The sequence below is a fragment of the Vigna unguiculata genome, chromosome 5, assembly GCF_037176805.1.
Source record: "Vigna unguiculata cultivar grain cowpea cultivar isolate G323 ecotype 2 chromosome 5, ASM3717680v1, whole genome shotgun sequence".
In the NCBI taxonomy this organism is placed as follows: Eukaryota; Viridiplantae; Streptophyta; class Magnoliopsida; order Fabales; family Fabaceae; genus Vigna; species Vigna unguiculata.
This window is the reverse complement of record NC_140796.1, coordinates 42,426,147-42,570,325: the sequence shown is the minus strand read 5'-3', so window position 1 is coordinate 42,570,325 and position 144,179 is coordinate 42,426,147. Positions and strand designations below refer to the sequence as shown.

Below are 144,179 nucleotides of genomic sequence, written 5' to 3'. Positions count from 1 at the left end.
TGTATTATTTTGACAATACTTATTCATTTCCAATGTTTTGATTTTAAAAAATAATTATGAGTTTTGATAGATTAATAATATACCAACATTTTATTGTTCTGGACGAAATCATTTATAGCAATGTTATTTTATTGTATATACTTAAGGAATAAAATTGAAAACCTATAACTTTGTGTTAAGAGAACCGTTTCCAATTAGTTATAACATTGGTTCTGCAAAATAAACTTATCTTGAATCCATTTTTACATTCATTTATGTTATAATTTAGATTTGAAAGGAGTATGTAGAAATTAGGTGGAAAGAAATAGTTTCAGTCAGAAGATAAAATGAAAGATAAAATTAAGGTTATAGGAGAATATAAAATGAAAGATAAAATTAAGGTTATAGAAGAATACATGGACAATAGATTCTCTAGATGCATACACAATTGAAGAGGGCTATGCTATACATGTGTAAGGGTGTTTGCTCACCACGAGTTGAGTAAAAGAGAGTCACTTAAACCTGGTTCTCTGTTTGATGAGTCAAAAATTTTGTAGTCTACCTTGATCTGCCATAAATTGGTGAGTTATAGGTGGACTCACTTACGAATATTAAGTTTTTGTAATTTTTTTTATATTTTTATTGTAGTGCAATAAAAGTAGATTAACTTGATTCATTTTATTTATAGTAATACAATTACAATATTTACCTAATTCTCCAAATATTATTATAAAGAAAGTAGTTAAAAATTAAAGTACCAACATAGATAACCTGACAATATGTTATTATCGTCTAATTTGTCATCACACTCATCATAAAAATGTAGTAGAATATAAACATTGTCATAATGTTAAAATGAGTCTTAATCTTCTTTCTTAACTTATCTTCCCATGTCTTTCTAGGATTATGCTTTTAACACTACTATTTATATTATTAACATACTTCATTCTTTTGTTGTTCCTCCTTCTATCCCACATTTCATTCTCTTTTACAAAGATATAAACTATAGTTCTTTTCAAAATATTTTGTTATACTTGCTATCCCCATAATACTTGTCCCTATAATACTAGTAAATTGCAATATCATTATACTACAAGTTATTCCTTTTATCACAAAGGTTAGAAGTGTCTTAATTCAAATCAGAAGATATCTTTATTTTTAAGGATGTTGTATTTGATGAAAACACCTTTTCGTTTGCCAGTCAAAAACAAACTCCTATGTTGTCCTATTCACCTTTCCAAATTCTTTCTTTTAGAATCATTCCCTTTATTGTCGACTCTCCCACTTAGCATGCTACTCAAGAATCACATGTTGTTGATACTCCCACTATATGTAATTCTTCAATTAAACCTAACCTTCTAGTTCCTATTGTTTCTTCATCTCTTAGACCCATTCATCACATGAAAACATAGTTCAAATTTAGTATTGTTAAACCATGTTACTGTTTTACTTTACTTCTTGTCAAGCGAGCATCCTTTCCTCTTTGGCCCAAAGTCATGAAAGACAAATATGATGTTTTAATAGCTAGTAATAGATGTTCTCTTACTATTCTTCTTATTGGCCAAACTATTATAGATTAAAAATGGGTGTTTCACATTAAAGAATATCCAAATGGTACTTTAACAGTTACAATGGTCATTTTGTGGCTAAAGAGTTTCTTAAAAGTTTTAAGTGTGACTATTATGACCTTTTCTTCAATTGCAAAGCTTATTAATAAATGTTTGTTATTTCCTCACTTTAGCCTTTCCAAACAACATTATATTCAACAAATTGATATCGATAATGGTTTCTTAAATGGAATTCTAGGAGATGTTTACATGGCTCAATCCCTTGGCTTTGAATTTGAAATTTTACTCTTATATGTAAACTTCAATAGTCCATATATGGCTTAAACAGGTCCAATGAGCTTGGTGTAACAGACTTACCACCGCCAAATTGTTGTGAATATTGTCTTTAGGGGCAAAATTACAAATTTGGGTTACTTTAAAGTTTAATTTACAAATCTGGGTTAGTTGACTAAAATATTACACGAGAAGGGTGAAGTCGTCATGGTGGGTAACGACACATAAGGTGAAATCGTTAGGAGTGACACTGTTTTCTTTTAAAATTTTTAAAAAGCAAAAAATGTTAGGAGTGGTAACGACATCAAGAATGGAAATCATTAAGAAAGGAACCGACTTCACGTGAAACCATTTTGGATCCTAACGGTTTTGGTTTTTAATTTTTTTTTTTAATTTTTTTTTTATATTTTCACTTTTTTTATTACAGGGTAAATTCATTAAATAATACGACATACAGTTTTATATTTTATGTTTATTAGCATTCAAAAAATAATGTAGTTGGCACGTTTTACTAAAATAATATGTTTTGGAGTATTATATTATTTGAGTTTTAAACTAAAAAATGTAATACTCATACTATTTTTTTAATTTTTTTAATGTTTAAGCTTTTTTAATTTGCAGGCGCATTTTTTACTAAAAACGTTAGAAAATTAATTAAAAAAACACAAAAAAAATCTGAAAATTAATAATATAAAATAGTTTTATATTAAAGTTGAAATATAATATTTAAATACATCATCTAAGACTTCCAGTGCCACATGGAGGTCGTGTTCGTGGTCTGATCGGTCGTTTGGGTGGTTGGTGTTAGTGTTGTTCATCCTCGTCTTCACTGTCATCTTCACCCTGTTGCGGTGGAGGAAAAAAGGATCTTTGAAAAGTCGGTGGTGGAGGATAGAAAAGCATTGATGATGATGGTCCTGGATTATATGCAGACGGTGGTGTCATAGTTGACGTGCCAAACATGTGTGATGGTCCAACACCATAGATTGAGTAAGACAAAAAGAATCCGTATGATGAAGGAACTTGTTGGAAGTAGGTGTTTGATGGATTGCCATGTTGAGGTTGGGAATATCCGAACATTTCACCATGACCCATAGACGACTGACCAAAAAATTGATGCGAATGATGTACAAAATCTGCAGAAGACCCTAGATGGGGTGGGTAGAGTTGTGAAAAAGGCTGATAGGGATGTGAAGGAGGTTGAGAAGGTTCTTGTGGAGTATCATACTGTTAACAAAAGTAATATGGTTATTGATATGAATAAGAACTACTGATAAATAAATCTTGTAATGAAGGAAAACTAACCTCATCGTCGGAAGATTGTACAGATGGAGATATGTAGCGGATAGTGTGGTTTATGTACCACTACATATACGCTGAACTATCATGCAAATGGCTGTTTGCGGTGAATAATACACCTTGAATGACACGATTATGTTGATCATTCCATATTGCAATCCAGTGTTGATGATTTGTCGGTCAATCTCTATCATTTCTCCCTCTTAAATCGTCCTTGTGAACTTGGTCAAGGTTAACCGAGTTAGATGGGATATTTTGTCTTAAACCAAATTGTCTCATGACCCAATCTGCCTGTTGGAATTCAACCGTCGCAAAGCATATCACAGGTACTGTTGCTCTTGATACCGAAGGGATATCAATGACAATCAACCGACTTATTTGATGTTGCCTATAAGGTGTCCACAAGAACTGAAACAAAATGGAACCCATTAAAAATGCTAATGAAAATAACATTGTAATAATATACTAAAGTTTAACAAGTACCTGTTTGGTACGTAGTTGATCAAAAGTACGACAGAATTGACTAACTGGAATAGAACTAGGATTTGTCCGATGCGTCTCATTTATCAAACAGTACCATGTTAATAACAGGTACATATATACAGTTGTTGAGAGCAAATCTGATTATTATATATGTCGATGTGTCGACTATAACAAAGGTTGTCAATGGCGACTATAGGCTGCTTATAGCAAACATAGTTTGAAGTGGGAAATAAGGAAAATCGATGCACTTCAAACGTGCTTGTCTACAAATGTATCTCCTGATCATACGAATCTTGATTCCAACCAAATTGCTTCCATTGTGTTTCATTGTGTGAAGACAAACCCTTCCATACCAATCAAAAGTGTGATCTCCAAAATTTCTAATCGTTTTGGGTATTCAGTTTCATATCAAAAAGCTTGGAATGCTAAACAGAAGGTGTTGGCTAAGGCATTTGGAGATTGGGAAGACTTGTACAACGAACTTCCAAGGTGGTTTGAAGCTGTTCAACAAACCAACCCAGGCACAATAATTAAATACATTAGTTCTCCCATTGTAGTTAAAGGTCAATTTGACCCTTTTTCTTATATTTTGGAACGCGTATTTTGGGCTTTTGGACCATGCATCCAAGGGTTTAATTATTGTAAGCCAATTGTACAAGTGAATGGCACATTTCTCACAAGGATATATCAAGGGACATTGCTCACAACACTAGCTCAAGATGAGACTCGTAACATTTTTCCTTTGGCCTTCGCGATAGTTGAAGGTGAGACAAGAGAGGCTCTAATATGGTTTTTCAGCTATTACGGGAGCACGTAACCCCTTAATCAAACCTTTGCTTGATAATAGATAGAGGAAAAGGTATATTAGCAGCCCTACGATCTGAACAAGTTCGATGGGAAGGAGAAGGGCTTCAATCTGTATATTTCATACGTCATATCGCTTCGAATTTCAATAAGAGGTTCAAAAACCAAGATTTGAAGAACCGATTACTTAACATGGGTAATAAATTTACACTATCATTCTTAATTCTTACTTGTTCATTCACAACTATATTTCAAATTAAACAAAGGTATTCACCTGCATTGTCACAGCTTACGAGGTCAAACAACCTATATTCAATGCAAAATTGTCAGCATTGAGATCTCATTCATCTGAAGTGGCTTCTTGGGACAGGATACCATTACAAAAGTGGACTCAGGCATACGATGGTAGTAGTAGATTCGGTCACATGACAACAAACTTGGCTGAATGCATGAATTCTATTCTAAAATGAGCTCGTTCATTACCAATTTGTGCTCTAATTAAGACAACATTTGAAAGGACTGCATCATGGTTTGTTGAGCGAGGCATGAAGGCATATTTGATGTTACAAGGAGGACATCAATACCTAGAAAACATAACTGCTATTATTAGAAAAAATCAACAACAAGCACGCATGTGTTAGGTGCGCAAATGTTCAAGACAATTTTGAATTTCAGGTTCAAGAGATGTTTTCTCCACATGATCACCGCCAACCAATGTCTTTGATAGTTAAATTAAATGAATAATGGTGTGACTGTGGTCATTTCCAAGCTCTCCGACTACCTTGTCAACACGTAATAGTTGTATGCTCTTTCTCCCATTTAGATCTAACCACATACATTCATCCTGTTTATAGCCTCAACACCATCAACAAGGCATATATGAACTTCAATTGCATCCGGTTAAGAATAAAGATTATTGGTCTACATACACCGAACCTAATTTCATTCCAGACCCACACACGCGCCACAGTGCACTAGGAAGACCTACAACTAACCGTATCCATAATGAAATGGACCAGGCCTATCCAAATAAAGGGACTAAATGTTCATATTGCATAAATGAAGGACATCACAGGGAAAATTGTCCATATCGTCATTAGTTTTTGCTAACTCTAATTTTAGATTTTCGTATAGGATGAATTTCACATCCTGATTGTAATTTTTCATTATCTAATTAAATGTATCACCTTGCTATTTCTAATTTTATAAAAAATATTGCACATTTTATTATTTATAGAATACTTTAGGAATAATTAAAATTTAATCAACTTAGGAATATATTAAAATAAAATAATAAACGAAATATTACACAAAATTAATATAACAAATCTCGTTATTTTATATCGGTAACGACTTATTTTGCTATTACGTATAAATGATCATGCTAAAAGAAATTATTACATTTTTTTTATTAGAAATTTGCATAAATATTTTATCAAAATAAAAAAAAAAAGTATTACAATTTTTAGTTTTTTCCTAAAAGAAACTTTAACAATATAATATATAGTTCTGCCAAGACGTGACAACTACAAACCAAAACTGTCTATATAATAAAAAAACTTAAATATAATTGAAAAAATTTAAAAACCAAAACCGTCAGGATCCAAAACGTTTTACTTGAAATCGGTTTTAATCCTAACGACTTCTACTGTTGAAGTCGTTACCATTTATAACGTTTTTTGCTTTTTAAATTTTTTAAAAGAAGACTGTGCCACTCCTAACGACTTTATTTGTGTTGTTACATGAAGACTTAACCCATCTCGTGTAATATATTAGTCAGCTGACCTAGATTTGTAAATTAATTTTCAAAGTGACCCAAATATGTAATTTTGCCGTCAGGTGCAACTCCCTCTCTCTATTTCATTATGTTATCTTTAAATTACATTATTTTTTTCTCTCAAACAATTTGGTCATCTTGTATATTAGGAGTTGAGGTAAAACATCTCAACGATGGTTCTCTTATTCTTTCTTAAATAAAATACATTCTTGATTTGTTTAAAAAAGTTGGAATGTGAGTAGCTAAGGACATCTCCACTCCTATCCATAGAAGCTTGAAACTTTCTAGGTATGACTCTGAATACATGGATGAACCTACTATATATATCAATTGTTGGTACTTTACAACATATAACAAATATCTAGTTCTGAAATTGGTTATAATATAAATAATATTTGTCAATTCATGGCACAACCTTTGTTAAAACACTAGAAAAATTTAAAATGCATATGATGTTATCTAAAGGTGTATCTATGGTTTACATCTTCAACCTACAGCTACTTTGGACAGGTACAACTTAATTGTTTACTGTGATTCAAATTGAACCTTGACCACAGAAAATCCACTTTTGGTACTATTATTTGGGAATACTTTGATTTTTTTTAGTGGTTTAAAATGCAAACTTTGGTTACTCAATCAAAGCAGAATACAAAGGTTTTGTTATCATTGCATCACTCATTAATTGTCACTCACATTCCCACAAGTGATCAAGTTGTTGATACAGTTACCAAGCCTCTCTCTTATGCTCAATTTTTCTTCTTATGTTACAAACTGAATATTATTAATTATTTTCAATGACATTGTGTTTTAGAGAGATTGTTAATGTATATAGATTTTTGTTTAATTAGAATCTATTTTGTTAAATAGGTTAGTTTGTTACATAACCTTTGTGATTCTATCACTCTTTCCAATCTTTAAACTTTTTGATTCTATCATTCTTTTCAATCTTTGAACTTTTTGTAACACAACAAGAAAACAATTAATTATCCACCTTAAAAAGGAGTCGGTTTAAAAATGACTCAAATAACGTTAATTTATTCAACTCTTCTAATCCGTTTTAAAGTAAAATATAAATTATAAAATGGGTCGAGCCTACTCACAAACATTAAATAAATAAAATTACATGATATTAATAAAACTGTAAAACATTTTTATAAATTTAAATAAGTAATAATATTAATAGCTTCCCACCAGCGGATTTCATAAAATAGTATACTAGTTCTTAGTTTTCCTGTCATCCATGTGAAAGTATGAAAAAGAAATTAAATACATTTAATGATTTTATCGATGAGCATTGGTTATTGCAAAGCATCGGTTATTTTCAATATATATTAAAAATTAATTAATTAAATATTTTGTAAGTGTCAGATAGACTTTATGAATGATATTTTCTTAATATTAAATAGTTAGCGAGGGCTCAGCCCACGCTAGTATGAATACTTTTTGAAAAGTGTAAAAATACTAGTAAGATTTGACATGTATGGATGCTGCAAAAAAATAGCGTGGGTCTATCCCTTGATATTTGAGTCGGATACAACAACCCATTCTAAAATGCTTTAGCTTCTATATTTTCATTTTGGGTGCATTTTTTTTGAAGTTAAAAGATGTTTTTCTTGTAGTATGATAAGATCAAGAATTATTTTCTTTCTCCTTTGTTCTCATATCATTTTTTTGAATTTTCTTTCTCCTTTATTCTCATATATTTTTTTGATGAGGTGTATTTTATTTTGTTTACACACTTGAAATTAATTTCTGTCACAAAACAACAACATTGAAAAGATGATTCTTAATTGTTTTTGTCTAGTTTGGAAAGTAATATAGAGGGTAATTTTAAATGGAGTGCCAACTAAACTCAAATTAAGTAGTAAGGTATTTCAATGGAACAAGATATGTGTTATGTGTGACAAATCAAATAAAATAATGAGTCACCTTTTTTTGTAAAACTAAACTCGAGTGTCCAAACTTCTCGTATTGGAATTGAGTATTTTACCTATTAATTTGCATAAGTTTTATTGTGTAAATGAATATAAGATATCCCACTAAATTAAGAAGAGTAAGAATAAAAAGGGTAATATAAAGGCCTTTAATAATAAAGTTATGGAAAATTTGTATGAGACAAGTTAGTTGTTTCTTGTTTCTTATTAGCGCATGTTACTCTTTCTAAAATTTAGTGCAGTTATGGAGATATGGTACAACCTTCACATCACACAAAAACATGTAATATAAAATGTTGTATTTGCACTTTTAAGATTGTGTGTGAAAAAGATTTTACTTTTTGTAATTAATTTATATTAGATTATTAATAGTAAAAAGTTTATATTATATTATTAATAATAAAAATGTTTATATTTATTTATATATTTTTATGATAATAAAAAAATAAAATTGTTATTATTATTATTATTATTATAAAATAATTTTTATTTATTTTGTAATAAAAGGATTTTGTTTAAAGAAATATATAAAAAAGTTAAATTTAAAATACAGTCACTCAAATGTAAAATTGACATAAAATATAAAATTGATAAAATACTAAATTTAATTTAATATATATATATATATATATATATATATATATATATATTTAAAAATAAAATTGAAAAAAATATATAAACATGTAAATTGACAAGAAAATCTAATTAAAGTGACGAATTATCATAATTATGGTAAAAATTAAGTGTAAGGGGATAGAGTATCCCAACTATTTCATTTATAAAATATATAATATACTTTGCTATAAAAAATTGTATACACTATATCAATTATTTGTTATAATAAATTAAATAAATGATTTATGTAACTAATAGTAATCAATTATTTATTTATGTTATAATTAATGTATACAAATTATATCCATATGAAGTACTAATCTATACTATAACCTATATGAAAATTTGACTAACAACAGAGTAGTATTCAGAATTTACATTATAATTTTAGATTATAATTTATGTATACTTTTTCTTTAATATCTATGTTTCTCATCCTTTAAATAAATAAATAAAAAAATTAAACGAGCCAAATCAAATATATATATATATATATATATATATATATATTTATATATTTCTCAACAAAATAAATTCTAATATTCATTAAAAATAATAAATACTACAATCTATTACTTATTATATTTAAATATCCATAAAAGTTAAATCAAAGTCATGAAAAGTGAACCAGATTAAATACTACACATAATTACCAATCCCTAACAAATAATAATATATAAGAAAATAGCACCCCATATTATTAAGCAACACATGGAATTTAAGTCTTATATAGTCTGACTGCATGTGAATTTATGGCACATAAGTTTAAATTTTGTTCCATAGAGTGATAAAAGTTGATGAAATTTGAAAAGCAAAAGGGAAATTGTGACCTAAGAAGTCAATTTCTTCTTGAGTCGTGAATGAGTCCCCAATTGTGAATCCCAATGAGTAACTCTCCTGAGGCAATCAAGAATTCCATAGCCTGCTGCCTTGAAAGCAACCTCACCACACCCTGCAGCGTTTTCAGCCGTAGATCATCTGCTCTCTTTATGATAAGTATCAGCTCTCTGATCTTCTCCTTCATCTCCATCTCACAACCCATCATCTCGCTCGCACTGTTCTGCCACTCTGATAACCCTTCAGTAATCTCATTCTCCTCTCTCACCTTCAAAAAACAATTCAAAAACAACCACCTTCAACAAAACAAAAAAAAACAAGAAACCTTCACGTGAACACTACAACATCAAATTTCATTAGACACTGTCTGTCTTCTTGTCTTTGCATCTGTCTCATCTCAATAAACGACAAAATCTTCTGTTACCTTTCTTCTAATCACAGGATTTAAATCTACTCTAGATGGTTAACAATCATCATACAGATTCTTCAATGCAATTATTTATTATTTTGTTTCGATAGAAAATGTTACTTTACCCAGACAAAATTATGAGCAAGATTAAGAATTTAAAAGTGATAAGAGAGAGAGTGTTAGATACAGTATCACACTGAAGATCGCTCATGTAACGAAACTGGGAGGGGTTGAGATCGCCGAGGTCTCCGGTGCGGAGGCCATGGAGGATATCGATGATGTGAGTCTCAAAGAGGAGAGAAGACTCGGTGTAGATGAGGTGGAAGGCGGTGGTGGGGCGCCACCCTGTGATCCAGTGGAGGGAGCGTTCAAGGTTGGTGTTCCACGGCGAGGTGAACATGCTGAGAGGATCCTTGTTCATCGCAATCCATTTTTCTTTGTAGTATTCTCCGTGGTGTCTCAGCACCTTCTCCATGCCTTCATGACTGTGCTCCTCCTTCAGATCCTTCACCATGATCTTCAACTGCAGGAACCAAAATTTGTAGAAGCTGGTGAAAGAAGTCATGGCGAAACTCTTTTGGGTTTGGGTTTGTGAATTTGGCTTTGGTAATAATTTATGGATGTTGTGGTTGTTGGTATCTGAATGAAGATAGGGTTTGAGGTGTCTTCGCATGCATGCAGGTCTTACGTGTTACGTTCCCCGAGCTCAACTTGTCCAACTCTCCTTGACGCAATTCACCACCCAATACTTTTTCTTTTTATTTCCCAAGAATTAATATACGTCCAAAATATATGCTCGATAAAAGCAAAAAGATAAAGTAGAATACGACTAAGAATAAGACTAGGTAATTTTATTCTTTCCATTTTTTAATTTTTTATAATTTTGGTAGAAAATATATATATATATTTTGAAAATAAACGAGTAAGTGTACCCTATCTTTAAGATACTCGAGTACGTGTATCCTATGGCAATGGAGGAAAGTGATCACACTTGCCTATAACTGTTAACAACTTATTTAAAAAAAAAAAAATATTATTTAAGAGAAATTATGACAACTCAATTGATTCAAATAAAACTGATTTGAATTTTTTTCAGATAAAATATCACGTTTTATAAATTAAAAGATAATTGTAAAAGAATGGACTAAAAAGTAATTCATTATGTACATACAAAAAAATTAACTATAAATTATTATAGAATAAATTTATTAATTTTCATAATCACTATCTTAAAACTATATTGTCATTAATTGTAATTAAATAATAAAAAAAAATTGTGTACATAAGCCCCATATATATAAAAAAATAATAATATATTTATATTTATTTTACTTTACTTCATTTTAACTATTGAAATTTTATGTTTTCTTCTCTGGTGTGGTATAATTGTGGACAATTTTTTAGGTTTAATTAATCGCAAGGTACCCAATTTGGTACCAGAGTGTCAAATTGGTACCCGCTTTTAAAAAAGTATCAATTGCGTACCCAAATACGTTTAAGTGTATCAATTGGATCCATACCATTAAATTGTGAGAAACGGCGTTAAAAATGAGATGATGTGGCATTTGTGAACAGATACGTGTCAATTTAAAGAGCTGTTGTGGCTGAAAAAATAATTGTACAGTGACGTGGTGGTATATTTAAAAATCAGATTGTGTTGTGCCCTAATTGTAGAATTGGGTTTTCGCTATCATTGTGGTGGGGTTCTTCGTCTGCAGTTCTTCCTCTGCAGTTCTTCTTCTTCTCTTCTTTCTTCAATCATTTTGGTCTTCGTTCTTGATTGGAAGACGTAATTTTTGGTGAATCTACAATGTCTCGCAGTGAAGGCTGTTCGTGCTCTTCGTGGGGTTCGCATAAGCAAAGTGTGTCCTCCACTGGTGGTTCGTATAGGGTGTTGGGTGAATGTCCTCTTTGCTTTTGTGGGGAGAACGCTGTGTTGAGAGTCGCTAAAACAGTCAGGAATGCCGGCAAACAATTTTGGGGGTGTCCTAAATATAAGGTCGGAGTAGATGTTTGATTTTAATTTAATTTTGATTGAATCTTTATTAATGTTTTTGATGTTCTCTGTTTTTGATTAATGTTTGATTCTTTGTTCTTGCAAACAGCGGAGTGGTGGGAATGAGGTATTTAAAGGGTGCAATTACTTCAAATGGCTGAATAAAGATAATAGAGATGAAAAAGATGCTACCATTGGGAGACAAAGGAGAAAGATTTACACTCTGGAAAAAGCAATTGCGATTTCTGATAGATGGGTTAAAATTTTAAGTGTAATAATAGTGTTTTTGCTTTTCGTTAATGTAATTTTAGTTTGTAAGTTAGTTGAAAAGAGTTGCTGAACTGTTGTTAGTATCAGTGGTGTAATGTTGTAATGAATTCTTAATGAACCAATTACAAGTTTGAGTGAACTGACTGTGTTCTATTTATTTGCATTTAACATCATTTGATAATGAAGATAATCTGGAGATGAGAAAGCAAATAATATTAAAGTGGTTCATAATGCCATTTCAGTACATAATACTATTCTTCAAAAGACCTGAATATGCAAATAACAGCACAAAAGCAAGCTGTTTCCAAAATAACACTATTACATTCTAAGATAACAGCACTGAATTTCTCAAAAAAAAGCCACTACATATTGATTTTCCAAAATAAAACAAGTGTTCCATAATTTCTTCATGGGTCCGTGATTGGTCCCCTCCTAAATGATAGTTTTTCTCTGAATGTGGTTGTTGTTGTTGGTTGAGGCACTTGAGTCTGTTCGCATGCAGAATTTTGGGTTGCTTGAGGCACTTTACTCTGTTGGCATGAAGGATTTTGGGTTGGTTGATTTGTTGCTGCTGGCATAACTGGTTCAGATGCAGTAATCTGAATTTGTTGACCACCACTGATATCAGTTGCCTGAGTTGGCTGATTTGCTTGTGTTTCTTCAGCAGTTGGAGTTGGTTCCTGCTGTGGTGGAGGTGCCTGCGGACAAGTATTTCTTTTGTGTCCAAGTGCTCTGCAAATGGCACATCTTTTACGGGTTCCACCTTGCCTGACTTGGGTGTCATCCTTCCTCAGCTCCCAGGACTCCAGCCTTCGTTTCTTTTTTGGTCTTTCAGGCAGCACTCTTTTAGCAGGAGGTAACACATCAGCATAAGATGTCATCTCCCACAGATGAGGTCTATTAACAGGATATATGAGGGACAAATAGGTCTCCTCGTATGTTGACTTCAAAAACCAGTGTGGGAGGTAATCCTCTGCATTGAAATTGAGAAATCGGATGGCAGTGATTGCGTGACAGCAGGGAATTGATGTTATTGCCCACTTCCTGTAGCTACACTCCTGTTTATCTAAATCCACCACATATTTCTCCCCAATCATAGCAGTATGGCTTACCTCAAATAGTTGTTGTCCAAACCAGCTGCATTGAATACAAGATATAATTAAAAAACAGCTAGAAGACATTCATATTTAATGAAACATTATTACAATTAGGTGCATCAAATACATTTACCTTGGTAACCAATATTTGGTCTTTTGTGCTTCGTTGTCCAATCTGTCTTGAATTTTTGGGCAAATAGAACCATGAAATGCATTTACCTTCTTTCTATTGGAAGCCCATCTCTGCATCAGATACATTCGAATTTCTTCCATCATGGTTATGATGGGTTTACTCCTGGAATCTACTATAGTGCTATTGAAACCCTTAGACATGTTGTTCACAACAGTGTCAGACGCAGGTCTTGATGTAAATCTGGACCTGGACCAGAATCTGATTGCAGGGAATAAACCATTTTAATTTGAAATCAGTTTAAATCCAAAACAGTAATTATAAAAAAATATTTAAAAACATGCCTTGGGGGAATTTGTATGAGATGCTTAAAAGCATCAACATTCAACTCTTTAATCTCCCTCATCACAGCCTCCCATGCTTGTGGGTGTGTGGCATATGCTGCTTTCTAGAGTAGTCTCTTCAGATTTTTTCCAGGGAATTTTTTGCGGAAGTTGGCATATATATGACGTACACAGAATCTTTGGTCCACACCAGGCAACAGTTCTTGCAATGCTGGAAGCAGTCCCTGTAATTTTTAGAGCATAACAATTGATTGGTAAAATATTAAGGAATCACAATTAAACATCAAATACCACATGGATATAGTTACTTACTTTTTGTTGGTCTGACATGAAAGTGATCTTAGAACAAATTTCAGCTCCTCCTAGGTCTTCTATCATCAAATCAAGAAACCATGTCCATGTTTCCTTGTTCTCTACTTCTACCACAACGTATGCCAATGGAAGCATTTGGTCATTTCCATCTCTGCCCACAGCTGTTAACAGTTCTCCCCCATATCTTCCCTTCAAAAAACAGCCATCTACACCAATAATAGGCCTACAACAGAAGAAGCTATCTTTACAAGCCTTGAGGCATACATATAGTCGTTTGAAAATTGGGTTGCCCTCATTCTCATCAACATGGACTTTGACAGTGGAACCTGGATTTGACCTTAACAACTCATGTGCATAGTCATAAACACGTTTATATTGTTCTTTGAATGACCCATCAATGTTCTTGTATGCCATACTCTTAGCCCTAAAGGCCATTGATCTTGAAACACCAATGTTCCATTTTCTCCCAATTTTGTTTTTCAAATCAGTCAACTTCATATTTGGGTTCTTTTTTAGTGATTTTTCCAGCCTTCCACATAACATAACCACTTTGAAGTCATCAAACGCACATTGAATTCCCTACTACATGTGTGATTGTTGATAATTCTCCTTAACTGCCATGTACTTTGTGGTGCTTTATAAGCACAATATGCATACCACTTGCATTTACCCTTGGCACCCAAACACTTCACACAAATTCTCCTTTTGTCATTTCTAAAAATTTTTAACTTTCTCCCACTTTGGACACCATAAGTTCTAATAGCGTCAGTGAATTCTTCCTTATCAATAAAGTACGTCCCAACTTCCCAATTATAGTCTTCCATACTTTTGGGCATGGAGAATATCCCAAAGTTACCATACCTATCTCTATCATCATCACTTGCATCACTATTTCCACAACTATCTAAAGTCTCGGACTCCCATTCCTTATCAGACAACCCCCTGTCAAACACATTTTCACCCTTTGGGTCACTTCCTCCTTCAATAGTAACATCAAACAAATCGTCCTCCAATTCCTCGGTTTCAATTCTAACATCAAATAACTCATCCTCACCCATTACTTCCTCTTCAGAATCAGTCCAACTCCTCACTTCATAATCATCATCACCCTCATAGTCTGTTTCCTCACTCTCCACAGCATGTTCTTCATCATGCTCAACCTCCACTTCACCCTCATTCTCAGTTGCACCACCCACTTCAGCAGGTTCTTCATCATGCTCAACCTCCACTTCACCCTCATTCTCAGTTGCACCACCAACTTCAGCAGGTTGGTCATCATGCTCAACCTCCACTTCACCCTCACCCTTATCTGCAGGAGCTTCACCAACTTCCACCCCAACATGTTCTACATCAACTACAGCCTCCATATCACCCTCACCTTCACCTGCAGCTTCCACCTCAACCCCACCCACCACAGTAGGTTCTTCATCACCCCGAGTTTCCACATCAACCTCACCCTCAACTGCACCATCCACACGAACTTCTGTCTCAGTCCCACCCTCTATCATATGTACTACTACAGGCTCACAGACGAAGTGCACCACATATAGGTGCACTTGACCATTTAGTGTGGCGATGTTCACCATGTGACATGCACCTCTATCATCGCTCAGTAATTCCAGCCTTCCATCCAATACAACACCTCCACCTACTGAATACCACAATTCTTTCACATTGACGTATCCCATTCCCTCAAAATGGACATAATCTCAAAGTAACTCCATCTGTCTGGGTCACATGACAAAATATTACTCTCTCCAACGTATTTCAGTGACCCATCGTTAACAAACCTTCCCCCATGGTGAAAAACAACTTCGAAATTTTCTTCCATATGAAGTACTATATTCCTATCTATATATCCCTGTCACATATGAAAATGCCCAAACAATCAAAAAGAAATTACAAACCATACCATCCAACACACAAAGACAGAGACAAAATGAACAAAGGGGGACCACACAGTCAACGCAACACCGTCACCGTCACCGTCACATGTAATGGGGGACCAAATGAATAAAGAAATCTGAAAGTGGGGGACCAACACCGGCACCGCAATACAAATAACAACAACACAAGAATAAAAGCACATAAAACAATAAATACATTGAACAAAACCCCAAAAATTACCACAATGTCAGACAAAACTAAAAACCCTAAATGGCAGTGAATGCCTGCGCCAGTGGTTCGTCTACTGAATGGCAGGAACACATACCTTTCTTCCACCGCTAAACCCACGTCGCTGTCAAGGATGCTTCCGATCATGTACTGATTGCCAGTGACATTGGTGGTCATAGTCATTGTGAGATTGTGGTTCTATGCATATATGACATTGGTCTTACACAAATAAGATATTTGACACCACTTTTAACCCAAAACCTTAAGACAATGGGGTTATGGGTCTTTACTCTTATATAGGGTTTAACTTTGTCTTTTCTGCCCAATGTGTTAACCATATAATACTTAAGTAATGTTAATATAAACACTTCTTTAGATGAATCTAAGAATTTCATTTACAACATGTTAATAGCTAGCATAAAATTCAAGACACTTTATTATTTATACCTATATCTATACCTATATAGAGGGATATCTCATTTTGGTGTCCATATTTCTATTTCTAATTTTACCCTTTAATAAATAACCGCTTTTTAAAATTAAAATAATTGTTTTACGAGTAACCACTTTATTAGATTTAGCTATTTCATCCATTCAAAATTTCTTTTAAATTAATCATTTTTAAATAAGTGTCTTTAATAAAAAAAATTATCTACAAAATGAATAAAAAATTATTTATATATTTTTTAATTAAAAAAAGTGAACATACATGCACTACGCTGTGTTCACTAGTTATTAATAATATTCCTGTTATTATGAAATAATGGTACAATTACTTATATAATTAATTACTTTTTATGAGGTTAAATATTTGTATCATCTATTCATATATTTCTATTTAATCTGTATCTTTTATCAGTTACATTTTGTATCTATAAATAGAACTTTTATTAATAACAAGACACACAAAAAGGTTGTCCATCATTCTCTTATTCTCTATTCTTTCTTTTATTCTTTTCTCTATCATTAGTTTTATTTTAGAACACGTTAGTAGCACGATGCTCCAACCAACTAAGCGCTAGTGGGGTGGGTCCTCTCTAAGGACAGCGCTATATGTGTCTTAATTCAGGATCTTTTTAATCCTTTCTTCATCTACAATTTTATCTTATATTCTTATTTTTCTCGTAAGAATGGTTTGATTTTATCAATCTTCATCTATGTCTTATTAATTTTGTTTTGGTCAAGAAAAGTGCAAGATACATCTTAACCAAAAAAAAAAGAAAGAAATACTTTTAACCCTAGCTTAAGACTTGCTTAGGTAAAAAATATTTGTCCCTTGACCAGGGGAGTAACATTCTTATTTATAATAGAGAAATTAGTTACAAATATTGTAGATATACATAATACATAATAATCTTAAAGATAACCACCAATATCTTCCTAAATCTTAACCATAATATCTCATCAACCAACCCAAATAATAACTAAAAGATCCAACTATAAGATTTCCCTAAATAATAACTAGAAAGATTTCCCTGAATAATAACTAGAATATCTTCCTTAAATATCTTCTCAACTAAAATAATTACATAATATTCGTTAGCATTATCTCCTTAATCTTACCTTCCTACAAGGAGGTTGGTTTGTTATCCTTACTGACATCGGATCTGTGGCAATACAACTCTACACCTCTGCTCATCGTTGCTCAAACGTCTGTTCTCTGGCGACATAACTCTACACCTCTGCTTATCCTTGATCAAGCGTCGGCTTGGTGTCAAAGCCACTTCATATCTTTGTTGTTTGTTCATCATCACCCTATCATCGGTAATATATCGACCCTATCATTGGTAATATATCGACACGCTATTTCTGGACGGGTACATAGCTCTCCAACTTTTTGAGTTTCCTCTTCTCGAAATGAGGAACTCAAAAGTTGTCAAATCAACCGTCATTCACCACTTCCCACGATCCATCATTGCATTCTACCTACCCTTGCGACATGTTCTACATGCAACGTCTTTTTTTCAAACCTTCAACCAACTTCTCACTCTCTCCATCTTCTTTTTGACCATAGTTTCCCATATTTCTCTCACGATCTAACTCTTTGCTTGCCACCATTTTGCTGATTATTTATCTTTATTGCCACTGGTTGATTATTTATCTTCACTCGGTCATGAACCGAGCTCTTAATCCTGCAAACACATTATAAAACTCCCGAGCTCTTAATCCTACAAACACATTATAAAACTCCAAAGTAATTAATTACTCGTTCATGAACCGAGCTCTCAGTGTTGCATATTATAATTTTCCAACACCTACAATTAACAAATCATCGTTAAAACACCGAGCTCTCAGTGTTGCATATTATAATTTTCCAACATCTGCAATTAACACATTGTCGTTAAAACACCGAGATCTTAGTGTTTTACAGTTAACTATAATTTCTCAACACCTGCAAATCAACACATCCTCAAAAAAACTCTGAGTTCTCAGTTTCGCATATTCTCACTTACTTGCGCACTCTCTAGTATAGAATTGATCTTCTCATTTACTTGCATAAATCATAATATGTTTTGTTACGAATCGGGCACCAGGGCCCAAAATTAATTATCATCGAGTGTCGCGTCTCGAAATTGCCTTCGAGCATCGGGGTCCAAAATTAATTATCATCGAGCGTCCCGTCTCAGAATTGCCTTCGAGCATCGAGGCCCAGAATAAATTATCATCGAGCGTCACATATAAGAATTGCCTTTGAGCATTAGGGCCCATAATTAATTATCATCGAGTACGAGTCTCAGAATTGCCTACGAGCATCGGGTCCCGAAATTAATTATCATCGAGCGTCGTGTCTCGAAATTGCCTTCAAGCATTAGGGCCCGAAATTAATTATCATCGAGCGTCGCGTCTCGAAATTACCTTTGAGCATCGGGGCTCGGAATTAGTTATCATCGAGTGTCGCGTCTCGCAATTGCTTTCGAGCATCGAGGCCTGGAATTAATTATCATCGACCGTCGCGTCTCACAATTGCCTTCGAGCATTGGGGCTCGGAATTAATTATCATCGAGCGTCGCGTCTCAGAATTGCCTTCGAACATCAGGGCCCAAAATTAATTATCATCGAGTGCCGTGTCTCGCAATTGTCTTCGAGCATCGGGGCCCGGAATTAATTATCATCGAGCGTCGCGTCTCGGAATTGCCTTCGAGCATCGGTGCCTAAAATTAATTATCATCGAGCAATATTTATTTTAAAGATAACAACTAGCAATATTTACTATAATACTCACATTTTACCATATCTATCAAAATCTTAGTCTATACATTTAAACAATCTTATTTTATGATTTTAGCACCATATAGAATAATTATATTGACATTTTGAAACAACTTTACGGTAGATTAGTTCTTCCTAAATTATTCTGTTAAGAATATCTTACTTAAAACTTCTCCAAATATAAAATACTTCACACTAAAAATTATTTATTTAATAATATTAAACAAAATATTCATTAGAAAAATATATTTTAATATAAATAACACAACACATATTTCATTTAATATTTCAAAGGCAAACTTTAATGTAAAAGACATTTAGCTTTGTGCATTGAAAAGGATGACGAGTAATTAATTCATAAAACTTATATTATTCATTAATTTCACTATTTTTCTCTATTGATAATAAGATGGTTAAAAATAAAAGGAACAACCGATAATAATAATTCTATTATATAAATATATTTTATTATCTTGTAGCAAATCGATTTATTATTCTTATATGCATAATTAAGATCATATTATCCGGCAATATATTTAAGTTAAAACAACATAACAACATATATTTTATAAATTACAAAAATTAATATTTTCTTTAAATTAATCATTCTAGCTTTTTATTTTTAGTACCCTAAAGAAATCATTTAATCAAATTTGTAAAACTGTTAAATTTATGCTTGTGAACCCTACACAATACAAGAAGAGTAGAATGATTTATGACTGTGATTAGGAAATTCTTTAGATTTTCTGGTTTGTAATTTTTGCCCAATTTGTTTATGTCAAAAAATAGCAACATGATTTACATATGTCAAAAGTTTCTTGTGAGTATTGCAGAGGCATAATCTGCTGCTGCATGTCTTCATTGAGTTTTTTTAGTTGCTCTTGTTGACGAAGGGCTTCCTCCAGCCGTTGATGGGTATCCTCGGTCTCCTTCCGAAGTATCTCCCTTTCTTTGAGTGCTTCTTCCCTTAAGAGTTGTAGATCTTCTTATGTCTTCTTGCGGGATTCCTTACGTTCTTCTTCGAGACGTGCTTGTTCAGCTTATATCTTTAGTTTTATCTCCTCATTTATTCATTGTAACTCCATTATACTCCGCATAATCTCCTGACGAGTAGGTCCCTCCCGAGTCGCATTCCGATTTTGATTCATCTCTACTTTTTGCTGTAGCGTTTCTTATTGAAATTGGGTGGAGTTGGGATCAGGTTTTACCAGACCCCACGGTGGGCGCCAATGTTTTTGGTCAAGAAAAGTGCTAGATAATTATTAACCAAAAAAAAAGAAAGAAATACTTTTAACCCTAACTTCAGACTTGCTTAGGCAAAAAATAATCCGTCCCTTGACCAGGGGAGTAACATTCTTATTTATAATAGAGAAATCAGTTACAAATATTGTAGATATACATAATACATAATAATCTTAAAGATAATCACCAATATCTTCCTAAATCTTAATCATAATATCTCATCAACCAACCCAAATAATAACTAAAAGATCCAACTATAAGATTTCCCTAAATAAAAACTTGAAAGATTTCCTTGAATAATAACTAGAATATCTTCCTTAAATATCTTGTCAACTAAAATAATTACATAATATTCGTTAGCGTTATCTCCTTAATCTTAGCTTCCTACAAGTAGGTTGGTTTGCTAATTGACATCGGCTCTATGGCGATACAACTCTACAACTCTGCTCATCCTTGCTCAAGCGTCTATTCTCTGTCGACATAACTCTACACCTCTCCTTATCCTTGCTCAAGCGTCGGCTTGATGTCAATGCCAATTCATATCTTTGTTCTTTGTTGATCATCACCCTATCATTGGTAATATATCGACCCTATCATCGGTAATATATCGACGCATTGTTTCTGGACGGGTACATAGCTCTCCAACTTTTTGAGTTTCCTCTACTCAAAATAAGGAACTCAAAAGTTGTCAAATCAACCGTCATTCACCACTTCCCACGATCCATCATTGCATTTTACCTACCCTTGCCACGTGTTTTACATGCAACGTCTCTTTTTCAAACCTTTGACCAACTTCTCAACTTCCCACTCTCTCCATCTTCTTTTTGACCCGAGTTTCCCATATTTGTCTCACGATCTGACTCTTTGCTTGCCACCATTTTGCTGATTATTTATCTTTATTGCTACTGGTTGATTATTTTTCTTCACTTGGTCATGAACCGAGCTCTCAATCCTACAAACACATTATAAAACTCCTAAGCTGTCAATCCTGCAAACACATTATAAAACTCCAAAGTAATTAATTACATGTTCATGAATCGAGCTCTCAATGTTGTATATTATAATTTTCCAACACCTGCAATTAACACATCATCGTTAAAACACCAAGCTCTCAATGTTGCATATTATAATTTTCCAACACCTGCAATTAACATATCATCGTTAAAACACCAAGATCTCAATGCTGCATATTATAATTTTCTAACACTTGCAATTTAATATCTCATTAGTAAAACACCGAGCTACTAGTAAAAACACCAAGCTCTCAATGTTGTACAATCAACTATAATTTCTCAACACCTACAAATCAACACATCCTTAGAAAAACTCTAAGTTCTCAGTTTCGCATATTCTCACTTACTCGCGCATTCTCCAATATAGAATTGATCTTCTCATTTACCTGCATAAATCATCAAATGTGATGTTTCGAATCGGGCACCGGGGCCCAAAATTAATTATCATCGAGCATCACGTCTCGGAATTGCCTTTGAGCATCAGAGCCCAAAACTAATTATCATAGAGCGTCACGTCTCGGAATTGCCTTCAAGCATCGAGGCCCGAAATTAATTATCATCGAGCGTCGCGTCTCGGAATTGCCTTCGAGCATCGGGGCCCATAATTAATTATCATCGAGTGTCATGTCTCAGAATTGCCTTCGACATCAGGGTCCGGAATTAATTATCATCGAATGTCTTGTCTCGGAATTGCCTTCGAGCATTAGGGGTCGAAATTAATTATCATCGAGCATCGCGTCTCGCAATTGCCTTCGAGCATCGGGGCCCAAAATTAATTATCATCGAGCGTCGCATCTCGCAATTGTCTTCAAGCATCGGGGCCCAGAATTAATTATCATCGAGCTTTGCGTCTCAGAATTGCCTTTGAACATCGGGGCCCAGAATTAATTATCATAGAGCGTCGCGTCTCAGAATTTCCTTCGAGCATCAGGGCCCGGAATTAATTATCATCGAGCGTCGCGTCTCGGAATTGCCTTCGAGCATCAGGGCCCGGAATTAATTATCATCTAGCGTCGCGCCTCGGAATTGCCTTCGAGCATCAGGGCCCAAAATTAATTATCATCGAGCATCATGTCTCAGAATTACCTTCGAGCATCGGGGCCTGACATTAATTATCATCGAGCGTCGTGGCCCGACATCAAGCATCGTGGCCCGGATTGATGGTTTTGGTTATTCCACCATTTTCTTGAAATTTTTCCAAGCTAAAGTCGGTCTTAATTGATTTAAACATGATATCTACGAAATCTCCATTACTAATTCACATAATATAACATGTATATATATGACAATTGTAATATTTATATGTAAAACATTTTATAAATATCTTAATTTTAATTAAATAATTTTCACTTGTAAAACTCATACCAAATAAATAATGAATTATAAGATATCAAAATTTTTAAGTTGATTAAAATAACATACTATTATAAAATAATTATGTTTCTTATTAGAATAAAGTAGCATCAGAAAATATTTATATCAGAAAATATTTATATCTAGTAACAATAAATTTATTTTAAAGATAACAACTAGCAATATTTATATCTAGTAACAATAAATTTATTTTAAAGATAACAACTAGCAAATATTGTAGATATACATAATACATAATAATATTAAAGATAATCACCAATATCTTCCTAAATCTTAACCATAATATTTAATCAACCAACCCAAATAATAACTAAAAGATCCAACTATAAGATTTTCCTAAATAATAACTAGAAAGATTTCCCCGAATAATAACTAGAATATCTTTCTTAAATATCTTCTCAACTAAAATAATTACATAATATTCGTTAGCATTATCTCCTTAATCTTAGCTTCCTACAAGGAGGTTGGTTTGCTATCCTTACTGACATCGGCTCTATGGTGATACAACTCTACACCTCTGCTTATCCTTGCTCAAGCGTTGGCTTGATGGCAATGCCACTTCATATCTTTGTTCTTTGTTGATCATCAACCTATCATCAGTAATATATTGACCCTATCATCGATAATATGTCGACACGCTGTTTCTGGACGGGTACAATTTTGTTATAATGATTATTGTTATTATTATTATTATTATTATCATGATGATTATTGTTACGATTATTTTATGTGCTAGTTCTAAACATGTCAAACCTTTCAAATTTTGAATTTGTGACCATTGATATTACGAGGAAGAATTATTTATATAGGATATTGAATATTGAAATATATTTAGGTGCAATGGATTTTGGTGATGCCATTAAAGAAATAAATAAAGCATCTTAGCAACTAATTTGCTTCGACAACAACAATATCGTGAAAAGGAATTTCAAAAAATATTTTGAATTTATTTGATGCATTCTTGTGGTTGAACAAAATAATGAGTTTTTGATAAAAAAATCATGAAACTCGCCTAATTAGTTATGCTTCATTCCCAAAAGTGAATGTAGGAAGATTTAATTTGTATTTTAATGGTCATGGTAGTGACTATGGACATGGTCATAAAGGAAATTCCAAAGACACATTTTATCACCAAAAATGAAATAATAATGTGAAAAAGGAAAAAGGAAAATATGAAAATAATGGCAAATAAGATGAGAATATAAGTTATCATTATAGTGGTAAAGTTCATTTGATTTGTATTTGTCATACACTAAAGCATCTTAAAAAGTTAAAAAATAAGGAGAACATAGAAACACATTTTGCTTGTAAAGATGTTGATTTTGATTATGGTAATATGGATGCTCATCTTGATATTGTTATTTTTTTTGCTAAACCAAATGGAAGCATTGATCACTTCATTGGTGATGGGAGTGTTAAAAAAATATAGATGTTCTCATATTATATGTTCTTAATAATGCTTTATATTTGTTTCATGTTTCATGTTTCTTATATATAAGTTTTTCTTGATCAATCTCCACTCACATAGTCATATTTAATATTGATATTAATGTTTATATGAAGAATGAATGTTGACACTAGCACCAATGATGAGGATATGTGTCTTATTGACAGTGTAACAACTCATACAATTCTCAAGAGTAATAAATTTTTTTCTTGTTTGGTAATGTGAGAAGTTAATGTTAGCATTATTTCTAGTACTATAAATATATTTGAAGGCTCAAGAAGAGCTACTATACTTCTACCAAGAAGTTTAATAAAAACTTATTAAGTTTCAAGGATATTTGTCTAAATGGATATCATATTGAGACAAACAATGAAGCAGATATGAAATATCTTTATATCACTAGAATTGAGTTGAATAAAAAAATTATGTGAATTGGAGAAATTATCAACCTTCTCTTATGGTTTACACATAATATTAGTACAATTGAGATGCATGTCATAGTAAACTAGAAGTTTACGAATTAAAATGAATGTCTGGTTTGACATGATCAGTTGGATGGTTTGTACTTCGCATATATTAGTACAATTAAAATGCAAGTCATGGTAAACTAGAAGTTTACAAATCAAAATGAATTCCTTGTTTGACATGATCAATTGGGTCATCTTGGATCTATTATGATGCGAAAAAAAAAGTTGAAAAACTCAGGTGGACACCCACTTAAAACTCAAAAAACTTCTTCATACCAATGAGTTCTCATGTACTACATGTTCACAAAGAAAATTTGATAATAAGACCATCGCTAGAAAAATTAGAAATAAGTCAATCTCATTTTCAGAAAGAATATAGGGTGATATTTATGGTCCAATACACCCATCATGTGGATCATTTAGATATTGCATGGTTTTAATTGATGCATAAACTAGATGGTCACATATTTGTTTATTATCAATTCAGAATCAAGAATTTGCTGTAAATTTGTTAAGCAATATATAGTTCTTCACCTTCAAAAATACATTAGATTAAAGTAAAACATATACTTCATTACCTTAAGTGTACTTTAAATATGGACTTATATTATCCAAATGATTCAAAATCAGATCTAATAGGTTATACATATGGATGTTATTTATCATATCCTCACAATATCATAATGGTTTATCACAAACAGGATATTTGTTCTCATGTGGTAACACATGATTTCATGGCAGTATGAATCAAACCATAACAACAACATCGTCAAATCATGCAGAATTTTAGCATTACATGAGGTAAGTCGTGAATGTGTTTGGTTAATGTTTACAGTTCAGCCTATGGTTTATCCTCAGAAAAAAATGGAATCAACAACCATATATAAAGACAATAATCCATTGTTCAATTGAAAGAATGATATAGATATCCAAAAGATTCGTTCATGCGAAAATCTAACAGATCTATTTATAAAGTCTTTGTCAAAAAGAACTTTTGAGCAAATGATTCATAAGTGTGAACTTCGACATCTTAACACTACCACTACTAAAAAAACTCATATTTCCTACTAGTTTTGTTTTGAAATTTTTTTGTAGGAAATACTTATAAATTTTGTTATGAAAAAAAATTTGCAGGAAATTGCTACCAATTTTTTTGCAAAATATTTTGTACAAAACACTTTTCGCAACAAATTTTGTAGGAAATACCTACGAATTTTATAATTTTGTAAGAAATACCTACGAATTTTATAATTTTGTAAGAAATAATTACCCACGAAGGAATTACTTGCCAATTTAGATCCTAAAAAAAAAAGCAGGAAAAAGTCTTTTCTTGCAAATATTTTTAACAAATTTACAAGAAAATTCTCATGTAATATGAGAATTTTTAGTAGTGTACAAGAAAACCCTCAATTAGAAACTAATTCTAGAAACAAAAAATACATAGTCACTATAATGACTAATTAAGATACCAATTTACAAAATTAAAAATGATTGGTTACTAAAATAGTCACTATTTTAAATAAAAAATTATAATTGGTCACTAAATTCGTAAGTAATTAATTAGAGACCAATTTAGAAACTAAGTCATTTTGGTAGCCAAAACCTAGGTAGCTAATTTTTAGTGACCAATTTTCCTGGGTAGCCAAAAACATGGTGTAAGATCCGCTAAATTTAATTAATTAATAAATGTGGGTAATGGGAGCCTTTATGGAATTAAATATTAAATGATGTGATGTGGAATAGTACTAACTCAAATGGTTGAGATTACTTATTTGTGTTGAGAGGACTTGGATTCAAGTCCTATGTATGCCATTTATGTGTTATTTAATTTATTATTATTTTAATAATATGTTGGATCATGATGAGTGATAATATAATCCTAGAATTGTAGGAATTATCACGAAACATGAATTGGTTGAATGGTTGTGCATTGATTTGACATTGGTATGGTTATGGGTTCAAAGAGAATTCAAAGTCAAATGGGAAGCCATTGGGAGCAAGGAAGAAGTCAAAGACTACTCACGTTTTAGCCAGGAAAACCAAGTTAGGAGAGCTGAGACTCATTCTCTGTCTTGCTTGAATTTCAGGTTTCTAGAATTTTCCAGAAACTGCCTAGCGGGCAATGAATTGCCGCCAGGCAACACATGCATTTCTGAGTAATTCTGGGTTCCTAAAGAGGAACCACCTAGCGGCACGACCCTGGCCGCCAGGCGACACATCCTTGATTCACCCAGATTCCTAGGTTTTGTTTGAGCTACTTGGCGATGATGAACTACCGCTAGGCGACGTGAGTCAATTTGACTCGATTTTTGGGTTTTGTGTGTTTTGGGTGAATTTTTGAACGGGAAGGAAAGGAGCCTTACTGTGTATTGATTATGTGATGTTAGAAATTGGGGAATCATGCTGTCAGTTAGAGTTAATTTGATGAAATTGCTTTAAACACTCTTTTAGGGTTGAAAGTTTGAGGATTTATGTTATGAAACAGATTGTGTAATCAAGAGTAAGACAACTCGGGGTTTTAGAATTTCTAACATGATTTCGATTGCGTGTAGCATATAGAATGGGTAATTAATTTCGATTGCGTGTAGCGTATAGAATGGAAAATAGAGAAAACTAGTCTGGAATGGGACTCTGGGTTTTCGCATGTGCAGGGTAGAGTTTTGGGTTTCCCAGAACTTATGCACCACTTGGCGACAGGTTAGGTTCCGCCAAGCGCCAGCATAGTGGTAAGGACTTCTGCGTGGCTCTTGGGTACAATGATGAGTTTTAGGTCTCTGTGGGAGTATAATTTTATTAGGACATAAATCTTGGGGTCATTGGACAGAGGCCTAGAATGGGTTATTAATGAGTTAATGATTATGAATTAATTTGAGGGTTAATGGGGAGTTGGAAGAATTATGATAATGATACTAGTGCAACATGGAGTATTAGTATGCTAAAGTGTTATTGTACTGAGAGTTGTAGACCAATTAGAGTTCCTAAGTGAAGACACAATAATTGGATATGAGGTATATGTTATCCTACGATAATGTTAAGGCGATGAGGTGGTAGTGTTAGAAGAAAGAGGAAAGTTGTAATTAGTGCACGACTAATAATAAGTGTGAATAGCTGGAATTGTTTACGTGACCACATTTAGAGAATGACTTCACATGTGAAGAGCTATGATGGCTGGAATCATTGTAGATAGTAATGAACTAAGTTAGTGGTACTCTAGATAGGTGGCAAGTGAGAGTGACATGTACGCAATTGTGCCTAGACTTGAGCTAAAACTAGTACTGCACAAGTACTGGCGTAGCGTCTGACGGTGGTGATTGACTCGCCAGGCGATAACTACAAAAATAATAGGCTTTGGAACAAAGTGGCGCTTGGCAGTGAGGATGGTTCCGCCAGGCGGTGTCTGCATTTTTAGGCGCGTGGCGCCTAGCGGTACGTGTCCCCTGCCAGGCGGTCTGGAAGCATGTTTCGCTTGGCAGCTCTAAAGCAATGCCAGGCGATAATGTAGAGGCAATGTTGTGAACCTTTTGCTTTGGATGTGCATGATCTACCAAGCTTTGGTGATACCTCGAAGGTCAGCTTGCAGGTGTTCCTTGAGTTGTGGCTCGGAACATATCCCTTGAGTTGTGGCTTGATGTAAGACCCGGGAAAAAATAAATAGTTAATTAAATAATTATTTAATAAATGTGGGTAAAGAGAACCTTTAAGGTAATAAATGCGGAATGTTATGACGTGGAAAAGTACTAGCTCAAGTGTTTGAGAGTACTTTGATTGTGTGAGAGGATTTGAGTTCGAGTCCTATGTATGCCATTTTTGTGTATTATTAAATTAGTATTTTATATATATATATATATATATATATATATATATATATATATATATATATATTAATCATGTTGTGGAGTGTTATAATAATTGAATCATATTGGTTAGCATAAAATCTGAATTGGTTGAATGGTTTGGATTGGCTTGGTATGTGCATGAGTGTGAGTTCAAACCTTGGAGGACCCAAATGAAACTCTATTTTTGCCATTTTTTTAGTCTTGATTTGAAGTTGAGGGTTAAAGGGAACCCTAGCAGACATAGCAGGGTAGCTGGAAAATAATCTAATTAAGTGTGCTTGAATGGCAATTACACCACTCCTTAATGCAATTTTCGTTTTAGGGCCTTAAACCACCATTAAAACATCATTAAAAAGCTAATTGTGAGAGGGGAGAAAGGTTTCTGCAGAGGTTATCGTGGGATAGGCAGAGGAGTGCGAATTTCAGTGAGAAATTGAGTGTGAGTGGATTTTTGGGGCTGAATTGAGAGAAGCCAAGGACGGTCATTTTGGAGTCAAAGGGAAGAAGTACAAAAATCACTCAAGGAAAGCTTTAATCCAGGTTAGGGGAGTTAATTATATGTGTTGTATGTCGTTTATATGTTTTCGTGGTATTCTGGATGATGTGGATTGTGTAAATTGGAATTGCGTTAAATTATGTCGCGTTTCTGGAAATTTCCAGAAACCGCCTGGCGGCGTTGAAGGGCCACTAGGCAGCTCATGCCTCCAGAGCCTATTTTCTGGGTTTCTTCTATGCACCGCCTGGTGGCTAGGTACTGCCCGCCAAGCGACACAAACTGGCTTGTCCAGTTCTCTCGGACTTTTGGATTTTTAGTGATGTTGGGAAGTTTGGAGTAATTTTCATGATTTGAGAATAATTGGTATGCTGAATTGTTATCTAAAAATGCTTAATTGGTGGAAAATTGCATGAACCTTCACTGGAATTAGGGGTTTAGGGTTCATGTGAGATTGGGAGTGAAAAACATGGATGAGCTTTGTGATTGGTGCAATGTTTTTGTGGAATCGACGTTGACATGATTAGATTAGGAAATTTGGATGTTGTGTGCACGTGAAAGCTTGTTAGTTTGAGTGTGGATTGAAATTGTAGTGTCTATGAATCATTATGGATGCGGGAAAATGTGGTAGAACCCAAAATGGGTATGAACCGCCTGGAGGCACCTAGAACGCCGCCAGGCGGCACATCAGAGCAAAGGGTGATTTGTGATGTTTTCTGCAAGTTGTGTTCTTGGGAAGTCGCGGGTGTTTTTGTGTGCGAATTTAGATTAGTGGTCAGGGTTTTCCTCTTTAGAATTGGGTGAGGATGATCATTTTAGCGTGTGTGTGCACCAAGGATCATTTTGCGGTATAACTTAGGTGTAAATGAAAAGTTAAGAAGGGTATTGTAAACTGTAAAATTGTGTTGGGGTAAATGGGAAGGGATACAACATTGATATTGTGTGAATTGTTCTAAATTGGTGGATAAAGTAAAGTATGCTAAGGGAAGAAATTACTTGGTTTGGGCGTGAAATAATTGTATATTTATGTAGTGATGGTTGTTGTGTTATGTTCTAAATGCTTTGATAGATGTGTGAATGATGCATCGCAAGTTTGAGACCCTTAAGACCTGTAAAAAGTGCCAAAATCAGTAGCATTGTGCTACTGGTATAGCGCCTAGCGGCGCGGGGCGAGCCACCAGGCGGTAGGGTTCAAAATAGTGGCAGTGGCCACTGTCAGCGCTAGGCACCTGGCGGCAGGATTGAGTCCGCCAGGTGGTGACGAAGTTGTGTGGCTCTTGTTTGGATAGTGTCGCCTGGCGGTAGGGGTTTGGCCGCCGAACGGTTTGCTGCCAGTTTTTGCCTAACGGTGTCTAGGCGGCGTCAGGCGGTTTTGATCGCTGTGTAATTGGTTGTTGCTTTGGTCAGTGGACTTGAAGGACTAAGTTGACTTATCTTTGTGCTTCGGCTTGATGGACTAAGTCAATAGAGGTTTGGGATGTGCTTGGTGGTGGGACGCATGATGGGCATGATTAACTGATTAGTTCCCGTCGGCTACTATTGGGCGAGGAGTCCTTAGTATGGTGATTACATGCGTCGGACGCACGATGGGCAAGGAATAATTTTATTCCCGTTGGCTGCTATTGGGCGAGGAGTCCATAGTATGGTGATTGCGTGCGTGCCAGGGTCCAAGCTGGGAAGGCTTGGATGTTTTACTACAAACGAGGAGTTTGTGGGGTTGGACTATGAGCAGGATTGGCTCGTAGGGTTGGACCACGAAAGGGATAGTTTCGTGGGAGCACGGTAAAGTCCCAAGACCTAGTTTCATGCATATGACTCATGAAGGAATATGAGATCAGGGGTGGGAAATTTGCAGTTAACATATATCAGAAAAAATTATTTCTTGGGATGGGTGTCATACTTATTTTATATTCATATGTGCATAGCTCACCCTATTTGTTTGTGTGTGGCGATGATCAGATAATTTATTATCCGGGAGCAGATGATTTGACAAGTGAGCCAAGAGACGCTTGAGTTTGGAGAGCGGGATTATATGGGCTTTTGAAGACTTAAGTTTTTGATATTTTCATGTTTTGAACATTAGCCATTTTGGGCTTTTACAGTTGTAATAACTTTGAATTGCGAACATTTATAATGTATGCAACTCTGCGATTTTAATTTTCCCGTATTTTTTGGATCATGTGATTATAAATGAGGTATTATCAATATTATCGCGTTTTAATTTATTTTATTTAATTGTTTATGATCTTTTCAAAGTAATATTCCTTAGGGATGTTACACTTGAGATAGAGGTTAAGCACATGACATTCCTTGAGTTGTGGCTCGGAATGACATTTCTTGAGTTGTGGCTCGAGATGACGGATGAACATGAGGAACTCTTGAGTTGTGGCTGAGGTTGGCGAGTGTTGTCGATGTGAGTGTGCGTGTTGTGGCACGTACAAATAGGCATAGTAAGATTGCCCTCCTCAGTATTAAGCTGACGAGTTTGGTAGTCTTGGGACGTTACGAATGTTATTCGTATTGGGAACTCCACCTGGTGTTACGGAGTGTGGTTCGTAGCATGGTTTCCCGCACGTGCTCTACCAGATGTGGTTGGTAGGTGTGGCAACAAGACATCTCGAGGTACTCATCAAAAGACGTAGAACACAGGTAACATGGTAGTGGCCATGTGACATGAAATCAAAGGATTGAATTGCTTTGGTGTGGTTGTAATGATATATGTGTTTTATATATATATATATATATATATATATATGTTTGTTTAACCGTTAGCTCACCTTATCTGCTTGTATTTGGTGATGATCGTGTACGCGGTACACGGGAGCAGATGATGTTGCAAGTGGATCTGGTGGCCTAGAGAAGGAGCGGCGATAGACCAGGAGAAAAGAGTTTTTCAGAGTTTTTATGTTTTATGGTTTTTGAATAAGATTGTAATATTTTCTATTATCAAACTTGATATTGTAATTGAGTTTTATATAATTATGGATTGAGGTTTTTCCTGGTGACGTAATAAGTTTTGAATTTCCCGTTGTTTTGGGAATTATAATTATATTAAATGAGGTGTTAATATTATTTCTATTTTATTTTATTACAAATTTGTAATATTCGAAAGGAATGTTACACATGAGAGTTAATTTTAAAGACCAATTTAGCGACAAATTATAATTTTTTATTCATAATAGTGACTATTTTAGTAATCAATAGTTTTTAGTTTTGTAAATTATAGTATCTAAATTAATTACTATAGTTACTAATCATTATTGATCACTAAAATTGGTCATTATTTAAAAGTTTTCTTGAAGTGTAATGATGTAAGTTTAAATGAGAATGAGAAATAAAATACGTGATGAAAATATTGTATTAAAGAATACATAATGTTGTACTCTTTTTTCTCCCCTAGGTTTTCATCTTAAAGGGTTTAAGGTTTTAACAAGGCATATTTTCTTATCCATGGGCACCGAAGGGGGAGTTTTATGAATTAATGGTCATCTATTGATTTGATATCGTTACTCATATAATTGATATGATTAATTGATTTGCTACAATTTCTTATATGATTACTCTTGATGAAGTTTAAATATTTGTATTATCTATTTGATTTTGTATCCTTTATGAGTTACATTTTCTATCTATAGGTAGCACTCTTCTCACGAGTAATAAGACACACACCTCATCTTCTCATTTTCTATTTTTCCTTTACCTCTTTTATCTATTATTAGCTTATTTTATAACAGTTATAATATTAATTAAATATACCTATATATAAAAGATATCTCATTTTGGTGTCTACATTTCTATTTCCAATTCTACCCTTGAATAAATAATTTTTTTTAATTAAAATAATTATTTTACCATTTTTACATTTTAAGTAATTGCTTTGTTAAATTTAATTGTTTCATTCATTCAGTTTCTCTTTTAAATTAAAATAAATATCTTTAATAAAAAATTATCTACAAATAAAAAATTATTTATATATTTTCTTAATTAAAAAAATAATGCGCGCGCATGTATTTTCACTGATTACCAATAATACAGTCATAATAGTAAATAAATACGAGCTCTTAGCATAAAATAAATACCAGCCCATAATGGATTCTTTTTATTAAAATCATATAATGGAAATTGGAACTGTAATTCACTAGATGAGTTATTTAAACTTTTCTTTTTACATGGTTCCATTAGTGTATGATACAAAGATGCAACCTTTTTTTTTTGCTGTAATTTAAGTTGACATTGAACGGATGGAGAATATTTATTTTATTTTTGTTCTAATTCATTTTATTTTTTCGTATATTTTTTTGTATTTTATATGATGTTTACAAAAATTAAATTAGTTATGGTTTATAAAAAATAAATTATTTATTGCGATTGGTTTTAGTCAATACTCCATAATAATTAATTATGAAAAAGAAGGTACATTAAATATTTAAATAATATTAGTATTTCAATGAAATTTAAAATATAATGTAAAAATTAAAATACTAACTACATTCTGAATACATCTCATATATATGGATTGAGTAGTATGCAACAAACTTTGCATGAATCTTGTATTTAATTTTGGGTGATCGAGTCATATGGAAGTTAATGGAGACTGATGGTCACTTAATTAACAATGATTATAATTATGACCATGTGCAAAATTATAAATAATAATAATAATAACTATTATTATTAGTTTTTTTTTAATATTGACCCAAATGAAAAAGCATGGGCAACAAATTATGGGCTTGAAGTAGGTCACTTTCGTTTTGCATGACCCGACTTTGTTACATTCCCAAGGATGACCATACTAATTGTATTTTCTATTTCTTTAATTTCAATAATAAGCAATTTTGGTCTTCCAAGTTTTTCTTTTCCCACATCAATTAAGCACTTTCAGTTTTAAAATATAAAATTTAACCTTCTCATATTCTTTTTCCTTCAACTTTAAACCCTTGGGAGTTTAAGGTGGTTTAAGGAAGCGAAATAATTTGAAACTTGAAGGTCTAGAGGAGTGAAGTTAAGATTAGATGAAAAGAAATTCCGAGTTTTTTTATTCATCGATATTTATTGATCAGTGAAGAAAGTTTATTCAGTTTGTGGAAATTTTAAGTGAAAATATTCATTTGATTAATTTCATTATTGAGAGATTTTTAAAAAATATTTAAAATCAATTACACTTTAAATGATCAAAATATCATTAAATATTTCTTTTCATTCTTTTATAATTACAGTAGTAATTTTTTTATTGTCTTATAGTGTATAACTTGGTGTTTAGCGTTCGAGCCTTAACATCAATAAACAATAAAACAAGAATCAATTTTTAATTATATATGTTCGGTCTATATTTATTGTAATACTCTAGTTATATTTGGATACAGAGTTTTGTATTATTTTTTAGAGTTTTGTATTATTTTTTATATTTTGACTCATCTTTTATTTCTTAACGTAATTTATTATGGATAATTGATTTTTAAAAAAAAAATAATGATACATTCATCAATCATTCACACTCAATTATATCAGAGAGTGAATATGAGAATAAAAAATGAGAGTCATAATCTTTATACTATTTTTATTCATTAAATCTTATAAGAAAATTTATATATATACATATATAATCGCGTATACGGTGGCAGTTTTTGCGCGCGGCAAAGATGTTTGTGATTTAATGATGCTGCTAAAAGAGGGTGGTATCATAGGAAGAGAGAAAAGGTTTGATGAGACGTTGTGGTATTTAGAAAGAGGTTTTTTTTTAACCGAACCAGCGATTACATTCCCCATTGAATTCCCTTGTCCATTAAGATTTAACTAGATGAACCAAAGAAAAAGCATTGTTGTAGGTTTGGTGATAGATAAGAGTTGTTGACATCAACTTTTGATGGTAGGAAGTAGCAACTCATGCATGCTTGTTATAAAGATGTAATGAAGGTGGAGTCTTTATTGTTGCTGTTTTTTGGCAAACATAAATATGGTAAGAATTATTTATTATTATTATTGAATATGCAGAAAAGACAGAGATGGTTCTGATATAGCTACTGATATAGGGTGTCTAGAGATTTAATTAGGAATTTCGGCTGCAATTTCGGCTGCATAACCTAAGAAAATGTGACTCTGACATTTTGGTGAATCTGGGTTAGATATATATAGCAGGATCTTTTCATTGTCTATGCTTCACTCTTCAAACTTTCTCCCAACAAAATGTGCCATTTCATTCACTCAGATTCATGCTACCCTAAAGGTAACTGCTTTCTCAATTTTTCATTTTAAATACTCTCAAACTCACCAACCAACTCATACTAACTTTCTTCCACACTCTCATGTCGATAAAACTCTTCTACCAATAATATTATTCATTTCAGGCTCACAGGTTTACACTTCATTTTCTTCCAATATTAGTTTGGGTTAAATGATTACTCTCTCTAACATAATCAATCATTTTAAGTAGTTTTTTCTGTTAAATAATTATTTATAATATCTATTTAAATTTAAGACATTTCTTAAAGAAAATTCAAAGTTAATTCTACCTGCGAATTATAAGATTGTGCATAGATTGGATTTTTCAAAATTTAGTCTAGATCCAATCTAGAACCCATAAAATAGATTGGACCAATACTTCATATCCATATTAACCGGATCAAATAAATTAGATTTTTCTCAATCCATTTAAATTGGATTAAATCTAAATTCAATTAACTTTGTCAATTAGATTAAATTCAATTTGATCGATCTAATATACCTATTCATTAAGTTTATTAAACATGCGTCGAGCTGACTTGACTTGACTTAGTCTGATTCATTCGATTCGATCTTCAATCAGGGTCGACCTATACCCAAGCTAACCTATGTCGATTTGGGTTTGGTTCATTTGGCTTAACCTTCGATTAGGATTGACTCAGCTCGACCTTTAGTCAAGGCCAACTTGACACGACCCTTGGCAAGGGCCATCTCAGCTCAACTTTCGATCGGGGATAATTTCGCTTGACCTTTACTCAAGCTCAACTTTGCTTAACCTTCATCCAATTCATCCAAATCAACTACGCTTGACTCTTCGATCTGGACTGACTCAGATCGACCTTCAACGTAACACGACTAGACCGACCTTCGTCATAGCCCGACTCGACCGACCTTCGATTTGAGCTTACTTGACTTATAACCTTTGGTCTGAGTGACTCATCTTGACTTTCAATCCAGGTTAACTCCAATTGACTTTGAACATTGGTTGATTTGTCTTGATTTTGTTGTCATGCACCTTGGTTTGACATACACACATCTTTAGTTTAACTTAAACACAACTCAAGTTGACTTTGGACCTTACCGATTTGGCTTGATCTTGTCTTCAACCACTTTTATTTGACTTAGACACACATCTTTATTTTGAATTTTCAAAATCTAAAAATGTGAATATAAATTTGTAAAAAATATATTTAAATAGATTTAAAGTAATATAGATTTAGATTAGTATTGGATTTTACAATTTGAATTTTTGCCTCCTCTAGCAACAAATTAGTAAGTGAAAGTATAAGATAAATAGTATTAAAAATTAATAAAATAAAAGTATATAATTTATGTTTAGATGTATGATAGACTCCGTATAAACCTCCTTTAAGACTTTAAGCAACTTTGTTGATCAAATGTAAACAATCATTACAGATGTAAAGGGCATAAACAATGCACATTTGTAATAATATATATATATATATATATATATATATATATATATATATATATATATAAATTTCAAATATTAACATATATGTTATTGGATGACATTATTTTTATTCCAAACCCTTTTAAGGACTATATATATAGATATGGGCTTTGGCCCACAGGACACCCCCGTAAGTTTTTCAAATTATTAGTTTCAGATAATATTCACTTTATAAAACCACCAGCGTTAATATTGACTTGACTCATATCAATTAATGTTTTTTAATTTAATATACTAATTAAGTGTTAATTAACTTGCTTTATGATATCACCTTTCTTATTTTACATATTCAAATATATGCTAATATAAACTTACTATGTTAGTGGTATTTTTGCATAAAAAAAAGATGGACGATACAAAATTAAAATTTAAAAGAGCTTTTTAAAATTATAAGATGTGTAATTCTTACCGTCTTTATTACATCATATGTTTTTTTATTACTGACTTTATATCATTAATATATATTAAAGCCCATAATATATATAAATTTGCACACATTAGCGTTATTAAGATATTTCTAAATTGTTTTTTTTAAACTCCTACTACAGCCTGGAAAAGAACTTTCAATGCAGTTCTAAATTTACCCTTAATATTATAGTAAATTAAAAATTATAAATATTATTAACAAAATTTAGTGTATTTGATATAAACAATATTTAAAAATAAATAAATTATAAACTGGACATAATATATGAATGTTGTATAATAATATAACATAAAATATCTTAGTTTAAAATATACATTTTTTAAGCATATACTTTATTCTTCCAACAAAAACAAAATATACTTAATTGGAGTCAAAAAATAAAAACAGTTAACAATGTTTTGTATATCTATTTACACCTAATATTGTGGTAATTTTAATTAAACGTAATACGATTTAAAAATTTAAAGACTTAATTCGAGGTACAAGTAACACGTTTTCATATATTTATATTACTTAAAATAAATTTCTATGATAAAAATATTATAATCTCCATGGTTTTTTTTTCATAAATCGATTGATATGCCTAATTTAAAATATAAATAAAAGATATTTTATATATTTATTCTCTATATACACACATCCATATAGACACATATTTATTTTTCAGACATATTTTTCAAGTTTATTCTCCTTTCTTTTTCATTCATTTAAAAATTATTTTGTTTAAAATGTTTTTGTAATATATGTATATATTTCGTTCATATAATCAATGAAGTATATTCTGTTAAGCATCAAGAGGTGTCGAATAAAAATTTCGACGAATAAGGACAAAGAAGTTCTACAATATGTGATTATTTTTACTGTAAGTATATTTATGTTCATATAACTAGAATATCATTTATCCTAATTAAGTTCATTTCTATAACTCTTTGGTTACTATTATAAGTCTTTTCATTTCTTTACCCATTAGTTTATCAATATACTTTATTCACAAATTTTCTTTTTTGATAAATAATTTAAGGAAGAGTAATGGAATGAATTTGAGAAAAAGTGAACGATATAATAATGTTCTTTTTATAGAATTCAGAGGTAAGAATAGAGAGATTTGAAGGTAACATTTTCAAAAGTTTGTGAATGATTAAGTAATATTTTCAAAAGATGTGAGAAATAACAAAAATATTTTAATAGATTAAGTAATAAAATTACATAATTGCCCTTATGATTGAAATTAATAGAAAATGAAATAGAATTATTAGTTAAAAGTAATTCAAAATAAAACCTAGATGATTTTTTTTATAAAAAAAAGATAGATTTAAAATAAAATGTGTTTGGTTAGATTGTTTTTCCATTAATATTATTTTCAAATACTTTATATTCCATTGTTATTTTTATTATTATAATTATTAGTTATCATAGACAAATATTGTAAATTTTAGAATCTCATATCTCTCTCCCTCAAATACTCACAAATCCCTTAAAAAGATAAACATGTCATATCCACTTACACTCACAAATAATAAAAAAATGAAAAAAAAAATGAGACTTAATTATCTATCACATTAATAGATCCAAATTCATTACAAGTATAGAAAATATTTAGCGGTTATAGCTGGTAACAAGTCTATACACATAATATTTTTTTAAACATATACAACTTTTTGGTTTGTATTTATATACTTATTTTTATTATTTAGTCATAATAAATGAATTACAATGAATCTTTACCTTCATATTTATTTCTATTATGTAACGCAAATTAATTATTGCTATTTAATTCCATTATATGTAATTTTTCTTTAAAAAGTAATCCCTTCATCCCATGTGTTACCACGCTACTTGTTCCAAATATTAATTAAGTTATTGTTGAAATAGAGCTACAAATATTGAAACTTGTAGTCATCAAAGTATTGTATTCAAAAGGTTTTGAAACTTGATTTCATTTTTTCTTGTCTTAGATTTAAATTTAGGTCACTGCTCTGTTGATAGAACAATAGGCATGATTAGAAATAAAATGAATTTATAGTTATGTTGTATATAAATTTATCTCTACAAACTGATTTTATAAAGATAAATTAGACTTATGCATGGAGAAGTAAGAATATTGGAATTTAATATGTTAAACTTTGATGGTCAAAATGAAAATGTTGACTAAACTCAATTATTAGGGTGATGATTTCATAAACAATCCATTTTAAGTGAGTTTTATACAGAAGTGATTGGTGAAAAGATCATTCCAAAACCAGAACTCTAAACTTTAAGCCATATCCCAAGTCTCAAAACATGCACCCCTACCCTGCTATAACCTAATCAACATTTCCTAATAACTTTATACATGTTTAAACATTAGATTATATTATATTTGATGTAATTAATAGTATATAATAATATGAATGAAGATAAATGTGTGGTGATGATATATATTAATCTTTGACATGAGATCATCCTTATTTAAGCTGGATTGACTGAGAAGTCCTCTAGCCTATTTATGACTCAAGGCTCATTAACTCCTCCCTCTTATGTTGTTTTTTTGACACAATTGTTATTTGTTTGGTACAAAAGTTCTTGTATCTGTGCAGAGAGAGAAATGTGAGAGTTAATAAGGTTGGATCTTTACCGAGAACAAAATATGAATATGTCATGTTAACTTGACCAGTGACAGAAATATGGCATAAAGGTGTGTAACCCTGGCAGGCCGAGGTTCCAAATTTAGCAACCAGTGACCAAACACACAGGACTTTTCAGGGGTACCCTCCAATGGGATTCCCTCTCTTCGGTTTAGAAAATTGATGCTCTTTTTTTCTTTCTACCTATAACCTCTTTCTAATTTCTACCACTCCCTCATAAACTCATCATCCCAACCCTCATCTTCATCTTTCTCTCTTCTTCACAACACGCAACCCTTTTCACCCTTTTAGATCTCTCTTTTCAACGTTTCTTCATATGATTTGAGTATGACACTTTAGTTTAGTTTAGTTTAGTTTAGTTTCTTTTTCAGATACACACCATTGCAATCTTTCTCAGGAATCAAAAAGGGGTGTGCTACCCTATATCTAGGCCAATGAAGAGGAACAATTTCATGAAAGACTATGCCAACAATAACCCATCATCAAAAGACTTCACCCATGTTGTCAACTGCTACAAAAACCACAACCAGATGGCTAAAGAGTTGTGCAATGCAGATCAGGACTATGTCAATGGCTTCCCATGGCCTCCAAGATCATACACTTGTAGCTTCTGCAGGAAGGAGTTCAAGTCTGCTCAGGCTCTTGGTGGACACATGAATGTTCATAGGAGGGATAGAGCAAGGTTGAGGCAGTCACCCCCAACTGAAGGTCAAGCCCACATGTTCAACCTTAACCTTGACCCTTCCACAACAAACCCTAACCACAACTCAACCTCATCTTGGTCCTTGTTACCACCATCTTCTTCATCTTCACCTACTCTCAAACCTGTCACTTGCACATTACCCTTGTTTGTTTCTCCCACTCCTCCCTCACCTTCTTCTGAGTTCAAGAGATGGGTTGTTGTGGATGGCATTCTGTTAAACCCTTTGAGCACAAACACCCCAGAGCACTCTAAGTCAAAGATTCCAGAATCTGGAGAACATGATCATGCTTTTGCAAGAGAAGATGGGTGCACAGTGTTGAAGAAAGGAGAAATTCTGAGGATGGATTTGGAGATAGGTTTGCCTAGAACTTATGATTTAGATCTGGAGCTTCGTTTGGGTACTACTTACTCTTAGTCCACACTCACCACTCACACCGATAGGTACGAAGAAACCAGCATATGTAGTAGTTGTTAACTAGTTATCATATTTCTCTATGTTAATTTACTAGTTTAGTTATAAGGTTGGCATGCAGCAAGAAGATTGGATGATTATTAACTTCAAGTAAGGTCGTATCAAATGGAAATGTATCTATACCCGCCATGTTCCACATAATAGCTAGCTAGATTCTATGTTTCTATGAAGCCTTTCACTTCCTTTACTTAATCTTAACTTAGTTTAGTTTAGTCTCTTGTTTTATGCTAGCTTTTGTGTCAAATTTTCAATCAGAAATGATTATGTTTTGGACGTGCATGAATTAGTTGAATGAAGTTAGCATACGACATGAACGAGAGTTTTACTGGAACATTTAGTTAGTGACGTATAATAATATAATGTTAGTTTTGAAGAGATGTTGAAGGAAGATAAGTGACATTAAACAGGAAATTGAAACTGAGGCTTAGAATTAGGCATGATGAGGCAGTTTGTAGTAAAGTATTTATGTAAAATATTTAGTCTGACATTGGGGCATGACATTATTGATTCAATTTCCAACACAAGCCTCATTATGTGACTGCAAAAACAATGTCCTATTTGGGGCCACTACATTTTAAAGTTAAGTTGTTCCAACTCGCATGGCAATGAATGGGTTTTCATAACATAGTTTTTTCATTTGTTTGACTAGGCTCTTGACCATATTGGGCAGTTGGAAAACGATGTGAGAAATTTAGAACAATCACCAAACTTACCAATGATACCATATGTTTGTTATTGCTGATTTAAGCTCCGAACGACACTTTGCACGGTGACATAGATACATAATTAGTGTTCAGAAGATAGTTGGTTTATTTAATGTTTATCTGGTTATTGTAAAGGCGTTGTGAGATGCAAGAACAAAGAACTTTTAGAACAGGAAAAATAAAAGCAATATGCGAAAGAAAGAAATGTTGTGTATTGAAAAGGCAGAAGGAAACAAAAAGCTGCAAGTTATGACCAGTAATATCTACCTTCAGAACAATATCTCACAGAGAGCCAAACAGAGATGTCATTTCATTAAAAATGTTGCATGGTTTTGGTACCCCAATTTGATGGCATCCAGTACTCTTTCTATAGCAACACAAACGTGGCCATGTGAGCTTCCAATCTTCACTTCTCATTGGATATTCTCCCAATATTGATCAGGACAATTCCTTTCACAACTTTCCTCTTACCCTTCATTAATTGCACAAAATTATCTCACATCTATAATCAAAACAAAATAACTTAACTAAATATTGTTCTTTTTCAGTAAAATTAGTGCAATCATTGCAGAATGTTGTGGATAATGTTCAAGGGAAAAACAAGGTATCCTTAAGCTTTCACATAGATAGATGTGAAACTGACAAATCATGAACTGAGATACATAAGTGCCCCACTGATGAAAACTTATGTAATGAGACAAAAGGTGAGATTTGTAATTAATTGTAGATATGTGATAAAAAATTTGATTGAAATTTGAATATGTTTGTGAAGATGTTAGTGTCCTTGATTGAATCTTGATCAATCTGGAAAATGGTGTAGGGGTCTCATAATACTTTGAACTGATCAAGACACAATAACATTCCATTTAAGGAAACACCATCATACCCATTTGACACCCAGACAATGTCGGGAACATATAAGCCTTAAGATTTGGAAAAAAACACCCTTCTCAAGAATCCACTAGGGCACTTATTTATGGAAAACAAATTGAAATGCTAAACCATGTTAATTCACACATGAACTGATTGCTTACGTTCTATCATCTCCATCACTCCATCCCATGTCATCTTTTTATTTATTTTTATATTCTCAACTTTTCCTTTTTCACAATATAATTAAGTCATACACTATTCTTTGATTTACATATATTTTTCGTTTTATAAATTCAGATTTGTATTATAACTCTCATATATCTATATATTTATTGTAATTGATATTATTTTTTAATTAATATGAGATCTTCACTACATCCTACTTAAGTTAAGATAAATAAATCTTAAGTGTAATACTAGATATTTGAGAGTAGTTATTGATTTCATCTCTAAATTTATGTAAGACTTGACTTTCAACACATCACCCTCACATTAAAATATGTACATTTTGAGTGTAAAACTACATATTTATTAATAATCTGGTAATCGATAAAAAAAATAGATCCGATAAAACTTTAATACTAGAACAATTATGATATCATATTATATGAGTTTCAACCTAATTCATTTAGACAAATAGATAAAATTTACACCTAATAAATATAAATTAGTCGCGTATAAATACATGTTCAATAGTGTAAATTGATTTTATATATAACGAATGTTGAATGATGTTTCTTTTGTGAAGTTATAAGATATATCTTTTAGAAATGAAAATACACGTTTTTAAATAAAGAATTAAAGTGAAAAATAAGATGAATATTAAAAATGTACCTTAATTTTATGAATAATAGAGGAGGTGGGAAGGGATCAATCTTCTGTCATAGCATCCTTGGGTTAGGGATAAGACAAAAACTTGAAAAAAATGTGCTAAATTAACAAAACATGGTAACCATATATACATAATGAAAAGCTGAAAGAATAAATTCTGTGTGTGAAGAAGCTTGATAGGCCAAATGCAGATGCATCAATCAAGTCCCTATATCTGCATGATGCCTCTTACATGCAGGCCCCAGCTTCTTTTTGACAATAGTCCACTAAACTGTAGGTAAGTACTGTGAGAGCTTATATTTATGAGAAGATAATAAGAGAAAAAAGAAAATACTTTTTTATTAGCAAAAATAAGTTAGTTTATAAATGTTATATTATTTTTTTAAATCTGATTTCAATTCTTTTTATAAATAAATTCCTGAAATATGAACTGAACTTTGGTTGAGCAAGATCCCCTATTGATTAAAATAAAAATGTCTAGCTTAGAATTTTAGTGACTTAATTATTAATGTAAAATCTTGTTAAAAACTTGAGTCAAAGATGCCTGATAAGTGGATAATGAATCTTAAAAAAAAAAAAAATCAGTTTGGTTCTTGAAATATGGGTTTTAAAAAATTAAGGTAGTGATAGGAATGTGAATATTTTTTTTCATTTAAATGGTTTCTCGGATTTTTTTTTTCCATGCATCAAAGTTGGTTCTTTGTGAAACTCTTATATGCCGAAAATGGGTTGATATGCCGAAAGTGAACCCAATTTATCATGGATTCCGATCGAAATAGGTTGAAAGATATAGTTTTCTTTTTTTCTAAATTTATATCATATTAAATCTGGTTTTTTTAATAATTTCTAATACTAAAATACTTAATTTATTTTCTAGTTAAATAAATTAACATTTTAATTTTTAGTTACTATTTTTATAATATCAATTCCTAGTTGTGGTTAATACTTAGTGCGATCAAACCATTTTTATTGAATTATAAACATGTGGGTGAGTCAAGATAATTTACTTTAATTATAATGTAATAAATATATGTGTATGTACCCAGCTCAATCATTCCGATAAGAACAGGATGAAATAAATTGAGAGAGTAAAACATGTGTCAGTCCACTAACTTGTAGTAAGTTTAAGGTTAAAATACTCCGTTGGTCCTCGTTTTAGTTCAGAAATCTCAAATTGGTCCTTGTATTTTAATTGGTCTCAATTTCGTCCTCGTTTTTGTAATTCAGTATTAAATCAGGGTAATCACTAACAGTGTTAAATTTTTTAACGTTAACTTGGTTTTGATTTTCTGATGTGGCGTTTATTATTTTTCAGAATGGCACAGTGACTGCATGGATTGAATTAAAAATAACATAGTGCTTGAAAAACCCTAAATGTTGTAATTAGGAAATTAGGGATTGGATTGGGAAAATCAGTGTGAGGCGTGGATTGCGAACCCTATGTGCGTGGACGAAGGTGAAGTAGGACCACATTTTTCTTCAATTACATTTCCACTGCACCATGAAAAAAAAGTTGCAGCCAACAACTTCTTCACTTCCACCCTATCAAACGAAACAAAAAACCCCCAATTGCAAAATTAGGTTTTCCAAAATCAAAATACAAAAACAACATACACAAAAAACGGAACTAAATTCATTTCCATATCTCATATCTTGAACTTTGGGCATCTCCAAAATTTTCTCCCTTGTTCTTAGCAGTTCTCATGATTGCCTTCTCACCGCAATAGCAAAGAGGTGCGAAATCGAACCTCCTCCCCACACCCCCATGAGAAGAAATGGTAGAATTTGTGCAGGACGAGGACGAGCAAGAATGAGAGGGAGACATTACCGGTGCAGGATGAGCAAAACAGAGGAGACCACAAACCTTCCGCACCCTCTTTCAAATTCAAACACTTACCCTCTCCCAATATTACCTTCTTAAAAGAGAAGACAACAATGGTTGTTTAAAGTGCCAACCACAACTCATTGACACGTAAGATTGAACATTACAACCACATCATCACATATAAACGCCGTTTGCCAACAGTTAACGATTGCCCTGATTTAATATTGAATTACAAAAACGAGGACGAAATTGAGACCAATTAAAATACAATGACCAATTTGAGATTTCTGAACCAAAACGAGGACCAATGGAGTATTTTAACCTAAGTTTAATTGGTTACAAAATTTTTAACATACTAAAAAATAATTTAGATTGTGTTAACTAATTTTCAATTTAATACGTGAACTAATTCAAGCAAGTCATATTATAACTCCCTTTGACACTCCTCCGAGTTGACCTTTATTGATAATTTTACTAGAAAAGCATGAGTAATTTTTATTTCTATGAAATTTGAACCTTTAAATGTTTAAGAAGTTTAAAATCATGGTTCAAAAATAATATAGTAATTTCATTACTTTTTTATGAACCGATTAAGGTGAAGAGTTCATATCAATTGAATTTGATAGGTTTGTAGCAATAATGGTGTTAAAAGATAACTCATTGCAACATATACCCATCAACGAAATGTAGTACTATCGAGTAAAAATAGAACAATCATGAACATGGTTAGAAATATGTTTTAAAGTTGAAGGATTAAAATGGACCAAAGTTTTTAAGAAGAACTAAATTCAATTTTTACTAAAAGCTAAGAAAAAAAACATATTTAACCCTAATATACAAATATTAGCATACATATTTTTTAAACAAATTAAAATTTGATAGGAGAGGAAACAAACCAAGGAACGTGGTCATCACAAATGGAAGAGGAGGACAAAAATTAAACCAACATAAGATGAAGGACCACAACGAATCATAATGGTTTTCACCAATGGAGGAGCGAGCAACAATATGGTCATGAAGACATGAAACAAAATGGAGGAGGAAACAACAATGGTGGTTAAGGTAGTGCCAAACAACAATGGAAGAGGAAGCAAATGAGGGTCAGGGAGGTGTGAAACAAAATGAAGGAGGAAGCAAGGTAGTTAGTGTAGCACCAAGAAAAATGGAGGATAAAGCAAATGGTGGTCAAGTAGGATTAAATGAATTAGCAAAGAAAAAATATGTATACACAACAACGAGTTGTAACAATGTCCTTTGCGAAGGAGGAGAAAAATGAAGAAGGAGACCTACTCAACGTAGATTAAGCGACGATTAAGTTAGAGCTGTCTTATATTGCACTATAGACGGGGATTCCCTATGAACCATCATATATAAAGCACAAATGATGGGTCTAACGTAACTATTGCCTAATCTTTGCCATGTTTTAAAGGAAATTATCACTATTCTTCGTTGTTATTTTATGTATTTGTATTATGCACCTTAGAGTGGTTTTAAACCTTCAATAAGGCACCTTAGAGTGTTTGGTTAAGAAAGAAGTTGGATATGAAGAGTATCATGTATGTACATACTCTATGATCCTACTACAAGAATGATCATCATAAGAAAATATGTGAAGTTTGTAGAGTCTAATTAATGAGATTGGGGAAACAAAGAAAAAGACATCAGGAAAAATTATGGAAAGATATGAAGGTGACATTAATAATGTTGATTCAATTGAGAATGTTGAATAAGATAGAACTTTGAACACAAATTCTGTTGAACCAAAACTTGATGCAACTACTAACAGTCCACCAAAACATCCTCAATGGAGGATTAAAAGACAACTCAACTAGTTAGAAGAATATTATTTCAAGTATGAAAAGGTGCATAATTTTTTTAGTCTTTGAAGATGTTGTAGATCATGAGAATTTTGAAGAAGTAAATACAACACAATGTTTGGAGGAAGACTAGGGATGCTAAAATAAGTGTTATTGAAAGAAACCATACTTAAGACCAAGTGTAATATGAAAATAAGAAGCTAGAAAAATAGAAAGTTAGACTTGTGGAAAAGGGATACTCTTACTAGTATGGAATTGAATTCCTTGAAGTGTTTGCACTTGTTGCTAGGCAAGATATATGCAAAACCATTTTGACTTTAGTTGCTCTTAAAGGATGGAATGTATTTTAGTTTGATGTCAAGAATGCTTTCCTACATGGTGAGCTAAATGAGGAGATTTATGTTGATCAACCTTGTATGACCAAAAGCAATCTCCTAGGGCTTAACATACTAGAACATAATCATATAATCAAGGTTTTGAAAAATGTTCACATGAACATACTTTGTTTGATAAAGCAGAATCTACATAACAACTTTTACTTGTGATTCTCTATGTACTAATTCTGATCGGTTTAATTACTCGGATGGTACTCACTTTGATAGGAGTGTGTCAATTTGGTACCCGCGGGAAAAGAAGTGTCAATTGCATCCCCACTTTTGAAAAAGTGCCTCAATCGGGTCCTTTTAAGAAAAAAATAATTAACGTCATTAACAGCACGCCACGTGTCACTCTATGGTTTATTTATTTGGTTTTTTTTTTATTTTTTTTTATTGTTTTTACAAAATTCTTTTGTTGCCACGTGTTAAGTCCCTGTTGTGACACGTAGCAATGTCAGTGCCACGTAGCAGGATAATGCCACGTGTGGCAAATGTCATTATACTGATTTTAATTTAGTACCCATATATACTTGATTGTTTCAATTTAGTCCCCACTTTTGTGCTTTTGATTCAATTTTGTCCCAATTTTTTTTAATAATTGAAGAACATTTTTTAAGCCATTTTTTTATAACATTAAAAGTAATTAAGTATAAATATTTTTACAACATTAAGTACTGATATTTATATTAAAATTTAGTTGTAAAAAAAATGTTATACTAATAGAACAATATAGTCATCCACTTTTTTTTCTTCAAAGTAGAGCAATATTGTTTCTGTCCAATTCAAAACCAAATCTATTATTTGTATAAATGTTATACTATGTTTTTTAATTAAAAGTTACTTTTTAGCATATTACGTTATTGTATAATATTAACCCATATCTTGTCAATGTATTCTTTGACCACTAAATTTTAATATAAATATAAGTATGTAATTTTGTAAAAATATTTATACTTAATTATTTTTAATCTTATAAAAAAAATGAATTAAAAAATATACTTCAATTATTAAAAAAAATTGGGACAAAATTGAACCAAAGACACAAAAGTGGGGACCAAATTGAAAAACTGAGATAAATATAGGTACTAGATTGAAATCAGTACAATGACATTTGTCACATGTGGCTTTATCCTACCATGTGGCACTAACATTGCCACGTGTCACAACAGGGACTTAACACGTGACAACAACAAAAATTTGCAAAAATTTCTTTTAAAAATTAAAAAAAAATTAAAATTTATAAAAATAAAAATAAAAACAGAGAGTGATACGTGGCATGCCGTTAACGACATTAATTATTTTTTTTTCTGAAACGGACCTGATTGAGGCATTTTTTTCAAAAGTGGGGACGCAATTGACACTTTGTTTCCTGCGGGTACCAAATTGACACTAGAGATGACAAATAAACTCGTCCCCGTGGGTATTGTCCGAACCCGTCCCCGCATTGACTGAGTATGGGGAATCCCCGACTTTTTCAATTGGGTATGGGGATGGGTATGGGGATGTACATATCCCCGCCATAATACTCGTCCCCACCATATCTCCGTCTCCGTTTAAATTATTAAAATATTCATAATTAATTAAGTAACTCTCTCTCTCTATGTGTATATATATATATATATATATATATATATACTTTCTATTTTTTATTTCTTTTAATTATTTGGTTTGTCATGAAACTCATTCGCATCTCCCATATATTTTTTATCTTATCATAACATTTATGTAATTATGTTAAAATGATGTATGTTAATTAAAAAAATTTTATGCCTCACATTTGAATATTTCTATTATTTTTTAATATTTTTATTTATTATATATTTTCCTTTCACATGAGAATGTTTATACTCTCAATTTAAGGTAATATAAAACAAATTATTTACTTATTCTTATTAATTTTTGTTTAATTTGAAGAACTCTTTTGTTTCATTAAAATAATTTTCGTTATTTTTCAAGTATATATGTTGATATTTGAAAAGTTTTCTTAGTTCTCTAAGGTATTTTTCATCTTATCATACCTTAATTATACATTTGATTTCCTTTGTGCGATTTCTTTCGATAGTTTCTCAAATTATTTCTAAAACACACATTTGTTAGTTTTTTAATATTTTTATTTATTATTTATTTTCCTCATGTAGAATAATATTTCGATATATTCTATCTAATTATTTTTTATTTTATAACTCATTATTAATCATACTGTAATTTTTTCACTTTAAATTATGTTTGAAGTGGTTAAAATTATATATATAATGATATTTAGGAATAATATATGATAATTCACTAAAAGAAAAATATGAAATAGTGATTGATTTAGTCATTAACCCATATCAATCACTATTTTTCGTCATTGGTGGTAGTAGTTGATTTATTGTCTGAATCAATGATTAAATTAGTGATCGATTCAATGATCGAATCGGTACTTGATTTAGTGACCAATTTAATTACTAATTTATTTGTAATTTAGTGACAAATGTTTTGGGCACTAATGATATTTCTATTTAATTTTAATCACTTCAAACATAATTTAATAATTTGTTCTCTAAAGTATTTTTCATCATATCATACCTTAATTATACATTTGATTTCCTTTGTGCGATTTCTTTTGATAGTCTCTCAAATTATTTCTAAAACACACATTTGTTAGTTTTTTAAAATTTTTATTTATTGTTTATTTTCATCATGTAGAATAATATTTCGATATATTCTATCTATTTTATTTTATTTTATAACTCATTATTAATCATACTGTAATTTTTTCACTTTAATTGTATAAATAACTTTTATTTACTACAATATAAAAATTTAATGTAATTGCTATGAATATTTTTTTCTCACTATCCAACATATATTGAAGTTCAAAAGATACAAAATCTATGTCAAAATTTTATTATTGTGTTTATTATTTGTTCTCTGTGTTATTTTGATCAAGTGATGTATTATAACTTTTATTAGTGTACTAGCGTAAACACAGGCGCTATCGCGCCTGTGTGTATGCATTTTTTAAACTAAAATGTTATTAAGTTAGTATATAAACTAAAATTATAATATTAGTAGATGATAATATTGTAATGTTATTAAGTTAATATATAAACAAATTATATTTATTAAATATAAAGTGAAGTATATCAGAACAGATGAAAAAATAATCATTGATAAATAAAGAAGAAGAGAAGAAGCAGAGATAACCGATTTTATAAAAACTTGTAAAAGTAATGGTTAATTTTTAAAAATTTAATAAATTATTATAGGGTTAAATATGTTTTTGGTCCCTCAAGTTTCAGTGAATTTTGGAATTAGTCCCTCATCAAAACTTTATACCAATTTAGTCATTCATCTTTCAAAATGCGTGAATTTAGTCATTTTAACCAAATTTTGTTAAGTTGATTTGACGTTTCAAGCACATTTCATGATAGTATTTAACTTAACAATGAAGCCAAAATGTGTCAAACAGTGTAAATAATTTAAATAGTATCATGAAATGCGCTTAAAACGTCAGATAAATCTAACAAAATTTTGTTAAAATGACTAAATTCACGCATTTCGAAAGATGAAGGACTAAATTGGTCAAAATTCACGCATTTCGCTGAAACTTGAGATTTTGTTAGTAAAGCCATCATGAATGACTTTGATGCCATACTACCATGATCTTCCCAAAAGAATATGGCTAGCCTCCATGGGAACCACATCACAGAAGATCTTATCTTCATATTTCCCAATGGAGAAAGAGACTTCAACTTGTTGTTTCACTTGGACTTCTTCTCCTTCATTAAGCCATTGAAGTTTGTATGGCCTAGGATGTGGTTTAGTCTCCATATTCATCTTTGACACTAATCTTGAACTCACCACATTGGTACAACTTCCTCTATCAATGATTAACAAGCATACATTACCATTAACTGAACATCTTGTATGAAAAATATTCTCTCTTTGAGATGCATCATCTACCTTGACTTTACTTCCCAGCATACTCCTAGTCATGTACAACTATCCTTCATTAGCTTTTAACTCTCCATCACTCTCCTCTTCCTCTCCATCATTATCATCAAAATCACTTATGTATTCCCCATTATCCTTAAGAAGAACGGTCTTCTTTGTAGGACATTCATACGCATAATGTCCCATGCCTAAACATTTAAAACATTTCACTTCTCTAGTCCTCTTTGGTGGATGTTCAGGTTTCTATTGAATTGTTTTTCCTTCGTTAGAAAGTGCTGAATTGCTAGAGGAGGCAACACCTTCTTTCTTTACTCTATCCCTCTAGTTTGAAGAATTGAAATTGGTAGAATTCTTTCTTGTTGTACTCTTTATTTTAATTTGTTGTTCTACCTGTATGGCCTTATGCAAAAGATCTTCCATCCCTACAAACTCCTGCAACTCAACAACATCTTTAATATCATGATTTAATCCATTAAGAAAAAGTGTCATAGTTACCTCGGAATTTTCTTCAATTTTGGCTTAGATGATAAGAATCTCCATCTCCTTATAATACTCATCCACTCCCTTGCTTCCTTGAGAAAGTATTTGTAGTTTCAATTTTAAGTCCATGTCGAAGCTAGAAGGTACATACCGCTTCCTCATGACCTTTTTCATCTCAGCCCAAGTGTCCACCATAGGCTCCTCATCTCTAATGCTCTCTCTTTGCAACTTGTTCCACCAAATTAAAGCATAATAAAAAAAATTCAACTGTTATAAGACTTACCTTTTGCTCCTCACTATAATTATTGCAAGAAAATACATGCTCAATTTTGAGCTCCCACTCCAAGTAAGCTTCAGGATCACTCCTCCCCTTGAAAGGTGGCACATTCAACCTTACTCCTTCTATTCTCCCTTAATTCCTTTGTGGCCCTCCCCCTCCTCCTCTTGGTGGGGTTTTATTCTCTATTTGATCCAACCTATCATGAAACTCATCTTCTTGTTGTTTCATCAACCTCTCCAAATGTTGAGATAATGCAGCAATTTGCATATGAATATCATTCCTTTCTACCATTTTTAACAAATAGATCAAGTTAACAAGAACAAAATATATATATATATATATATATATATATATATATATATATATATATATATGGTGTTTGAAAATTTTCTCACCCATTCAAGTGTTTGCACCCACAGATTGACTTTTACTATAATGAGACACTCTTACCTTTTACCACTCAAATTCTCCTTGGGTTCTTAGGCAATTCAAGATATTATGGCCACAACAAAAAATAGTTCTCTAATATGTGCACGAATCATTCAACCCAATTTTATTTTTTATCACTTTCAGTACAATTACGAATTGCAGTAACTATTTTTTATTTTTTAATTTTCACAAAGGCCTAACTTTTGCAATGATTCAACACAAACGTAAATAATACGAGTAATAAGGTAATGAATTGGTAAAATAAGATAGAAAGAAGGATGTTACCAATTTGACGTTCAAAATCTTAAATCGAAGGTCTGAATATCAAATGATGTGAATCTCATTGCACAAGGGCTGACTCAGGATCTTTACGGTTAGAACCAATTATGACCACGAGATATTTTTTTTTTGGCAGAATTGGGTATTCTGTTTGCAAAATTGGGTGAAGAAGAAAGAAATAAGAGGTGAATATAAAAGTGGAAGGAAAGAATCACTCTTTCCAAAGGAGGAAACACACAAAGGACAGAAAAGTCCTTTGATACAACCAAGGGTCCTTGAATCACTCAAGAACTAGGAGAATCACTCTCACTATTAGATAGAAAATATAATTTCTGAACAAAACTTAACTTGATTTCATTGATAAAAAATGGTTCAACTTATATAGGAGCTTTAACCATTAGAATTACAAAAGACTCATTAATTGTCATTATATCCCACTAGAGCTAATAATAATCCACTCAAGCTAATAGTGGTCCACTGCTTAATGGTTGATTGTAATTGAAATTGTGGCAGCCAAAAGTCATCCAAAAATATTCAGCAAGGTACTTTTGGTCTTTCAAAGGCTGGTTTTAAATTGTCATATGGGCCCTTATTACAACTTGAAATTAAAGCAAAACTAAAGCTTACTAATTGGTTAACCCAAAATATAATTTGGTCAGTCAAATTTACAAAATATTGAGCCCTTATTTAAATAAAAGAAATTGCATCAATGTGGCTCGTTAGTCCTCCTTTATTTGGGCCATGATGCAATTTACAACTTTGGTCTTTTCTCATTCAAACTTGGGCTTGTATTCAAATAATATTGATAACACTTGCTCTAGAGCTTCTTTTGCTTTCCTTACTCTAGATCTTGTCATAGGTCCTCCAAGTTCTTTAAGTGGATCCTTGTTATTATTTATTGTCACATCTCCATCAGATGGAGACAGACCTGTTGTTGGAAGTTTAAAATAGATTTACATTTGACCTAAAGAAATCAGACACAAATCTTTTTTTTTATTTCTAACAATTATAAGTTAGTCTAACTAAAAAAACCATATAATTATATATATATATATATATATATATATATATATATATATATATATATATATATATATAATCTATAAAGGTCAAGCATAAATTATCATTACATTCTCACATGGTGTCTAACCTAAGATTATATTTCAACATATTTCCTCTTGAAGTCTCAATTCATCAATATGCTATGATGCCCTTAGTTGTGATCTTCCAATCTGAAGGGCACTGAATGAGTATAGTTATATTAAAGTACTAACTTTTATTTAGTTTATATTCCAATACACTTGTATATAAAGGAAAAAAAAAAAAAAACTATCACGTGTAATTCTGAATCCTGTGTCCATTGACTGAGGATATATTGCAGTGTAGACACAGTATTTTAATGTGAACACTTTACTTTTTCCATGAGGCAAATAAGTATCATATAAAATAGGTAAAAGGTACCCACCCAAATGCACTAGAAAAAAGAAAATAAAAACTTTGGTACTTTATGTTCTCACAAGAGTACTCTTAATATCTCCTCCATTAATTTAGGGAATAAGTTGGTGTGATTGTAATGAAAAGTTTCTTCTTTAGACTTCATCGACTCGGATCAATCTCCATCTTTTGCATGTGCTTATTACACCATTAATCAATAATAAACGTTTTCTTTTAAAAGAGCCCAGCCTCATCACTGAAATTTTTGAGAATGAAAACTTTAAAAATAAAAATGCGTGTTTTATAAAATTTCAAAATATATTAAATACGTTCTAAAAAAATTGTATTATTTTTTCTCTCTAAACTTTAAATATACTTTCAGGAATTTAACTCAATTCAACAAAAAGTAATTTATAAGATTAAATTTATTTTTCACTTATATACCCTTGTGTGTGTGTGTTTTTTTTCATTACATATTTGTATCACCTCATGTTATTTATATATAGGTTAAGTATATTTTTATCTCTAAAATATGATGGTTTTAGTCGCTAAAATATAACGTGAAATTGAAACTTGTCTCTATTCGAAATTTTGATACATTTTAATTATTAAATTTTATAAATGAATGGATATAGTTATTTTAACCTAATTTTTTTTAAAAAAAATTGATATGTTAAATGTAACATCTCGTTTAATAGATAAATCTAGTTAAATAAAACATCGCATCATTTATAATATCTAAAGAGCACGAGACTTAAAGTATAAAAGATTTTACGGTCATCCAAATATACCAACAAGGGAAGTAGAGACACTACACAATGTCAGGACAAAAAATAAAAGTTCAACAGATGTCCATAAAGCTTACTCATAGAGCAAGAGATTACAAAATAACAAAAATTCTTCAAACATGAGCTCAATAGTGAGCCCAACATCGATTCATGACCAACTACGCTGCAGCATTCCCATCGTCACTACTATCACTAAGGGTTCCCATATCTGCTCACACCAAGGAATTGGTGATCATTGCAAAAAGGAAAACCACACAAGAAGATAAACACAAGCAAGAGGGTAAGCTAGAGTAAAAAGATCTTTACCATACAATTAAGCATGCAATTTAAAATCAAGTACACATCAATCATCCAAGCATGTGATAGCAAACAAGCAAGACTGTAAGACTCAATTTATCTGGATACATATAATCAGTCAAATTCACCAGATGCATGCGCTTGTGGTGGCCTCTACTACTCTGCAGAGTCATTGCCAATGGATTTCACCCTACTGCGCACAAGGTTAGCCTTCAAACATTTAAGGCTATTATCCTGCTAAAGAATAGGACCTCCTACTACTCTCACCACTTGAGTCAGCCCACTCTACGTGAGACTAACTGACTCTTTAGAGTTTCAAGATGCAATCCTTACCTAATTATATACACTACGACATCACCATGAAATCTCACCAAGAGATTCATGGAATTACGTCCATCACATCCAACACCACCATGAAATCTCACTAAGAGTTTCATGGAATTATGTCAATCTCATACCATAGCCATGTCTCTCCAACCAACCACAAATTTATCAAGCATAACAATCTGATGCCAATATCCAACCAACCAACCAACCATGATTCATGAATTTATTCATACCAAGCTCATCAATTCCAGTCCCATTATATCATATAGAACATACAAGGCATCATACTTAAATTTTTTTAATGCGATAAACCAACCAATCATTAGAAACATACACATATTCAACTAACTCTGTCAATCTCGCTCGGGCTAAGGAGCTCTTGCTCAAGCGAGAGGAAATCCTCGCTCAAGCTACCAACATAAGGTTTCAAATTCAACCCAAGGTAGAACCCAGACATTGGAATGAAAAGGAAGGGGTAAAGTCCAAGCTCAACTTACCCGGAGAGACATTCGAGTGAAATAGTGGGTGTTTCGATATTGTCCTAGAAGAACTCATGTCTGTAATTGTAAGAGGGAGGAGGAAGCTAATCCGTTTCTAGAAAATGAGACACCAAAAATGAATTAGGGTTGGAATGAAAGGTCTCCTTGCCTTTGGACAAGGGCTGGTGGGATGGCCCTAGGCCCAACAGACAAGGCTAGGCCCTTATATCATAATGCAGAAAAAGTGGGTCTTACATTAAATGTGTTTTCTAACATATATTAAAACAAAAACGTGTCACAGAGTATAAACAACACTCAAATACAAGCATAAAAAAATGACTATATCCATTTATTTTTAAAATTTAAGAATCAAAATGTATCAAAGTTTTAAATAAATAAATTTCAATTTTGTATTATAGTTAAGGGATTAAAAATATAGTTGATCCCTTATATATATTCTTCTATATTTTTTAAAAGATCTAAAATAAAATTTTATGTAATTTAAAGTATAGTTTTAAGTCTAACTTATTAATTTGGGAATAGTGATCGGTGAATGAGAAATGTCTTTGATATATTCTTTTAAATAACTATCCTAACTGATATTAAGTGATATAATATTGACAAAGAATTGGAGATCTCTTTTGCAAGATGATTCACTGATACTAACTTTGGTCAATTTTTAACTGATTTTTTTTAAACTAAAATTAATCATTCTACATGATTGCAATGGAGATCTTTGGCCTTTTCAACATGATTGTTGAAAACAACAGCCGGCAAGTGCAGGTACCATGCTCTCTCATCATCAAAAAAATTGTCAACAATTCTATGTCATTCAGATAATATATTGGATCTCCTAAATTCAATGCAACATTTCTTATTCTTTTATTTTTTCAAAAAAAAAATTAATATTATGGTATTTATAAAATAGATAAATATACTAGAATCTTAAATTTGTAAGACATCAGTAATTTAATCTTAAAAGATAGGACATAGAATATTTAACTTTTAATTGATAAAAGAAGAACAAGTGTGCTCTGATACTAACTTTTTTTTAAATCATTTTATCATCAAGTTGTAATATAAAAAACGAAATTGAGACTAAAAGTTATATTTTCAATAACCAACATGATATTAATATGTAAATCATCGTAGTAGGAAGACTTAGAGAATCAGTACTCATAACGATAGATCCAGAATGAGACTTACTGAATGACTCATAGAGATCAGTTGCAGTTGTTTATCATGCAATGTTTCCTATAAGCAAATAATGTTTGTTTCAACTTAATTTTAGTATTGAAAAATGTTACATTTATATACTATTTTTAAAATTAAAAAAAAAGGTTATTATACACAATCTGTACAGTAAAACAATAAAAAGGAAGATAAGTGATTTATCAATTTTAAAAATCCTTAAATTTATGTACTTTTGGTGAATAATTATTATCTTTTATTATCATAACTTAAAGGAGTTAGATATGTTTTCCGTCCATAAATTTGAATATGAAATTAGAATTTGTCACTGTTCTAAGTTTTCATTCTCAAATTTAAAAAATCGTATATTTTGGTTTTCAAATCTATTCTAAATTTTCATTCTCAAATTTAAAAAATCGTATATTTTAGTTTTCAAATCTTACAATTTTGTTGGATTTGTTAAACGTATTTAAATCTGATATTTGAATTTAAACATGTCACAAATAATGTAAACAACTTAAATGTATTTAAATGTCATTCTAAAATATAGTTGATAGGCAGAAAAAAAGTTAACACATCCCAATTATAATAACTATATTTATTTATTTTTAAAGTTTAAAAATCAAACTTATATTAATATATGAGACATAAACCGATTTGAATTTCACATTAAAATGTAAAGGTTAAATCTAACTTAAAAGATTGTAGGGCACACAAAAAACTACAGCTTCAGTTGTAACACTTTAACATTAAATTGATGTGAATAGATGAGTAGAATAATATCTATATATCAAGAGAATAACATCATTTCAGGTTTCAAAGGACTTGTTTGAGATAAGTAAATTTTTAAAATATAAAATCAATACAAAATAGGTTCTCAACCATTAAATATCAGCCTAAATAAGATTATACTCCATAAATTTAGATAAATAATAATATAAAAATAAGATATATATATATATATATATATATATATATATATATAAACACAATTTAATATTACTAATGTTACTAATTTTGTATTGTAATAATGTTTTCGGATCCTGCCTAGTTATTTAAAATTTAAGTAAAATTTAAACAACAAGGATATACAAAGGAAATTATATTATGATTAAATAATGAAGAAAAAAAATGTTCACATGGATAAAATGTTATTCTACATAATATTATATATTATGATTGCATTATTTATAGTTTGGTAAATGGTGGCAGAGAATAATTTAAAATATATCATGAATAAGCAGAAAAAGGAAACATAATTTTCACAAAACTCCTCCAGCCCTGTACTCAACCCAACCCTCTTGTGTGGGCTACTATTTTATTTAAATCTTCTTAATAAGTTACCCAAAAATAGCACTAAGCTTTTTGTTTGCTGCACCCTAAATTTACTGTACGCACCTACATTCTTTGGGTAGTTAGTTTATCCATTAATCTCGCTAACTACTCCTAAATGAAGAGTAAAAGATATACAGAACTGAAGCTAAAATACATAGCAAAATATAATATGCATTAAATTAAGAATTTTTATAATTAATATATACATACAAAAATTATAAATTTAATAAAATATAAAGAATCAACTTAAGTTAAAATAACTAGGTACAATTGAAAATTTAATCCTCAAAATATACATAATTTATTTGAGTAGAAAGTTGAAACTTCAATGAAGAACAAAAGATGAAAAAGCATCATCTTAGAAAAATTTTCTGAAAAACATTGATTTTGACCATGTATGTATTTTAGTATTATGTTTTTAATATTTGTTTATGTTCTTCTTGTTTATCGTTTGTGGTGGTCAAATGTTTGTTATATATATATATATATATATATATATATATATATATATATATATATATTGCTAGGGATATGATGTTTGGATATTAAAATAGAACGTATAAGGTACATTTTACGATTTATTATTTGATTTGATTAATGTATTTTTTCTATTTATTAAAGCTCTTAACTTTTTAGTTGATTCTTGGTTCTTCCTCTTTTTTCTTTTCTTGTTTGATGACTTTCATGTACTCGAATTGTAAAATCTTTTTGGAAGATGGTTTTTGAATGTTTCTATCATGTGTTTAAATGATTACATTTTAAAGTTCTTAACTTTTTCGTTGATATTTGGTTGTTCTTCTTTTGCTTCTTTCCGCTTGATGGCTTTCATGCACTCAAAGTGTAAAACCTTTTCGGAAGATGATTTTTAAATGTTTCTAGCATGTGTTTAAATGATTAAATTTTTTGAATATTTTTCAAGATTTTTCGTGTTTTACATCTTCTTGACTAATATCATTTGGGGTAAAAATTTTAATGCGTGTTACTTGCTGACTTTTTTGGGCTTCCTTATTTGTAGGATGATTTAACTCATCAGTTGATTGAGTTTGCTTAATTATTACAGTTCATATTTTGATAATGATTACTTTAACTACCAAAGGTATTATAAGAATTTAGCATTTAATATGGATATATACTTCTGTTCATCGATGTAAGGGCCTCTTATTTCAGCCCCAATATTTAAGGGCCGCCCCAATATTTAATATGGATATATACTCCGCTATTCTTTTTCCAGCTCGTTAATTTGTTTCTGGGTTGTTGTGTTCCGTTGTTGGTGTCGAACTCTTCTACTAGCTCTTTCTAGGTAAGGGAGGCTAGGGTTCGCATTTGAATGTGTTTCTGCTGCGTTTTCGGTTCTGTTTTGTGCTCTCGGGTGATTTTATGGCTTTTAAGTTAATATAAATATATATTATGCCTTGCCCTGAATGATTTCTATGCTGGCTTGCACGAACAGTGGTGAAGATCTGATATCTCGCCCAAGCGAGTGGATCTCGCCTAAGCGATAGTAAACCCACCCAGGTGTTCCGCGAGCTGTCGCTCAGACGGCGAGCTCCTATTTTGAGCGAGAGCCCATCTCGCTTAGGCGAGGAGGTCTCACCTAAGCGAGAGGACGCACAAGCCACTGTTCCCCTCTTCTCGAACCCTCGCTTAGGCGAAAGAAGCTTGCTTGAGCGAGAGACCATCTCGCATGAGCGAGAGACCCTCTCGCATGAGCGAGACCTTTCTGCCTGAGCGAGGAGCTAGGCGAGGGTGCGTTCTTATTTTGTGGTTTCTATGTTCTTGGATGTTTGGCACATGATTGATTGGATTGTTATGTCAAAAGCATGACATGAATAAATATGCATGGGTGAAATGGTTTATGGGTTGTGAATGATAAGTTTAATACGATCTTAGCATGTGACTTGTATGGGATGGTTGATTATCAAAGTGGCATGGTTTTGGCATGATAAATGATTCTATATTGATTGTTGGAAGCCTGCTGTTGGTTTGGTTAGGACGTAATTCCACGATGGTTTCGTGGTAGTGCCTCATTGGTTACGGCCTAATTCCATGAGTCTCTAGGTGAGACCTCATGGTGGTGCCTCAATTGGTTGGGACGTAATTGCATGACCCCTGTTAGTGGGAGTTCATGGTGGTGTCCCCCCATTTATATAATTTAGTTAGGATTCAAGGTAAGGATTACATCCTGACATTCTAAAGAGTCAGTTAGTCTCACTTAGAACGTACTAACTCGAGTGGTGAGAGTAGTAGGAGGCCTGAAACCATTAAGGGATAACCTTGTGTGTGGGGTATGAGACAGTGGAACAATTAGCTCAGTAGAGCAGTAAAAGCCACCACAAGTGCAAGCATCCGCTGAATCCGACTAATTATATGTATCCAAATGAGTCGTGTCTAAGTCTTAGTGTATTGTTTGCAAGTCATAACATGATTGGTTGGTCTATGCATCTTGAACTATAAAATTGTATGTGACTGTATGATAACTCATTTTCTATTCTAGCTTACCCTTTTGTTTGTTGTATGTCTTGCTTGTGTGGTTCTCTCTTTTTGTGATGATCATCAATTTATTGATGTGAGCAGATGTGAGACATCCTCGTGGCTAACAGGGAAATGGTGACTCCACTATATATAGCCTTCTTGGGCTTTTCTTTTAGGGTTACAACCAATGTATTATCTTATCTCGTAGTTTCTACTTTGTACTACTGTTGATCTCTATACTATACTTTGTATCAGCATCGTGGTGTACCTTGTCTTCTCTTTTGTACCTTGGATATTGTAAGGAGTTGTGTTTATACTCTAGGGCCTTGTCTCTATATTATCTGTGTGATATGTAATTTAATTAAGGTATTTATTTAAATGGGGTGTTACATTTATGATATCAAAGTGGTCAATCCTTAGAGTCTGTGGACTTGGATGTTCACTTAGCTTTCTCTGTGTCTTTCTGAGTTTCCTTAGTTAAGTTCATGTCTTATCTAGTCTAACTTATAGTTTTCCTGTATGCCAGTGATTATGGCATGTTCTCGTAGGACTTCTCAATCCTCTTAGGGCGATGTACCAGATATCGCCAAAGCAATAGAAGCCATGATGGCGGCGATGACCCAACAGAGTACAACTATGATGCAGCAATATGAGGCATCAATGCAGTGACTGACAGCGTCGCTTGAGCAACAACAACTGGTGATGCAGCAGATGGAGGCTGCAAGAGTAGCTGTTAAGGATGCTCATAGGCAGCATATGGAAGCCCTCCTGTAGCTGGAAGAGAACAGGACAGTTGCACATGTCTTTGGTCTTAAGCCACGACCTGCAGTTAGGGAGTGGAGTCTAGAGGACTTTCTGAAGCACCATCCAGTGAAATTCAACGATAAGACTAGTCCAGAAGTCGTAGAACAATGGCTGAAGGACCTAGAGAGAATATTTGATGCATAGATGTGCCTCGTTGAGAACAGACTAGCATTTGCGGTGTACATGTTCACCGACGAGGCAGAACATTGGTGGATCAACATGAAATCCATTATGGAAGAAAGAGGTGAGCTGGTTACTTGGGAGACCTTCAGGGGGAAGTTTCTCTCTAAATACTTCCTAGATAGCGTCAAATATGCCAAGGAGGTAGAGTTCCTCCAGTAACACAAGGAAGCAAGACCGTGACAGAATATGTTGAGAAGTTCAAGCATCTCAGCCGCTTCTACACCTTGCCACTCGATGAAGAGTGGAGATGTCGTAAGTTCGAGAATGGTCTCCACGACGATATTCGCTTGATGGTAGCTCCACTATCCATCAAGGATTTTACTGTCCTAGTAGAGAAGGTCAGGGTGATGGAGAAGATGAAGAATAAGGTAGAGGGTCAACGCTCACAACAACAGAGGATTGGTGGGCCATCTGGGTCCAAACCAAGACATGAGGAGAGGAGAAAGCCTTATGACAGACCTTATCACCAGTGTCAGGGTCTAGGAACTTTCCCACACAGTAGGGCAGAGTTCAATACTTCTAGTGTGGGGGCTCTCATTTGAGGAACGTTTGCCCACGTATGGAGGGTTATCGTAGATGTAACAACTATGGCAAGGAAGACCACTTTGGCAAGGATTGTCCCACCCTTGCGAGGGTAGTGACTCATGCTCTAGTTTAGACTCCTATGCAAAATCAGCTTAGGCGAGGAGCAACAAGCCTCAGGCAACAGGTCGAGTGTATGCGATGACAGGAGCAGAGGCAGTTGGCTCATGTAAGCTGGTTATGGGTAGTTGCATGATAGCTGGTATGTCTTGTTGCCTGTTGTATGATTCTGGAGCAACACACTCTTTTGTGTCAAATGCTTGTGTGAAAAAGTTAGGTCTGCGGTGTGTGAGCTGTAGTGTGAACTGGTAGTATCTACTTCGGCGTTGGGTTTGGTCAGGACATCGTCCTTGTGTGCTAGGTGATCTTGGAGGTAGAGGGTCACAAGTACAAAATAAATCTGATCTGTTTACCTCTACAGGAGTTGGAGGTGATCTTGGGGATGAATTGACTCTCTATCAATTGCATTTTTATAGATTGCCGAGAGAAGAGGCTGTTGTTTCCCAACTTAGAGGAGCCTCAGTTGTTATCTTCCCAAGGGGTCATGAAGGAGATTCAAAGTGGCGCGCAGTGCTTCATAATTTCCACTCATTTGGAGGTAGAGAAGGAGGAAGGGACACTGATTATACCCGTAGTACATGAGTTTGAGGACGTGTTCCTAGAGAAAGTACCAAGGTTGCCTCCCAATAGAGATGTGGAGTTCTCAATTGACTTGGTGCCTGGAACTGGTCTAGTGTCGATGGCTCCATACCGTATGGCTCCGGCAAAGTTGGTAGAGCTCAAGAGTCAGATAGAGGAGTTATTGAGGAAACAGTTCATACGACCAAGTGCTTCACTTTAGGGAACACTAGTGATGTTGGTGAAGAAAAAGAAGAAGGATGGAAGTTCACGTCTATGTGTGGACTACAAACAGTTAAACAAGATGACCATCAAGAACAAATATCCCCTTTCGAGAATTGACGACTTGATGGATCAGTTGCATGGGTCATCAGTGTTCTCAAAGATTGATTTGTGGTAGGGATACCATCAGATTCTAGTGAAGGTGGATGATGTACAGAAGACAGCCTTCTGGTCCCGATATGGACACTATGAGTACGTGGTTATGTCTTTTGGTGTGACCAATGCTCCGGCGGTGTTCATGGACTACATGAACAAGATTTTCAGACCATTCTTGGATAAGTTTGTCGAAGTCTTCATAGACGACATACTTATCTATTCCAGGACCCAAGAGGACCTGAGAATTTTGGATGGATGAGGTGCAATTCTTGAGATTGGTGCTTAGCGTCCTGAGAGAGAAGCAACTATATGCTAAACTGTCTAAGTGTGAATTTTGGATGGATGAGATGCAATTCTTGGGTCATGTGATATTTGCACAGGGCATTGCAGCAGATCCAGCAAAGGTTGAGGCAGTGGTAAAGTGAGAAAGTCCCAAGTCAGCGACGGAGATAAGGAGCTTCATGGGTTTAGCTGGCTACTATAGGAGATTCATAGAAGGATTCTCCAAGATAATGGCGCCTCTGACACAGCTTATCCGAAAGGACCAACCCTTCACTTGGACGGATAAGTGTGAGGGTAGTTTCCAAGAGCTGAAGCGACAATTGACGAGTGCTCCAATATTGGTTATCCCGGATGTTGGTAAACTCTTTGAGGTTTATTGTGATGCCTCTCACCTTGGACTTGGTTGTGTTTTGATACAAGAAAAGAAGGCGGTGACATATGCTTTGAGGCAACTCAAAGTGCATGAGAGAAACTACCCAACTCATGACTTGGAGTTGGCGGCTATTGTGTTTGCCTTGAAGATTTGGAGGCACTATCTCTACAGTGCCCAGTTTCGTGTGTTCAGCGACCACAAGAGCCTCAAATATTTATTCGATCAGAAGGAGTTGAACATGAGACAGAGGAGGTGGATGAAATCCCTGAAAGATTATGACTTTGAGCTCCTATATCATCCAGGGAAGGCGAATGTAGTGGCTGATGCCTTGAGTAGAAAGACTGTACATATTGCACACCTTATGATCAAGGAGGTGAAATTGTTGGAGAAGTTCAGGGATATGAAGTTGTAGGTGGAGTTGGAATCTGAATTTATTAGATGTAGTAACCTGACTATATCTAGAGACTTCCTGGATTTAGTCAGAGAAAGACAGTTGTTGGATGCCAGTCTAAACAGAGTTACAGTGCAGCTTGGGTCAGAAGAGGCAAAGGATTTTGCTTTGGGTAATGATGACATACTGAAGTTTCAAGGTAGGGTGTGTATATCAGATGATACTGAGGTGAAAAGATTAATCCTTGAGGAAGGGCACAAGAGTCATCTTAGCTTGCATCCTGACAAGACTAAGATGTACCAAGATCTCAAGGAGACCTTCTAATGGCAGGGAATGAAGAAGGATGTTGCACAGTTTGTATCAACCTGTTTGACATGTTAGAAGGCAAAGGTGGAGCATCAGAGACCCGGCGGGACTCTACAGCTATTGGAAATACTAGTGTGGAAATGAGATAGCATCTCAATGGATTTCATGACCCATTTGCCACGAACTTTTAGGGGGCATGACACCATCTGGGTTATAGTGGATCGATTCACTAAGAGTGCCCATTTCTTGGCGATGAATTTGAGGATGTTCATGGCCAAGTTGGCCCAGTTGTACATTAAGGAAATTGTGTGGCTGCATGGAATGCCCTCGAGCATTATATCGGACAGGGATCCACGATTCATATCGCGGTTTTGGCAGACCTTGCAAAGTGCTTTCGGAAGCAAGTTGACTATGAGTTCAGTCTATCATCCCCAAACTGATGGTCAATCCGAGAGAACAATTCAGTCGCTTGAGGATTTGTTGAGGACGTGTGTACTGGATCATCTGGGTGCTCGGGATGAAGTACTACCTTTGATAGAATTCAACTACAACAACTTTCATGCGAGCATTGGCATGGCGCCATACGAGGCTCTTAATGGTAGGAAGTGTAAGACTCTCTTATGTTGGTATTAGGATGTGGAGACAGTATTGGTTGGGCCAGAGTTGTTGGAGTAAACCACTAAGAAAGTGAGGATGGTGAGAGATAGGATGCAGACCTCTCAGAGTAGGCAAAAGGCGTATGCAGACCGTAGGAGGAGACCTTTGGAATTCGCGGTCGGATATCATGTGTTCTTAAGGGTGACCTGAACCACTAGTGTGGTAAGGGCTCTCCGCTCAAGGAAGCTCTCTCCTAAGTTCCTTAGCCCTTATCAGATTCGAGGAGGATTGGGCCGGTGGCTTATGAGATTGCTTTGCCTCCTCAATTAGCTAATCTTCATCTGGTGTTCCATGTGTCACAGCTGAGAAAGTATGTGTTTGATCTGTCTCATGTGTTGGAAGTAGAGGATGTACAAATCAGGGAGGATCTTTCTATGGAAGTACCACCAGTTGCCTTGGAGGATAGTCGAGTAGAGGAACGTCGAGGAAACATAGTTAGCCTAGTCAAAGTCATCGGGGATCGGAGGACAAGTGACTCTACTTGGGAGTTGGAGGAGGATATGAGAAAGTCATATCCACATCTGTTTACCTAGTAAGTTTTCATTTTCGAGGTCAAAAATTTTTGTTGTTGGGAAGAATGTAAGGCCCTCTTATTTCAGCCCCACAATTTAAAGGCCGCCCCAAAATCTAATGGGCCTAAGGGCTAGCCCATAAGGTGTCCAAGGCCCTTAAAGCAGCCAAACTCTTCTCACTTCTGTCATTCTTGCAAAAACAATACACTCACACTCTTCTTTACTCTCCTTAGAGCTCTGCTAGAGTTTAACCCCAATCTTGATCCAGTGAGCTTAGTCTCCTTTTCTTGCTTCGTGTAAGTATTCTACAGCTCATATCTCTCTTTTTCATTCGTATGTTCGTATTTCCAATTAGGGTTTCGTAGTAAGCTTATTTTAAAACTCGTTCCACTATTCTTTTTCTAGCTCGTTAATCTGTTCATGGGTTGTTGTGTTCCACTGTTGGTGTCGAACTCTTCTACTAGCTCTTTCCAGGTAAGGGAGGCTAGGGTTCGCATTTGAATGTGTTTCTGCTGCGTTATCAGTTCTGTTTTGTGCTCTCGGGTGATTTTATGGCTTTTAAGTTAATATAAACATATATTATGCCTTGCACTGAATGATTTCTATGCTGGCTTGCACGAACAGTGGCGGAGATCTGATAATCTCGCCCAAGCGAGTGGATCTCGCCTAAGCGAGAGTATAAGAAAACCCACCCAGGTGTTGCACGAGCTGTCGCTCAGGCGGCGAACTCCTATTTTGAGCGAGAGCCCATCTCGCTCAGGCGAGGAGGTCTCGCCTAAGCGAGAGGACGCGCAAGCCACTGTTCCCCTCTTCTCGAGCCCTCGCCTGAGCGAGACCTTTCTACCTGAACGAGGAGTTGGGTGAGGGTGCATTCTTATTTTGTGGTTTTTCTGTTCTTGGATGTTTGGCACATGATTGATTGGATTGTTATGTCAAAAGCATGACATGAATAAATATGCATGGGTGAAATGGTTTATGGGTTGTGAATGATAAGTTTAATACGATCTTGGCATGTGACTTGTATGGGATGGTTGATTATCAAAGTGGCATGGTTTTGGCATGATAAATGATTCTATATTGATTGTTGGAAGCTTGATGTTGGTTTGGTTAGGACGTAATTTCATGATGCTTTTGTGGTAGTGCCTCATTGGTTAGGGCGTAATTCCATGAGTCTCTAGGTGAGACCTCATGGTGGTGCCTCAATTGGTTGGGACGTAATTTCATGATCTCTGTTAGTGGGAGTTCATGGTGGTGCCCCATTTATATAATTTAGTAAGGATTTAAGGTAAGGATTTCATCCTGACACTCTAAAGAGTTAGTTAGTCTCACATAGAGCGTACTGATTCGAGTGGTGAGAGTAGCAGGAAGCCTGAAACTATTAAGGGCTAACCTTGTGTATGGGGTATGAGACACTGGAATAATTACCTTGGTAGAGCAGCTCGGTAGAGCAGTAAAAGCCACCACAAGTGCAAGCATCCGTTGAATCCGACTAATTATATGTATTCGGATGAGTCATGTCTAAGTCTTAGTATATTGTTTGCAAGTCATAACATGATTAGTTGGTCTATGCATCTTGAACTATAAAATTGTATGTGATTGTATGATAACTCATTTTCTATTCTAGCTTACCCTTTTGTTTGTTTTATTTTCTATTCTAGCTTACCCTTTTGTTTGTTCTAGATGTGAACAGATGCGAAACATCCTTGTGGCCAACAGGGAAATGGTAACTCCGCTGCATAGCTTGCTTGAGCTAGATTCATTTTTGCTTGAACTTTTCTTTTAGGACTACGACCCATGTATTATCTTGTCTCGAAGTTTCTACTTTGTACTACTGTCAATCTCTTTACTATACTTTGTATCGGCATCGTGGTGTGTCTTGTCTTCTCTTTTGTACCTTGGATATTGTAAGGAGTTGTGTTTATACTCGTCTTTATATTATCTGTGTGACATATCATTTAATTAAGGTATTTATTTAAATGGGGTGTTACAATCGACTTTTTAATTTTTGATTCAATATTGATCAATTGCTGTTTATTTTTGCAAGCTACTCAAAGATTCAAAAGAAGGACAAATTAGAGTTAACTTGATGGATAAAAAAGTTAATTTTTCTATTCGAAAGTCATTACAACTTATCCAACAATCAACATTAATCGGTTGAGATTGCCATAGAATATTGCTTTGAATCTAAAGATTGTATTTTGGTATGCGCTTTTGTGTTGCAATTGGTGCATTCTCTTCCATTCTAACAGAAAATATTTGAAATTAAAAAAAAAAAAAAAAAAAAAAACAGGTTAAAAACACTTCACGAGTTTTCTTAAATTACCATAGTAATTCTTGTGATCATGTACAATTTCATAATAGGTGGTTTGGATAATATTGTGGCTGAAATATTGAATTTGTTTTTGTTGTAACTAAATATCAACCTCAAACATTGTTTAAAGGAAAAAAAAAAAAATCAATTCATGGAGTCAAGAAACTATAAATTATTGTCCCAATGTTAGTAAGCCATGGGGGTTTGTTGTCCCAAGCATAGTGCTTCTTTTCCAAAGTTGCAACAAATACACAAGGAAGGGCGACAGAGGTGCAGCGAGGAAGAAAACGTAGTGGTGACAATTGCTACAGTTTATTATAATTGAAAATGAACCCAAAATTTATACACAATATATGGCTGTGATTTATTTCATCATAACTTCAGTTTGAACTCAAATTTATCAATTTCCTATGAGTCTCTTCTGCTGATTCTGCAAGAAGATAGATAGAATACAGGGGTATCAGTTCCTTAGGAACCGAGTTTTGTAAATTTTACCCAGTTACTTAGGTAGTAAAGGGTTTAGAACAAACATGGGAAGATTGTTTATTTGAATCACCCTACGGGAATAAATAGCAAATGCATTGGGGGCGAGAAAACAATGAAACACTGGCCAGCGGCCAGTAAAAAGATTCACAGGAAGGAGTTTAATTAACAACCGGAGCAAGTTAAGGGCATGGGAGAGCAAAGAGTCCAAAGACTGACACTACTAAATGTATGACACGATCTAGCAGATAGAATAAAAAGAACCAGTGATTCACATAAGAAAAGAAAAGAAACAAAGGGAATGCATACTTTATCGGAAGAACCAAAGCGATCATTATTAACCAACATGAATCTTGACTTGGACTATATTATGGTTGATATGTCACCAGATACCTATAAAACACATGTATAGAAAAAGACTAAAAGGAAGAGAAATGGTTTATTAGGAGTATACAAACATTCTATATTAAGTTTTCAAGAACTTCATATTTTTTCCTTCCCAACATCCCTATCTTTTGAAACATGAAATGGCACTTAAAGTTGCCCTTCGTGCTGAAGGCTGCTCAGTTAAGTTCTAAACCTACAGAATAAACTTAAAGAGTATTTTATGCATGTTTATTAACATTTTGACGAACCATTATTACCCACTCAATCTGAGTTTACTATAAAGTCCAGTAGTATGCTGAAATTCAGAAACTCAGATACCTCTACTTATTATCCGGAAAAACAATGACAATTCTGTCAAATTTAACTCTTTATGGGCACGCCTTTGAGGAACCATACATAATCTACTAGATCTGAATTTGAACTGATGTTCAAGAGTTTGTTCATATTCAGACTCAAAGGTATAGTTAGCAATTCATTCCGAATGACTAAATCAAGTTACAAACAAAAGTCCTTCAGTTATTTTGGAAATAATAAATAAAGGACATTTTATCCACCAATTCAAAATTTCCTTACAACTTATTAATCTTCCCACCACAATTCATTCCCATGTTTCCCCGCAAGCATTGACAAACATCCATTGCCTAACCTAACAAAACTTCACATTCACAACCCCAACGGTAACAATTAATAATCAAAGCTAAGGAGAAAAACTACAGCTGCATAATACACTTGATTTAACGCAAAATCGCCGTCTTAAAACTACCCATCACTTAACGATAAAACCCTAACCTTTATTTGAGAGTCTTGGGAGCAGCAACAGATTCCGACGAATTATGCGTTTCCACGACTAGTTGCTGTTGCTGCTGCTGTTGTTGCTGGATGATGGTGTTCCTCTCGTATTCACGCCACTTGTTGATTGCGGTGGTGCAGATCACTGGAACGATTCGTTAAAACCGATGCAAGTAAGGAAGAAAATAGGTGTGAGAGAGAGAAAGGGAATTGGATTACCTCCGGCGCCGATGAAGAAGACGAGACGCATGAGCTTGGGGCCGGCAGGGCCGCCTACTTCTTCTCCGGTCATGTCTCTCCGCCGCCGGTGAACGCTTCCTTCCCACTTCTCCGCTTCTCTTGCAGTGGGTCACCTGTCGTAGCTCTTCAAGCTTCAACCCTTGCCTCAAATTGAAAAGCTTCACTTCTGAAAACTAAACTTAATTTTTATATTTTTTATATACTGGTAAATAAGATATTTCGAACATTAAATATGTATACATTATTTATACAATTTTTTATATAATTAAATAGCAATAAAAATAATTTCAAATGTAACTTTGAAACAGTTATTATAAGGAATAATTTCAAATGTAAAAAGATTCGTAAAATATAAATAAAAAATCTTTGCAATTATTAGGACATTTTAATTAACCTTTATCTAGGTGAAAATAAAAAATAATTTGGATTTAATTAATTAATAATAAATAAAACGAGAAAGAGAATGTGCAATTTCATTGCATTGGATCTTTTTAGGTGGATTTATTTTAAACAATTAAAATAATCTAACTTTCCTTCATGCCATTTTATCCCATTTTATTTTGTTATTTCCATTTTATCAACCTAAACATTCTATAACATCACATTCTATTTTCACCCTTTCACCAAGTGACCAATATTAAACAGACACCTCAGTATTGGTGACATTCTGCTAGTTGTTTCCAAACGACGACGTTTACCCCCAATTCGAAACAATCGAAACAAGTTAGAATTCCTTGGCCTGTCGGATTAAGCCATAACGCCACCACAGTCGCCGGCGAACGATTCCTGGATTTTTTATCTTCATCTTAAAGTTTCGATCTTTACTTTCAAATATGGCAAAGGGAACAAGCTCAAAACTGAACATCGCAATAATTCACCCGGATCTTGGCATAGGTAAATAATCACTATTCCCGGTTGTTTTCTAATCACTCAAATTAAAACCAATATTTTTTTTCTTTTATAAAATTTCCATTAATTTGACTTTTCTAAATTAAAATTTTGGTTTCATGAAACGTTATCATGCTATTTTCTTCTCCGTAGTTGATTTCCCCTTAGTTTAACTTGCGATTGTTTTGAAGGTGGAGCTGAGAGATTGATTGTGGATGCTGCTGTTGAGCTTGCATCCCAGGGCCATAAAGTTCATGTTTTTACTGCACATCATGACAAAACTAGATGCTTTGAAGAAACTGTTGCTGGTGTGTCTCAGTGTATTTTTGTGGGCTTAATTGCACTCTTATTTGTGCCTTCTATTATCTTGACATTAATATTAGCAGAAATGTCTAATGTATCAGTGCATGAAGTGCAAAATCAGATCTGCAAAAAAGACTAAAATCGAATTTTGACTGTAGTAGGGAAAAAGTTCAAATAAGCCATTAGTGTCTCACATTTCTGTTCTTTATAAAGAAATAGCATTGCCATTGACATGGTTTTTGATTTGTGATTTTTCAGGTACCTTTCCAGTCACTGTTTATGGTTCGTTTCTTCCTCGTCATGTGTTCTACCGTCTTCATGCCTTGTGTGCATACCTTCGGTGCCTATTTGTTGCTCTCTGTGTACTTTTCATGTGGCATTCATTTGATGTTGTACTGGCAGATCAAGTCTCTGTAGTTATTCCTATCTTCAAACTCAAAAGGTCAATAAAGGTAGCCAAGAAGGAGGCAGAATAAATCATATGTGAATTGTTTTGACATCTTCAATTCTGAGTTGTTTTATTTTCTTTGGTAGGTTGTATTCTACTGTCATTTTCCGGACTTGTTACTGGCTCAACATTCAACTTTCATTAGGAGGATGTATAGAAAACCGATTGACTATGTAGAAGAAATAACGACTGGTTTAACTTTATATCCATGCTTTATTATTATTATTTTATCCTACTCTGATCATATTTTCTAGTGTACATGCTGAACCCCGCATCTTATTAGCCTTTGCTGAATTGCAGGAATGGCTGATTTGATACTTGTTAACAGCAACTTCACTGCCTCTACTTTTGCAAATACTTTTAAGTCTCTAGATGCTAAAGGAATTCGACCAGCTGTTCTATATCCAGCTGTCAATGTGGATCAGTTCAAAGAACCCAGTTCCTATAAGTAAATGACATGATTATGCATGTAGATTATTCTTACATCCAATTTTATAAACTTTATGTATATAATAGAATCATAGTCTTAATCTGCATTGTTTCTTCTGCTGTAGGCTGAATTTTCTTTCCATCAATCGCTTTGAAAGGAAGAAGAACATACAGTTAGCTATTTCAGCTTTTGCTATGCTTCACTCACCCGAAGGAAATGTTCAGCACAAAGATATTACTAATGCTTCTTTGACTATAGCTGGTGAGCCTGTTTGTTTTTACGGCTGTTTTTCTGATGATAGATGTTATGTGCATTACTAATGTCATACTGGAGTTTGGTATGGTGGTGTCTTCATTTTCAAGATATAAAATATTATTTTAAATGAAAATTATGTTGGTTTGTAGTTAAGCTTCAAAACTCTTTATTCTCTATTATTTCAAGGGATTTTGTTGTTCTGCTGAATCTTGTCAATAGTTTGTATGTATAGTGCGACATTGTGACACATCCATTTCTCTAACAGGTGTATTTATTAACCATTATGTGGTGACAGAAAGTTCATTTATTAAACCTTTAACTAGGTTGCTATTAGATGAGAGGTGGAATGCATAGTTACGACAATTGTCATATTGATTTAGACTAGGAAACTTAGGACATGTGATAATATGTTTATTTGGGTTGGTTATCACTATAAGTCACGGGCACTTCTCTCGGATAATGTATAAGAATAACATATAATATTATAGAGAAGTTTTATTTTTATTTTTTTTATTTGATATAACATGTAGTCAGTCATTATAGCACAAATTTATTTATCTGAGACTGCCAATGAAGTGGATCTGTACAATTTTTTAGCAGAAAACAATGAGCAAATATTGTTCAAAGTCATGTAATATCTGCTAATATTATGAGTATAACACTTTTTCTAAGTTGTCTAGATGTGATCCCTTGGTATTATTCGCAATTAAACATTGACCATTAAGTGCAAAGCAAAGAACCAAGTACTATGTTATGCAAGTTTAGTCTGCATCACTAAAGGGTCAATATCGAGGAACATCTTCCTTGTGTTAAGCTGATGATTTTTTATTTAGGATCTTTGAATGTTATCAGAATTTATCACCATGAGTGTTGTACATGTAAATTCATTAGTCTAAAAACTAAAATAGGGTAAAGTTTGGTTGGACTTGGAAAAAGTCGCATTAGGCCTTCTTATGGCATTCTTCTTTATTTCTAAATGTAGTTACTTGGTAAAAATGCAGAGTCTTTAGTTTGAACAAACCATACTTTGACTCATTCAATTTCACTTTGAAGCATTTGTGCACATGCAATTGTCATAACAACCCTGCTGTCATAATTTGTGCTAGGTGGCTTTGACAAACGGTTGAAGGAGAATGTAGAATACTTAGAAGAGCTTAAAGATTTAGCAGAAAAGAAAGGAGTCTCTAGTAAAATAAGATTCATCACTTCTTGCCCTACTGATGAAAGAAATGCACTTCTTTCAGAATGTCTATGCGTTCTTTACACACCAAAGGTATATAAAAGCAGGCAAATTATGATTCATTACAAGTGGTAAAAACTGAATTAAGTGAGGTTTACAGAAAGATATTTGATGCAGGATGAGCACTTTGGCATTGTCCCTCTGGAGGCAATGGCAGCTTATAAACCTGTTATTGCATGCAACAGTGGTGGCCCTGTGGAGTCAATTAAGAATGGTGTAACGGGATTCCTTTGTGATCCTACACCTCAAGAGTTTTCTTCAGCAATGGCTAAACTCATAAATGATCCTCAGGAGGCAGAGAAAATGGGCAGAGAAGCTAGGAGGCATGTTGATCAGTCATTCTCTACAAAGTCATTTGGCCAGCATCTAAATAGATACCTTGTTGACATTCATAGAGGAAAAGAGGATTGAGTTTAACATTGGACAGATTTTAGTTGGATTAGTTCACTTTCTGCAGAAATTGAATCACAGAGATGATGACATGTTCAATATTCTGCGGTTTGTTTGCACTGTTATATTTTTGACAGTATAAAGATACTTCAAAGTTTATAGAGAATTTTCTTGTGCAAATATAAAAGATTCTTTCACTCATGTTAACTAATCTAGTTCGTGTTCTATAAACATCTTGAATCATACATAGTTAGGTGTATTGTGAAATGAACATTATGAATCTAAACTATATCATTAGTACTAATATACATCATTAAATTTTTTGATATTTTTAGATGTCTTTCAAAATAATTCTTTCATCATATTCACACTACTCATCAAGGTGGTTAGCTTTCTTCGACAAAACCTTTTATAATGCTAGCACTTAATGTTAAAAACATTATCTCCATCATTCTTGGTAACATAATAACTCTCATCACTTAACAACTTAACTAACGTCATGCTTTACACAAACTACCTATTTATACAAAATAATTATAACAAGCTTTCCATGAATCATGCTACATGTCACACAACAGACATGAGATATGACCTACATGTTTAATGCATAAGACAATAACATATATACAATATGATCTTCCACCAAAAGAATGCACAATATGACCTTTCTCTAGATGGGTGTATTATACAACATTTCACTAAATGAGTCTATCAGATGATATCTTTCCAAACGATTGTATTACACAATATTTCACTAGATGACCCATAAAAAAGAAATACTTAATTATTGATTTAGTCCTTCAATTTGTTGTTTTAGTTTATTTTGGTCTCCTTATTTTTTTTTTATTCAATTTAGTTCTTCCATTTTTTTTAAAAGGTTCAGTTTAGTTCCCTTATTATTTCTTTATTCAATTTAGTCATCATTTTTTTAAACAATCCAATTTTGTCCTCTTCAATTTGATACCACATTAGTAATTAAGTTTAATTACAACTTATATAAACATGTTAAAATAAATTTTCATTAGTTATACATCAAAACACTTCACCTAAATGTAAAAAAATTGAATATTTAGGTGAGGCGTAAAAATTAAATAATTTGAGTATTTAGGTGGTATGATTTGATATATAAATTATGAAAAATTATTTTAATATATATATATATATATATATATAAAAGTTATAATTAATAATTTGGTATCAAATTGAAAAAAACAAAATTGAATCGTTTAAAATAACAACTAAATTGAATAAAAAATAATAAAGAGACAGAATCGAACATTTTTGAAAATTTGGACTAAATTGAACAAAAGAATAATAAGAGGACAAAACAAACTAAAATAACAAATTAAAGGACTAAATCAATAATTACGTCAAAAATAAACAACTATATATTATTATTTTATGACCTTGTGTTATTAAAATATTTAAAAAACAAAAGTTATTGTGAACGTGTTAGACATAAACAATATGATAGTTGTTTTGTCAATATTATTAAGTTTTATCATTACATATTTATTTAAATGCTATGTTATTTTAAAATTAAGAATATTATTAATTAACGTTTTAGTAAAAACTTTATTTTTAAAAAGATAGTCAAAATTTAATTAATTACATTTACTTATATATTATAATCAAAATTCAAATAATAATGAGTTATTTGAAGTATTTTAAAAATTCTTTTACTGAACTAAAATTAGATACAAATTATTTAACGCATATACCATTGTAAAACTCGCATTTTATATCATTTTAAACAAAAGAGTCTCTCATAAAAACTGTTTAGAATTGTCTTATTACTTAGATTCCTATGTTGTTGATTTTTTGTTATAGCTTTTTCGAAGAATTTAATTTTCATGTCATGTCTAGTTATTAATTGAAGTTAAGTTTCTAAGATTCAATGAGAATTACAGTTATATATATATATATATATATATATATATATATATATATATATATATATATATATATATATATATATATATATATATATATATATATATATATATATATATATATATATATATTCCTACATAAACAATAATAGAACATCAGGACACACAAATCATATCTTAACCCAATCATTGACTTTTCATGGTTACTCCTCGGTTTGGATGCATCTTCTTCTAATGTTGACGGATTGGACCCTTAGGGGGTTATCTGCGGAAAAAACTCTGACGATCAAGTCAGCAAAGGCTCTCAAAGGTCAAATCACATATTAGTGAGTTAATGAAAGCGTACCTTTAATTTGTTGGGGTCCACATGTACTTATAGAGATATTAACTATGTTTTACCTCCTTTATAGGTTGGGCCCCTCCTTATTGCGTTGGACCAATGTTCAGGCTTTGACTGAACCTGGGCCAAGCCCAAGTCCCATGCTTGTGATCTGACACTAGAAGTTCCACTGTAATTTCCTAAGTTTGGGGTTGACGACTTTTACTTATGCATTATTCTTTTGAGTAGGCGACCTTAGCCGTTATGTTTGTTGTAGACATGTCAAAGTGAGCTAATCCGGCTCACACGGGTTGGCTCACCATGAGCCGGGTTGAAAATGAGTGAACCCAACCCGATTCATTTTATTGTGAACCAAAAATTTTACAACCCTGTTCAACCCACTACGGGTTGGTGGGTTAAGTGGGTTGGTTCACCAATTCACATAAAAAATTATTTATGTAGTTATTTTTAAGTATTCATATATTTAAATAATTATTTAAGCAATCCATGAGATGACAATCACAGTAAAATCAATAACCAATGTCTTCATCATGCTCACCACCAACATATGATGAATTATTTCCAAGAAAGTGTCTATATAGTCCAAGAAAACATGACTAATATTACATATTTTTTGTCATGATAATTTAGAAAAAAAATTATAAGACAGTTGATTGAGTAATTTACTATAAAAATTATAGTTAAAGATTAAAGCATCGACGTATATAACTTGACAAAAAAATTAATTAAACATTCAAACTATTCAAATACTATTGAGCAACATTCTAGCATTTAACAATATGAAATTGTGAACCTATATAATTAAAGGTAGTAAATAATTATTAAAAAAAAATTAAAAGTGTAAAAAAATGTTAGTGGGTTAAGTGAGTCAACCCACTATCAACCCGACTCAAATTTGTTTAACCCGTGGGTTAAGTGAGTCGGGTTAAATTCAACCCACTTTTAAAAAAATTGAATTTTTCTTAACCCAACCTGACTCAAACCTGTTGTGAGTCAGGTTAGCTCACGAGTTGAAACCCATTTTGACATCTCTAGTGTGTTATTATCTTGTTCAGTTAACTAATTGTCTATTCTTTTTATGATAGGACTAGTTGTAGGTAGTTCAGACCGGGTAGTTAGCCATATCAATTCTGACCGCCTAGGTATAGTACATCAGTCCCCCAACCTTTGGAAGGTTATATGTTGCAAGCTTGAACTGGGTAGTTAACCATATCTGTATTGGCAGCCTAGGTACTATACATCATTCCCCCAGCATTTGGCGGGATAGGTAACGTCAAAGGTTGTTGTGTTTGTTCTAGTGGTTCTTGCAAGAAAAAAATGTTCCTTTCTTGGTATTCCTTGGGGTATAGTAGTCCCCCAGTCTTGAGAAGTGGAAACGTCGTTAAGACTCTGTGAAAAGTGATGGGAGTAGTTGAAGAGACGCTAGTTGTCAGGGGTCTCATCAGAAGGGTTTTCGCAGTTAACTTTTATTTGTGATGTTTCGCATTCATAACGTTTAGGCGAGAAAAAATTGATTGATGCATAGATGTTCTTATAAATAGCGGTTGAGAATAAGATTTGTTTATTCTGCTTCATTTGCTCAGATCTGAGAAAAGTGCCTCACTGGCCTTTGTTACTTGTTCGATATATTCCTTATTTTTGTCGCCATCTTTAAAATAATAAAAAAAGGTATGTCTAGTGATAACGATAGTATGTCTTCATCTGATTCGAATAGTGGGAGTAGAAGGTCAAGGGATGAGGGTAGTGGCCAACTTGCCGATGAGGAGGGGATTCCAATGGAGGTTACTGTCGAAACTAGAGAGGATCCGGCGAAGGAGATAGCCGAGAGCAACTTGCCGGCAAAAGTCAGATATGAATGGGTAGTTGCTGACGTTCGAACCCATTATTCTCTTTTCAGATGGTCTCGCATACTGAATGCATGGTTGAACTGCGTACTTGTCCTCGAGAGGGGTACCCGGCGAAGCACAATATCTTTGGAAAGAGTGAGCGTCGTTGAGTGCGTTTGTCACAGCCAAGAGGGGGCCAAGGAAGGATTCTTCTACATGTACATGTGCCATTTTTCCCAACTACATATGCAGGTGCCCTTTGACGACTTCACGATGGGGGTACTTCGCTTACAAAATGTAAGACCCGCGAAATTTAATTAATTAATTAATTAATTAATAAATTTGGGTAGTGGAAGTCTTTATGGCATTAAATGTTGATTTCTATGACATGGAATAGTACTAGCTCAAATGGTTGAGAGTACTTGACTATTGTGAGAAAACTTGGATACAAGTCCTATGTATGCCATATGTATGCCACTTGTTTGTTATTTTAATTGCGTATTTGTTTTAAAGGGTTAAATATGTTTTTGGTATCTCAAATTTCAGTGAAATTTGGAATTAGTCCCTCTTCAAAATTTTATACCATTTAGTCCTTCATTTTTAAATATGCGTGCATTTAGTCCTTTTAACCAAATTTTGTTAAGTTGATCTGACGTTTCAAACGCATTTCATTATAGTATTTGAATTGTTTATACCGTTTGACACATTTTTGCTTCAATGATAACTCAAATATTATCATAAAATGTATTTAAAATGTCAAATAAACTTAACAAAAATTGGTAAGAAGAACTAAATCCACGCATTTCTAAAGATGAAGGACTAAATTGGTATAAAGTTTCGAAGAGGGACTAATTCCAAAATTCACTAAAACTTGAAGGACCAAAAACATATTTAACCCTTGTTTTAAATAATATGTTGGTTGTGGTGCGTGATATTATATTCATAAATGAGTAAGAATTATCACGAAACATGAATTGGTTGAATGGTTATGCATTGATTTGACATTGGCATGGTTATGGGTTCAAACCTTGGTAGATCTAAATTAAGCTTTCGTTTTGCTAAACTTATTTTTGGCAAGGATGAGAAGGGCTGGGAACCCTAACAGCCACGTGAAGGCAGCCAAAGAGGCTAGAAAAACAACCAATAATGGACCTTGAATGACAATTACACTCATTTTAATGCCATTTTCGTTTTAGGGTCATTAACCTTCATTAACACATAATTAAGTGACCAATTAAGGAACAAAGAGAGTTTTGAGTCTGCCATTATTGAGTATTGTGAGGAGTGAGAGTTCAGAGGAAAAACGTGAGGATTGAGTGAAGCAAAGAAATTGAATTGGGAGAAAGCCAAAGGGAGGCCATTGGTGATCAAGGAGGAACTCTCAAAATTTCTAATTCTAAGCAAAGGAATCCAGGTTAGGGGAGCTGGACTTCGTTAATTGTATGCTTTAGATTAAATTGCATGATGTATAGCATTTTTATGCATGATTCCTTTTCTGTGCACATTAATTTTTTGGTTTTCTGGAATTTTTCCAGAAATCGCCTGGTGGGTGAAGAACTACCGCCAGGCAACTCATCCCCCTATGTTGAAAACTGGATTCCCGAAAGGAACCACCTGGCAGCAGGAACCAAGCCGCCAGGCGACACATGTGCTACAACCCAGTTTGCTTGGTTTTTCTTGAATGGCTTGGTGGTGATGAACACCCGCCAGGCGACGCGAGTTGGGGTGCGTGATGATAGTCGCAGCGCCAACATCTGGGCAGGTATCCACTAACTTAGTTTGTGTTGGATGTCCTATGGAAGTGGCAGGTCGCAGGTTCAAGGTGAATCTCATTTGCTTGTCGATAGAGGGTCTAGACGTGTTTCTAGGGATGTACTGGTTGTCCAACAACCATATTGTTATCGATTGTGAATGGCACAGAGTAGTGTTTCCAAATACAGAAGGACTGAAGGTGATATCGTCTAACCAGGCGATGAAGGAGATAGAAGCTGGAGCTACTTGTTTTATGATAGTGGCTCAAGCAGAAAAGAAGAGCATGGTTGAACAAATTAGCATAATTCCAGTGGTTGATGAATATGCAAATGTGTTCCCAGATGAAATTCTGGAATTGCCGCCAAGTAGGGATGTTGATTTCACTATTGATCTCGTCCCTGGAGGTGGCCTAGTATCGATGGCATCGTACTGGATGGCATCGACAGAGTTAGCTGAGCTAAAAAAGCAGATTGAGGATCTGCTTGAGAAGAAGTTTATCCGGTCGAGTGCATCACCGTGGGGAGCACCTGTGTTATTGGAGAAGAAGAAGGATGGCAGCTCCAAACTGTGTGTTGATTACTGTCAGTTAAACAAGTTGACTATCAAGAATAAGTATCCACTGCCGAGGATCATCGACTTGTTAGATCAACTAAGGGGAGCAGTGGTGTTCTCTAAGATTGACTTGAGGTCTGGATATCATCAGATCTTAGTCAAGCCAGAGGATGTGCAGAAGACAACTTTCAGATCACGCTATGGACACTACTAGTATGTGGTGATGTCGTTCGTGGTGACAAATGTTCCTACAATCTTCATAGACTACATGAGCAGGATCTTCAGGCCTTATCTGAACTAGTTCGTCGTGGTGTTTATCGATGATATTCTTATTTACTCCACAAATAAGGAAGAACACGCAGATCACTTGAGGGTGGTGTTAACTGTCCTTAGAGAGCATCAATTGTATGGGAAGCTGTGGAAATGTGAGTTATGGTTAGAGGAGGTGAAATTCTTGGGTCATGTAATCTCAGCCCAAGGAATCGTAGTGGACCCGGCGAAGATTGAGACGGTGGTGAAGTGGGAGAGGCCACAAACAGTTACCGAGGTGAGGAGTTTCCTGGGTTTAGCTAGCTATTATCGACAGTTTGTGGAAGGATTCTCCAATATGGTGCAGCCACTGACACAATTCACTAGAAAGGATAAGCCTTTCTCTTGGATAGATGAGTACGAATCCTGTTTCGAGGATATGAAGAAAAGGTTGACAACTGCACCTATATTAGAAATTCCAGACACAACCAAGACATTTGAGGTATATTGTGACGCTTCATACCAGGGTTTGGGTTGTGTGTTGATGTAGGACAAAAGGCCAATGGCCTATGCGTCGAGATAGTTGAAGGTACATTAGAAGAATTATCCAACGCATGACTTGGAGTTAGTTGTAGTGGTATTTGCTCTCAAGACTTGGAGGCATTACCTATATGGCTCTCAGTTCCAAGTCTTCGGTGATCATAAGAGTTTGAAGTACTTATTTGATCAGAAAGAGCTTAACATGCGACAAAGGAGGTGGATGAAATACCTCAAAGACTACGACTTTGAATTGTTGTACCATCCAGGTAAAGTTAATGTTGTCGCAGACGCTCTGAGCAGAAAAAGAGTGCACATGTCTGCTATGATGATGAAGGAGCTGGAACTAATAAAGAAATTACGGGATATGAATTTGAGACTAAATATGGGTGCAGGTTGCATAGGTTGTAGTATGTTAAGAATCACCAATGAGTTTCTAGACGAGATTCGGGGAGAATAGGGTAATGATCAGGAGCTGCAAGAAATCATTGGATGGTTGGGCACCATGGATTCTGGCCGGGTTGGGTTGAAAAAAAATGAAAAATTTTGGTACGGGTCAAAATTGAACCTGACTCACTAAGAACACAGCTCACCCGGGTTCAACTCGTGGTGAGCAGAGTTGGCTCACTAACCCTCCAGTGAATTCTAAATAATATTAAATTAAATTATTGAAAACCTAAAACCCTAAAATAAATGCACTTCTCTCTAATTCTTGCTGCCTGGTTCGAACAAACAGTCGCATTTGTTCCTCTCGTCTTCTTCATATTTGCTCCTAGGCTTCATAGTTTATTCCTCCTTCGATCGTGACCGTGGTTCGTCACTTGCTTTCTTTTCAACAGGGTCCTTACCTGCTTCGCTGACTTCACTAATTTGACATTGTTGCTCCTCCAAGACTGCTCGTTCACAACCCGATTTGTTTCCATTACTGAGTATTTATGAATTGCTTTTGCTTTGTTCGACTCATGTGTTGCTACATTTTTTTATGGTATTGTTAATTCTATTTTGTGTGCATTGTGACCTGCTTGATTTTTCTCAACATGTGGTTATTTATTAAAATAGTTTATGTTTGTGGTGATTACAGAACAAAATGAATTCTGAAACAGTAGATGATCAATGTATTAATGATAATTTGCATGACTCTTTGCCACCATCTATAGAAGAGATTGAAAATAAGGGTAAGGATTTTGATAGAGAAAGTAAGAGACCTAGGGGAACTACTTCTAAGGTTTGGGACCATTTTACAAAAAATTGTGTAAAAAATGGTAAAGAAAGGGCCAAATGCAAGTCATGTGGTGTAAAGTATGTTACTGGTGGTACAAAAATAGGGACCTTAACAATGTTGCATCATTTATCAAAGTGTGTGGTCCTAAAGAAATTAAAAGACAATGATGTTGGAAAAATGATAACCAAATATTGTTCTTCCATTCTTCCAGAGAATGAGACACTCATTTTAACTCAAAATTGGTTGCATGGTTTTGAACTAACAGGTAACATTATTGTCTGTATTTTGAAATTAATTTAATTATTTATTACTTAGACTATGAATATTATTAGCTAACATTTTTTTTCTTGTAGATGGGGATAAAGAAGATGCTTCAAGAGATGAAAATGAAGTAGATTTATCAATTCAAGACTCTAATATTATAGTTGGATAGGTGACAAGAATGATTTAATGTTAGATAGTAATTTGTATTTTTGTGATCTTTGTTTGTATTTAAAGTTGAACATTATTTTGGATGTAATGAAGTTTATTTAGATTTCAATTAATTTGAACTATAATATAGTTTTTTTGGATTATAGAGAAAAATTGTATTTTTTTTAATTAAGTGAGCCAGCGAGCAAACCCGTTTAACCCACCAACCCATCATACCACTGCCACATTGTATATCTAGGTCATATGTTTTTCAAGTGTCAGGATAAATAGACAATAACATAGCAATGGAAAGCAAAAAAAAAAGTATCGTTGTCAATGGCAAAGCGAGCATGATAAAGGATATCATATTCTTGCTAAGAGAAAAGAGAAGGTAAGAAGAAAGGTTAACACACTTATTTGAGATGAAGATATATGTCATTGCATAAAGGAAGTAATATGCGGATGTGAAATAAGATAAGAAAATTATTTTTCCTTCATTATATTAACAAAGACTCATAAAAGCATATGCAGTATAAAAAAAATTCAAAAAATAAAATAAAAAGGAAAGAGAGAATAGAATAGAATAGAATATTTTATGATTTGCTGAAATTTCCTCATCGAGTGTGGAATTATGAGCCTCTCAAATAGTAATCTATCGAAAGACGTGAATGAAAGAAATGAGTAGTTTGATTGATATTTGATAAGAGAATAAATGAGAACAATAATAAAAACCTCTAAAGCGATCTAAGAAAAATGTCTGACTTTAGAGAAGGTGGGGCGAATGCTCTAAGTTTGCAAAAGAGAGTGTGCATTTTGTTTTATTCATCGTATGATGCAGGTATAAACAAAAACCTTATCAAATTTGAAATTTTAAAACCCTAGTTCCAAAATCACCACAAAGAAAGAGGGTTTGACGATGAAGGGGTATGGCTCTTGAATCACTGAATTGCATTTTGAAAATTAAGTTTCTCATTTTAAAAATGTTAAAAAAGTCATTAAATGTTTACCAATTATAGTAACCAACCCATCTATGAGTGAGATTGTTTATGCAAAATAGGCACAATGAACAATGAATTAAGATAGCGAATGCAAGACTTTATATATTGAATGGATGATGGGTAAATATGAATATATAGAGATCTTTGAATGATATTCTTGGCACTAAGAATACACTAATCCATTGATTTTAAATTTGAATTTTCTTTTCAAAATCTACACGATTTATCATTCTTGGTCAACAATTTTGCTGTAAAAATGACAAAAAGCAAGCACGCCAACCATAAACAATAAAAAGAGCGCAATGCAGACTTTAGAGTAATTTCTTCAAAATGGAAAACATGCAGAAGCCTACATTATCATGTGTTACATACAGAGATATATACTGAAGTAAAGGAAAGCATTTGTGTTATGCCATGAGAATAAAAAGGTGTATATGTAGACCTTTAATAAAAGCAGCTCACATTTCTTTGGCTATTACTTTTTATTTCAAAAATCTTTTCCATAACACGTGTGATAACCATTTGTTGCCAAATGTCAAATTTTAAGGTGTGTATAACGTGCGCACAATGCCACGTGTCAAAAAGATATAATGTCAAATGTGACAGTTTAAAGTATGTTAAAACTTTCTAAATTTAGTTAAAGGTTTATCTTTTGTTTTTCTGTTTGATTGATGTTTAAAATGTTACTATTTGACATGGTTTGAAGTCTATCATAGTAATTCATTAGTGTATTTTAAAGTCAATAAACACAACATAGAGAAAATAGAATAAAAAAATAAACAAAACATTATTATATTATAATTCAATATATATATATATAAGTAAATATTATTTTATTTAGTGGAGTTGGATAAAAAAAGGTTACTTATATGTTTTATCATTACTTATAAACTAAAAGAAAGAGAAGCAATAATACATAAACATCCAGAATATATATAATCTTATTAAATTACCAGTCATTTGGAAGGAACAACTTCCCACTGTGAATCCTCACATCAAGGATCTTTCTATATGTATTGAACAAATGTGGTCTTGTTTTCTATGGACTACAATACGTGTATTGATTCGTACCAGTATCTAACTTAATTATGGTAGCATCAAGTATTGTTTCCTTTCTATTTTAACCAAAAAGGGGTATCAATATTTGTTAACTTTTCTTTAGTTAAGTAGACCATGTCAACCTCTTTATCAACTATACATTTTCTTGTTAGCATAGGCTTATCTTTTAGGTTCATTTACTTGTGGCTTCTAAGGTTAGCCTTGTGTGTATTATATAACACACCTCTTGTAACATTTTCAAGACAATCAATAATACATAATCTCCTTCTTCATATGTTCTTTGTGATTCTAGTAGTAGCTCCTCTTTCACAAATTTTCAGGCGTTTCACTAGGTTTCGTTAGTTTTCTACTGATTTCATTTCACCCAATCGAAATTTCCTTTTTGCTTTGAGACGTTTTTGGAGGTTCTGCACCATGTTCTTTATGCCATTTTTGGATATTTGTAGCTCCTCTTTCACAAATTTTCAAGCATTTCACTAAGTTTTGTTAGTTCTCTGCAAATTTCGTTTCTCTTTATTGCAATTTCATTTTCTACTTTAAGGCATTGTTAGAGGTTTTGTACCATGTTCTTAATGCTATTTTATGGTACTTACAATCCTCTAATATTAGGTTTATATTATGTTTTGTTTGTTGCTTCCGTTGTGTGGTTCACATTTCTGTTTTGTATTTGATATGTTATTTGTTATGACGACTCATAAACATGATTCTCTTGAGTTTATTAGTGTGCAATTAGATGGTAAAAATTATTCCTAGTGGCTTACGTTATGAAAAGATTTCTTCGTGGAAAGTCCATGTAGGAATATGTTTCAGGTGTTTAGGTAAAATCGAAGTGACACCAAAGTCAATAATTATACTACTACTTTAGATGTATGGGAAATTGATAACTCTAACATTATTACTTGGGTCAATAATTCTTTCAGACACTCGATTGGTGATCAATTGAAAAATATGATCCTATAAAGGAGGTATTAGATTATTTATCTTGATTGTATGCATAGTCTAATTTTTCAAACAATATCAACTTGAGACAGATATTTGTGCACTTAAGCAAAATGGCATGAGCATTCAGGACTTTTATTCTGCCATGACAACCTTATGGGATCAACTTGCCTTGACTAAGTCTACAAAAATTGAGTGATTTTGTACTACATATTACTTGTAGGGAATCACAACATTTGGTTCAATTTCTAATGACCTTGCGTAGTGATTTTGAAAGTTTGTGTAGTTCAATTTTGCATCGTAGCCATTTACCTTTTGTTGATGATGTTGTTAATGAATTATTAGTAGATGAAATTAGACTTTAGACTCATAATAATTATAAGACCCATCCTTCTTTTGCTCCATCTATTTTTGTTTAAGCAGGTGTTCTATTGGAACTCAACAAAAACAACATGCTGGTAAAGTTACTTTTGATAAGTGCTCTTACTACAAATAGAAGAATCATTGGAAACCTCAGTGTCCTTTGATGTTAAACAAAGCTAGACCTCAACAACAATTTCCACAATAGTATCATACACAACAACAAAAGTCTTGCCCTCCTAAAAAATATTGTCTTCCTCAACAACAACAACAACAACAATTTCGCTTACAATCGTAGTTTCACCCGGCTCAGTCAAATGATGATAATGTTGCACCATCTTTGCATCAATCTATGCTCGATGAATTCCAAAAATTCATTGCTTCCCAATCGCAAGCCAACATAGCCTTGCAATCTTAAGGTACATAATCACCAAATATATCTCTTGACAAATGAATCACTAATTTATGTGTCACTAATCATACGTCACATCATTTGCCTTCTTTTGTTTCATTATCACCTAACTCATCGATGCCAATTGCAACTGCTAATGGTGATTCAGTTCCATTATCTAGTATTGGTACCATTGTCATACCATCTTTATCTCTGTCTAATGTTCAATACATACTTGGTCTTGCTATGAATCTTGTTTTTGTTGAAAAAAATCTAAGATTCTGGATATAATGTGTATTTCTCTCCATTTGATTGTTTGATACAGGACCGCACATCTCAGAAGGTGATTGAGATAGGTAGTAGGCAAGATGGAATCTTTGTCTTGAATTAATTCAAGGAGTCAATAGTTGCAACCTCTAGTGTAGATTTATCTTTGTTTCGTTTGTCTTCTTCTTCTTTAGCTTTTTATTTGTGGCATTCTTGTTTGGGTCATGTTTATGCATCTCGTTTGAAGTTTTTAGCGTCTACTAAAGTATTTGTTACTTTAGACAGTCATGATATTTTTTATTGTAATTGTTGTAAATTGGCAAAATTTTCTACTTTACCTTTTAATAAAACTATTTCCTCTTTTGTTACTCCTTTTTGATCTTGTGCATTCTGATGTGTGTGGACCTTCACTTATATCCACCAAAGGAGATTCTAGATATTATGTCTCTTTTATTGATGGTTTTACTCGCTTCACTTAGATCTATCATATAAAACGTCAGTCTGATTATCTCATGCTTTTCAAAAAATTTAATGTTCTTTTAAAGACCTAACACTTTCCTACCATAAAAACCTTTCATTGTGTCTTGGGGAATGAATACACTTCTAATGATTTTACCACTTTACTTTCCTCCAATAGAACTATACATCAGACCTCTTGCACCAATACTTCTCAACAAAATGGTGTTACTGAAAGAAAACATCGTCATCTTTTTAAGACTGCAAGATCATTCTTGTTATCTATTAATGTTCCAAGGGTCTATTGGGGGAAGCTATACTTACAACAACTTATGGTGTGAATTGGATCCCGACTTCATATTATTCTTGCTTGTCTCCTTTTGAAAAATTGTATGGTCATGCACTTGACTACTCTAATTTATGTGTATTTGGGTGTACATGTTTTGTTCCAAAACCACATGTTGGACGCACTAAATTATTATCTAAGTTTGCATTGTGTGTCTTTTTGGGATATGATTTTGGTTAAAATGGATATCGCTGCTTTGATCTAGTTAGTAAAAAATTGTATGTCTCACGTCATGTGTTTTTGAAACATATTTCATTCTTTTCTATTCCAAAACTCACATTATTTGACTACATTTGATGTCATTAAACTTTATCCTTTCTAAATTGATGACACTACACTTGTTTCCGTACAACTCAGAACCTGTTTTAGAATCAATTATTGGCAACGCATTAAAAGGTTGTACCTATTGATCCCTCTATTATGTCTACTTAATCATCTCCTGAGGTTACAGTTCCTTTGCCACCTATTCGACCCAACCATAATCGTAAGTCTACTCAACTACCAGATTTTTATTCTTCTTATTTTGGTTCATTTGTTTCTTTTATTGCCTTTATTCATCATCTTCATCTTATAAAGAGGTTGTTTGTAATCCACATCAGACTCTTACATGGGATCTAGTTCCATTGCCACAAGGAAAACGTCCTATTGGATCCCATTAGGTATACAAAATCAAGACAAAATCATATGGCTCAGTTGAAAGGTATAAAGCTAGACTTGATGCTAAAGAATTTACCTAAGAGTATAGCATGGATTATGAGGAAACCTTTGCTCATGTGGCAAAGATAAGTATTGTTTGTACTTTGATTGTTATTTTTCAATGGAAGATTTATAAAATGGATGTAAAGAATGTATTGGGGATCTACATGACTCCACCACTAGGTCTTTCTAACAAATCTAGTGAAGTTTGCAAACTTCAAAAGGCCCTTTATGGTCTTAAACAAGCACCTTATGTTTGGTTTCAGAAGTTTTCTGCAATAATTGTTTCTTTTGGTTTTTTTGCTAGTCATCATGATTTTGCTATATTTGTCAGAAAAACCAATGTGGGACGTATTTTGATATCCTTATATGTTGATGATATGATTATTACTGCTGATGATATTTATGGAATTGCATCTTTAAAAATTGCATTATCTCATTGTTTCACTCTAAAAGATTTGAGTGTACTGCATTACTTTTGGGGTATTGAGGTTGTTTCTTCTTCCAAAGGTTATCTTTTGTTGACCTATTTGAACATGCTCGACTTATTGACAACAAGATTGTTGATACTCCACTTGAGATAAGTGCATGATATACCCATTGGATGGTGTTCCTTTTATTGATTCTACATTATATTGAACTATTGTTGGGAGTTTTGGTTTATCTTACTATGACTCATCCAGATATTGCACATGTTATTAGTTTGTTTGTTTGTTTAAGCTCTAACAACAGTTCATTAGGTTGTTGTTCTTCGTATTCTTAAGTATCAGGCATTCAATTTCAGTCTCTCTTACTTACTTTTATGGCGTCTTTAAACTTGCATGCCTATTGTTATATGAATTGAATTGGTGATCCTAATAATCGAAAATCATGGTCTATTTTTCTTAATGATTCACTTATATAATGGAAGAGTAAGAAACAAGATTACATCTCGATCATCCATAAAAGCATCACATCATGACTTTAACTGCCTATAAGATTATTTGGCACATTAATTAATTACAAATATAGGTGTCTATTTGAAAGATCTTATATTTCTACATTGTGACAATAAAAGTATTATTCATATGACTCGCAATTTTGTTTTCCATGAACAAACCAACCATATTAAAACAGATTTTATTTACTCATCATCATTTTCAACTTGACACTATATCTTTACAATTGTTCCTTCAACTCTACAAATTATAAATACATTAACCAAGACACACTCCATTTTACGCTTTCATTTTTATCTAACAAAACTTTCAAGGTAGTTAACCATAACATTGTGAATTTCAAAAAAATGTTAACAAAGACACATGTTTTAAACCCTTTTACATACGGCTTATAAAATACACTTTGGGAATATTATTCACACATTAATAATACACAAACCCTTTTATTTTATTTTTGGCCCTCGAGCTTCTTCTCACTCCTTGATGCAAAGGTTCGATCTGCTTTACGTGTGTCCCTTCAAAAATCTTCAGATGTACATCATTTGCCCCTATTTTTATGGAATCTCTTACATAGGCCTAGCACGGCCTTGGCGTGCAAACGCTACCATGCTAAGACTTTCAATTTTTGGATTGTAATTACCATATGGTTGAAAAAAGGAATGTTATTCGATTACATTAGGAAAAATGGTAGTTTTAGGTGGAACTTCTAATATGATATTAACTATTGAAGAAGAATCCAATTATTAAATAAATAACGGCGTCCTCAGTAGACACATAGTTTTAAAACCGATGTGTAGATGGTATAGCGAAAACAGTTCAGAAATATAATGGTACAATATCACATTAAAAAAACTTCAACTTCACATTAATAGTCATCACCCCTTGATATAACTTCTTTGCATGTAGGTCGGAGTAAGATTGTATGTTCGAATTGTGATACATAACTTCCTTTCACATCACACAGAGGAGGATACGGCTGCATAAAAAAACAGAAATTTACTACTTCACGAAAATAATTCCAACGTTAGAATTAGGAAAACAACGACATCCAAAATCAAAAAGACATGTTGCATCAAAGAAAAGACATGTTGGTGCCGAGTATATTATCAAACATGTTCAGCAAGAACACTTGCGATTGACAACACTTTTGTTAGACACAAGTCAATCTGTCTACCATTTAAAAATTCAGCATCCAACTAGTTTGTTTAAGATTTTTTGTTCCAAAAATGTGAATAGAAATGATGCTCATACTAGTATTAGTATTACATGTTATAGACACGAACACATATCAGTGTTCATGCTTCATGGTAAACATAAAGGATAAACTAGATATATAGTCCTTAAGAAACATGAACATGAAGTCAGGGATACTGGATAATAATGTTTTGACAAGCATAAATACTTTCATTAACATGCAGTTATGTTATCCAAAACTTCATGTCTACATTGAAATGCAACCTGAAGAATTTTTTTGGGTGTTAATATTGCATCAGAACTAACGTCAAATCAATCATAATTTTCAAATTACCAACAATGTACACTTTCGGGCTGCAGTTCAGAGTTACCAAAATATCCCTCAGACACCTATTACTTCTCATTGAAGCCACTAAAATATGCATTAAATTTTTAGAAAGTTGCAAAATTATTTATATCTACAAAATGTCATGGTGTTAACAGCTACAGAATCATACCTGAACAATGCCAGAGTCACACAAATTCTTCAATGCCATTAAGTAGTATTTAGTCTCCCCAAGGCGATCTAAATACCGTCTACAAAAGGCCAAAGTAGAGAAGTTCTTGTTAATAGTTGCTAACAGTTGTTTTGCTCTATGCAATCTCAGTGGGATATGACCAACATCAAAATTTTTCATGTAGTGGCTGCATTCCAGGTCTTCTCGTACATATCCTTTTCCTGAGCATAACCATAACATACATAACATTTAAAGACCACTTACGGCCAGAATTGTTCGAAGAGAGTACAATAATCTAACACCCAAAGAAACCACAATACCCGTTGATGCGAAGGTTTCAATAGCAAAAAATTCACCCTCTTCCATCTTTGTCTGCTCCCCGCCTTTCACAATGGGAACAGATTTTCCAGCATGGATTTGGTAGGGACCAATGCTATGTCCATTCAAATTCCGTATACTCTTCACTGCAATAACATTCCAATTGCATATATATCACTTTTTATACGATAACACAATACTGGTATTATTATACTATAGAAATATGCAGACAAATCTAATAAATTATATGATTGTGGGAAAATTCATCATTTAGTCATTTTCAAAACTTTTGACCCATTAATAAACTAAGGCATCAATGGTTATGAATGAAAGTTAACAATATTGTTTCCAACACTTTAGTCAGTTGGGTGCTCTGTTAGCACAAATACTGACAATGACACGGATACTCTGACACATGTAATTTCCAAAATATAGGATATGGAGACACGGATATATATATATATATATATATATATATATATATATATATATATATATATATATATATATCATTATGAATTTTTTAAATTATCAACCAATATTTATGTATTCAAAATCATTTATAAACAAGGTTATTCCAAAATAATAATTTAAACATATTATCACCAAATATAAAAATGAATTTAATCCATCTAACTTCCAAAAAGTGAAAAGAATATATAATCCATCTAAATTCCATTGGTAAAGTAATAACAATAGAAATTTTAGGATGAGAAATGGAAGAAAATAAATAAGCATTACCAAAAATGTGATCGAAAGCACTTGAAAGATGCAAGGTTTTGACAACCTAGTGAAAGATTGTGCTTGGTTGTCGGACTTCGAACTAAGATTCTTGATATGCTTCATTAGAAAAATGTGGTTCAACCTTATTAGATTGGAAGATGTTTGTTGTCTTGCTAGGAAAATCATACAAGGAGAAACATTTATTGAGTGTCACTAATTCTCTTACAAAAGGAACACAGGATGTTTGAATCCACTTTGGGAAAAGGAAGAATTCATCAACAATTAGAATTATAGCAACAATCTACAGTCCAAAGCCAATGCCAATTATTAAAAATGGCATATAGTTGTGGCGGAAGAGGAAGAGAGCGGAGATAGGAGCCTCTCAACTAAAGCCTTGTGGAGCAGATGTGGAGATGTTCTGGGATCACCAGACATTCATGGGCTTAATAAACTCTAAGAGACTAGATAGTTTACTAAGACCATCTACCAAATATGATAGAAACTACTATATCAAATAATAATGAAATCTTAATATATTATACTTCCATTTCTACAATTCAATGCATGCAATGAGAAAGATATGATCGAAATAAAAAGGCGATAAAATATAAGCACAAACATCATTACGAGCATCTACCTGGATACACCTTTCCGTTAATCTCAACCTCATAAGATTCCATCACCTCTTGAATAGCAGCACCAATGTCACAAAGGCGCACATCGATTCCAGCTTCCTAGATGGCAACCATAGCATTCAAAGGAACCAGTAAACTACATGATTTAATTGGTGCATACGAAAACATCAAAACACATAGAGAAAACAATAAAATGAATGGTAGAGGGGGTAAGGAAGAGAAGTTATTTTTCAGGTTAGGCTTATGAAGCTCTTCCATTAAAGAGTTCTATAGATAGAGAAGCCGAGGAAATGACATTTGAGTATTCCTACTCTGGTATTTTTTCTTATTGGATTTAAGCTTGTGAAACAAACTTCAAACCAACTTAAGGTTACAATAAACTAACTTTCTATCAAAATAATAATTGGTATAAAGGAACGTTGTAGATTATAATTAGAGATGTCAAAGTGAGCTCGAACCCGTGAGCCAACCCGGCTCACCACAGGTTCGAGCCGGGCCGGGTTGAAAAAACAAAAATTTTTGTGGTTATGGGTCAAAACGGGTTGAGCTCACTTAACCCACGGGCTATGCGGGTTCGAGCCGGGTTTGAGTGAGCTGACCCACCAACCCACTTAACTTAATAAAATTAATTATTTTAATATTAGGTTACAGAACTGGAATCCCTAAATTGAATTGGAATTCAAAATCCCTAATTGCAATCCTCTTCTTCGATACACTTCCACGACAGATGAATCAAAATCACTGAGCTCCTTTCCCTTCCCTCTGAATCACGATCACGGTAATGGTGGTGCCTCCATTTGGTGGTGGTCGTCTGGTCTGAGGCGTGGTGGTCGTTCGTCGTGTGTCTACGGCGTGGTGGTCGTTCGTCGTGTGTCTACGACGTGGTGGTCGTTCGTCGTCTGCGGCAAAACGGTGTATTCACACCCCATAGGTTTGAGCGATCTGCACCTGTATTCACACATCCTCTGCAGATTCTGAGTTTCCAACCCTAAGGTGCATTTCTATCTCTTGTCGCTTGTCGCTCATCTATGGGGTTCTTATTCTCATGCTATCTTCAGACGTTTGTTTGACTGTCGTCTGGTCTGTGCGTGCTCATTGGTGGTCTGAGTGGTCTACGACGATGCTAGAGTCGACGTTGGTGGCCATTTGGTAGTGTTGTGCACTGGTCTGCGACGACGTTTGGCCTCTCTGCGTTAATTGGAGTTTCTGTGGTGAGAATTTTGGTGTTTCTCAATTACCTTTTTCTTGTTAAATGTTTGAGTCGATTGTAAATTAGTTTTAGCAAGGTGCAATGCAGCGTCTGGTATTTGTTCTTGAATGGTGGAAATTGTTGTTAAGGTCCTTGAATATACAGTTATTCGAAACTCTAATCAGTCCTTGAGTGTGTTTTCCATTTGTTAAATTAGTTATCGAGATTTGTGAGGCGAGTACTAATTTGACTTGAGCAATGCATATTCAGGGAATCTAAGTGCAATTTTCATCATTGAATCACTAGCATGACCAGCCGTAACGGTCTTTTTGGATTTTTTTCTCATAGGCACTTGTAAGAAAAAAATGAAATAAACTTTTGCATAAACCCACAAGCTAAATTTAGCTTATGCATAAATTAATTATAAAAGCCCTTTCATACTTGTTTCTCTAAATAGATTATTTTTTACTTTGTACTTATTGAGAAGTTTGCCTCTTCTTCTAGAAGCACTTGTGTGAAATTTATTCAAGCAGGTCATCTTTGAGGGACTATTTTGGCTATTTGCTCTGAATATTTTCTTTTTTGGATTTCCATTAATTTGTATAGTGCCGAACATGTCCAAATTCTTCTTTGGGAACTAGCCAGAACATTGCATCTCTGTGGTGGCTGCATTAAGCTTGGAAACTTTGGCAGCAACTTGCTGTTTGGTTTACCTCCTTTGGTTGGCAATTTTGTTTCTCCTTCCTTTAAAATTTAAATTAGTTTGTTATTTGTTTTTTGAAAGGAATAACAAAGAAAAGGAAAATATGGCAACACTAAAGACCCACATGAAAAATGTGAATAATCTTTTTCTTTCATGTGCTTAAGAACTTAATAACTGCATCTTATGCAGGTGCCCGGGTTAAGTTTACACTTGCTGATGTTGGTGGCCATTTGTTAGTGTTGTGCACTGGTCTGCGACGACGAGGTGCTTTTTTGGTGTTTTCCTCCTCTACAATCATCCCCTGCCTGCTGCAATCATTGTCTGCTGCAAATAGGTTAGTTGTTCACTCATCTCATGTTTTTGGTTAGATTTGTTCATGTGTTCGATGGCTGTTTTTAGTAAGTTTTTCACACTATTTTTTTCATAAATTAATGTGCAGCATGGAATCTGAAACTATTAATCGAAGTGTGAATGTGAATGTTAATGTTGATGATAATATACATAATCAAATTGCTAATGACCCACAAGAACCACCTACTGTAAACAATGAAGACAGTGAAGTTCAACAAGAAACTAAGAAAGCTAAGACAACTACCTCTGAAGTTTGGAAATATTTTTCTAAAGTTGGAGTAAAAGATGGTAAAGAGAAGGCCAAATGTAATGCATGTGGGCAAGAATATGTTATTGGTGGTACTAAAATAGGCACTTCAACACTGTTGCGTCATTTAAAAAAATGCAATGTTAGCCCAAAATATAAAGATGTAGGGGGAATGATAATTGATAATATGGGAAAGTTAAGGAGTAGGGAACTTGATCACAAGCATGTTAGAGAGATTATGACAATGGCTATTGTCAAACATGGTTTGCCATTTAAGTTTGTTGAATACAAATGGATAAGAGAATTGCTTTCATATTTGAATCCTGATGTAAAGCATGTGAGTAGGAATACAGCTGTTTCTGATTTGTGGAAATTTCATGTTCAAATGAAGGAGAAATTAAAACATGAAATGCATCATTGTCATAACCGAATTTGTTTGACATCAGATTGTTGGACTGCTTGTACTCAAGAGGGATATATTTGTTTAACAGCCCATTTTGTTGATAACAATTGGAAATTGAATAGTAAGATTCTTGCTTTTTGTAAAATGGAACCTCCACACACGGGTCATGATCTAGCAAATAAAGTGTTTGAATGTTTGACTGATTGGAGAATTGATAGGAAAATATTTTCTATAACTTTAGACAATGCTACTGCCAATGACCGTATGCAACATATTTTGGGTGAACAATTAAGCTTACAAAATAGCTTATTATGTGGTGGTGAATTTTTTCATGTGAGGTGTTGTGCTCATATCTTGAATCTTATAGTCCAAGAGGGTTTAAAAGTGGCTGAAGTTGCTTTGCAGAAAATTAGAGAAAGCATTAAATATGTTAAAGGGTCAGAGGCAAGGAAAATGGCATTTACTGAATGTGTTGTTCAAGTGAGGGGCATTGATACTAAAGTGGGTTTAAGGTTAGATGTTCCTACTAGATGGAATTCGACTTTTATGATGCTTGAAAGTGGTCTTAAGTATCGTCGTGCTTTTTCAAGTTTCACCTTACGTGATAGAAATTTTAAACATTGCCCAACAACTGAAGAGTGGAAAAGAGCTGAGAGGATGTGTGAATTTTTAAGGCCATTTTATAAGATAACCAATTTGATTTCAGGCACATCTTATCCAACCTCTAATGAATATTTTATGCAAGTTTGGAAAATTGAGTGGTTGTTAAGGGATACTCTTAAAAGCGATGACCCCTTAATGAAAGACATGGCAAAAAGGATGATGGATAAATTTGACAAGTATTGGGGTGAATATAGTACCATTCTTTCAATTGCTATGATTCTTGACCCACGAATGAAACTTGAAGCACTCCGGTTCTATTACTCCAAGCTTGATTCTTCTACTTGTGATGAAAAGCTTATTCATATAAAAGGGAAGATGTACAAACTTTTTGAAGAATACGTGAGTGTGAAGTCAATTTCATCTAATGCATCAAGTTCTCAATTCACATGTTCAACAGAAGAACATTTGAACATGGAAGAAGACAAAGAGATTGATCCATATAATGTAAGTATGTCATCATTATGTCTTTGTTGTTTATTATTATGTAATCTTTATTAACCAATTGTTATCTTTGGATTATATTTTTATAGGAATATATCAATTATGTAAGCCAAAATGTGAATGTAACTGGCAAGTCTGAGTTGGATCTGTATCTAACTGAAACACCACTTGAGCCAAAGTATTTTCCAAAGTTAGATGTTTTGAGCTATTGGAAGGATCGTCAAGAACGTTATCCAAATCTATGTAGACTAGCATGTGAGGTGTTAAGTATTCCAATAACAACTGTTGCTAGTGAGTCTGCATTTAGCATTGGTGGTCACGTGCTTAACAAGTATCGATCTAATCTTCTTCCTGACAATGTTCAAGCACTGATTTTAACTCAAAATTGGTTACATGGATTTGAAAATATTGGTAATGTATTTTTTCACACTTTTCTTTATATCATACCTCTAATTCTAAATTATATTATTTCCTAATAGTTTCTTCTTGATTTTGAAGATGAAGATAATGAAGATGATCAAAAGGAAGAGGAAGTTGTTCTAGACTTTTCAATCCATGACTCCAATGAACCTCATGTGTAGTAATTCTAGGTAAGGAAACAAAAACTTGTAGTCTTCTGCATACTGTCTCTTTTCTTTTAGTCTATTTTATCTTGTTGCATGATTTACGAGTTTGAGAAGAAAATTTGGGAGTGGTTATAGTTGTAAGAATCTTCCAAATAGTAATGTCTGGAGAGGTATTTAGCTTGGGTACTTTTATGATTTAAGCTTAATGTATTTTATAATTTTACCTTGAACATTTCACTGTTTATATCATCTCTAGATTTAAGTCCAGTGCAACTCTACCCAATTTCACTGTTTATATACTCTAGCTTGGTGTATTGGTGCCCAATCAAATCCAAAGCATTTGTTGTGCTTATTTTAAAACTAGTATTTAACCAATCTGTAGTTTTATCTTTTTAAGTATGATATGAATTAGTTTCTAAACCTTTTACTTTAAATCTTTTTATTCATCACCATTGATGTACATAACTCATGAATATGTGCTTTTTATTAGTTTCTAAATTGTTCTTGTTTTATCATGCTTTATGCAGTCATTTAGCAGCTGCCAAATTATGTTTTTTGCAAGGGGAAGGTTTTGTTTTTTGCAGTTCGTGTAGGACAAGATTTTGAGAACTGCACATGTTAGAAGAGTGGCAAAGGGAGATAGATAAAGCAATTGGAGGATGACAAGATTCAAACATGAACCAAATTTTTTGAATTACCATGATAAAGATGTATACTATTTTCATTTATGTTTTGTTGAATACAATGATACAAATTTCCTAGTATGAGCCTTGTAGTGAGCATGATGGAGACACATTGGTACTTGATTTTATTGTAATTATCATCTCATACATTATTTAAAAAAATTATTTAAATATTAAAATATTTAAAAATTTAAAAAAAATAAAAAATTTAATTTTGTATGCGGGTTGGTGAGCCAACCCACTTAACCCACCAACCCGTGGTGGGTTGAGCCGGGTTGTAAAAAATCTGGCTCACCTTAAAGTGAGTCGGGTTGGGCTCACTCGTTTTCTGACCCGGCCCGTGGTGAGCCAACCCGTGTGAGCCGGGTTGGCTCACTTTGACATGTCTTATAATGGACAACAACTTGTAATAGACACTCTTAACGTGGATTATCAAAGCCAGATATAAATCTGCAATAGTAGACCGGTTGGCATTGTGACAAATGGCATAAAGAATCTATATATATATATATATATATATATATATATATATATATATATATATAGATGGATATATAGATAGATATAAATTGATATGGGTACACCATTTGAGAAGAAAAAAATCTTGATTAAATTTATTCAATGTAAATCAGTACAAGAGAATATATATATATATATATATATATATATAGAGAGAGAGAGAGAGAGAGAGAACTCTACCCCTGGCATAATGATTACAATGATGTCTAGTTTCTTACAATACAAGAGAACATATATAAATCAACTATTAGCAATACTTACAATCCAGTTCAACATGATAGGACCAAACACCAAGGTAGTAAAAATTGAGATTGTGGTTAAGATAGTGAATGGTTCACAAAATCGTAAATCATGAGATTGTGCCATGGATCATTGATTTTACTTTATACAAACAAAATCAATCTCTTGATCAATATTTTGTAAGAACGAGGACAAGAGATGTAAACATGCCACTTCTAAATTTCTTAATTGTAAATTGGATTGGATTTGGGTGAAAGGATGGACATAGCTAGTGCACATTACGTGAAGTACGTTACATATGTCTTTATTGGGTTTTATTTTAATTAAAACCCATTCATCCAAGGTGAACCAGTGCAGCATAAAAACCTAGAACAAGAAGGTGAATTTTAATTTCCTTAATTTTAAATTCAGTTTGGGTTTTATTTTAATTGAAACTTCATCGGTCCAATAAAGTGAATAGGTGATGCAGCAGAAAACACACATAACAGGGTTAATTTTTAATTGCATTAGTTATTAATTGGTGTTAGGTTTTATTTTAACTGAACCCCATTCACCAAAAAATTTGAACCTCTGCAGCAGAAAGTGTTGATCCACACTATTCCATGATTTTCCTTGAAAATCCACATGATTTCATTACCTGACAATCATGTGTAAGATCTGAACTGAAAATACTCCAAGCTCGTAGGATTGAACGTTTCAGGATGTAAATATCAATTTTAACTATACTGCCAAACACATAAGGGTAGACAGACACTTTATTAAAGAAAAATTAATAGTGGCCTAATCACAACTTCATATGTCCCTTCTAGGCTTCAATGAGTAGATATGTCTATAAAAGGTCTTCCCACTAAATGATATCATGATCTCACATGCAAGTTACGAATGATAAGTTATGAATGATAAATATCTATTCACTTGCATGAGGGGGAGTGTTGTTGGAAGATTCTGGAGGTCTCTGTAATAATTAATTTAGGATTAGAGTTCTATATAGAGTGATGTCCTGTCTCATTGAATCAATTCAATAAAATTGCTTATCTTCTATAGTTAATCTTTTTCAAGTATGAATATAAAACTTAGGCTCTTTAGGAAATAAAATGAAATATTGAACTTCATGATCACAAGATGAAGAAGGCATTTAGTTAATAGTTAAAACCAGATCACCCCTGACAAATGTAACGGGTTTAGGCTCATCTCTATGTATTGTCCTATTTATAAATGCATAACCCTATGCGTTTAATACACATTAGGGATTCAGCCTATGCCTCTCTCTCTCCTATTTTAACAATCCCGATAATGAACAAGAAGATTTGCAAGTAGTATGAATGCGAGCAATTTCTATCACATGTCTATTTTCACTATGATATTCCATTCTTAGACATCAATCTTCATCACTAGTTTGCGATGTTCTCTAAGCTCTCCCAATGAGCGCAAAGGTTGGTATTAAAGCTTCTCACCAAGTCTTACAGCTACAAAAGAGTGGTTCCTGTGGTTATGTTGACATACTGCTTTGACAAGGACTAGCCAAGTAGTTGATTCACAACAAGCTCACATGGGCGGCTACGAAGTGTTTGCCAAATACCAATTGCAAGACACAAGACACGAATCTCACACTCGAAATATAAGATTCAAGACAAATTTATTTTTAAGGGCCATGAGACAAGTTTGAATCACACGAATGAGTAGTTAATAATTTAATTATTTCTTTAGACAAATGGAGTACATTTGTCAACATGATATTAACATGATGTATGAGTAGTGTTCTTTAAACAGACTGTTTGTTCTGAGCAATTTGACATTATTAATTGACCATGTTAGATATAGATCTACACAACATAGTACTGCTCGTTTGACAGGGTTAAGCATCTTTTCCAGAATGTACCTTAATACCCGTATTAGTTGCTTCCCGAGAGGCTTCCAGCAATGGATCAAACATAGGGTTGAATGCCACAGTAAAAGCGCAATCAACTATATATCCTAGAAACAGAATCCATAACAAGGGTTCAACAGGAGTAAAATTAAAAAATACACTAGTTACTAGTATTATTATAGCTATAGAAGAATTGATAAACAATTTCCGGTGCATTACCATCAACATGGGTGCCAAAATCCAGTTTCATCACATCATCATATTGAAGTATAGTCTTGTCCCCTGAATTTGGGGTCCAGTGAGCAGCAACCCTGGAGGAGTAAGAGAGTTACATTTAAGAAAACAATATGATGAAAAAACCACAAACAACTGAAACTGTGAACATCGTATTGGAACAACAAATTTTCAACTATCTTTGGCAGTTACTTGTAAGTCAGTTACACAACAAACTATATGCAGTTAATAGGAGAAGTCGCTATGACAAATATACTGATCCAACACATACTTCAGTGTCATGGTTGTCATTGTCAAATAGCAGATCGGCCTACCTGAAAATTCGATAGCAGGATAGTGCAATAACTGCTATTCTAAAACTTCATATGTATATTAAAAAATTAATATATATATATATATATATATATATAAGTATATATAAGCTGGAAAAAGAAAAGAAAATTTTCATACACTAATCATAATTAATAGTAAAAACTATATAGTACCTGAAAAAATATACAGTATAAAGTCAAGAAAAAGCAAATATAAAACCTAAATTAAAAACATATAGTATGCCAATTCTTAATAATACTAATCAGTAACTAAAGTAAAAAATCACAAAATCAATTAAAAATAAGAATTAAAGGCTGCAGAATACAACTAATACAAAAATTCAGAAACCGAATAAGAAACTAAAAGCCACAAGTGAGAGAAAAGCAACTAGAACACAATTTAATAAAAAGATCGAATAAAAACACAGAAAAAAAATAATTTAAAAAATCAGAAACCAAATATGAAATAGAAACACCAGAAAGAAAAATAAGGTCAAAGTATAACATTTAACAATGAAATAATAACCAAAATACAGAATACAAAAATAAAAAAGACTGAAAAAGGAATTAAATGAAATAGTAAATAAATGAAGAAAAAGGTCTTGATAAAGAGGCATGCAATGAGAAGAGGTGTATATATATATATATATATATATATATATATATATATATTCAGTAGTTTTCTTCCTCCCTGCAGAATACAAGGTGCAGTTGAAGATGGCAGTGAACAGTGACAAAGATGATTAGCGAGATGGGGGCAAGCGAACAGTAGTGGTGGCTTAGCGAGAGGGCAGTGAGCGAGAAGGAGTACCATTTATTTAAAAATGAAAGTGAACCCGTGAAAGTGAAAACGCAAACGGACTTATTTAAAACTATTCGTGAGCCCTCGCAGGGCGAGCTGCCTCAGATCTTTAAATACTGAAAATATCTCTGCCGCTTGGCCTTGTTGGGTGAGCAAACAAGATTTGTTGGTCGAACTGACTCATCCAGCGAGCAAAAATTGCAAGGTTGAATGGTAGTTGGGCGAGCAGAAATTGCGAGAGCAAGTGGTCGTTGAGAGAACTGACTTGCCCGGCGAGAAATGCCAATCTTTTTTTTTGGGTGGAAAAGTCAAATACAAGTATATATATATATATATATATATATATATATATATATATATATCTTTGTCCTTAGTTTCATAACCCTTCTTTTTGGTTCTTTTCCTGCACACTTTTTTTTCATCTTTCAATTGTTTGGTTTGTTTTATGTCGATCTTCAAGGTACTTTCTCTCTTAACACAACCTTGATTACACATTTTCTCCTTAGTTATGTTCAAATGGTGTATCTTCAATTTCATTGAATTAAATAGTTTCTAAGTCACAAATTTGATTATTTCTACTACTTTTTAATATTTTTATTTATTGTTTATCTATTTACACAGAAATTTTTTACTCTCAATTTAAAGTGTTGAATTGCTTATATCCTTAATTGACTGGGTAGCATAAAAAACTTGTTATTCATTCTCTTCGATCAGTATCTTTTGTTTCATTTGAAGAACCTTAATTTCACTAAAATAATTTTCATTATCTCTCGATAGTTCCAACTGATTTGATATCTAATAAGTTGTCTTAAATCTTCAAGGTACTTTCCTTCTTATCATACTCTTAATTATACCTTCTTTTTTCTTTACACAATTTTGTTCAATGGTACATCAAATCATTTCTAAGGCACGCATTTGATCAATTTTAATTCTTTTTAATATTGTTATTTGCATTTGATCAATTTTAATTCTTTTTAATATTGTTATTTATTAATTTTGATCATGTAGAATATTATCTCAATGATTTGTTATATAGTTAATTTTGTTTTCTAAGTTGTTATGATAAGTCTAATTTTACTATCCCAATTATGTAAAAACGTTTCATTTATTATAATATAATAATTCGTTGTCATAAATCTTTTCATCAACATCCAACATAAATTTAAGTTCAAAAGATGAAATATCTATGTCTAAATTCGAATTATTATTAATTTAATTTTTCTCTGCGATTTTGTTTAAGTGGTGTATTCTAATCTTTATTAATATAAGAGATCTCATTATAAGGAAATAAAAAGACATTTGAGATATTTTTAAACTTCATTATTTGTTTTGTTCTTATAATTTTTTCTAAATAATTTTTAACTTTATCAACTTTGTTTCATTTGTCCTTTCTTTTTCTTTCATTTGTTACCTATGTTAATTTGCATAAAAAAAGAACACCGTAGATCAAGATTTACAAGTACCAACTCAATAAGAAAACAGATACGGTCGCAAATACGAGTATACATATTACCAAGTGAAGATAGGGTGAGACAAAAATTATACATGTTGGGTATAAGGATGAATTTTTACTTCCGGAATATGTATGGATTGGATAATAAAACTCACACCTGTCCTTGTCCCATTACCATCCCTACCATCCCTAGTCTCGTCCCATTACCATCCCTAGCCGCTATTCACTACCAAGTACAGTGCAACCTTTGATTTGATCATTGTAAAATGATTTCAAATTACTCTTCTTGCTCAAATCTCTTATGGTCACAAATACCAAAGTGTTGCTCTTCTCATGTCAATTATCACATGTTCCCCTCCATTAAAAAGAATCTATGATGTGTAAGCAAGTTAGCTAAAGAAATTGTATATCTATTGAATTTCATGCCACTCGGTATGATTTCAAATCTTAGGTCACCAATCAAGTGTAGGTGCATAGGTATATGGGTCTTGATGGTCTTTATGTGTATCCACACCTTCAACTACAACCCAAATTGGTTCCCATGCACATTTACTTTCCAATTCAATAAACGACACCATAAATAGTTGTACTAAATGTATCATCTTAGGTTAGGCCATCCGAATAGTTACGTTTTTAAGCGTGTGTTACACCAATTTAATTTTATGTTTTCTAATAAAATGTATCGAATTTTAGTTGTACTAGTTGTATGAGAAAGTCACAGACTTCTCCCCACTTTATCTGAATATATTTACTCTTCACCTTTATAATTGGCTTAATAGGACCATCCATGTTCTCTTCACTAATAATTATCACCTTCGTAGATGCTTATTCTCACTTTACTTGGCTATGCTACTTAAACATAATTTAGAAACATTGACTAGTTTTACAAAAATTTTGACCACGGTTGAACTTCAATTTAACATTAGACTCACTTGAGACTGAGACTTTAAAATATGAGTAGTGGACAACAGTACCACTCTCTTCCTCTTCTATTTATAGTGAAGCAAGCACGTACATATGAAAAGATATGAAAAGACTACTCTAAGATACTAGGCATGATTACATGCAACAGTAGATATGGCAGTAGGTAGTTTCCCACACTCAACACCCTACACATAGGGTTAATGATACAATAGGTATAGGTAATAATTCTAACACTCCCCCTCAAGCTGGAGCATACAAATCGTATGAACCAAGCTTGGAACAAATGAACTCAATCCGAGGTCCCCTTAATGACTTGGTCAACACATCTGCAAGTTGGTCATTTGACCCAACGAACTCAGTACAAATTTCCTTGGTCATCAATTTTTCTCGAACAAAGTGGCAGTCAATTTCTATGTGTTTAGTTCTCTCATGAAACACTGGATTTGATGCAATGTGGAGAGCAGCCTGGTTGTCACAATACATCTTCATGGTCTGAATTTCACAGAAGTTAAGCTCTCGAAGAAATTGCTTTACCCATATGAGTTCACACGTGAGAGACGCCATTGCCCGATATTCAGCTTCAGCGGTGGATCGAGCCACTACATTTTGCTTCTTACTTTTCCAAGAGATAACATTTCCTCCGAGGAGGACACAATATCCCGTAGTAGAGCGTCTGTCAATAGGAGAGCCTGCCCAATCAGCATCACAGTACCCAGAGATTTGAACATTTCCTTTATCTTCATATAGCAAACCTTGCCCTGGAGCCTTCTTGAGGTACCTTAAAATACGGATGATGGCATTCCAATGTCCAAGACATGGAGTCTGCATAAACTGGCTAACAATTCCAACTGCGAAAGATAGATCAGGCCTCGTAATAGTGAGATAAATTAACTTTCCAACGAGCCTCCTATATCTCTCTGGATCGGAGAATAATTCGCCTTCTACTGTTGTTAACTTCTGATTCGGGTCCATAGGACTCTCTACTGGTCTGCAGTCAATCATACCTGTTTCTTGTAATATATCAAGAGCATATTTCCTTTGAGAGATTACAACTCCATCTTTTGACTGAGCTACTTCAATGCCCAAGAAGTATTTGAGGCTTCCGAGATCCTTGGTTTGAAAATGTTTACACAAGTGCTCCTTCAGTTGAGATATTCCAGTAGTATCATTTCCTGTAATAACAATATCATCAACATATACTATTAGGTAGACACATTTCCCAGGAGAGGTATGTTTGTAAAAGACTGAGTGATCTGCCTCACTGCGCCTTAACCCAAATTTCTGAACAATGGAGCTGAATTTTCCAAACCAAGCTCGTGGTGATTGTTTGAGGCCATATAAAGATCGATGCAATTTGCATACCATACCAGACTCCCCCTGAGCAACAAACCCAGGAGGTTGCTCCATGTAAACTTCCTCCTCAAGATCACCATGAAGGAAGGCATTTTTGATATCCAATTGATGAAGAGGCCAGTGACGAATTGCTGCCATTGCAAAGAAGAGGCGAATAGTAGTCATCTTGGCCACGGGAGAGAAGGTGTCACAATAGTCAAGGCCATAAACCTGAGTGTACCCTTTTGCAACCAATCGGGCTTTGAGTCGATCAACCTGACCATCAGGGCCAACTTTAATTGCATACACCCATCGACAACCAACAGCCTTCTTACCCAAAGGGAGGGGCACGAGCTCCCAAGTATGATTGCTTTCAAGAGCCTGCATCTCTGCAATCATGGCTTGTCGCCATCCAGGATGATCAAGTGCTTCATTCACATTTTTGGGAATAACAACAGAAGACACTGAGGATAAAAGTGAACAATAGGAAGGCGATAATCGGTGATAGCTAAGAAAATTATAAATGGGATGTGGATTTCGAGAGGAACGAGTACCTTTTCTGAGAGCAATGGGCCAACCTGAATCACCTTCATCAGGAGTCATGGGATCAAGAGACGAGGGAGAAGAATCTGAAGTAGGGGATTCACCATGTTCTTGAACAACTGGACTATTCGTCGGCGTCCTGTGTTGGAGAGAGTCAATAGGTGGAGATGATGGCTCAGGAGGACTTTGGTCGAGACTTGGAGGGACAGGGACATTGGAAATATTGTATTCAACCACGGGAATAGGAAGGACCTGCTGGATGACATGGACATCTTGAACAGATGGAGAGAAGTAAGGGGTCTGTTCAAAAAATGTAACATTGGCAGACATGTAATATTTCTTGGTTTCAGGAGAGTAACATCGATACCCTTTTTGAAGTCGTGAATAGCCCAAGAAAACACATTTGAGAGAGCGAGCAGAAAGCTTGTCTAACCCGGGAGACATGTCATGAACAAAACATACACAACCAAAAACTCTAGGGGGAGTGTTAAAGAGAGGATTGTCTGGAAACAGAATGGAGAAAGGGACCTTATGATTGAGAGAGGAAGATGGCATCCGATTAATAAGAAAACCTGCAGTTAAGATGGCATCTCCCCAGTGATGGACAGGAACGTTGGCACTAAGCAAAAGGGTACGAGCAGTTTCAACTAAGTGTCGATTTTTCCTTTCTGCTATACCATTTTGTTGTGGCGTATGAGGACAAGTAGACTGGTGCAGGATACCATGGGAACTCAAAACATTAGAAAGAGCAGACGAAAAATACTCTTTGGCATTGTCACTTCTTAAGATTTTAATTACTTGACCAAATTGATTCTTGATTTCATTCAAAAAGGATGTGAAGAGGGATAATAATTCAGAACGATCTTTCATAAGATAAACCCAAGTACATCTCGAATATTCATCAATGAAAGTAACAAAATACCTAAAGCCAAAAGATGAGACACGACTAGGTCCCCAGATATCGGAATGGATGACAGAAAAACTAGAAGTACACTTTGATTGAGATCTTTTAGGAAAGGTAGATCTAACATGTTTTCCTAGTTGACATGACTCACATTCTAAAGTCTGGAGACGACTAAGTTCAGGAAACATTTTCTTTAACTTGGACAAGTGAGGGTGACCAAGCCGATCATGTAACATTTTAGGATTGGGGGCTGCAACACATGACACACGTGGACGAGATCCAAAATGGTATAATCCGCCCGCTTCATATCCTTCTCCAATCCGTCTCCCCGAGCCACGCTCCTGTATAACAAAAGATTTGTCATCGAAGGTTACAGAGCAATTCAATGTTTTGGTTAACTGACTTAAGGAAATTAAATTGAAAGGACAATTAGGGACAAAAAGGACAGATTTTAGATTTAAGGACGGAGATAAGATGGCTTGACCGACTCCCTTTGAGGATGTTTTAGAACCATTTGCGAGGGTTATAAAATGAGATTTTTCTTGGAATGAGATGGTTGAGAACAAGGAGGTATTACCAGAAATGTGATCAGAAGCACCAGAGTCAATTACCCATGAATTGTGACCTTCCATGGATTGAGAGATGCAAACAGTTGATGTACTTGGAGCTTGGGATGACTGTGCCAAGCTGTTGGATTTGAGGCGTAGGTACTCTTGATACTCGTCCTCAGTGAACTTGGAGTCAGTAGTCTCTGCCTGGGAGACATTGGCTGTTTTGGCAGGAAATCCATGTAAAGTGTAGCAGTTTTCTTGGGTATGACCCATCCTTTTACAATACGTACACTGAGGACGCCCACGACCTCCACGTCCACCTCCTCTAGTTCCACGACCTCCTCTTCCTCGGGTGGCAACCATGACAGATGGTTCCACTACAGCAAGAGTTTCGGGAGTTTGAAGAGTTGGAACACGTATCATGCGGGAGATCAAAGTTTCCATGGAAGGAACCTCATGAGAGGTCAAAAGCTGATCTCGGATATGATTAAAGTCTGGGTGTATAGCGCGGAGGATCATTACCATATAGTACTTGTCAAGCTTTTTCTTCATTTCATCTAGAGAGTCGACTTCCAAGAACATTCGGAGTTCTTCCACAGCAGCTTGAGCGTCATTCATGAATGACATCATATCATGGTTAGTCATTTTCATAGATGCCAACTTGTTCGCCGAATCATAGAGGCGTTGAATATCATTTGCATAGATATTCTGAGTTCGCTTCCAAAACGAGTGGCAAGTTTTGAAGGCCCGTAGGGACATCAAAAGTCGTGGTTCCACCGATTGCCACAATAGAGCACATAGTTGGAAATCCGCTTGTTTCCACTGTTCAGCTTTTTCAGAAGGTACGTGGCTGCCATCTTTCTCAAGGTGTTCGTGGTGTCCTTGACCGAGAAACCACATCTCGACGGCAGCGGACCAAGATAAGTAATTTTGGCCATTTAGTTTCTCGGACGTAATGCAGGGGCTTCCAGAGAATGAAATAGCACTCCCAGTTCCTCCAGTGGCCATGATAAAGAGAGGATCTCGGAAAACAGTAAAACAGTGACGAAAACAGTGAAACAGTGACGATTTTCGACTTCGAAAGGGACGATTTCCACAAGAGGTGCTACTGAACTTCACCGGAACAGAGATTTGATGGTCAAAACGGGTAGAGGAGGCTCCGACGACGGCGACGGAGGTGGCGCGACGACGAACTGGCGACGGGAAGGCGGCGCGTGAGCGGCACGCGCCTGACTGCAGCGAACAGAGAAGACGCGCGTGGAGGCGCGTGGCGACGGCGCTACCTGCGACACCGGCGGGGTTGGCTGTCGCGCGGAGAGGCGGTTCAGATCCGGTGGTTTCCGGACGGAACTGCGTCGGTGGACGGCGGCGGACGGCGACGGACGGCGGCGGACGGTGGCGGACAGCGGCGGAGGACGCAGACAGTGGCGGACAGTGTTGAGAAGTTGTTTGACAGTGTTGGGTAGTTCAGAAACGAGGTTAACCGAACTTAGACAGCCGCGGACAGCGGCGGTGACTAACGGCGATCAACCGCGGACAGCGGTGACGGACCAGCTGAGACAGAAACCAGAGCGGGATCGACCCGCTCTGATACCAACTTGAGACTGAGACTTTAAAATATGAGTAGTGGACAACAGTACCACTCTCTTCCTCTTCTATTTATAGTGAAGCAAGCACGTACATATGAAAAGATATGAAAAGACTACTCTAAGATACTAGGCATGATTACATGCAACAGTAGATATGGCAGTAGGTAGTTTCCCACACTCAACACCCTACACATAGGGTTAATGATACAATAGGTATAGGTAATAATTCTAACAGACTCAATTTACAAATTGACAAAGGAGGACCATTGAACACAAACAAAGACATATGGTTGAACTTGGTCCCACCCTACCCAGTCATGCTTATTAATCAACTTTTCTAATTGGTTCTTCCACCTTTCTTCCTCACATTCCAGATCATCCAACGCACGATTTTGCCATCTTTTTTATTAGTAGGTGCTATTACTACGTTTTCTCAAGCACATTCGTTTTGATTTAATTTTTCTTTAACAATCACTCATCCAGATTGATTCCCACATCATTAAGGCTCTTCATGGCACTTCACTCGATATTTAGTACAAAAAGGGAGAAACCACGTCTACAGAGGAAAGTAGAAAACAAAAGTATAAAGTGTTACCAGTTTAAAGAGCATCCTGTGGGGAATGCAATGCCAGCTTGAAGGCCATCCTCTGATATTAGCTTACGAACAGTGTTCTCCAATGTTTCACATAAGTCGGTCATTAACATTCCAGGCTTTATAATGCCTTTCATATATTTGCGAACCTACTTACAGATAAAAAGAGTATACTGAGTTACAGATATAAATAATAACATCATTAATGAAAAAATAAATATAAAAAACCAGATGGAACAACAAGGTATATATACAAAAGGAAACCAAGACTTATTTGAATATAACGGAGTACAAGGAATGTGAGAGCATGATTGAACATTTGAATATTACTAATAGTATATTTTGGACATATATTCTAATCACTTGATCTGTATTAAACCTACCTAATTTTCTCTAAAAATTTGCCACAATTCTTGAAGAACTTAAAATAAGGGTCAGACCCACTATAATTTTTCCCTCCACTTCCCACCTTCATTTCCTTCTCTATACCATATTCAAACCATAAAAAGTGACAATCTTGACAAATTTTATTTTCAAAAACTAGCCATCAAAATAAAGGGTTATAAGAGCTGGAAAGTAAACCAAAATTACAACCTGACGATGAACTTCTGCTGCTCGACGAACTGAATTATATATTGGTTTCTGCAGGCGCTCCAGTTCTCTCTTCTCCTCTGATGTAGTTCTCCATAGGTTACTGGCATAAAGATTCTAACATTACAAAGAAAATTTACATAGAATATTTAAAAAAGGATGAGAGTCAAACAGCTGTAAATGTCAGTGTGTAAGTTCACTCACATGTCACTTGTGTAGACAATTAATTATACTTCCAATAGTAGGCTTCTTTCACTCATTTGGTTTATTTCAGATTTGAGGGGAGTCTCAATAGCTTTGATAAGGATTTATGGTTGAGCAAATGAAAATTATTATGATTTATAATACTCCAAGATTGAAAAAAAAAATTAGCTATTTTTAGCTTTTTTTCAAAATCCTAGAAAAACAACATCTTTAGGACCATAATCTCTTAGTGCAATCCTATTTCCAGTCAAAGCAGTGAGGTGAAATGTAGTTTGGAAAACCATATAAAAAATCAGTACGGCAGTATGGCAGGTCACTGCGGCTACTGTATTAAATACACTGGCTGCATACTTTCAAAAAATGAAAACTAGTAAACACAACCATAATTAGGGTTAGAGATGTTTTTGGCTCGTTCTATAATACCAAATTTTGGTATTAGTCATCTAAAACTTGGCTTCCTGTTGTTTTTATTTAAAAGACAAATCTTTTTTGTTTGTTACTTAACATTGATTTGTTAAGTCTGGACTCTTTACATGTCAAATGGACTGCTAGCAGAAATTTGACATGCTTGTTTTCTCCAAAATTGCTAGAGAACTTCCGATTTGACATGCTTCTATCGGTAAGTATTTCAAGTAATATGCTTGGTCTGAAAGCGAATAAATAAATGCTGTTTCAACAGGAATATTATGGTAGCATTATTCCTTGTAATGACTACATCATCAACATACACAACTAAGTAAACATATTTTCCACGAGAATTATGAAATTAGAAAACCAAGTGATCTACTTCACTATATAATTCAACACAATACAATTTTTCAAACCAAGTTGTTGGAGATTGTTTAAACCTAGAGAGATTGACAAAGTTTGTAAACGAGAATAGAGAATAGACTCTGCCTAAGCAACAAATCCAAGAGGTTGTTTTATGTAGATTTCTCACCAAAATCACCAAGAAGAAAGACATTTTAATGTCTACCTGATGGAGGGCCCAACGGTGAATAGCAATCACAACAAGAAAAAAGACAAATCATAGTGATTTTGACAACAGGAGAAAAAGCATCCCCATAATCAAGACCATATATCTAGGTATCCCCACGACCAACCTTACTATTTTGCCCAACTTTGATATAAAGTTCCATTTGGAAAAAAAAAAAACAAAGGATATCATGCAGTGATAATAGCATTTAATGAGTGAGTAGGGAGGACAATTAGAACTAAATTGCATTTAACGATAATATGTAGGGAGGTATATGAAACAAAGGATGAAAGATGGAAATTGCTTTTAGTGGCTAATTTGCATTCAACATTGAAAGACTAAATTGAAAAAACATACACTGCCAAGGACAGAAAAGATCATTCAGTCTTCTTTTTTACTTAGGTAGATTTAGATGACCCAAGCAATCATGAAGCAGCTTCATAGGCAACGATTAAAATCAAGACAGACATTTGTTTCAGTGATAGAGTCCTTGACATTCATGTCTTATGCCAATCAATCAACTCATACCAAGTTCCTCTATAACAAAATAATTCTCATCGGATGACATTGAACAATTCAATGATTAGTTAGTTGACTAAGGAAGATTAAATTGAAAGGAAAATTAGGGACAAAATGAACAAACTTCAAGTTTAAGGAAGGAGAAAGACAAATTGAACCAAGTCACCGGAAAGCAACTTTAGAGCCATTTGCAAGGGCAGTCAAATGAGGAAATTTTGGAGAAGATAATGAGGTGAATAAGGAAAAATAATGGAGAAGTAATCAAAAGCACCAAAATCAATTATATGTGGACCTTGACAATCAATAGATAGAGAAAAGTGGGTCGTGGAGGATGGTTGGGCTTTGCAATTGGATTTCAATCAAAGGTCTTCGCTATACACATCTTCAAAAAGCCGGTGCTCGATTTGGCTTACATGAATACATTGGCTAACAATGCAAGGAATAACACATTTCTTGAGTGTGTCCCATCCTCTTATAATAAGAACACTGAGTTCAACCACTTCTCTCACCACGTCCACCTCAACTTCCATGTACTCCTCTTCCATGACTTGACACCATGGAAGAGAAATCAATAGATTCAACCAAATTTTCATTCCTTTTAAGAGTAGCAACACAAAGTTGAGTAATTAAGGAACATGTATCTTCCTTATTCCTTCCAATGAGTCAGCATCAAGGAACATCTTCAACTCTTCCACAGCTGTGTGGACTTGGGCAACAAAGGATATCATGTCAAGGTAATTGTTTTAGAGATGCCGACTTTCTGGAAAAAAATACTTTTGGCGTTCTTCCAAAAGGAACAACTCAAATGAAATTTCAGCTTCTGTAACCAACTCAACAGCTGTCATAACTAAGATGTAGCTCTAACCTACCTGCAGATCTATATTACTAACACTAGCTCTATGTTAACAAGCACACCACTGGTTCAGCCTAGCTTTAGAAAGATAGAGCGGCACGGCACAAAATGCAATTGACTGTTCCTTCTAAACTAAATATATCCAACAAAAGTTCTGCTCAAGCTGCTACAGTCTTGTGCATTCTTGTTTTGTTATTTTCAAGACTTTGGGAGAAGTATAGGTGGTCAACAAAATAAGCATCTACCTACCACGTTAAAATGATATTTTGTCAATTTTTATATTGCAAAGCTTAGATACTTTCTGTTTCAAATGTGGTTAATTAACAACAACAAAAAATAAAAAAATAAAACTTTAGCCGGACAATATGCTTCCTCTGTTTTTTTTTTCCCTTTTCAAAGTAGCAACCCGTCAAACAAAAAAGAAAAAAATGGTAACAGAGTTCATTTTACTCATAATTTCAAATCAAATTTGCAAGAAAAAATGTCAGATATTGCTGAAATTTATTCATCATCAACTTACTCATCTTTGTATTGCTGAATTTCACCTTCAGGGAAATCTCCAGATGGAAATAGGTCAATAACAGAAATTGATGGTGGATCAGTTTGTTCTAAGATTTCTTTCTTTTTCCTGGTCACCCAAAAAAATCAGAAATTCAGAAAAATTTCACCATCAAGAGAACAAGCATTAATGGCAGAATTCAAGTCCTCACTTGCTTCTAGCTTTCTTCTTTTTCTTCTTTTGAACTTCTGTCCGAAGAGAAAATGATTTAACATTAACAACATCATAAAATATATCAGATCCGATATAATCCAAAAGTAAAGCATTAAGCAAGTTTGTGTTCCTCACTGTGAAATGATTAAGCAGGATGATATGGAATCTATGTTTTCATGTGCTATTGATCATGAAATCATGATCTTTCAAGATGTGAATATATTGTTTCTGTTGTAAGAATGTGCGTGACAGCATCAAATCCAATCAAGTTAATTCACTTGAAAACTCATTTGTGGAAATCATGTATGCAAGAATGGTATTTACGTAGCTTTAATAGTATATTTAGTTTACATTTTAGGTATTTGTTTTTCAAATTCTTTCAATCAAATTATGAGTATAAGGTCAAGTTAATTTACACATGTTTGTGAGCTTTCTTGAGGCTTATTTTTTTTATGATATTTGTGACACAATATTTTAGTTGGACCAGGGAAAATAAGTTAAAGTAGGATTAAAATAACTGTGTTTTATACTTTCTTTCTGTGTTGTACAAGTGTACATCACAATAACAATGCGCCCATTCAAAAACAAAGCTTCCAATAATAATTTGACAAAAATGGTATATTTAATAAAAAGAATTACAACCGATTAGAATGTATGGGAGGTAAATCCTGCTGTAGGAGACAAATGTATTCACCTCGTACATGCAAAAGAATTATTTTATTGTTAAACTTTAAAAGATTTGGCAGAAATAAATAAATAAACTGAGTTACTCAGAAAATAAATGAAATATGGACTCATATCTTAACACTTTATTATAAACATGTAATGTGGCAATTAAATAATTTATATTAGGTGAATTCATTTTGCATATAGTTACTACCTTTACTGTCATCTCCTTCTTTTACAGACAATGTAGAAAGGTCACCAACCCCTTCTACGATACTTTGAAGGTCTGAGGCTCCATTTTCTTCTTGCAAGTTGTTCAATTGAGAATTTTCCTCCGCCATTAAAGAAAACCTGCATCCTCAATGAAATTAAAATTGTCAATTCTACAAAACAACCCAAACTTCAATAACAGAAAGAGTGGTTCATCCTGTCCAGTAAGTTCAATGTCAGAATCTAGTTTAGTATATATCAGAAGTCAACAATTTATGTACAACAAGGAGAGATAAGTTACAAAGTAAGGAAGGAAATGTCTATATTGAATACAAGAAACATGACAATCAAACCAGCGAGTTAACTCGTTAACTCGGACGACCTTACAATTTTATATTTGTTGTAAACTCGGGAAATCGGTGAACTCGGTCAAACTCGTGATTTTGCAACCGAGTTGGCGAGAGTTCGAAGAGAAAATCTTTTAAAACCCAAAACAACATTGGTTGGTGTGCGAGAGAAAAGAAAACTCACTGATTAGGGGATTAGGGTTCCACTCTTGTTCTTCTGCCACCCTACACTGGTTCGTTCCTTCTTTTGAACCGCTCGCCTTCGAGTCACAGACTGTCGTCGTCGTGAGCCCTCGCCGTCGTCGTCCGGCAGGTTGAGAGTAAAAGCTGGAGGCTTGGTGGAGAAAGGAAGATCACTCTGCACTGTTTCCTTCTGTGTAAGCGGCGGTGTGGGTGGGATTTTAATTGATTTCAGTTTCTCTCCTCAGACTAATCTCATCTAGGTTTAATTATGTTTTAACCTCGGATAAATTTCAAAACAATTCTAATAATTATTTTGATTTATTAAATATTCAATAAATTTATATTTTTTAATTGAATTTTTATTGTTAAAATTTTTGGTTAATGGATAATATAACTGTTAAATAATTGATATAAATATTATTTGGTGACTTTAGAATAAATTACCATCGCATTTTATTTTATTTTTTTATTATTTTAAACTTCCATAATTTATGATTCTATAATGCTAATATTTTATAACTTATAATTTTTTAATGTTATAGTCGTATAATTTTATAATTTTATATTTTTATAATTTTATAATTTAAAGAATATGGTGACTATTTTGTAAATGATATAATAAGATAATAATTATTAGGATAGTAATTTAACAGTTACATAATCACACGGAAATTTAATAGTAATGATTCAATTGAAAAAATATATATAATTTTATTAAGTACTTAACCTACAAGGAAAAAAATGACCAAAAAAAATAATATTATATTATTTATAATATATTTTTGATTAACTTTTATAATTAGGAAATATGAATTATTTTTAAGAGAGGGGAGAAGGGGTAGGGTTGGACCTTGTACCAGAAAGAGAATTTTACCGTGGTGTGCTTCAACATGTGCTTCAACATTAGGAGAGAAAGATAATATCATGAATAAATTGTTGTCCCTTGATTTATTACATTATATGATGAATTGATATGCTATAATTCCTTACATGATTTGATCACTCTTTACCATATTTAAATATTTGTATTAATTATTTGATTCATATCTTATTTTGTGTTACATTTTGTATGTATAAATATAACTTTTCATATTAGTAATAAGGTACATAGAAATTTATCTCTATTATTACTCCTTTCTTCATCTTTCTTTTTCTCTCTATTATTAGTTTTAATGTATAACATGTTATCAGTTATGAGCAAAAGGCTCGAACCACTTACCTGAGCACTAGTGGGAGTGTTTTTCACTATAAGAATAGTGTTATGCGTGTTTTAATTCATACTCTTTCTTCATTTATAATTTTATCTTATATTCTTATTGTTGTGATAAGAATTATTTGACTTTTTTATATCTCAATCTTATTATTATTATTTATATTTGATTATGTTGTCTAACATTTGATATTGTTATATTAATTTTATAGTTTCATATGAAATGTGATTATTATTTTATGTGCTAGTTTTAAACATGTCAAACCTTACAAAATATAAATTTGTGGTTATTAATATCATGAGGAAGAATTACTTATATTGAATATTAGATGTTGAAATACATTTATATGTAATATAGGTCTTGGTGATGTCATTAAATAAATAAATAAAGCAATTTAGAAACTAATTTATTCCTACAACAACAATATCATGAAAAGGGATCTCATAAATATTCTGAATTTATTTTATGTTTTCTTGTGGCTGAACAAATTAATGAGTTTTTGATGAAAAATCATGAAACTTGCCAAAATGGTTATGCTTCATTCTCAAAAGTGAATGCAACAATATTTCTAATTCATATTTTCATGGTCATAGTGGTAGCCTTGGTTGTGGTTGTGGTCATGCTAAGGGGTCACAGTTGTAGACATGGTTATAAAGAAAATTTCAAAGAAACATATCATCAGAAGTGGAACAATAATGTGAAAATGGAAAAGAAAAAGGTGAAAATAATGGTAAATAAGATGAAAATATAAGTTATCATTGTGATGGTAAAAGTCATTTGAGTTGTACTTGTCATACATCAAAGCATCTTATAAAATAAGGAAAAGAACATAGAAATACACTTAACTTATATTAGCGATATGATAACATGCTTTAGAGAAAAGAAAACAAATAGTCCTTGGAGTGAAAATGATCAACTCAACGATATTTTAGAGATATGGATTTATACACCAAGATCCATTCTAACAAAAAAGTAAAACAGGAAAATAACAATGCAATAGAAATTGTTATCGCCAGTGGGCCAGAGGAATGATCTGAGTATCATTAATAACCCCTTCCAAGATGGAGTATGAATATTGAGTAGACCCATCTTGGACAAGTTTTCTTGAAAGGAAGTAGGATAAAGAGACTTGGTAAGCATGTCAACAACTTGATGTTTGGAAGGAAGATGTGAAATATTGTGTGATTGAGATAATTTAATTATCTCATTCATTAATTTTATATTACATCAATGTCAATCATGCTCGTATTTTATTTTCTTTCTTGATGTTATGATGTATTTTGAATTTTATCTTATGTCAATTATTTGTCTTGTACCCTATCAGTATTAGATTTCATTATGACATGAGTTATGCATTGTATTTTATTTTTTAATTATATTTCTTATTTATTATGATTTCGGACCCTTAGGCGGGATCATAATGGTTGAGAAATTTGGTATTATAGGCATGCATGTTTGAATGTGTATTTAGAACATTCATTTTTTATTGCACAATAATTGTTCATATTAAGTGTTTATGTATTGTTTTTATATAGGCTTCTTTGCCCATGCCATTGACTTGGGTCAAAATTTTGGATGGGACAATTTTGTTAGGATTGAAAAGAATCTATGGACTTGTGTTTGGTAATTACCAATATGGACTATTCTTTAAGAGAAGAAGAGCCTCAAACTCTTACTCTTGAGACCATTATTGTCTAGAGAGCTTCTTGTAAGAAATTGGAACACTCAAGTAGAGTGTGTGATAGAGAATCTTCAAGTGAGACGAATTTGAGGACAAATTCTCTTTAAGAAGGATGGTATGATAGAAGTTTATTTCCTAAACTTCAAGTGATACGAATTTGAGGACAAATTCTCTTCAAGAAGGAGGGAATGATAGAGGACTATCCCAAGATTCCATACAAGAAGAACTTGAAGATGAACTTTTGGGTTTTCTTTTAGAAATTAGTTATGTTTTATGTTTTTGGGCTTTGAGCTTTCTTTTATAATTAGTTTATGCTTTTATGTTTTGGGCTTGGGCCTTCTTGTAGGGTTTGCAGGTTTGCTTAAACTTATGTGCCTATAAATAAAGGTACTAAAAACTGATGTGGACACTTTTAGTCATATATTGAATTTGATTTCCATTAAAGAGAGGTTTCTCTTTGTTCTTGGCTTAGGCCTTCGGTTCTTATCAAAGATTAACATCTTTGTGGCGAATCTTCACTTGACTTATCAATCTGCTAGATTGTGGCGTCCCCCATCTTTGTCTTATTTCGCGTTCTTCTCTGATTTATTTGTGTCGTGCCTCTTGAGGATTCAAATTCATAAACGATCATACCCTTTCCTGGATAGGATCGTATCATCTGGTATCAGAGCAGGTTCTGGTTTGAATTTCCTCTTCTATGTTATTTTTCCGTCGTATAAAAAAAACTACAATTTTTCAATGTCTGCTTGTTCTGTTTTTTTGTTTTAAATTTTGTTTGTTTCGTTTGTAAGGAGTAAAACCCCTAAGGTTGTTTCCAATTTGGTTGAATTTTTTTTATTTGGCGTATTTGTTTTTTCTTTTCGGTTCTCTATTTAAATTTTGTATTTCTACATTTGATTCGTGGAAATTATTTGTTTTTGTGTTTGGGATTTGCAAGTACACTTACTTTTGATTTACATGAGTATGAGGATTTGAAGGATCAATTGTTTAAGTTTGTTTTTTTTTTGTTGAATTGCAAAAAAAAAACAAAAAAAAAATATTGTGGATCAAGTCCAAAGGAAACAAATATATATTGGGAAAAAAAGTAATAAAAGAAGGATAAAAAAAAGGAGTTCAACACAACTTTTATTGCAATTTATTTGTGATTTATTGATATCTACTTGCAATCAGTCTTTCTTTTAAAGTCTATGTGTTGTCTCATTTAAATCTCTTTGGTAGTCCTATTATTTTCTAATTTTAATTTTCTTGTTTTGTGTCTTTAAAATTCTTTGAAGTTTTGTTTAGAGTTTTGAATTTTCTTTGTCCTCTAAAGTCAAGATTTATATCTCGTAACATTTTTCACATTGTTTGTTCACTCTTTGCTTAAGTTACTAGAATTCTTTGCCAAGTCCTAAAGGGAATTTGAATGGTAAAAGGCAAGAGAGTACATTCAAGAAAAGCCTATAAGTGTGATACACGAGTGAAAAATTGAGTGAAACACTTAGCAGAGTGGTAAGGTCCAAAAGAAAAAAAATAAATAAATAAAATATTGTTGCTAACATTTGCTTATAGGGCATGACTTCTTCCCAGAATAGTGAGCCTCTATCACCTAAGACTACGACACTTATGGTTGCACTTGATAAGCTCACATTACAAATGAATCAAATGCAACAAAACAATCAACAACAGTTCGAAAGGCTCCAAAAGTTTAATGAAGATGTGAGCGTGATATTAGAGGGAGTAGAGAGAAGAAGAAGGAGACATGATGATTTAGACCATTCTTCTCATAATGATGAAGCGGCACATGTTTTTAGGCCACGACGAGGCCAAAGACGAGAGGCAATTGGAAACCACCTGCTTAGGAGGGATAATGATGAGGAGGAGCATGATTTTAGGCCAAGACAAGGCCAAAGACGAGAGGAGTTAGGGAACCACACACCTTGAAGAGATAAGATGTGGAGGAAGATTATAATTCCTAAATTTAATGGAGCTAATGACCCGGAAGCCTACCTGGCATGGGAAATGAAGCTTGACCAAATTTTCAACTCTTACGATTATAAGGATGATGATAAGCTGCTTATGGCTTCCTTGGAGTTTGAAGGCTATGCTATGAATTGGTGGAATCAAATCACCGTGGACATAGCTAGAAGAAGGCGGTTACCAATTTCTACATGAGAGCAATTAAAGGTAGCTATGAAGGAAAGATTTGTGCCTCCTTATTATAAAGAAGAGATCTTCAACAAATTACAAAGACTTACACAGGGAAATAAGAGTGTTGAAGAGTATGTTCAAGAGATGGATGTCACCTTGATGAAAACTGAAGTAGAAGAAACACATATGGCTACAATGGCTAGATTCTTGAATGGATTAAATAGGGAGATTCAAGATGTGGTGGAAATGCACCATTATGAGACCTTGGAGGATCTTATTCACCAAGCCACCAGAGTGGAACAATAGCTCAAGAGAAGAAGCGCCTATAGGAAGTCATCCACCTCATGGAGAGCTACTTCTACCATTCCTAAATCTAAGGAGAAGGAGTCCTCAAATGGTAAAGTAACTTCTCAAGCTAGTAATGATGATTCTTCACATTCTAGTGCAATAAAATGTTTTAAATGTTTGGGTAGAGGACATATCGTAGCTGAATGTCCCAACAAAAGTACTATGATGTTGTTGGCGAATGGTGAGTACATTAGTGAGCATTCCGCGGGTGAATCATCTGAATCATCTAGTAGTGATGAAGAGGAAAAGGAGTGTGAAGTCCCCCTTGTAGAGGGAGATCTCTTGATTGTTAGGCGATTGTTGGGTAGTATGAATAAGGAGGAAGATGAGACCCAAAGAAAAAATATTTTCCATTCTAGATGTATGGTTAGGGGAAAGGTGTGTTCACTCATCATTGATGGAGGAAGTTGTACAAATGTAGCTAGTAAACGGCTAGTGGAAAAGCTTGGTTTGGTGACATCTATGCACCTTAGTCCTTATACTTTGCAATGGTTGAGTGAGGATGGAGAATTGATGGTAGATAAGCAGGTGAACATTGCTTTCTCTATAGGTAAATATGTCGATGAGGTAGTATGTGATGTGGTACCTATGGAGGCGAGTCACTTGTTGTTGGGGAGGCCTTGGCAATATGATAGAAAGGTAACCCATGATGGTATAACCAATAAGTATTCTTTCCTGTTTAAGGGGTAGAAGGTGTCCCTAACACCTTTATCTCCTAGAGAAGTTTGTGAGGATCAAATTAAGATGAGAGTGAGAAGAGAGCAAGAGAGAAAAGAAGGAAGAGAGAAAATTCCAGAAAAAAGGCAAGAAAAAGGAAGGTAAAAAAATAAAGAGTGATAAAAGCCTTTTATTGAGAGAAAAAGAAATAAACAGAGCGTTTATTAAGAAACAACCCTTATATTTGCTTATGCCTAACAATATTTATCTCTCTTCTGTGCAAGCTTATTTGTCTTTAGGTATGGAGCAACTTCTCAAGAAGTATGATGATGTCTTTTCTAAAGACATCCCTCATGGTTTACCTCCTAAAATGGGTACTGAGTATAATATAGATCTCATTCAAGGTGCATCCCTTCCTAATAGGCTAACCTATAGGAGTAACACTGAAGAAACTAAAGAGATACAGAAGCAAGTGGAGTAACTTATGGACAAAGGATCGGTTAAGGAAAGTTTGAGTCCTTGTGCTATTCTAGTCATTCTAGTACCTATATAGATTGGGGTCGATGTACAATGACTGTAGGGCCATCAAATATATCATTATAAGGTACGTATGTGACCCGGGAAGACCTTTCAGAATTCGGGTTGAATTCTCTCCAAACAAGGAAGAATGAAAGAGAATCTTCAAGTGAGACGAATTTGAGGACAAATTCTCTTTAAAAAGGAGGGTACAATAGAAGTCTATTTCCTAAACTTCAAGTGGTACGAATTTGAGGACAAATTCTCTTTAAGAATGAGGGAATGATAGAGGACTATCCCAAGATTCCATACATGAAGAACTTGAAGATGGACTTTTGGGTTTTCTTTTAGAAATTAGTTATATTTTATGTTTTTGGGCTTTAAGCTTTCTTTTATAATTAGTTTATGCTTTTATATTTTGGGCTTGGGCCTTCTTGTAGGGTTTGCAGGTTTGCTTAAACTTATGTGCCTATAAATAAAGGTACTAAAAACTGATGTGGACACTTTTAGTCATATATTGAATTTGATTTCCATTAAAGAGAGGTTTCTCTTTGTTCTTGGCTTAGGCCTTCGGTTCTTATCAAAGATTAACATCTTTATGGCGAATCTTCACTTGACTTATCAATCTGCTAGATTGTGGCGTCCCCCATCTTTGTCTTATTTCGCGTTCTTGTCTCATTTATTCGTGTCGTGCCTCTTGAGGATTCAAATTCAGAAATGATCATACTCTTTCCTGGATAGGATCGTATCAGTGTGTTTGATGGATTTGAAATACACCATGAGGACATTTATATGGTTCAACCTGATGGCTTTTCCTAAATAAGGCTAAGAGAATTTGATTTACATGTTAAAAAAAATCTAGTTATGAGCTACAACAAGTTCTAGACAATGATATTCAAAATTTGATCATGTGGTCATTCTTTTGACTTCAAGGAAAAATGCCTCAAATCATTACATTTACATGAAGAGTAGTGGGAGTCATATCATCATTCTTGTCTTATATGTTGATGATATTCTTCTTGTTAGAAGTAGTGTTGAACTTTTGACTGAGACAAAATTTGTGTTAAATAGCCACTTTGATAAGATGGACCTTGGCAATGTCTCTATTGCATTCAGTTTTTCGTGATAGGTCATGCGACATTCTTCAATTGTCTTAAAGAGGATATATTCATAAAGTCCTTAAGATTTAACATGCATTCTTGCTTGCACCTGTTCAAAGGGATGTGAGCATGGAGTCATATTGGCATGCATGAGAGCCATCCACATCTTACTCGCTGAAATGAGGTTGCACCTAAGGATTTTCGTGGGTTGTTGTTGGTTGTTCAATGTAAAAGTCCCCCCGGGATGCACAAGGCCCACTCTATCTCCCTATAGTCAACACCATCCTACCATAATTAGGCATACTTACATGGTGTGTCGCCCAATTCCCATTTTGTACCCAAGAAGGAATTGATAACCACTGCATCAAATGGGACGTGTCTCCCTCGAACATAGCTTAGGTAAGGTTCTTCATCATTTATTTTCTTTGCATTGGCATAAAACTCTTTCACTATAGTTATGTTCATATGAGCTGGATAAAACCCCAAATTATTCCACCCTCTTCGGAGATATCATTCTAAGAACTCGGGAACTTCTCCAAGTAAAAGGCCAAATGGCTTCTCCATCAAAAGCCTTCGGTTTTGAACCAAGGAAAAATTATTTTCATGCTCCTTGGTGACGAAACGATGGGAATAGAACTTCTATACCGCTTTTGGCCGCAGAAAGATTGACCCACAATTGCTTTGTAGCGCTTAGGAGCAGAGGAAGATGCCATCCTACAAAAAAGATATTCAACAAGAAACAAATATGACGGCACCTCAAGGTCAGCAATTGGACAATAGATGCATTAAAAAGATGATTATACTAATGTGACATAACTTAAAAAGTACAGAGAAAATGCAGAATTCGGGATCCCACAAAACAAGACTCAACAAAACTAGCCAGGATTAACATAAACTAAACCACTAACACTGAACAACAACCAAAATCATGGCCTGAACATAGTACTATTAGCCAGCACTGCAGTAGCACAAAAAATTGGTTTAGAACTTGACCCAACCTACACATTTTCACATAGCACAGCACGAAAAAATCAAAAGCTAAGCTTCGCAAAACAATAGCACACCTTAATGAAAAACTAAGCAGTGAACATCACACAAACTAGCTTAGTGACAAGAGTGGCATAACAACCTCATCTCAACAGCAACATACAATTCACAATCACTATAACTACAAGGAAAAGGCAACACATACACCCCTAATTTAATCTAGACCAAACAACATTGTATTGGAATGAAAAATTAGGGACACATTCATTAAACAAAAGAAACTGAAGTAACATAACACTCAATTTAGAGGAAAAACAATGCTTATTGTACTTGAGCTAAACATAATTGTGAAGAGTGCTTAAGAGTTCAAGAAATTGAGAGAAGTAGCCTTGCAAGTGCTTGCCCCTAGAATTTGGTGTAGGTCATGATAATGAGTGAATTGGCTTGAGAATGAGCGGTTGCGTGAGTATTAAATGAAGGGTTTCGACTGGTGTTTGGAGAGAAGTGCAAAAATTATGTGTTCGTGTGGTTGCAGAGGAAGAGCGAAAATGGTGCTAGGCTTGGTCATGAGAGTGGATGGTAGTGGCGAGCATGGGTAGGTGTCGACTGAATTGAGGGAGATTTGGGGAAAATTGTAAGATTAGGGTTTGAAATTTATGAATTGGGATTGTGAGATGGGGTTAGGGTTTGGACTGGAGTGAGATTGGGGATTGGGAAGGTAGGGCTAGAGAGTGAGAGTGAAATTTTAAAAAGAAGCCCAAAACATTGTGCCCATTGGCCCAAAGAAACCAGATTTGGTGCGCGAGCCAGCGCTCAGAGCCCTCACTCTAATGGTAAGCGTTGTATTGATAAAAACAAAAGTTTCAAATTTTCTGGTGTGGCATTGAACGTCCATATCTAAAGTTGAGTGTTGAAGCTATAGTGGTCAGTTTCTTGGTTGACGCTGAACGGTACAGGGCAAGGCTAAGCATCAGAGCTGCAATGGCTTGATTTTCTTTGTTTTTCCTCTCAACCTTTGAACCTTGGCACTCAACACTTATGCAAACATGCATTCAAACAAAAACGAAGCTAAGGCTAACTTAAAACACACCTAAAACCACATTAGCAACATCAAAGGCTTGATGCACACATGAATTGAAAAAAAGAGGAAAGCATGCTCAACTTAACTACCAAATTTCACGAACACACAAATTTTCACAACAAGACTTAAAGCAGCAAATTGAATTAAAAGAAAGGGTTGAGAACGCTGGGTTGCCTCCTAGGAAGCATTTTCTTAACATCACAAGCTTGACGGGTAAGAACTCTAGGCTTCACTCAGGTGCATTACGGTGGTCATCCTCAAAACTTAACCACCCAAATAAGGCTTGAGCCTTTGGCCATTAACTACCAACTCTTTTGTGAGGATGGGTCTTCAATTTCAACTGCCCCATAAGATTTCACCTATTTGATGGTAAATGGGTCTAACCGGGTTTGAAATCTCTTTTCACCAATTTCCTATCATGATAGGCCTTCACTTTCTCTTTATAACTCTTGGATGACTCATAAGCATTGAGTCGCATCTCTCCCAACTCATGTAGTTGTTGTAACATCCTGACTAGATATTACGGGTTTAAATAATAAAATAAAATAAGAAAATAAAATCACATTTATTTTAAATCCATTTCCCAAAAACGCGGGAAATTTCAAATAATTTATTTCATAATAAAAAATAACTCTAAGTTCAAATCTTCTCAAAATTCAATAAAATACCAAAACAGTCTCATAATAAATTACATCTTTATTCCAAAACCATAAATGATAAAACTCTATAAAATTGTTCCCATGAGTTTTCCCCGTTCCGCTGTTAAGCCTCACCAGATCCACTTGCAACATCATCTGCTCCCGTGTACTGCGTATACGATTATCGCCAAATACGAGCAAATAGGGTGAGCTAACAAAATTATATATATATATGACATAAATATACAAATCACACAATCACACCAAAGGAATTCCATCCTTTGATATCACAACACATGGCCACCACCATGTTATTCGTGTTCTACATCTTTTAGTGAGTACCTCTAGTTGTCTTGCTGCCATACCTATCGACCACAACCGATAGAGCACGTGCGGGAAACCATGCTACGGATCACACACCGTAACGCCAGGTGGAGTTTCCAATACAAACATAGTTCGTAACGTCCCAAGACTACCAAACTCATCAGTCAATTATTGAGGAGGATAATCTATATGGACCCATCCGTACTGGCCACAACCAACACACTCACACCAGCAACACTCGCCAACCCGAGCCATAACTCAAGAGTTCCTCGTGTTCATCTGCCATCCCGAGCCACAACTCAAGAGATATGATTCCCAGCCACAACTCAAGGAATACCACATGCTTAACCCCTATCCCGAGCCACAACTCAAGAGATACGTTCTGAGCCACAACTCAAGGAACATCAGCAAGTCGACCTTTAAGATATCCCAGAAGCCTTGTAGATCATGCACATAATAGGAAGTATAACACCAATCTATTACAGCAAAATCGCCTGGCGGGGAACACGTACCTCCAGGCGCTACCGCTTCCAAATCACCTGGCGGGGGACATGTACCGCCAAGCGCTAAGCGCCTTAGTCTTCATTGTCACTGCAACTATCGCCTGGTGGGACTTCCTCTGCCGTCAAGCGCTACGTGACTTAGTATTTACTGAACTGCAGACTCCGCCTGGCGCACCCCTCCTTTCCGCCAAGCGCCACCATGATCTAGAACCCCCTATTTCTATGTCGTTGTTTGACGGGTCGATCACCACCGCTAGGCGTTACACTAGTACTTATGCAGTACTGGTTTTAGTTCAGGATCAAACACACTTCACACCATTTGCTCTCATTTGCTCTCATTCTAGAGTACCCCTAATGAAAAGCATTGCCATTTATAATGTCCCAGGCCTTATAGCACCTCACATGTGCATTCATCCCCTAGTCATATAGACCATCCCAAGCATGCTCAAACAAAATATAAGCAACAACACTTTGACAATTTTAAGCACATGATCTTATGCACGAATGCAATTTAATATTGACACCCATTCCTTCACCAAACCAATTCTCCACACGTGACTAACAAATTGATAGAGACTTACCACATAACCCAATCATGTTTCATTAGAAGTTACTTGAACTTATCAAAAGCTTATTCGTGTATTTTATAGACTCCAAAATCAGCAATATTAAGTAATGTATATCTCTAGCTACTGACCTCCAAATCCAATCTCTATCGTTCAAAGTGAAGAACAACATGTTATGGACCACCTGTTAAAATTTCACCTAAATCGACCGGTTAACGAACCGAGAAATGCAGTTTTACAAAAAACTGCGCAAACTAGAAAAACATGGTGGTGCGTAGTGCCTAGAAGTGAGGAAGGTGGCGCCTGGCGGGACTAAACTACTGCCTGGCGGTTTCTGTTACGCGAAAAGTACGAAAAGCAACGTTTTTTGTGAATAGAACACCACACACCTCTCTGGTATGGCGCCTGGCAGCCAAATGGGTGTTGTCAGGCGGTTCTTGCACCTTCGAACCTAACCCCATTCACAACAACTCTGATTTCCATAAATTTTTAACTCCATAGGATACGATCCCAGTTATTGGGATTATGGTTCATCCCTAACACTTCCCATTTACGAATTCATTCACATTTTCCCCTTAGATTGCTGCCACTATAGAAATTCTCAATTCATCAACCCTAAGATAATATTCCTACTTTTTTCATCCAATTTAGGCATCAATTAAATGAATATCAATGACATTTGACATCCAATCACCCCTTAACCATTAAAATTTGCTTTCCCTCTGATTAGAGTCATCTAAAAACATCCAGAACATCAAAATCGAACCAAAATTGGTTCACATCGCCTGGCAGGTCAATTTCCACCAACAGGCCGTTCATAGGAAAACCCAAAACTGGGTTTCATGGCTTGTGTCGCCTGACGGCCAGGGACGTGTCGCCAGGCGGTTCCTCTGCAGGAATCCAGAATTTCATATAATTGGGATGAGTCGCCTAGCGGTGGTTCATCACCCGTCAGGCGGTTTCTGGAAAATTCTAGAAACACGAAGAATACATGAAATAAGCAGTGTATATACATCCAATTCAATATACAATTCATACAATTAACGACGTGAAGTAAAACGCAGGGTCCAGCTCCCCTAACCTGGTTTCCTTAGCTTATTTTTGGACTTGTTGTGAGTTCCCTCTTGATCACCAATGATGTTCCTTTGACTCTATCTCAATGTAGCTCCTTGCTTCCCTCAATTCTCACCTTACACTCTAAATTTTCGTATACCTAAGGCTATGCAACAATAACAGTCCCTAAACCACTCTTTCTTTCTCTTGATTGGTCACTAATTGTGGTCTTAATGAGAGGTAAATGGTATAAAACGAAAATACCATTCAACTTGAGTTTAATTGCCATTCATTGGAAATTCTATGATGGTTTTCCAACCCCCTTGGCTACTAGGGTTTAGTTGCCCTTTCACCTTCATGCCAAAGGAAATTTTGGCAAAAAAAAGTTTAATTTGGTTCTACCAAGGATCAAACCCCTAACCATGCCAATGCCCAATTCATGCATAACCATCAAACCAATTCATGTTTCTTAATAATTTATATAATTCTATGATTATATTATCACTCATCATGATCCAACACATATTTAAAATAATAATAAATGAAATACCACATAAATGGCATACATAAGATTTGAACCCAAGTCCCTTCACACAATAAAGTAATTTCAACCACTTGAGCTAGTACTCTTCCACATCATTACAATCCGCATTAAATACCTTAAAGGCTCCTACTACCTGCATTTATTAAATAATTATTTAATTAATTATTTAAATTTCTTGGGTCTTACAACTACAACTTCCTTTTCTCCCCTGAAAAGGATGGATCAAAATTTAAGAACTTCATGCCCTAATAAGCTTTGTGCTCCAACTTCATCGGGAGATGACAAGCTTTCCCATATACCAATTGGAATGGAGTCAACCCAATTGGAATCCTGAATGTAGTCCGATAAGCCCACACAACATCGTCTAACTACATAGAACAATCCTTTCTTGAGGAAGAAGTTGTCTTCTCAATGATCATTTTGATTTCTCTATTTGACACTTCTGCTTGTCCATTTGACTGAGGATGGTAGGGAGATGCAACTCTGTGTCTAACATTGTAGTGTTCCAAGACTTTCTTCAACTGATATTTGCATAAGTGAGAACCTCCATCACTTTTCAAGACTCTTGGGACACCAAATTTGGAGAATATGTTCTTCTTGAGAAATTTGATGGATGTCTTGGAGAATATGTTCATCTTAAGCACCAATTTCTGAGAAAAACAAATATACATCAAGAACACAATTATTCCAAGTTAATCGAACAAATTGGAAATGTTAAAACATATTTGTTTCCACAAGCGAACAAAAAATTAACTACACCAAAAGAAAAAGTAAATAAGAAATTAACATAAAAACAAAACCCCAAAATTAACAAAGCTCTCCATCCACCCTTGTGTTATTCATGCCTCTCATTCACTCTTCTAATCAACACAAAATCCCACCCTTCTAATCAACATAAAAATCTAATCCTCTTAACCAACATTTGGTACCCTGTTTCGAATGTTTGGGGAAGAGATATGCAGACCGTTGGTTGCTTAGGGAGAAGAGTGTTTCATCATTGATGAAAAGAAAGTGAAAATGTGCATGTCGCTAGCTACCTGGGGAGGGAAACGCTTTGTCATTATCGTTGTCGTAATCATCGATGAAGAGAACAAGAAGACTCATTGCCGCTTGATGAGTGTGTATTTTTGCCCTCATTTAATGTTTAATTCTGGGTTTTTAATTGAATTTGTGTGCTTAAAGAGTGATTTAATTAATAGTTATGATAAATAGGCTATTTGAACTTGTGTGATAAAAATACCTTAAAAAGTGATTTTAGTTGCATAAATTATTTTTGAATATTTTAACGTGTGTTGATGTAGCTGAAATTATGATTAAGCTCATTTAAGGTGTAAAAATAAATTGATTAAAGTTACAAACCACCTTTAAATAAGGCTGAAATTAGCAAGTTCTGGAAAAATCACTTCTACACCCCCTAAATTACATATACACTCCCCTCTTTCTAGATGGGCCACACAAAAATCTATTATGCACCCCTAGTTTCTACTAAGTTGTGTTGACATGAAAAGTCAATGTGGTATGCTTCTTGAAGATTTGATGAAGATTTAATGAAGCCTTTTTGAACTATCTTGAAGCCATTACCATAGGAATGAAGCCTACATTGATGAAGGAAAGGAGATTTGATGATATCCATGTTGATCAAGGCTGGAACGTGTGCTCTCCACATGGTTACACATTAAGAAAGTGTATTTGAAGTTTGTAATTCATATTGTAGACCTTGTAGCATTAATTAGATGTATTTGGTCTTTGGTGTGTCTTTTAATCTGTTGAATGGTTTTTCAACAGGTTAAAAGGTTAGCTGCAGTAGTCTTAAACTGCAACAAATTCAATCAGTTGATTTATTTTTTAATCGACTGATTTCACTTAAGTCAAGTGAAATCAACCGATTGATTTGGAAATCAACTTGTTGAATTTCGTAACAGTTTGGCTATAAAGGCTGTGATTTTTGAAAGACAAGTATTCTGACATTTTTTAGCGCGAAATTGTTCTAGAAACTTGTGGAAACTCTCTGTTTCTTGATCATACAGTTTGCAGCAGTTGAACATTGATCTTGGATCAATTCTTGGAGCTTTTGACTTGGTTTAAAGCTTAGAGAAAGTGGTTTGTGGTAGAATGGTTTAAAGCTTAATTAAGTTGCCTTTTATAAAATTAGATAAAGTAAAAGAAAATTATTAAATATATAAATTTTCATCACAAATATTTTCATTCATAATTCATATAAAACATAATTCACATTATCCAGCACCATCCAAAGGATTACACGATGAAAACAAAAAGACAAAAAAATCATACGTTATTATAATATATTTTCCTATAGTTATCTTCCTAACTAATATTGTCTTCCTCGCTTGATCCTCTTCCATCATTCGGTAACGGAGCACCACTTTCTCATATGTAATTTCTGCTTTGGAAAGGGGCTTCTTTGAAGCATTCAATGTCCACTGAAATGACACTTTCTTGAGAATTCTTTAGCAGGGTCATGTCTTTCATTTGGTTCTTTAAATAAATTTACACTTGCTATACCAAAACAATAAAAAGATGATTATAGTTTCTCACAGGTAGTATTCTTGACCAAAAGATGGAGAAATTATAGGCATTGAATCCAATATCCTTCATCATTGCCCCATCCCCTGAAAAAAATTACTTTCAAAAAAGAAAAATCATCAATCTAGATGAAATAAAATCTCAAAAAGCTAAGGAAATTCCTCTAAAACTAGATTTCTAAGTTCAAAATTATAAGAAAGAAAGTACCTTGTAGCGGTGGTATGAATCAAAAGGAAATATCTGCAATATTGTGGTCTACTATTCTATATGAAAAACCAAGAAAAATGCTCAACATTTTATATAAACCAACATCATTGTTCAACAAACCAACTATGCTCTATCAAAAAGTACCTTTTGTAAACCAACTTCATAATGACAAACCCAAAATCAATTTGGTCAAGCAAATAGTGATGAATGGTTCATTGATGTAAATCTTCAACGATAATCCAATAGATATTTCATTATTCTAGCATTATCCTTATTATTTTACACCTAAGTTTACCCTATTCAACTCTCTAGGAATATCTAGTTCGTTTAACAGTAGGAACTAGTAACTAAAGGAAATTCTAATTAGTAGTTAAAGAATTAAAAAAAATGGAATAATAATGTGTTCTCATCCCATTTTTTGCTAACGGGCTCTCATGATATCCAATGAAAACTTTTGTTTTTTAATTCCTTAATTGGTGGCAATATGCATTGGTTAGCAAAAACACCAAAACTAAAACATAGTATCACTTTTCTTGTATGGCCTTTGTTAAGCTATCATTTAAAATCTTCCCATGCACATAAGTTATCATGAACAGAAGCATACACATAACCCAAGACATATTGTTAACTATTCCTAATTTGGCTTCAAATTAGATAGTGTGAACCAGACTATTAAAATTGCTTATTTGAAGCATGTTTTTATTATTTTCGCTTTAAATTTACCATTAGTACAGTTAAATATATGTGAATCTGGGCATTTTGAAATAGTTGTTTTCAATTTCGTCCTTTCCAATTTGAGACCAAATTAGTAACTAAGTTTAATTATAACTTATATATACATGTTAAAATAATTGTTTTGAATTTATACATCAAATCACTACACCTAAATATTCAAATTATTTTATTTTTTACAAGTGTAAAAAATTTCATGTGTAAAAAATTACAAAGGTAAAAAATGTAAAAAAATAAAATAATTTAAGTATTTAGGTGAAATGATTTGATGTGTATATTATAAAAAGTTATTGTAACATGTATATATAAGTTGTAATTAAGCTTATTTACTAATTTGGTCTCAAATTGGAGAAGACGAAATTAGATCATTTTAAAAAATTGGGGTACTAAATTGAATACAAAATTTAAATAGAGGACTAAATTGAAAACAACTATTACCACTGTCACGTGTCATGATTGTAAGTTGCCATGTGGCACGATGGTAAACTGACACGTGACAGCTTTTACATTTTTTGAAAAAAAATTAAAAAATTAAAAAAAATTAAAAATTTCACGGCTTGACTCGTGTCCTGTACGAACACGGTGTTAACTCTAACCTAACGGAGATGACCAAATTTATTCTTTTTAGATAATTTGAGTACTAAATTGAACAAACCAACGGTATGAGAACCAAATTGAACTTAACCAAAAAAATTTGGGATACCAAATCAATAATTATACCTAAATTTAAAGTCAACCACATACATCACGTATTTATTTTAAATATACTAACATAAACACATGTGCGATAGCGCCTGTGTGTATGCATTTTTTAAATATGTATGATATTATAGTAGTAGGTGATAATATTGCAATGTTATTAAGTAAATATATAAACTAAAATTATATTTATTAAAAATAAAGTGAAATATATCAGAACAGATGAAAGAATAACTATTGATAAATAAAGAAGAAGAGAAGAAGGAAAGATAGTCGATTTTATAAAAAGTTGGTAAAAGTAATAGTGAATTTTAAAAATGTAATAAATTGTTATATTTAAAGGATAAAATTGGTATTTTGAAATGTGGACACAAAAAAGGAAATCCTCTTATATATTGTTTTAAAGGGTAAAATTGGTATTTTGAGATGTGAACACAAAAAGGGGAATTTCTTTTATATGTTGTTATAGATAACTAAATAATTCAAACTTAAACCTTTTATATGTTGTTATAGATAACTAAATAATTCAAACTTAAACCTACATTACACTTACTTATCACTTTTAAATTAATTTCACCTAATTAAAAGTAATGATTCGAATTTAGATTTTTACTGATGTTTTTGATATAATCTTCTATTATATTTTTAAAATACACTGATCTCTCCTGATTTTAGTATTTAAAAATATATTAATTTTTTTAATATATAAAAAATAGTATATTTTAAAGAAAAAAAAAGATTCCACATAAAAACTGAACTCGTAATGCCTGCCATTTTCATAATCACTTTCTTAGGGATGTTAAATGAGCGTTAAAATGGTTAAATATTTTCATTCGTCCTTTTAGAACACTTCAAATTTTGGGATTTACTTTATATTTTAAATATTATTTTATCTAATACTGGCAGGAACTTTTACTTTTCTTTATCATTGGTTGGAGTTTAAATTCGTCCCTCGCCATTTTTTTTCTAAATTGGGGATATAATAATATGTACGCATTATAATTTTTATTTAAAAAATAATATTTCTTTTTCCTTTTTAAACAATAATTTCATTTTCTTTTTATACTTTTCATTACGCATATACTTGTGTTTTTTTTTCCTTTTTTAAACAAAATATTTGAGATTGCTTTTATTTTAATAATATTCTTTTTATTTTGAAAAATATAAAGGAATATTTTATAATTAAACCGGTGAATTAATAAATTTATTATTATTTTAAGAAATATTATTTAATATATATATATATATATATTAAATTATAAAAATCATGTTTTAAAACTATGAGAGAATTCTTTATAATGAAACTGGTACTGAAAAAGTAAATAAAAGAAAGGAAAAGTGGAAAATTAAATTGTTTGAGTTAAGGAAACTGCATATAAATAAATAAATCATTTATTTTCTTCGCTTTCAAACAGTTTAATTTTTCGTGATGTTTCTTTTCATTTATACTCTTTCATTCTGACTAATTCTTTAGTGTTTCCTAATTTATTTTTTCGTTATTTCTAGTTCGTTATTTTTTTTCCTTAACTAAAAATAAATATTGATAACTTAAAATTCAAACATAATTTGTTTATTCTCTTTTATTTTAGTATTGGTTTATTTAGACATTTTGTAGGAGATTCTAGTGTCATCCTATATTCAAGTACACTATATGTAACAATAAATTTTAAAGAAGATAATTAAAGTACATATCACAAATTGTTATGAATTTTGATTTACTTTATAAAAAACATAATTATTAAATTTCTTATAATATATAAAATTGATGATTGATATTTATATCTTTTTAATATTTTAGAATATTATAAATATTTTATATTAAATTTGATGTCAGTTCCTCTATCTTTCTCTCTATCTTTTAAGACTAGTTGAATCTCGGGGTGTCAAAACGGGCCAGCCCGGCCCGTTTTGGCCCGGCCCGTTTTTGGCCCATATTAAACGGGCTGGGCCGGGCTGGCCCGACATGGTAAAACGGGTTGCGTTTCTGAGCCCGGCCCGCGGGCTGGCGGGCTGACGGGCTGGCGGGCCGGCCTGCCAGTTTTTTCTCATTTGTATAATTTGTAGCCCAATCAGATTTTAATTTTTTTCATTTCAAATTTAGTTGACTGAATAATGTCCCAATTTTATATTACCAAAAGAAATTCTCCTGCAATTAAGAATACAACAACAATGATCTATTAAACAAGAAAATTATCACAACACAAACAGCCCTGCAATGGAACCAGAACGCTACGAAGTTGAAATGGAACCAGAACGCCGTGGGTGGAGGAGAAGTGAGCGCAGAGAAGAGTTGAGAAGAAGAGACGCAATCACAGAGTGTGTGAGGTGTCTCGGCGCAGAGTGTGTGTGAGGGAGGGATACTGAAAAAATGTGCACGTGCTGTTTTTTTTATTAAGTGATACGGCCCGCGGGCCGCCCGTTTTGGCCCGCGGGTTGGCCCGACGGGCCAGCGGGCTTGACGGGCCGGGCTGTCATGGGTTGACGGGCTGAATTTCTGGACCCGGCCCATGTATTTACTGACGGGCTAGCGGGCCGGCCCGTCGGGCCCGGCCCATTTTGCCATCCTTAGTTGAATCTCTTGTTTTTAAATTAGGGTTAAACATTTTTTTTTGTTCTTTAACTTTTTATTGAAAATTAGAATTAGTTCGTTTTCGAAATTTTTGACGAATTTAGTCTTCCATTTTTAGAAATTGATGTATTTAATCCTTTTAACCAAATTTTGTTAAGTTTATTTGATGTTTCAAACACGTTTTCAGTTAATATTGAAACGAAAATGTGTCAAACTGTGTAAATAACTCAAATGCTATGATAAACGCGTTTGAAATGTCAACGAAACTTAGCAAAATTTGGTTAAAATGAATAAACTCACACTACAAGAAAATATCTCATTAATAACTAATTGTAGTGACCAAAAGTTGTTAGTCATTATAGTAACCAATTTAGCTACCAATTTACAAAATAAAAAACTATTGGTTACTAAAGTAGTCACTATTATGAATACAAAATTATAATTGATTGTTAAATTGATCACTAATTAATTAGAGACCAATTTAGAAACCAATATCCTTTGGTAGCAAAAACCTTGATAGATAATGTTTAGTAATCGATTTCTTTTGATAGCTAAATTTTAGAAACCAATCTAGAGACCACTTATAATATTTTATTCGTTATTATTTTAGTAATCAATAACCTAGTAACCTTTTAATAATGAATAAAATATTATAATTAATCTCTAAATTGATTTCTAAAATTTATTAGTCACCAAAGAAAATTAGTTACTAAACATTATCTACTAAGATCTTTGCTACTAAAGAATATTGATTTATATATTGGTCTCTAATTAATTAGTGTTCAATTTAACGATCAATTATAATTTTGTATTCATAATAATGACTACTCTATTAACTAATACATTTTTACTTTGTAAACTGGTATCTAAATTTATTATTATAGTGACTAACAACTTTTGATCACTAAAATTAAAATTAGTTAATGAGATATTTTCTTGTAATTTCACATATGTCTGAACTTGGAAAAAAACATATTTAAACATTTAAAAAATACTTGAATTATACACCTATTAGAATTTATATATAAATTTTATTTAGAATATTCATATAATCAGCGGTGACAAATAAAAATGTATTTATAGATAAAAAAATACAAATAATTTATTATTGCTGTAAGAGATTAATATTATAAATTATTAGGAAAACCATATGTGTTTAGCACTTGTATCCATTTTTTATTTTATTGTATTAAAATAAAAAAGAAATTATTTTAATTATTATAAAAGTGGGATGTAAAATAAATAATTTTATAACTTTATTATAGATATTTAATTAAATTAAAAAGATGTAAATTTTATAATCTATATAAAATGTATATATAAAAACTAATTTGTTCTAATGTTCTCAAATTCTTTAATTAGTCATGTGAAGTTGGGAAAGCATTTAATTATCCAACATTAATGTTGTGTTTGGGTTGTGGAATGAAGTTGGAAGAGTGAGACTAGGTTGATTTAAGTTGATTTGTAGGTGAAGATGAGGTTATTTGGATCAAGAGAAAGACATTATAATTTGAGTGGATACGAAGAAAAAGTTTGTGAAATGTTGTGTATCATGTGATTGGTAAAATTTAATAAATTTTTATCTTTAATAGAATAAATTGTATGATTACCATTTTACCTTTCAATTTAAATAGGAGAAATAATATTAAAATAAAAATAAAATTATTATTTAAAATTAGAAAAATAAAATTTATTGATATTATCATTAATAACCTGAAATAATTTATTAATATTCTCAATAATAACTTGAAATATTTTACAATATACACGGTTTAATTTAACAAACAAAAAATATCTCTATTTATATTTATATTTATTTCTTTTATATAATTAATTCATTTAAAAAATTTACATATAATATATCACAAAACCATATTTATTTAAATTTTGTTCCTCGATAATAATAACAATAATAATAATAATAATGATAATATAATTATTATAATAATAATACCATTATATAACAACAACAACAACAACAACAATAATAATAATAATAATAATAATAATAATAATAATAATAATAATAATAATAATAGGAAACAATGAAGATCTTTTAACCATTATTTTAAAAAGTCAAGTGCTTGTAGAGATGACAAATAAATATGTCTCCGTGAGTATTGTTCGAACCCGTTTCCGTTTTGACGGGGAATCCCTGCGTTGACTGAATATGAGTATGGGTATTGGGAATCCCCGGCTTTTTCAATTGGGTATGAGGATGGGTATGGGGATGTACATATCTCCGCCATAATATCCGTCCTCGCCATTTCTTCCATCCCGTCTAAATTATTAATTAAAATATTCATAATTAATTAAGTAACTATACATACATATATATATATATATATATATATATATATATATATATTCTATTTTTTATTTCTTATAATTATTTGGTTTGTCATAAAATGCATTCGCATCTCCAATATATTTTTTATCTTATTATAATCTTTATGTAAATATGTTAAAATGATGTATGTTGATTAAAAATTTTGTATGCCTCACATTTGAATATTTCTATTATTTTTTAATATTTTTATTTATTGTATATTTTCCTTTCACATGAGAATGTTCATACTCTCAATTTAAGGTAATATAAAAAAAATTATTTACGTATTATTATTATTTTTTGTTTAATTTGAAGAACTCTTATGTTTCGTTAAAATAATTTTCGTTATTTTTCAACCATTGAGTATATATGTTGATATTTGAAAAGTTTTCTTAGATCTCTAAGGTATTTTTCATCTTATCATACCCTTAATTATACATTTGATTTCCTTTATGCGATTTCTTTCAATAGTGTCTCAAATTATTTCCCAGACACACATTTGTTAATTTGTTAATATTTATATTTATTGTTTATTTTCATCATGTAGAATAATATTTCGATATATTCTATCGAATTATTTTTTATTTTCTAACTCATTATTAATCATACTGTAATTTTTTTCACTTTAATTGTATAAATAAAATTTATTTACTACAATATAAAAATTTAATATAATTGCTATGAATATTTTTTTGTCACTATCCAACATATATTGGAGTTCAGAAGATACAAAATCTATGTTAAAATTTTATTATTATGTTTATTATTATTTTTGTGTTACTTTGATTAAGTGATGTATTATAACTTTTATTAGTGTATAAAAAAGAGATTCATTAGAATTTAAAAAATTGAAGTAAACAAACATTTAAAATATATTTTAATTTGAATATTTGTTTTCTTTTTATATTCTTTTTAAAAAAATATTTTTTAATTTTATCAACTAAATTTCATTAATGTTTGTAGTTTGCAAATTTAATAAATGTTTTGGTTCTCATGAAATTTTATTTGGTATTCTAATCTTAAATGTAAACAATTATAATTTATTTCAAAGTATTTGATATGGAAGAAACAATCATCTAGAGATGTCAAAATGGATCGGAACCTGCGAGCCAACCCGGCTCACCACGAGTTCGGGCCGGGTTGGGTTGAAATTGTTTTACAAATTTCAATACGGGTTCATTTTTGACCTGACTAATTTAGAACCCGGCTCATTCGGGTTGAACCCGTGGTGAGCCGGGTTGGTGAGCCAACCCGCAGATAAAAGGGTCACACAAGTGTTTTTATTTATTTTTATTAAGTTGGACTTTACATTTGGATCATGTTAAGTTATTTTTTTATCTAACAAATAAATAATTTGTATTTTTTTTATTTTGGTTTGTATTTGGATTGTATTGAAGTTTATTTAGATTTTAATTAGAATTACAATTTAGTTTTGACTGAAAAAAAATAATTTTTTTAATTAATTGAATCCGTGAGCCAACCCGTTTAACCCGCCAACCCGTGGTGGGTCGGGCCGGGTTCGAATTCTTTTTGTAAGCATAAACGCAGAATATGATCGTATTATTAATTCTAACAATCAATCATAAACAATATCCCATACTGATAACCATGTTGTAAAAAGTAAACAGAAGCGTACCTGAATTGGTCATAACGATAATATTAGAGAGCACTAATGATACAATGATCTTCCTCCTGTAGAGCACCTTTATTTCCCTTTGGTTTTCTCTCTTGATGGGGATAGGGAGAAAGGAACAGGAAGAGTACGTTATGACTCTGTGTGTGTGCTCTCAGAAGGGGACCACGACCATTTATAAACTGAATTACTTAAGTTTTAGTATTTCTAATTTGGCCCCTCATCATATTAGAAATTACTAACTGGTCTCTACACAATATTTATTTTCATGACATATGCCTTTAGCCAAATCTTTAATTTAGTCAGATCACTTTATTATTTGGCTTTATAAATAATGGCCCTAACACATTTAATTATGTATCATATATATGCATGACCCAAAATTACTAACAATCTCCCACTTGTCACAAATATATATGTACTTACAACCTTATAAATGTGTTAGACTTTATGAGCTCAAAATTACCATTATATTACTCGAGCATACTCCAAAAGTCCCGTCCATTGATTATATCAGTATGTAGAACCAAACCAGTTTTTCATTGCATCAATCGCAACTAAAACCAACAATGATCACTAATCTTGACACAACTAAATGACATGGATTCATCATGAAACGTGTAGCATGAAAAATTATGTGAAGGTGATCTGTATATACACATCTATTTTCAACTGGTCCAAACTTTAACTTAATTAGATCAATATAAAAAAAAAAACTTAATGTACAAAGTGTAAAATTAAAACCACATATATAAATAACCAAATATGTCTGAAAGTTCAATGTATGCATACAAGAAATTAAACATAGAACATAAAACATATGAAAAATGACTATCTCCCACTAAACCTCAAATTCCTCAAACTGTAAAACACCCATGTGAGCAACATGCTCATGAAAGACCTTGGGTGAAAGTCCTTTAGTTAGAGGATCTGTAATCATGGAGTTTGTCTCTAAATGTTCTATGGAAATCTGTCCACTCTGTACTCTTTCTTTAACAACTAGGAACTTAATGTCGATGTGCTTCGACTTAGTTGAGCTCCTATTGTTGTTGGAATACAATACAGCGGATTTATTGTCACAATATAACTTAAGTGGTCTTTTAATGCTTTCCACAATTTTCAGTCCTGTGACAAAATTTCTCAGCCATATCCCGTGATTAGATGCCTCATAGCATGCTACAAATTCTGTTGCCATGGTAGAAGTAACTGTAAGGGTTTGCTTGACATTGCGCCAAGAAACCGCACCACCTGCCAACATAAAAATGTAACCTGAAGTAGATTTTAAGCTATCTTGACATCCTGCAAAATCTGAGTCAGAAAACCCAGTGATCTCCAACTGGTCTGACCTCTTGTATGTGAGCATATAACCTCTTATTCTCTTTCAATATCTCATGACCCTTTTTGCTGCTTTCCAATGGTCCATTCCTGGATTGCTTAAGTATCTACCTAGAACCCCAACTATGTATGCTATGTCTGGACGCGTACATACTTGGGCATATATCAAACTCCCTACAGTTGACGCATAAAGAATCCCCGGATTTACATTCATGCATGTTAAACCTTTTAAGAACTTTATCGATATAGCTCCTTTGTGATAATCCTAGAATACCCCGAGATCGATCTTGGTGTATCTGAATTCCTAATACAAAGGAGGCGTCACTAAGATCTTTCATTTCAAAATTCTTTGACAGAAATTTCTTAGTTTCATGCAATATGCCTATATCATTAGTGGCAAGTAGAATGTCATCAACATACAAGATTAGGAAAATAAACTTGCTCCCCTTAAACTTGTGATACACACAATCATCAACAAGATTCATCTCGAAGCCAAATGAGAGAATTACTTGATGAAATTTATGGTACCATTGACGGGATGCTCGTTTTAGTCCATAAATGGATTTAGTCAATTTGAAAACCATATTCTTTGGGTCTCCCGACACAAAATTTTCTGGTTGCACCATATAAATCGTCTCGTCAATGTCACCATTGAGAAACGCCGTTTTGACATCCATTTGATGAAGCTCCAAATCATAATGTGCAACAAGAGCCATAATTGTCCTAAAAGAGTCTTTTGATGAAACTGAAGAAAAAGTCTCTTTAAAGTCAATCCCTTCTTTTTGAGTAAATCCCTTAGATACAAGACGAGCCTTATACCTCTCCATATTACCGTTAGAATCCCGTTTGGTCTTAAATAACCATTTACAACCAATGGGTTTCACACCTTCTGGTAATGGGACAAGTTCCCAAACCTTATTGTCTTGCATGGATTTATACTCTTCCATCATTGCTTCAATCCATTTTCCTGAATTAGGATCCTGTATGGCTTGACGGATGGTGATTGGATCATCTTCCATCACACCATTGTTAGGATCTTCATTTTCTTGGAGAAATACAACATAATCATCTGAAATTGCACTTCTCCTTTCTCTCATGGATCTCCACAAAGGTGCTGGCTCATGAAGCATAGGTTGTTGAGGATCTTGAGTTTGTTCTTCACGAACAACCAAATCATCTTAAGTATGGGGTTCATCAGCAATATTTTGTGGAGGTTCCGAACTTACTTCATCAAAAGTAATTGTTTGAATCGGTTTTGGAATTATTACCGATTCTTGCTCCAAAACAAATTTCCTAATTTAATTCTTCCCCCCAAACTCAATATCCTCAAAGAATGTAGCAGTCCCTGTCTCAAAAATTGTCTTTAATATGAGATCATAAAATTTATATCCCTTGGATCTCTCAGAATAACCAATAAAGTAACTACTTACTGTTCGGGAGTCCAATTTCTTTTCATTTGGCTTATAAGGCCTTGCCTCAGCTGGACAACCCCACACATGGAAATTCTTTAGACTAGGCTTTTGCCCAATCCAAAGCTCATAAGGTGTTTTAGTAGCTGCTTTAGTTGGTACTCTGTTTAGAATATAAGCTGCCGTCTTTAGTGCCTCTCCCCAGAGTGACTCTGGTAAGGTAGAATGACAAATCATACTCCTTACCATATCCTTAAGAGTCCGGTTTCGTCTCTCAGCTACACCATTCATATTGGGTGATCTTGGCATGGTGTACTGTGGGACAATTCCACACTCCTCTAGGTACTTGGCAAAAGGTCTTGGACGCTGTTCACCTGATCCATCATATCTGTCATAGTACTCACCACCACGGTCAGATCTAACAGACTTAATTCTTTTGTTGAGTTGATTTTCAACTTCAGCTTTAAAAGATTTGAACACATCCAAAGATTGTGACTTTTCATGTATAAGAAATAAGTATGCATATCTTGAGTAATCGTCTATGAATGATATAAAGTATTGTTGACCATTCCAAGAAGGTGTAGGGAATGGCCCACAAATGTCCGTATGAATCAACTCTAAGACGTCTGAGGCTCTATATGCACCTCCTCTTCGCTTTGGTCTGTTTGCCCTTAATGCATTCAACACAAACATCAAAGTTTGTGAAGTCAATGGACTCTAAGATTCCATTTGACACAAGTCGTTCAACTCTATTTTTAGAGATGTGACCTAAGCGCTTGTGCCATAATGCTCCTGATTGAGTATTGTCAATTTTATGTTTAGTACCATGAGATTCTGTATTAAGGGTTTAATTATAGGTGGTCACAGTATCAAGCAAATATAGATTATCATAAGCCAAAAGTGAACCAGTTCCAACAATATTTGAATTAAACGACAAACTAAATTCATTATTTCCAAATGAACAAGAATAACCGGATTTGTCCAAATAAGAAACTAAAATTAAATTCCGTCATTTAGACGGCACAACAAAAGTGTCTTTCAAATCCAAATAAAACCCAGTACATAATAATAATCTAAAATCGCCAATAGCCTCCACCTCCACCGATTTGCCATCTCCAACATATATCCATCTTTCAGAATCAATTGGCTTCCGGTAGTTTAGGCAACCCCTCATAGAAACACTGATGTTAGTAGTTGTACCTGAGTCTAACCACCAAGTGTTACTAGGTACTGACGCTAAATTGACCTCAGAACAAACCAAACCAAGACTATGCTTTAGACTTATGCAGTTGAGAACAATTTCCATGTTCCTTTTCCAGTCCTTAAAAATTGTTCCATTAAGGATCGAAACAGAATTCATATTAGCAAATACAGAAGCAATTGTAGTTGTATATAAAAAAAGAGTAATTAACTAATTATGCTCACATAATAAAATAAATCATTATAAATATATATTCAAATAATGGTTTAACCCATCCCAAAACACCCAATGCACCATTAATATCAAGTCTTTGGACAGTAATACTAACTGCTAGAGGTATCTGGTTGTAATGATCAAACATTGATAGTAAAACACGTCCAACAACAAACTAATCTTTGGATTAATTTATCATCGACAAAGCAAATCCTTATAATTATCACATGTTTATCATCACAAGTGTGTATGCAATCCAGCCAAATATTAATCTTCCTTTGGGCTGATCAATACTCGCATGAACATACATAAACACCAATATTTAACATTTTTTCACGAACTATCTACTCAAG

At 33.5% G+C, this 144,179-nt stretch overlaps 5 protein-coding genes and 2 pseudogenes across 6 annotated transcripts; 3 read left to right on the top strand and 4 right to left on the bottom strand.

Annotated features, from left to right (window-relative positions):
* Nucleotides 1–9,407: 9,407 nt before the first annotated feature.
* LOC114184153 (transcription factor-like protein) lies at nucleotides 9,408–10,582 on the bottom strand. The gene is made up of 2 exons (XM_028071412.2): nucleotides 10,166–10,582; nucleotides 9,408–9,837 (listed from the first exon to the last, which is right to left on the bottom strand). The coding sequence occupies exons 1-2, from the start codon at nucleotides 10,541–10,543 to the stop codon at nucleotides 9,571–9,573; spliced, it is 645 nt and encodes a 214-aa protein (XP_027927213.1). The 5' UTR covers nucleotides 10,544–10,582; the 3' UTR covers nucleotides 9,408–9,570.
* Nucleotides 10,583–12,651: 2,069 nt separating this feature from the next.
* Nucleotides 12,652–14,963, bottom strand: LOC146886463 (uncharacterized; annotated as a pseudogene).
* Nucleotides 14,964–40,212: 25,249 nt separating this feature from the next.
* Nucleotides 40,213–41,586, top strand: LOC114183023 (transcriptional regulator SUPERMAN-like). Its single transcript, XM_028069854.2, has one exon. It carries the CDS (start codon nucleotides 40,503–40,505, stop codon nucleotides 41,184–41,186), a length of 684 nt encoding a protein of 227 aa, XP_027925655.1. The 5' UTR covers nucleotides 40,213–40,502; the 3' UTR covers nucleotides 41,187–41,586.
* Nucleotides 41,587–68,949: 27,363 nt separating this feature from the next.
* Nucleotides 68,950–70,873, bottom strand: LOC114183993 (uncharacterized). 2 transcript variants are annotated; one of them, XM_028071218.2, is made up of 3 exons: nucleotides 70,676–70,873; nucleotides 70,457–70,601; nucleotides 68,950–69,227 (listed from the first exon to the last, which is right to left on the bottom strand). In XM_028071218.2, the coding sequence occupies exons 1-2, from the start codon at nucleotides 70,746–70,748 to the stop codon at nucleotides 70,459–70,461; spliced, it is 216 nt and encodes a 71-aa protein (XP_027927019.1). In that variant the 5' UTR covers nucleotides 70,749–70,873; the 3' UTR covers nucleotides 68,950–69,227; nucleotides 70,457–70,458. The 2 variants fall into 2 exon arrangements, with proteins under 2 accessions (XP_027927019.1, XP_027927018.1); XM_028071217.2 differs by lacking the exon at nucleotides 68,950–69,227 and adding an exon at nucleotides 70,163–70,322.
* Nucleotides 70,874–71,308: 435 nt separating this feature from the next.
* LOC114183384 (UDP-Glycosyltransferase superfamily protein) lies at nucleotides 71,309–74,857 on the top strand. The gene is made up of 8 exons (XM_028070391.2): nucleotides 71,309–71,590; nucleotides 71,776–71,892; nucleotides 72,146–72,339; nucleotides 72,422–72,527; nucleotides 72,636–72,783; nucleotides 72,890–73,026; nucleotides 74,127–74,293; nucleotides 74,378–74,857. Exons 1-8 carry the CDS (start codon nucleotides 71,530–71,532, stop codon nucleotides 74,669–74,671), a joined length of 1,224 nt encoding a protein of 407 aa, XP_027926192.1. The 5' UTR covers nucleotides 71,309–71,529; the 3' UTR covers nucleotides 74,672–74,857.
* Nucleotides 74,858–90,605: 15,748 nt separating this feature from the next.
* LOC114184851 (methionine aminopeptidase 2B-like) lies at nucleotides 90,606–115,877 on the bottom strand. The gene is made up of 12 exons (XM_028072198.2): nucleotides 115,618–115,877; nucleotides 115,091–115,227; nucleotides 114,209–114,245; nucleotides 114,019–114,126; nucleotides 110,950–111,049; nucleotides 110,359–110,504; nucleotides 101,340–101,431; nucleotides 101,133–101,227; nucleotides 93,251–93,347; nucleotides 91,893–92,036; nucleotides 91,573–91,793; nucleotides 90,606–90,857 (listed from the first exon to the last, which is right to left on the bottom strand). The coding sequence occupies exons 2-12, from the start codon at nucleotides 115,215–115,217 to the stop codon at nucleotides 90,747–90,749; spliced, it is 1,278 nt and encodes a 425-aa protein (XP_027927999.2). The 5' UTR covers nucleotides 115,218–115,227; nucleotides 115,618–115,877; the 3' UTR covers nucleotides 90,606–90,746.
* Nucleotides 115,878–121,148: 5,271 nt separating this feature from the next.
* Nucleotides 121,149–122,124, top strand: LOC146886462 (uncharacterized; annotated as a pseudogene).
* Nucleotides 122,125–144,179: the final 22,055 nt, after the last annotated feature.

What these genes read in the sequence shown, in the direction of transcription:
- LOC114183993 (XM_028071218.2), bottom strand. Translation starts at nt 70,748, where the DNA reads ATGACCGGAGAAGAAGTAGGCGGCCCTGCCGGCCCCAAGCTCATGCGT. An exon ending in CTTCTTCATCGGCGCCGGAG is followed by an intron (nt 70,602 to 70,675) that starts GTAATCCAATTC and finishes GAATCGTTCCAG; the next exon opens with TGATCTGCACCACCGCAATC.
- LOC114184851 (XM_028072198.2), bottom strand. Translation starts at nt 115,217, where the DNA reads ATGGCGGAGGAAAATTCTCAATTGAACAACTTGCAAGAAGAAAATGGA. An exon ending in ACAGGATGCTCTTTAAACTG is followed by an intron (nt 101,432 to 110,358) that starts GTAACACTTTAT and finishes TTACTCCTCCAG; the next exon opens with GGTTGCTGCTCACTGGACCC. An exon ending in TGAAACCTTCGCATCAACGG is followed by an intron (nt 91,794 to 91,892) that starts GTATTGTGGTTT and finishes GGTTATGCTCAG; the next exon opens with GAAAAGGATATGTACGAGAA.
- LOC114184153 (XM_028071412.2), bottom strand. Translation starts at nt 10,543, where the DNA reads ATGACTTCTTTCACCAGCTTCTACAAATTTTGGTTCCTGCAGTTGAAG. An exon ending in GCGATCTTCAGTGTGATACT is followed by an intron (nt 9,838 to 10,165) that starts GTATCTAACACT and finishes TGTTTTTTGAAG; the next exon opens with GTGAGAGAGGAGAATGAGAT.
- LOC114183384 (XM_028070391.2), top strand. Translation starts at nt 71,530, where the DNA reads ATGGCAAAGGGAACAAGCTCAAAACTGAACATCGCAATAATTCACCCG. An exon ending in TCACCCGGATCTTGGCATAG is followed by an intron (nt 71,591 to 71,775) that starts GTAAATAATCAC and finishes ATTGTTTTGAAG; the next exon opens with GTGGAGCTGAGAGATTGATT. An exon ending in AAAGAACCCAGTTCCTATAA is followed by an intron (nt 72,784 to 72,889) that starts GTAAATGACATG and finishes CTTCTGCTGTAG; the next exon opens with GCTGAATTTTCTTTCCATCA.
- LOC114183023 (XM_028069854.2), top strand. Translation starts at nt 40,503, where the DNA reads ATGAAGAGGAACAATTTCATGAAAGACTATGCCAACAATAACCCATCA.